The sequence below is a fragment of the Apodemus sylvaticus genome, chromosome 22 (assembly GCF_947179515.1).
Source record: "Apodemus sylvaticus chromosome 22, mApoSyl1.1, whole genome shotgun sequence".
Classification (NCBI taxonomy): Eukaryota; Metazoa; Chordata; class Mammalia; order Rodentia; family Muridae; genus Apodemus; species Apodemus sylvaticus.
This window is the reverse complement of record NC_067493.1, coordinates 40,467,606-40,610,755: the sequence shown is the minus strand read 5'-3', so window position 1 is coordinate 40,610,755 and position 143,150 is coordinate 40,467,606. Positions and strand designations below refer to the sequence as shown.

Below are 143,150 nucleotides of genomic sequence, written 5' to 3'. Positions count from 1 at the left end.
ACATACAAAAAAATAACAATTTTAAGGGCATTTAATCTGCACATGGAGATGACTGCCAAATGTTGTCCTAAAAGCCACAGGAAGCAACCCGGACACTCCTAAGATTGAGTAAAGCGTAGGCGTCAGTACAGGGAGGATCTTCAGCTATTGAAGTGCTGTGCTGTGACATTATTTACAGATCCTATACCACTAAAGGGTGCAGGGTCTGAGGGCATAACTGGAACCCCAGGCCTTGGGATGAGGATGTAGGAGGATCAGAAGTTCAAGGTCATCGTCAGCTACATAGTGAGTTCAAGTTTGGCCGGGGTACCAGAGACCCTGTCTCAGAAAACAGAAATCCACGGAGATCATGTTACTCCCCTCCCCCCTTTTAATCGTATTTTTATTGGTTTTACATTTTTATACAATGTATTTTGATTATACCCATCCCTCCTCGCCTGTCCCCGGACCCAGAATCACCCCTACCTTCTTATCCACTAAGCTTTTCCACCTCCTTCCCTTCCTCCTCTTCTCCCTCCTCCCCATCTTCCTCTTCCTCCTCCTCCTCCTTCTCCTCCTCCTCCTCTTCCTCCTCCTCAGATTGTACTGCCCAACTACCATTGGGATCTCTGGGTGTAGCAATGAGTCATTAGGAGCCCTTTTAATACTGTGTCCCTTGAGCAGAAAAATGGTAGTGCCTCCTCCATCTTCCAAATCTCAAGAAAAACACGTGGAAATGAGAGCTCATATAGATCCTCACTTACAATTCAGATGCGGCTATTCAGAATTCTCGAGAAAAATGCACATACAGTGTGACCTGTCCTTTTGGCTTTCCCTTTCATTAGTAGGATATTTTTAGAGCAGTTTTCCATCTAAAGAGAAATTGAACAGAAAGTATAGAGGACTTTAATATCCCCTGCATCCTGGCTGCACACACTCAGCCTCTGAGCATCCACAGGTGGTATGTCTGGCATCCGTACTTCCCACCAAACACCATTGCGGAGATCAGGGCCTCTGCTCCTGTCATGGGATTGGACATGTTCAATGCCACATACCCACCACCATTACATTATACACAGAGGTTTCGATCCTCTTCCCACCCCAGCCCAACACCTGGCAGCCCAGGGTCATCCTCTGTTCCCATACTTTTGCTTCTCTGGAAGATGGTGGGATTTTTCAGCGTGGTCTCTTTCACTGGGTAATGGCCATGTGTCCGTGTGTGACTCTGTGTCTCTCTCTGCTTCACAATAGTACCATCTGGTTTTACCAGAGCACTCTCATCCATTCATTCACTGTGGGACAAGTCAGCTGCCATCACATTTGGGTCAAGGTGAATAGAGTTGCTATAGACCGTCTATGTTGAGTTTTTATGCAAGTGTTTAAATCCTCCATATAAACACCATGAAGGATGCCCTAGTTAGGTTTTGTCAATTTGACACAAACTAGAGTCACCTGAGGAAGAGGGAACCTCAGTTGAGGAATTGCCTTCATCAGGTTTGCTTTCGGGCAAGTCTGTATGGTGTTTTCTTGATTGCTTGTGGGCGGTGCCACCCCTAGGCAGGTGTGATCCAGGGTTCGATTAGAAAGCAGACTGAGCTAGGCTTGGGAAACAAACCAGTGCCTCCGGGGTCCAGTTTGATTTCCTGTCCAGACTTCCCTCAGCGATGGACTGTGATATGCACGTGTAAGTCAAGAAATCCTTGGCCTCTCTCAAGTTGCTTTTGGTCAGTGGTTTTTCGTGGCAATAGAAAACAGACGGGAACAACATGGTTAGTCGAGCCTGTGGTGATGGTATGTTGAGTTTGGTAAGAGACTCTTCCAAAGTGCTTGTAGCACTTAACCATCCTTACCACAGTGGGTAAGTTTGCCAACTTTCTATGTGGTTGATGTTCCCAATTTGGGGGTGTTTTAAGACTTGCACAGAAGTATTCCACAGTTGTCTGAATTTGCAATCCCTGGGGCTGGAGAGACAGCGCCGTGTTTAAGAATGCTTGCTGCGCTTCCAGAGGACCACAGTTCAAGTGCTAGCAACCTTGTTGGGTAGCTCACAAATCTTGCATCTGCAGCTCCAGGAGATTTATTGCCCTTCTCCAGCCTCCCAAGACACCTGTATATATGTGTGCATACATACACAGACACACACATACATATAAAAAAATCAATAAATAAAAATAATTTTATTTACAATCTCCTAATGACTTAATGGTGAGTGGCTGTGCCTGGCTGGCTCTGTCTTTTTTCTTTCTTTCTGATTTATTTATTTATTATATGTAAGCACACTGCGGTAGTCTTCAGACACTCCAGAAGAGGGTGACAGATCTCGTTACAGATGGTTGTGAGCTACCATGCAGTTGCTGGGATTTGAACTCAGGACCTCTGGAAGAGCAGTCAGTGCTCTTACCCGCTGAGCCATCTCTCCAGCGCCACCTGGCTTTGTCATTTCTAAGTGAATTTAAATAATTGCTTCTTAGACTAGACAAAGGCTCTTGCCTGTCAGGGGCTATTCCACTGCTCTGTGCCTGGGATAGGACACTGGGGTCCACCATCCTCTGCAGAAAACGAAGCCCCGAGCTTCTGTTTGGACCACAGACTTCACTCCAGTTGAATGGGATTTGGGACCAAAGCTTAGTAGAGGCCATTCTAGCTCTTTGAGCAGAAAGAATATGTATCACTAAAAAATTAATTCTCTTGTGTCAACATTAAAAAAAAAGGACAATATTTAACCCCTATCCTGCTAAATCTTCTGCAAAGAAGAAAGGGTCTAAGTCAAAGACAAATAAAGTCTTGACTTTCTTTATGGACAAGCACCAGGGATTTGTACAACAGGGGCAGGTTCCGAAAGGCAAATTGTTCGACAGATTCAAAAAGAAATTAAATCATGTAGTTATCGAAAGATCTGACGGATGCTCGGAGTAGTCCCGTGCCCTGGTACCAGGAGATAAAGACACTTGCTGGCCGTTTGTGGTGCTGTTAACCCATTTGTCCTGTGTGTGCCTGCCCCAAAAGACCTGTCACACACCCTGGAAAGCCCGAGAGACAAACGCAGAAGCCCCGCGCCACTCCCCTGCTATGTTAAAAATGCGCGCCTATTTTCCCAAGCGCGCTTCGATTAAAGAGAGAGCACATCTGTTTTAAGTCCCCCTTTTATGAAAATTACTGTGCTTCCTCGGTATGCTTATCTTTTAATTTTGAAATTCTTTGTAGCAATAAGTCAAGATAATAACCAACCATATTTCTGGCTCCTTTAAAAAAATAAAGGGTGGGGGATGGGAGGGGGAAAAAAAAAAAAGAAAGAGGCAATGTGTCAGTTTTGAGCTTTGAACTCCGGGTTCTGATCCTCCCCCCCTTTGGGCTCAGGGCCTCTTCATTTGCGTTTAGAATGGAGAAGCCCCCTGGATTATGCTGCCAGCCTCCAGGCCGCTGCAGACAGGCCCAGCTTGAGACTTGGGACTATTCATCATTCCCCCGGCAGGGGGGAGCCCTCCTCTCTTTTCCCCTAGCTCATCAGAGCAGCTCAGCTTCCTTTTCCAGACTCTCTGCCCCACCCCCAACCCTTCCTACAAGCCTCTCACTGGAGCAACTCTGCAGCGCACCTCCCGCATACAGCACACAGCTCTGTACACCCTTCCTCCTCCCCTCCGCCCCCCCTCCCCCCTCCCCATGACTCCCGACTCCCGACGCCACACCAGATCACAGCCTGATACCAAAAAGCTCTCACCCATCTAGCATCTTGTTTACCAGCTCTCCTTTGCTCCTATTTAATTTAAGCATGAGGTTGTTTGGCCTGCTTGTATGGAAGCAGGCCACATGCATGCAGTGCCCGGAGAGTCCAGAAGAGGGCGTCAGATCCCCGGAGACTGGCTTTACGGCTGACTGTGGGCGGGTCTCGGGATGGGTGTTGGAAATAGGACCCAGGTTACCTGTAAGAGCAGCCAGTGCGCTTCCTTGCTGAGTTGTCTCTCCAGCTCCATGTCTTTATGCTTTTAAAGCGCTGCGTTTTGAGAAACGTTTAAATTTAGTGTGAGAGTGTGTGTGTGTCGGTAACATGCATATAGGTGTGTGCATGTCATAACGCGGACATCAGAGGACAACTTTGTGGAGTTGGATCGCCCCTTCCATCTTTCCAGTGGTTACAGGGATCGAACTCAGGTCCTCAAGTGTGTGTGTGTGTTCTCGGGGCGGCGGCGGCGGGGGGGGGGGGGGGGGCGGGGCGGCGGGGAGGTGGGGGGGGGGGGCGGGGCGGCGGGGAGGTGGGGGGGGGGGGGCACGAGCCTTTCTCACTGAGTCGTCTTGCTGGCCCTAAACTATTTTTAGAGCTCATGTGTTTCTCAGGCTGTGTTTCCCCTCCTGACATCTTTGTTCCGACCTCCTGCCCTCCAAGCGTGGAAGAACAGAGAGATGCTTGCACAGGGGTTGGGGGGGGGGGGAGTAGTGCACAGCTGTGGTCCTGAAGTATCAGAGATGCCAAGAGACCAGAGATGCCAAGAGACCTAGGCTAGCCTGGGCTACAGAGGGAGATGCTGTTTCCCCCACTCACTCCCGAGAGAGGTGGGGATAGGAGAAGGGGGAGCGCTGGGAAGGTGTTGAGACTTGTTTGCCTGGGGGACTCCAGCAGGGGGACATTGTGCTGACTCACCTCCCAGGAGCAGGAGACACATCCCAGCCCACCTCTCCCATTCTGAAAACGAAACCAGGCGTTTCCTACAGTATCCACGATGTCTACCACACCCCATGTCTCTCTCTTTCTCTTTCTTTGTCTCTCTCTTTGTCACATCTATGTCTATGTCTGTCTGTCTCTCTCTGTCTCTTTCTCGCTGTCACTCTGTCTCCCCTTCCTTGTCTCCTTCCCCTCTCTCTTCCCTCTTCTTCCCTGCCCTCCCTCTCCCCACCCCCACCTCTCCCGGCACCAGCCATGCCACATGGTACACGTAACATACATGCAGGCATGAATGTGAAATAAAAATTTAAAAAAAAATTGAAAACCCCAAATGTTCTTGTACACACAAATGATGAAGGCCTGTCTCCCGTCAATCATCTTTGACATCCAGAAGAGAGAAGAAAAAAACAGGGATTCTGGATTCTCGGGATTGTCGGATGAGACAGAGAAACCATGCGCGCCAACTTGACGAAGACTCAGGCTGCTTCAGTGTAGACCGTCTCACGTTTTCCCAGCAACCACCTTGGCAAGAGTAATTCAGCATCGCAGTAGTTCCTGAAGCCCCTAGGCGGTGCCTGCAAAAGTCCTCCGATGCTCTGACCCCTCCCCACAGCGTACATGGCGTCATATGTGCAGAGTCTTCAGCCTTCCTGAGTCACATCTTCAGATGGAGTAGAAAGTTGGAAAACGAAAGGGATGTGGGAAGGGAGGGAGGGAAGGCCCTCCCCTGGAGTCTGGTTGAAGCCACCAGAGGAGCGAGATTCCAGCCCGATTAACAGAATTCTCGAAACAGTTTGCCAATGTAGAGAAATAGTCCTCTCTGATGGAGATCTTTCAAATAAGAAATTAAAGCAAGGGGCTGGAGAAGCTGCAGGGATGGCGGGGCAGCTCAGTGGTTAAGCACTGGCTGCTGTTCCAGAAGACTTGAGTTCGATCCCTGGGACCTGCACCGTGGCTCCACACTATCTGCAACTCCAGTTCCAGGTTGGAATTGAACACCTTATTCTGACCTCCACGGGCAGTGCAATGCATCCACTGCTGCTTAAACAGGCATATATGCAGGCAAAACACTCAAACGTAAAATAAAATTAAGATGAAGAAATTAAAAAAAACAAGGGGCTGGAGAGATGGCTCAGTGACATGCATGCAGAGGAAACAACACAAAAAGTGCTTTCAATATTATTTTCCTTTGTAAATGGGAGTTCTTGTGAAATTCCTGGGGAAATCCAGGTTTATATCCGGGAAGAGAGAAAAGGTGCACTTTATCGTGTACACTGGGACTTTATCATCCATTGATATTTTAATATCCTTTAAAAATTATTTTCATTTATGTGTATGCAGACGCTGTGTATGCAGTACCCTCAGCGGCCAGAAGAGGGCATCGGAGCCCCCTGGACTGCCCAGTGTGGATGGGTGATAGGAACTAAACCCTGAGCCATCTCTCCAGCCCCATGAAAGATAAAGTCTTCACCTCATCATGTGACCCTTGAGGCCCATGTGACCTTATCAGCTTGCAATTCTATCTGATACATTTCCAGAAAGGAAAAAAAAAAAAAGGAGGTAAAGGGGAGGGGCTTAGAAACTTTTTGAACAGTGAAATTCCCAAAGCTTCTAGAATTCTTTTTGCAGATGCACATAGAAGCTTGAGGGGCCCACAGCCATGCTTGGGTGTATCTTTTGGAAGGTTTTTCTGGTGCAAGGTATCTTAGCAATCGGGAGCCAAGGAATACCATACAACAAACCTCACACAGGAGACTGACTTGCTGGGCAGAAACACCGAATGGCCGCTGCCTCTGAGCTGGAACAGAGTCAGCAGTGGGCCGGCTGCATGGAGCGTGTGGGCTTGAGAGGGTTTTGGAGCATGCGCAGTGGGAAGTGTTGCTTGGCCTTTAACGCTGAGTCACAGCGGTGTGGATTTCCATATCATGCGTTTGGAGACAGGCCAGGGCAGTGCGATTTTCCACTGGCCTGTTACCCTACATCTCTCCCTTCCCTCAGTGCCCATTTTTAATTCCCTCAGGCTTTAAACTTATGTTAAGTGCTTTTCTTACGTGGTGGCACACGCCTTTAATCCCAGTACTTGGGAGGCAGAGGCAGGCAGATTTCTGAGTTCAAGGCCAGCCTGGTCTACAGAGTGAGTTCCAGGACAGCCAGAGAAACCCTGTCTCGAAAAAAGCTGCACATGAGTAGAGGTCTCTGGAGAGACCTCCTCAGGCTATTGCAAGCTGCATGAAGCAAGGAATAAAGCCCTCCCTGTCCCTAGAGCGCACTACCGACGCTGAAATTCCGAGCTCATATCACATCTAACACCTGACGTAAAGGTAAGTGCCCCAAAGATCTACGCTTGTGCTCTGTTGCTCAGAGGATGACTCCAAAAAATGGAGCATGCGCACATTCCATGGGGACAAAACCATCACGTACGTGTGGAGACCATCACGTCAACGTTGGGTGTCATTTCTCAGCAGACGTTCACCTTGGATTTTGAGACAGCATCTCACTGACCCAGGGCTCAACAGATAGCTTAAACTAGCCAGCCAGTGAGCTATTGGGGGGTCTCCTGTCTCTGGCTGTCCCGCTCGGGATTTCGAGTATGCACCGCCTCCATGCGGGAGGGGGGAGGGGAAAGGGGGGAAGTCTGGGGGTGGATCAAACTCATGCCCTCATGTTTGAGTGACAAGCAGCGAAGGAGCCCGCCTCCCAGCTCCAGGAAGCAGGAATACGGAGATAAGGAGAAAGGCTTGTCTATATTTCAACGTGGCCATCTTTATTCCTTGGTTGCTTGCTACTGGAGACCACAATTCCTTCATGGGTTTCGGCCCTGGAGGACCTCTCAGGCATTTTGAGGAGGACCGGGGATGCCTGTGGCCTGCCATTTCCAAGGCATTGCTGCAGAGACACAGAAGAAATGGAGAAACTCATGGCAGCAGAGGCAGACGACTGTAGAGATGCTGGGAAGTCAGTGTGGGCAGATGTGACATGGTCGCGGGACCTCACCAGAGGTGGGGGCTACCAGGAAGAGGTTCAGGACTTTGGGGTCAGGAAGCCACCTACAGAATTGAGACAAAGAGACCCTGCGGGAGGTGCACGGGCTCCTGGTCCCCCTGTGCTACACACTCTGGACACACACCAACCTCCTTCCTGGTTCTTTTTCCAAACCTGCCCACCAAGTCCTCAACACCCTCAGCCTCCTCCTGAAACCAGTGCTCACGGTGGTTCACGACCCCCGTAGCCCAGCTCCAGTGCATCCCCACTACTGAATACACTGAACACTTTGATTGACCCTGTGTCTCAGTTGTTGCTCTTTTCCCTTCCTAGGCCACTGGTTCGTCCTTCTCAGTAGGAACACATCCTCTGACCTCAATTCCTAAACCTATCATTCTCTCCTTACCCGTTTTTCCCACTTTTGGCTTGACTGGGCTCAGAACTTTGCACAGCAGTTCTTGGTCACAGAAGATCCCCATGAGGCCTGTGAACCCTGGAGCTACCCCCACAGTGGCCAGGATATAGGCAGCACGGGCTCAAACCACCTAGAGAACAGAGCTTACAAAGTACCTTGGCGCCCAAGGTGTCGAGGCCACGCCCCTCCCGGAAGGCCACGCCCCTTCTCAGTGCACCCCTAGTCCTCTACAAAGAGAATGGCATGTGGAGTCTGCTACCTGCACCTGCTCCCGGAACTCAATATGTAACAAAGTCCGACTCCCGAAGCAGATTGAGGCTTGAGAAGAGGTGACATATTCTTGTCCCCCCAAACCATCCACAGATAGTTTTCCAATTTTAATTATGATGATGAACTAGATAGATGTGTGTTTCAGCTTGGGAGGAGAAACAAAAATGTCATTGTGGTGACTGCTCTCTGCTCAAAAATGAGGTGTGTCTGGAATGATGCTTTTATATGGAATCTCAGAATCAAATCTTAAATATTTTATTTTATATGAATGTTCTCTCTGTGTGTGGGGTGTGTGTGTGTGTGTCTGTCTGTCTATCTGACCTCATTCACATGCAGTTCCCTAACAGTGCCATAACTGAAGTTACGGAGGTTGTGAGCCACTCCGTGGGTTCTAGAATTGACCCCAGGTCCTTTACCAGAGCAGTCCTAATTGTTGAGTCATCTCTTCAGCCCTGAGATCAAATCTTTATCATATAGAATGTAGCTTTAGTGGATTTGTTTTTATTTATCATGTGTATATGTGTGACCCTCTGTATGTATGCACACACGTGTCCAGGTGCTTCAGGAGGCCAGAAGAGGGCATCACATCCCCTGGAGCGGAAGTTTCAAGCAGTTGTGACCCACCAAAAGTGGGTGCTGGGGAACTGAACCTGGGTCCTCTGCAACAAGTGCTCTGGAGTACCGAGCTGTTTCTCCTGCCTTTATAATGTAATATCGTGAGTCACATTGACAGAATGATTAGTTCTGAGCCAGAGTTTTTTTTTTTCCGATTGCAGAGTATCAGTGGTATACGTTTTAAAATAGCCTTTGATGTTCACAAACAATCTGTTTTATTTCATTGCCTGAGAAGAGAGAAAACACTTGGATGTGAAGACTTCAGACAGAGGCTGGAGAGTGAAAGCAGGAACATCAAGTCAAAGAGAATGCTTGGGCAGGAGAAAATGGCACCCAGTCGGTAATCCAGTGCCCTCTTCTGGCCCATTTGGGTACTGCACTCACGTGTGCACACATCTCCCCCTACCCCCCAATTAAAAATAAAACAGTTCTTAAACAAAAAAAGGGGGGGAATGCCTGGTACTACGGAGAGGGCTCTGTTAGTAAAATGCTTGCTGCACAATAATGGGGACCTGAGTTTGGGCCCCGAGCACCCACATAAAAAGCTGGGCTCAGCGGCATGTATCAGTAACCCCAGAACAGCGGGGTGGGGGTGGGGTGGGGGGGTGAGACAGGTGGGTGGAAGGAGCCCTCTGGCCAGCCAGCAATCAGTGAGCTCCAGGCTCAGCGAGAGACCCTGTCTCAAACAGTAGGGTAGAGACTGATTGATTATTGACCTCTGCATGCATTTTGTGCATACACGCCAGCACACACACACACACACACATACCTCCATACAATTATATATATTCTCCTCCCTTCCCTGCTGAAGGCTCTGCATGGAAAAGCAAACACAAATGACCCAGCTCAGAAGAACATAAATCACACAGCCGCAAACGGTAACGATGTGACTCTTGTGGGAAATGCCAATGCTTTGAAGTGATTGGAACGATTTTAATGTTTGTTTTTTTTTTGTTTTGTTTTGGCTTTTTTTGTTTGTTTTTGTTTGGCTGGTTTTGGTTTCTCGAGACAGGGTTTCTCTGTGTAGCCCTGGCTGTCCTGGAACTCACTCTGTAGACCAGGCTGGCCTCATACTCAGAAATCCACCTGCCTCTGCTTCCCAAGTGCTGGGATTAAAGGCCTGTGCCACCCCTGCCTGGCAACGATTTTATTTTTTAAACAAAAATCTCGATAGGCAAAATCCAAGGAAATAAGTGACTTCCGAGAGGCTGGAGTATTTTGAGTATAATCATTCATCCTCCACATTCAAACCTTTAAGTTGTGAAGTCTCCAATCTGATGATTTCGAGTGTACTCGTGTGTAGCTGTGGGACCATCATTGTTGGGGTAGGACTTAAGGACCTTTTTTTTTTTTTTTTTTTAGCCCTACATAAAGCGTGTGTTGGTGACCAATTGCCACACATTTTCCCTTCCCCACACATCTGTGTGCCCGGACTGGTTTGCCTCTGAAATGAGCTCAGCTGCATGCGGTCTCTGTGCCTGGAGAAAGCACTTAGCCAGAGATTTTTAAAGCTCATTCATTCTGCAGCGTGTAGATTCCATTCCTTTTCCTGCCTGAATAATGGTCCGGTCCATGACTGTACCACATCTCATTTCACTCTTTTCCACTGGGGAGTGGATGGGTTGTTTGCACTTCTTAGGCATGAAAGCAGTCAAGTACAAGCTTGTAGGTAACCAGATCACATCCAGCTTCTTGCGATGCATACCTGCAGGTCTAACTGATGGGTATCAGGGCAACTCCATGCTTTTTAAGTTCTGCATGAGCTAATAAACTATCTTCTAGCATACCCACCCCTATTTCACAGTCAAATTGATAACGGATAATTTGCTTCTTGTGAGGAGGCTGTGTTAGTCGTCATCTGTGAACCTCCTTCCCGTCCACTTCACTTTCTAGGAGGTTGATAGGACATTGCTTTAGATGCAAAGGATAATGTGATGAATGACCCGAAGCAGGAGGCTTTGTGTGCACTGGGGATTTGAACTCGGGTCTTTGCGATTGCACAGCAAGTGAGCTTACATACTTACATTTTGATTTCGATGTGTAGTTCTTAAATAACTAGTTAGGTTCCTTGGCTTTTCAGAGACATCCATTCAAACCTCTGCCCGTTTTCAAAAGCTGTGTGTATGTGTTCGTTCCTACAATAAGTTGCAGAAAGACGTAGGCCAGGTCTGAGTCGAGTGTCCCATGGGTAGCCTCGAAAATGCAACCTTGGCTTCTGAGAACTCACTGAGAATTCAGCCTTTTTAATAGCGTATTTTGAGGCACCGATTTTTTTGTTTTTCCCCTTCAAATTTTGATGGGACTCACCTTGTCTTGTGTCTAAGAAGCCAGGATCCAGTCCGAGGTGGTGACACTCACATCTTTAGTGGTGACACTCACATCTTTAATCTTAAGTTGGTGTCTTGGCTCCATTTTGGTTTTTTGTCATCCCGTTTTACAGGCTGAGGTGCAAGGTTGGGCTGTGCCTCCACTCTGTGGACTGTGGGGTTGCTACGCGCTGTTTATTGAAAAGATTAGTCCTGGTGCTATCATGGCGCCCGTGAGGGTCACATGATGATGCAGGTTTCCATCTGGACGTCACCCTCAAGCCTTCTCCTCCTCCATGAGCTCCTTTCCCTATAACTGGCTGGACACAGCCTGTAGCCCATGTAGGAGCTGTTTGTGGCTCCCAAGGAAGCTGTGCATGTTACTGTCTGCGAACGCTTAACCAACCCTTCCTACCACTGCCATCTAAAGGGTAGATTTTCACTTCACGACCTGGCAGGTTGGCGGAGCAGCTGTATGCCATCCTAAGGCTAATGTGACAAATGACCCCAAAGCAGGAAGTTTTGGGTAGCAGAAACTGACCCTTCCACCACAATGTGGTGTGAGGAGGTTGGGGGTTTCTGAGACTGAGGTACCAGCAAAAGCTCTGGAAAACTTATGGGTTTCCCCTGCTTTTGGCAGGATGTCAGGGAGGAGGGCATCTTGGGAGTCCAAGGTCAACCTTCATCTCCGTCTGCATGCGACCTTTCCCGTGGTGTGTCTGTCTGTACCTTCTCCTTTCAAGTCACTGGCCCTCGGCTCCAGGGCCTGTCTGAGGGCAGTTGTTACTAATGATACCCATAAAGGTAATTTCTGAATAAGGGCACCCTTATTCAAAGGGTGAAGATTGTCTGCGGGTATGAATGGTGTGTGGGGGATTCTCCAAATCAGACTCCAACCAGCTGTGAATCCAGCTGTGATCATCCATTCCAGATAGCAGCTAGAGTTGGACAAAGAGCCCCTGGGGTAGGGGTAGGGTAGTATTTCTTCTCACCCCCTTTCACACGTGGTGTCTGCAAGGTCTGGCTGTGAGGCAGGTGAGCTTCTTTTCTAGACCTGGGGACAGTGACAAACCCATTGTCATTTGTCCCTGGATGCTCAGTTCCCTCTTGCTGTCTCTCTGACCTCGGTGGGGAAAACTCTTATTAAAAGCCAACGACGCAGCCACCTGAAGGGAATCTGTTCTCCCACTGGGTCTCTGATAGAGTCAGCGATTGTAGCTGCTTTTGCGCCGTACAAGGGATAAAGGTAATCTCAGCTGGGGTGAGTGGCTTTTGCATTTTATCTACACAGCAGCAAAAAGGGGGATCCGTGGGGCTGTGCTGCACACTCTGGTAACACCGCTAAATTAAAATTCCCTTTAAAACCAGGAGTGCGGAAGGATAACCATCCCGGCTAAGTCAGCAAGCCTGACGACGCCCTTGCTTCCTGCGCCCAAGTTCTCCAGGGTCTCTCCCGCCCCGGCTGCTATCTCCCTACTGTGCCTGGTGGTTTGATTATCAAGCGCTGCTGGTGTCCCGTTTGATAATATTCCTCTGAGGGACCAATCCGCAAACCCTCGCATGCGCCGTTGCGTCCCGCCACGCTCATTGAGGTCTGGAAAGACAGGCACCCTGTGATCCTGGCTGCGAGGTCTGGCTGCCAGAGATAGGAACATGCCCATACCGGGAGCGTGGGGGGTGAGCTGTCATTTCTGAGGAAAGATGGGCTCACATCTGTGTCCCCAGATGGGGCATAGGCAAGAGAGTAACCTCAGCTTCACAGATGGTGACATCATCTCCCCAGAAAAGCCATTTAAGAGACAAGCCCAAACCGGAGGCTTAGAGGCTCTCTCTCTGTTCCGTCTATACTGGCTTTAGATGGTCCCTTAAATAAGTGGGAATCTGTATCTTGTAAGGGTGTGTGATTTGTGTTCGTAAGGGGAGCTTAGCTTTCTTTCCTCTAAAATATAACACGAGCAGTTTCACATGCTGCCAAAGTGTTCTTCTGTGACTGCCAACAATTACTGCATAGAGTCACACTCTGAGGCTATTAACGGCTGCTTTAATCGTTCAAGATTTTCTAGTGTTATCACGGACACCACCACACAGCCTTGTTTCAGATCTCAGCGCTTCCTTCTGACCGACTCCTTCTGCCGAGTTCTCTTCGTAGGAGAGTTCAGATATCAAAGGTCTCCATATCTTGAGGAAGTTTCATTTGTGTCATCCAGTGATCCCACAGAAAGATGACAGTCAACTGTGTCCCCACCAACGTGCTCCACCCTCTTATTTTAAATTTCCTCTTATTGTGTGTGCACATGCACATTGCCAAAGTCAGGTGACAACTTTCAAAAATTTGATTTTCACCTTCCAGCTTTACATAGGTTCTGGGAATTGAATTTAGACCATTGGATTTTCACACCAGGCACCTTTTCCTGCTGTGATATCTTGTCAGCCTGCTCCCGCCTCTTAGACTTTGTAATGAAGAAAAGTCCGATGATATTGGTCTACTTTGTCTCCTGCCTGGGGGAGGGGCAGGGCACCATATATACATTTTGGTCATATGTGTGCTGTTATCCATTTATTCACTGAATTCTTTGGAGGTATTGGCTAAAATGGTAGAAAGCCTTTCTGTCTTGAAATTAACCTTCATCAAAAGCAGGGTTCCTAGCTTGCTATCTATACCTTAAATTTGCTTCTGAAACTCTGTGGATGGATGGAGAACTTAAAACTGTGTGTGCAGCCACACCCACCACGCTTTCTTGACACTCATCCTTTTTCATCATCTTTTTCTTTTTTCTTTTAAAGATTTATTTATTTATTATATGTAACCACTGTAGCAGTCTTCAGACACCCCAGAAGGGGGCATCAGATATCATTAAGGATAGTTGTAAGCCACCATGTGGTTGCTGGGATTTGAACTCAGGACCTTCAGAAGAGCAGTCAATGCACTCTTAGCTGCAGAGCCCCCTCTTCAGCCACCTTTTCATCATCTTAAGAGAGACTTAGTCTTGTCTGTGTGTGCTTATGTGTAAGTGTCTATGTAAGTGCATGGTCAGAAGCCAGGAGAGGGCATTGCATCCCTCAGAGCTGGGGTGAGAGGCATCTGCGGGACACCTGACTTGTGTGGGGGAGGCTGGGATGTGAACTCTGGCCCTCAGGACTGCATAGCAGTCATCCTTAACTACTGAGCCATCTCTCCAGCCTTTCTCCTTCAACCTTAGAGGAGTTTGTTGCCACAGATTGAAAGATTCGTTTTTTATTTTATGTGTTTGTGTGTTGCGCCTGTGCTATGTATGTCCACCATGCGTGTACTTTGCTCATGGAGTCTGTGTTAAGGTTTCCATTGCTGTGAAGAGATATCATGACCAAGACAACTCTTACAACGGACAACATTTAATTGGGGCTGGCTTACAGGTTCAGAGGTTCAGTCCATTATCATTATGGCGGGAGGCATGGCAGCGTGCAGGAAGACATGGTGCTGGAGGAGCCAAGAGTTCTCCATCTTAATCCTAAAGCTGCCAGGAGGAGTCTGGATTCCCACACTGGGCATAGCTCCAGCATAGGAGCCTTCAAAACCCGCCTCCACAGTGACACACTTCCTCCAACAAGGCCACACCCCCAAAGAGTGCCACTCCTACATGCAAAGCATTCAAGCACATGACTCTATGGGGGCCAAACCTATTCAAACCAGCACAGGGTGTTAGATCCTCCAGAGTTACAGATGGTTGTGAGTCATCATATGGGTGCTGGGAATTGAACCTGGGTCCTTAGCAAGGGCAGCCAGTGCTCTTAACGCTCCACTGTGATTGGTTTTGCTTTTACCTCCTTAAGTTACCTTAGATGTACATTGTAGATGAAGTTGTAAATTAGGGATTTTGAGGTACTTAGTGGTCATCTAGTTGTCTGAAAATGCATTGGCCTCTACCTTTGATTTGAAATGTTGTGTTTATTAATTGGTCTTGGTCTTATTCTCTTGTTCTAAGGACCCATCTGATCCTTGCCAGACCTTTGCCTTAGTAACTGCATGTGTACAGTTTATGAATGCACACAGCTTGGCTTCAGGTTCTAAATGCAGCTTATTTAAGGGTACTGGATTCATACTTGTGTCTAATTTGTGTTTGCAAGTTTTTCCCCTTCTGGCCATTTTCAGAGATGGCCGCCTGCTATTGCTGTGCTAGCCTGGGTCCAGTCAGGACAGTCAGGCTACATCTATAAGCAGAGAAGGTTTAATAGAACGGATAAAGATTATCAGGCCATGTGGTGGGGCATGTCTTTAATCCCAGTACTTAGGAGGCAGAGGTAGGTGGATTTCTGAGTCCGAGGTCAACCCGGTCTACTGAGTGAGTTCCAGGACAGGCAGGGCTACACTGAAAATATTAGCTACCAAATACAGGGCACCCTAGGGTAGGGGCAGCGCTAATCTGCTTGCCTCTACCTGCCGAGTGATACAGGCCAAACTCCCATAGGCATGTACCACCATGCCTGGGGAGTCAAACCTAGGGCCCCATGCATCCTCCATCCACACCAGCTGAATCACACCCCCCAGGTCCCCTTGTCTACCTTTTCAAAGGTCAGGGATCAGAGCGTCAGGGAACCATCCTTAGGACCACATAGCAAGAATGACATCTCCAAAGGTTTCCAAATAAGCACCAGCCTGAGCCCACCCTTGGGGACTAGGTTTTCCCTGTGAGGGTGTGCAGGGGATAAAGCTCAGCTAGACCACTTCTCCGTGGGGCTGCAGGGATCAAACAGGGTCACCTGTGTCATGAGGCCAGGAGTAGTACCTGGCTGGTCTCGTCTTCTGAGATACAGCCCCCACTATCGGAGCCCAGGAAGAGCTCTCCCTTTTCCTTTGAAGGCCACAGTACCCTTGGCTTTGACCGATAAATGCACAACTTGGCTTCTCTTGTTCTGGTTTCATGACTCAGTATGAGCAAAGCTAGCGTACCTATCCTGCAGCCCTCTTACCGAGCAGACAGAGATCTAAGCATCAGAAGTTTCTGAACAAGTTTTCCTTTTATTTCCTCCTTCCCTTCTTCCTCTCCTCCTCCTCCCTCTCCTCCTCCTCCTTACACCGCCACTTACAGGAAAAAGAAGCTAGGCCTGTAGCCCAGACCCATCCTCCCAGCTACTCAGGAGGCTGGGGCAGGAGAAGAGCAAGTTCAGTGAAGTCGATGTTTTCGGTTTCTTTAACAACTCAGTTGTGTCACGGGATGGTTTTCTGCAAGCTGTCTTGTGAAGGGACGAGTGATGTTTGGCTGAAAACAGAGACTTGAGAGGGTGCACGTTGTTTAGGGAGAATATAAATGGAGCCCCGCAGACAGCGAGCGGAGGCTCTTGCATTGCTACGCTGTGCAATGCTCCTCTGGTCTTTGCTTCATAGAGAGAAATGCACCACTCAGGCTTCTTCTGATGACTCACGCCAGTTTGCGGGCGCTTGGCTGTTTCTGCTGGATCATGCTGCCACTACTGATGCATGTTTGATGTTTGCTTTTTTGTTTGTTTTATTAGATATATTCTTTATTTACATTTCAGATGTGATCCCCTTTTCTAGTTTCCCCTCCAAAAACACCCTATCCCATCCTCCCTCCCCCTGCTCACCAATCCACCCACTCTTGCTTCCCTGTCCTGGCATTCCCCTACTCTAGGGCATTGAGCCTTCACTGGAACAAGGGCCTCATCTTCCATTGATGTCCGATAAGGCCATCTTCGGCTACATATGCAGCTGGAGCCACGGGTCCTGTTGTGGACAGCCCTGGGCTTGTATTTTGATGCTAATTCCACTCCTCAGATGGGCTGCAGAAGAGGAGTTGCCTTTTGAACCTTCTCCCCACCTTAACTTTTCAAATAAAAGCTTGAGTCAATGATTGGCCAGGAGGAAGGGGGAGGAGCTTAGAGTTTAGGGGAGGAGCCACGTGGGATCAACAGGATGGGGAGGAGCTATGAAGGTTCGACAGAGAGGCTGCAGAGAGAGAAGCTCGTGGCCTGGAGAAATCCCATATAATATATTATATGGGATAATATAGATGGGATAGAATAGTGTAGTGGGAGATCGGCCCTATCTAGGCTTGTAGTTTGTTTTGTTAACTGATTGAGTTGAGCTTTCTTTTACCGGGGAATTGGGTTGGAAACAAAGTAGCAACAGGGTCCCTCCATGTGTAATACTCTTTGGTTGGTGGTTTGGTCCCTGGGAGCAGCTGAGAGTTTTGGTTGGTTCACATTGTTGTTCCTCCTATGGGGCTGCAAACCCCTTCTGCTCCTTTGTTCCTTTCTCTAGCTCCTTCACTGGGGACCCTGTACTCAGTCCAATGGCTAGCTGAGAGCATCCACCTCTGTATTTGTCAGGCACTAGCAGAGCCTCTCAGGAGACAGCTATATCAAGTTGCTGTTGAACCCTAAGAAAAGTAGGTTTTGACTAAGCCTACAGGTGGCACCCAATGTGAACCCAGAACTCTTAAGATGAAAAGTTTCATGCTCTACAGAATAAGCTAGCTGGTCTTGCTGCTGTTGGAGACCTCAGGTGAGGGAGGGTTCACAGGGCCCTGGACTGCCCAGATCCCCGTGGGGGCAGCTGCTGTAGTAGTGGATATCCTCTGGTAACTTATTCACTTGCTGTTATAGCAGCAGCTCAGAGAGGCGCACTCCGGGCCCAATTAAAGGTTCCAGCACCGCCCACTTCTCTTTGGCTTACCTGCCTAGCAGCCTAATAGACACACTGGAGTAGTGCAGGGTTCATGAGCCATGCCGCAGGGCCTGACGGGAGTCGTAGTCCCCACCCGGGCTAGTGCCAGGGCTGCCCGTGGGAGGCCACCGTGCACAGACTACACTTCGGTGTCTTCCTGAACAGCAGAGTAAATTCAAGGCTAACCCAGAGTACTTAGCAAAACTTTGTTTTAAAATAAAAAGTGGAAAGATCTTGGGGATGTAGCTCAGTGTTTGCCTAGTATGTATGAGGCCCTGGGAACCATTTCAATATTGCGGGGGGTGGGGGGGGTAGCGTAGGGGACGGGAAGGGAGGAGAGGGAAGGGGAGGGAAGGGTCAGGCATCAAACCATTACAATGGTATTGGCCAAAGCACCAGGATGCTGGTATCAAGAGCAATTGGCCTTTCTAAACCTTCCTGTAAGGTGCAAGCCACCTTGAGACACCACCAAGCGTAACCCAAATGTCCCTTCTAGATGCTGCAGCTTCCTCTGCAGCGGCAGGGCAGAATATCAACCAGCTGTGAGCACACGAAGGACGAGCATTTCCGAGCTCAGGAAGTCATACCGCAGCAGCTAGAGTCCCCCTGTCCTCGGAAACAGACGCAGCGTATCTTAGAACCTCAACGCCAAGACCTAATGGCATAGTCATCCTGGCTGTGAAGTCTGGGTCCTTCCCACTCTTTATGAAGGCAAATGGAGGCCGGGTGGCGGTCAGATGGCAGCTGCCTGCAAACGGAGGGACTGAGAAGAGAAGCGGGATCCTACTGACTAGGAATGAGGGGCTCCAGCGGAGAAAGGGTTAATTAAGCTCTGGGGTTTGTAAACCTGAGGCTTCATTACACCCCCACCGCCACCCATCACTCTCCTGGGCACTTCTTGCCAGGTAAATAACCAGTGAGACCCATGACATTTTGGTACCCTTATTGTCAACTAATTGGGGGCGGGGGGGGGGGTGGTGGTGGTGGATGGGATGTCATTCCAAGAAGGCCCAATGCTTTTTGATTTACACTTGGTGCCCCTCCCCTTTTGATAGGTAGCCTAGTGGTTACCTGAGTTAGATTCTACAATCCATAGATTGATAAAATAATGATAGTAGCTCCTAGAGACTCACGCCCATAACCCCAACACTTTGGAAGACTGAGGCAGAAGCTTCAACTTTGAGTTGAAGCTAGCTTGAGGTATATGCTGAGGTCCTTTCTCCAAAAGCCAATCAGTATGTGAGCTGGAGAGGTGACTCTGTGGTTAAGAGCACTTGACGCATCCTCAGAAGACCTGAATTTGGTACCCAAAAACCATGTTGGGTGACTCACAACCACTTGTTAAATACAGTTCTAGGGGATCTGGCGCTCTCTTCTGGCCTCCATGGGCAATGTACTCACATGCACAAATACACTATGGTGTTCTTTCTCTCTCTCCTGCTCTCTTAAAAATAAATAGGGGTAGGAGGTATAGCTTAGTAGTTCTGAGTGCTTTCTGCTCTTGTAGAAGACCCATGTTCCATTCTAAGCACTCACATGGTGACTCACAACCTTAACTCCAGTTCCAGGGGATCTGGCGCCCTCTTCTGACTTCCACAGGCACTACATGTGCACACGGTACTCATACACATAGCTATACTTAAAAACCAGTAGTTTCAGAGGAAGAATCCAGAAAACACTGTTAACACAAATGGCATGGCCTGGTTCCCTTCAGAGTCCTCATAAAATATGAATTGTGGATCTGTAGCTCACCAGCGTGTGGGACCTCATGTAGCTCAATGCTATCAGCTGCAAACTAGTCACAAGATTCCATACTGCAGGCTGCCTGTGACCCTGGGCTGCTGAGATGGTGTGTGACCATTGGCCTTGCCGACTTGACGCGACCCAGTATAAGCTGGTGAGAGTCTTAGTAAAGAATCGTTTTGGTTAAGCTCGGCCCATGGGTGTGTCTGTGGGCGTTGTGTCGGTGATGTTAATCAATATGGGAGGATTCAGCCTGAAAGTGGGGAATCATGTTTCCTGGGTTTGGACCCTCTACTCTGTAAGAGAAGAAAAAGTGATGGAGTGTTAAGTATGCATACAATCCTTCTCTCTCACTGCTTGACCAGGGATGTGACCAGCTGCTTTGCACTCCTGGCCTCCACTTCCCCACACTGATGGTCAACAGCCTGGAGGGATAAACGCTTAATAAATACCTCTCTCATGAACCTACTGATGTCACAGCAAAAGGAACCAGAACTAAGACAATTGGTGACAATCTGATGTCCTGCAGTGCCAGCCTCCTCCGAGTTGGCAAAGTTGTCCTGCATAGACCTTTCTGGTATGTTAGTACTGGACATAATAACTGTATCGTCTGAAAAGGGGTTGGAGAGTAGAGTCATCCTAGAGGTTCTTTGGAGAAAGAAAAGCCTGCGTGGTCTGAGGCTGCTAGGGAAAAAGGGCTGTGGGGAATGATGGCTACCACATTAGGAGGTGAAAATTGGTCTTAGGAAGAAAAGACATTTCAGTTTCTGGCACCTCAGCTCAAAGAAAGGGAAAGCCCAAGATTAAGGGAGAGAGAAGATTCCATCCCTGCTTTTATTTTTATACCTCTCTTCTCCCTTAGTGATGTTTGTTGCTCAAAACCTTTTAACATGTTTAGCCCCACTCTGGAGACACAGCACTTTCCCAAAGAAAACTGAGTGTGATGGGATTTCAGTCCCTTGTGTCAGCTAACAACATGCCACCACCACCCTGGCCCTGTGATGGGCTCCAGCTTTTAAACAGGGCCAGGCTGTGTCAAAATTACTGTGCGTCTCCAGCAGCACGGAAAGATCCGGAAAGCCCAAATCATAGTTCATCCGACTCTAAGCATCTGAGAATGTCATCCGCCTCTGTGCCCTCAGGGATGGTCCGGTCTAAGCATTTCCATCCAGGAAGTTTCCTAGATGCACTGTCAGCCGTTGGCTTGCTCCTCACACTGAATCCAAAGCAAATGTGGCCAGTGATGTTGAGTGCTGTAGACACCTGCCTGATTCTGCTGGTACCAAGAGGCCTCCAAATAGAAGGGGAGGGCTTATCGCTGTTATGAGGTATTATTACGGAACAGGAGGAGGAGGAAGAAGAGGAGGAAGAAAATGATGATGATGAGGTGATAGGTGATGGTGGTGGTTATAGTCAAACAGGAAAACCACTGGCCCTGGAAAGCAAATCTGAAAGCCAAATGTTCCCAAGCCGCCTCTGGTCATGACTCCAACGTAGACCCTGACTAGGAAAACACAAGCTCCTGGGGGAAATGGTTATGTGTGTACATGCATGTGCACTTACCTGTGTGTGCACTTTGTGGAAACCAGTCACTCTCCACCTTACCTTGTGAAAGACCAGGTCACACAGAAACTGAAGTTCCCCATTTTGCCTAGCCAGGATGTGATGGTTTGTATAAGCTCGGTCTAGGGAGTGGCCCCCAAGTAGGCATGGCCTGTTCGAGTAGGTGTGGCCTTTTGGAGTAGGCGAGACACTGTGGGTGTGGCCTTTAAGACCCTCCTCCTAGCTGCCTGGAAGCCAGTCTTCTGGTAGCAGCCTTCAGATGAAGATGTAGAACTCTCAGCTCCTCCTGCATGGTGTCTGCCTGGATGCTGCCATGCTCCTCCCTTGATGATAATGAACCTGTAAGCCAGCCCCAATTAAATGCTGTCCTTTATAAGACTTGCCTTGGTCATGGTGTCTATTCACAGTAGTAAAACCCTGACTAAGACACCAGGGTGGCTGCTGCCTTCAGGGATCTGTGTGTCTTGTCCTCCCCAGTTGCACACATTGCAGACATGCTCTGTACCCAGCGTTTGCTAGGGTGCTGGGGATTCAAATTCAGGTCCTCAAGCTTATGCAGCTTATAGGGCTGAACCCCCTTGCCCCTGGGCAGGGGTTAGGGAGGAACTCTTACACAAAATGGCATGCTATAAGCTTTCCTGGTGTCCCCCTGGTGTCCTCCTAGAGCCAAGCAGTTGGTGACAGGAGAGGCTTTAGGTTTTCACAGAAGCTGCCACAGGAGGACAGATGTTGGAGTCATATGCACAACAGAGGGGCACAGGAGGAAGGACTGGGGATAGAGGTGGAGGGTCACGCATTGCCACCAAAACCAGCCACAAGGTCCCCAAACCTCAGAATAATGTGGCCCTGCTACACCAGCTCTGTGGCAAATGCAGTAAAAGGAAGCAGTCCCCAAACAGACACACACACACACACTGCCTGTATCCCCAGCCCTGCCTTCCACCCTACTGTGTAGAGAATGGCTGGAGAAGACAACCTTGAACCCATTCAACTCAGAGACAACGCCCACTTTAGCTGTGGCTTAGGGGCTCAGGGGTACAGTCCAAAGTGTGTTTTTTATTTTTTATTTTTCCAGGGCAGTGGTGCTGTTCCCAGGCTAACTTCTGACCTCGCCTTCTCCTCCCATCCCATCGTGGTCCATTTAAATAGCATTGTTCAAAGGCTTTGATGATCCTCACTGTTTATCTTCCCAAAGGAGCTGAGCCCAGATGACTCCCACATCATATTTATGTAGCTTTAACCCCCTGACCTACCGGAGAACCCAGCAGGCTCCTGCTTAACAAATGTGCCCCCTGTAGGGAAATCGCCCAGAGCAAGCACAGCCCGCCTCAGGCAGCTGTGGCTGAACTTGTGAAGTTTTCATCTGCGCGGACAGACACAGGATCAGTGTTACCCTGGGAAGAGTCCGGACAGACACAGTGTTGCCCTGGGAAGAATCGTTCCGCGGCCTCTTTCAGAGCTCAGCCTCGGTGTGCAGAATGTCTTGCTTCCTAAGGTCACGGGGAGCTTGACTTGGTGGGACACGTTCATAACTTTTATAATGAAATCGATGCGTCAGTAATACAAAAAGCCTCTGGCACACCATAGCTGATGTGTGTGTTCAGTGCTACTGGCTTTAAGACGGAAATAAGCTCCAAGTTTTGAATCCTACCTCAAAACTCAAACAGCAGAAAAAATGCATTGGGTGAGCAGCAGAAATGACCGACGTCGCCTCAATCCGGGGGTATCTGTGTCCTTCCGGATCTACAGATTCACATGCAATGTGCATTTGCGCATGCGCCATGTCTCTACGTTCATGGCTAAAGAGAGAGCGAGAGAGAAAAAGAAGATGGTCTGAAAAGAAGGTAAGGGAGAGGAGAGAAATGGCGTAGGGCCCCGTGATAGGAAGAGAGGGAAAGATGGAGAGAGGTTTCCCAAAGAGGTCATATAACACAATTTGCAGTTGCTCAACTGCGCACCATTTTGTGATAATAAAGACACACATCTACATGCATCATTTTAATGACCGAAAATTAACCATGACGTGCGCCATAACTTATACCAACTTGCATAATACCCACACAACTGGGTATTTCTGTGGTTGCCTTACAAGGCTGTTCTCCTGACATTAGCTTTTAGTGGGTTAAGAGTACTGGGAGTCCCCAGTAGGTGGCGCTGTTTAGGGAGGTTGTGTAACCTTTAGGGGGTAGAGTCTTGTTGGCGGAAGTATGCCCCTGGGGGTGGGCTTCAGGGGTTATAGTCCAGCGGGGTTGGTTGTACTTTCTGTTGTCTGTCGGTTTCCGGTATGAAAAAAAAAAAAAGTTTTCTTGTTCCTGTCACCACGTTTTCCCTGCCTGTTGTCTTGTCTTTACCTCCACAAGGAGACTCTCTTTCTGAAACAAAAGCCAAAACAAACTCTTTAAGTTGCATTTGATTGTGGTGTCATATGACACAGCATGGGAAGTGTAACCAGTATAGAAATCTAATGCCGAACTCACATCTACTTGGTCCGGAAGAGCGTTTCCCCTTAATTTGAAAGATCAAGTCTCCAATAAGGAAGAAAGAGCAGTTGTCACAGAAAAGAAACAACAGGAATCATTAGAACGAGGCCACATTTAAGGAATGATTTGTAAAGCCTCCTAAGCCTTTGTAACTGTGTGATAAAATCCAAATACATCTGTGGAAAAAAAATATTGTAGTTTAAGCCCGTGAGCCTCCTCTTGATGGACAACTCCTCCACCCCAGCCCCACCCCTGTACCTCTGTGACTTAGGTCTTCTCACATTTCTGCTGGTCCGTCCTGGGATGCCCACAGCCCCACCCCCTACTCCTTCTCCTATCTTGGAACTTCTGATACACCAAAGCAGGGTTTCTCACAATGAGGTCTCTGCACCCTAAAGATCTACTTGCCCTGTCTCCAGAGAACTAGGAATAAAGGCATGCACCACCACACCACACCACACTTGTTTCCTGTGTATGTGTGTGTTTGTTGTTTGTGGGGTTTTTGCTTGATTGTGGGTCTTTTGTTTTGGGCTTTTTTGGACAAGTTCTTGCTGTGTAGTCCCAGGCTTGCCTGGGACTATCTTAGCAGGAACAATCCTCCTGCCTGAGCTTCCCAAGTTTTGAGGTTACAGGCATGTGCTACCATATCTGTGAAGGTATTGTTGTCCCTAGTAGCTAATACTTTTAGAGTTTTGGTCAGCTGACAACACAGAAGGAAAAGTTTCAATTATAACACTTCCCTAGTTCCTCTCTGGGTATTTTAAAACTCAGGGTGCATTTTGTGACATTTGTTGTTGGGAGAACTGGGCCGTTGCCTGCAGCTTGTGGTAACACTTCCCCAGGTATTTAGAACCAGTTGGTGCTTCCTGTACCAAGCTGTCTCTCACTCCACAGTGCCATTCCTCCCACTGCTGTACCTTCAGGGACAGATTGTTCTCTCATGAGCTATAAAATATCAGTCTCTTGCATTATGGCACCATCTAGTGGTACAGTTGTGGAATAGCTTGCTTGTCACCTATGGAAAAGTTTGAGCTGTTTCTCAGTTTGCGACTTCTAGTGCTTACAAAGCTCTGGATCTATAATCCCATCAATTTGGTGGCAGAGTCAGGAGGATCCTTGCAGGTTCGAGGCCAACCTAGCCTATGTAGTGAGTTCAAAACCAACCAGAAACCCTATCTCAAGAGAAGAAAAAAAGAAAGAAAAGGAAAGGAAAGGAAAGAAGGAAGGAAGGAAGGAAGGAAGGAAGGAAGGAAGGAAGGAAGGAAAGGAAGGAAAGGAAGGAAAGGAAGGAAGGAAGAAAGGAAGAAAGGAAGAAAGGAAGAAAGGAAGAAAGGAAGAAAGGAAGAAAGGAAGAAAGGAAGAAGAAAAGAAAGAAAATGAGCCAACAGGATGAATCTATCTGTTCTTCAAACCTTCACACTGCTGTTTGGGTCAATATCTTGGCATTTCTCATTAACTTTCTTTTGTTGTTGTTTTTTTCTGTATAGCCCAGGCTATCCTGGAATTCAAAAGATCACTTGCCTCTGCCTCCTGAGTGCTGGGATTAAAGGCTTGTGCCACCACAGCCCGGCTCTCGTTAACTTTCTAAGTGTGAATGAGATTAGCTTTCATTTTTTTCTTTCCCTACATACACCAGGCTAATTTTGCCACACACACACACCCAACTCTGGTCCTCCAGCTTCCTCCCCCAGAATGGGCATGCTCCCCCAAACCCAAAGAATGCCGATACTTCAAAAAAGAAACTTCCTTCCTTTCTTCCCAAATTTACCAAACCAGGGATGTGTGGAAGCCTCTAGTCTTCAGAAGCTCTTCCAATGGCGCTTTATGATCAGATTAGCATGGGGAACCCCGATATCTGACCTGTCCCCTTCACTCAGTAGGGGATTATAGGACTGGAAAACCATCACCCCACCCTCTCCCAACTCCTGGCAGGTATACTTCCTCAACAATAAATGTAACATCTGCTTTCTAAGTGGAACTTTCAAGCAAAGTCTGAGAGAACCCCATGTCTATAAATTGAATATCCCTATTCTGAAACCCCTAAGTCTGAAGTGCTCCAAAAATCAAGAATTCATGGTAACACACATGATGTTACTGGTGAGGAAATCCCCCAGTTGACCCCACCTGTTTAGAGTGCAGGTACACTAAAGACCTGGCATAAAATCACCTCTAGACTGTGTCTAAGGTGAGCTTGAAACTGGAGTGAATTTTATGGTTTTATTTCACTCTCAACTCCAAGGCAACCTCCTTTGGTATAACGCAAATATTTTGATAGCAAAAAAAAAATGATGCAAAATCCCAGATGGATGCCAAACATGCTAAAGAAGAAACATCCACATCCCTTTATTTGTTTAGCTAACTCAACACTACAAGTCAGGAGCCATCTTGATTCTCAGGTTGGCGGGTTCCTGCTACGGCTGGCTAGCTTGATCCGTGGAAAGGTCACGCTGTGGCATATCCCATATGCAACCCTCCAGCTTAAATGACGTGTGTGGGGAGGGTCTGCTCTATTTTATAATGTCTCCACTGATTTTACTGTAGTCTGTGTTGATTCCACGACGAAATAGGATGCTAAGACCAATTAACTCGGGGTGGACCTGCAGAGCTGCTTATGGGTCATGCGCAACTGCTTGGAACAGGGACTGGCACTCGGTTGCATCTCTAGTGGGTCTGGCACAGGGTGACTCTGATCGTGTCCTGTGGCGACAGTGCAGCTAGTGGCGACCCTGCCTCATCTTCGCTTGGCACGGACCAGCCACCTACTCTGAGAATCTGGAAAATGACTTATCCCTTCGGCTTTCCTTCCAACCTCATATTTCTAAGGGGTGGAATGGCTTGTGACTTTTACGGCCCAGCCAGAGCTGGAGGCCACCAGAGAGTGAGGAGGATTCGCACTTGGTGCAAGCAAGGACCGAAAGAGTAAGGGCTTGCATGTGGTCTCGAGACCGCGCCCCACGCAAAACCGCCACCTGCGTGGCAGCCAATCAGGACACAGCACGTGTCCGCCTCGCCGTTAGCCCCGAGGTCTGCGGAGGCAGCTCCAGGTGGCCTGGGCGGAGGGGCGGAGGGATCTGGCAGTTGGGGCTGTTAGCAGGGGGCCCCGCGGCAGGTGCAGCGGCGGTGCGAGGTGGTGGCAGCCCCTGCGCCCGCCCGCGAGAAGCCTGCTGCTGCAGCGGTGTGGCGTGAGGAGCCTCAGGGGCTGCGGACCTAAGCGTGCTGAGCACGGGGCCAGGATAGGACCGGACGCTGCTGGACCACGACGATCAGGGTCTGGAACCAAGCTGTGCCCACCTGTGCCTTGTCCTCAACAGACCTGCGTACCCAGGCCCGGGCTTGCTCCCTACCTCCCTCTATGCTCGGAGCTTCCTCTGTACCTCTTTCTCTGCCTGGACCTTGTTCTGGGCCTATTTCCCACTTGAACCCGTTCCCAGGTCTCATTCCCTCCTCTCCTTGTGCCCAAGCCTGACTCACATCCCTCTTCCTGCCTGTCCTCACCTCTCCATTGTTCCTGGACCTGTTCCTCATGTCTCCCTGTGTCTGAGCCTGGTCCCAGGTCCCCCGATCGATCCTGAGCCTGGCTCTCACCTCTCTGTACCAAAACACTTAACAGCATCGCAGACTGTATCCCCATCTGCTGCAGCCTTCGGCTCTCTCTCTCTCTGTATCTGCCCTGGTTTCACACCTGCCCTATCTGTCCTTTCACACCTGAATCCCAGTCATTTACAACAGCTGGCTTTACAATGCAGAGAATCCTGGCTCACTTCCACCGTGGGCTCTTGAGTTCTGCGGGTGCCTTTGAGACCCAAGTTATGGGGTCTTTCTTTGCTCAGTTATCCAGACTCCATGTGAGAGTCCGAAAGAGTCAATTCAAGGAAACGTGATGCCTCTGGCATTCTGGGAATGAGAGCCAGGAGAGCACAAAAGAGTGAGCGGGTGGTCTTAGCATCGTAAAGCCAGCTGGGAGGTATTGGGTTAACTGGCCCTCTAGTTTGGGGACATGGAACCAGATGTGAGGGACTGGAGGGGGGGAGGGGAGTCTGTGACATGGGAGCCGGTTGGCACCTTGAATTATTGCCATCTTTTGTGGGTCCTCTGGCGGCATGGTCTGATGCTAGCCAGACCGGTATGCAGCCCCCTCCCCTCCGCTTTCTCTCCATGTGGAACTATCTCCCACAACAGGGAGTTAGCGTCTTTACGTTCTTACGCACTCCATGCAATAGGTTTTTCCTTTGTTTTGCTAGCCAGAGCACATTTTGTCTCTAACAAAATGTTAGAGTATCAAACAAAAACTCTACATTTTGTTAGAGTCTCAAAATGTAGAGTATCAGAGCTGCCTTGCTAGGCATATGGGTTCTGTTACCTTAAGCTGTTCTCACTGGGCCAGGTGTGTGGCTCTTTCTTGTAGGAGTGGCCACACCAGCGACCTGCCTGCGACACTTGTAGGATTGGAAGGAGCACACACCGAACACCCGAGCTGACTGGGTGAGCCCAGGGACAGACTTATTACAGGACCAACCTCTGTATGCTGCTCGGACAGCCCCGCAGCACTCGCTCTGACAGGGCTCTGGGGTAGGGGTAGAGGAGGAGACTTCCCTCTCTTCAGAGGCAAGCAGCAGCAGCATGCAGCAGACACTGCCAGGCAGAGGCTGCTCTGAGAACATCCCCTGTAAGTGGCTGCTGTTGAGCTCCTGGCTGGTGCACTTTGGGAGCCCTTAGAGGTCATGCAAAGTAGTCATTGCCAGCGGGCCAAGCGCTGGGCCCAGTGCAAAGGAGCAAAGGTATCTATGACATCCCTGAGTCATGAGGTTGGCAGGGAGAGTTGTAATTACTAGACTCTTCCTCCTTCCATTAAGACATCAAGCTCATGACCCAGCCCTTGGCACAGAAACTATATTCAGCATGAGGTGTCACTCGCTCCGGTGCGCTGCCCCTGACAGATAACCGCATGATAGCTTTGACAATAGCTAACCCACATGCAGTTGGCTCAAGGTTCAGCTACTTGAGCCTGGATGAGCCCACTTTTCCTTTCTCCTGTCTGATGGGTGATGAACTGCTCGCAGCAGGCTGACTGTGGAGAACTGGGAGCTGTTGGTGCAGGGGGAGAAGCAGTTTGGAGATAAGACAGCCCTGTGGTTTCTCCTTACAGACCAAGGCTGGGGCAGTGCGCCTGTGGGAATGGAACTCTGGGAGGCACAGGAGATGGGGTGGCTTGGCTTGGGGGTATGTTCCTTTCAAGCTGCAGTGAGGACTTGAGGGAGTCTTTGGGAGGATGCATAGGCCTGAGGAAGGGCTCTCTTGAGGAGTCACCTGGAAATGTGCTACAAATGCCTCTCTTCACTGCGGTTATACTTGACGTGACTCATAGACTCACCGGGAGAGGACCAGCCTCAACACTGTAATCCTCTACACTCTGGCTTCCTAAGTCATCAAAATCAAAATTCTTAATGTATGTTATGGTGTGTGTGTGGGGGGGGGTGCATGCCTGCATGCTTGTATGCATGCTATTTGTGTGTCTGGTACCTGTCGAAGCCAGAAGAGGCCATCAGATGTCCCTGGAACTGATGGTTATGCGCCATCACGTGCCTGCTGGTAATAAGGCCCATATCCATTGTAAGGGTAGAAAGGGTTCTCGCCATCTCACTAGCCTCCCCGAAAGCAAATTATAGCAGTGCATTTCCGTCTGAGCTCTGCCACCCAGCAGTCGCTAGTGTCTAGGGAGTGCCAGGATTCCCCAAGAAATCTGTGTGGGGATGCTAGCTAGCCCAGCCTGCACGAAGCAGGTCCTCAGTAGGAAAGATTCAAGCGTATATAATTTGGGGGACTTATTTTAGAGCTTTAAAATGCTTTACTTAAATACTTTAACTACTTAAATACTTTAGAAAGATTTAGTGACAAAATGGTGAATACACATGAGTCCATTGTGTGTTTTCCTCTGTGACAGAAAATGACTGGCCGAGCCCGAGCCCGGGCCCGCGGCAGAGCCCGAGGTCAGGAGACGGTGCAGCATGTTGGGGCTGTTGCGGTGAGGACTGTCCTTTTCCATGTCCGTAGCATCTGAAGAACCAGCCAGTGGGGCTGATGGCAGGGAGTTAAGGATTTGGCCTAGGGCTCTGTGGTAGAACACTTGGCCGGGGTGCGGGAGGCCCCCGGGTCCCATCCCCAGCACCTCAACCAAGCAGGTGTAACCTGGGTGCTGGGAGGAGCTAAGATGGAGTGTGGCGGGAGGAGCTTGAGTCCTCTTTGAATGAGCAGAGACTTGATAACAAAGTTCCTGAATGCTGTGGACTAGTGTGCCCACCTGCGGCATAAGGGAACTGCGTTGTGTTTGTGTGAGCAGAGCCAGCAGCCTGGGTACATCCCGCCGAGACCTCAGCAGTCCCCTACAGAGGGGGACTTGGTTGGCCGAGGACGACAGAGGGGAATGGTAGTTGGAGCCACGTCCAAGTCACAAGGTAAGGGGGGGGAGGGGGAGAAGTAAAGGGCCACCATGTGCAGGGGCCTCGGTGCTTCCAAGATGGCCGAGGACCACGCTGCCGCAGAGTAATGGGACACGTGCTACCCCGCGGCAGGCTGTGGATGAGAGGCTGCAGCGTGCCGGGGTCACGTCAGCCATACACGGAACTTCACGTATGACCTCAGTCTGCCTACTCCGTGTGATTAAGCCATTTTCTGAGTGTTGTCTTGGCATCTGTAGCGATGTCCTCAGAAGCTGGTCTGACTCTCTGTGGCTTTGACCTAAGACAGCGCATCTTCACATGTGCAGGGCTGGGCAGAGAATTTCCCTGCCGAGAATCAGCCCGGCCAGCCGCCAGCTCCCAAACACTGCCGAAGTGTGCCAGCTACCAGGAGGGCGGGCGGGGGGTCTTCTCTCTGAGGGGACGCTGCTCCTTACATGTCCTGCCCCCGTGAAGGAAGGGAGGCTGGTTTCTAGAAAGTCCACAAGTAGGCACTGCTACAAGAGACACATACGAGGATGTCAGCTAGAGGACTAGCCACTGACCGCAAAGCCAGCGTTGTCTTGTGGCCCCTGTGTTGTTTCTTTCAGACACCTGGCTGCATACACACTGCACACAGGATGGCTTGACAACCTCAGACTCTTTGGACTGTTTTTGGAATAAGGGAAAATTGATGACTTAGTACTGTTCTGTGCCCCGTGTATGTGAGCATACCTGTCCCTGCTGCTGGCGGCGGGCAGAACATGTAGTCAGGAGGCGACCTATGACACTTCGGTCATAGTCCCAGCCAGGCTATAGAGTTAACATCCTGACCCCCAGTGGTTCTCCACCTGTGGGTCACAATCCCCAAGATATTCACATTATAATTCATAACAGCAAAATTACAGTTATGAAGTAACAATGAAGATAATTTTATGGTTGGGGGGTTCACCACAACATGAGGAACTGTATTAAAGGGTTGCAGCCTTAGGGGGGTTGAGAACCACTGCTGTTTTCATCCCTGGCTCCCTCGAGACTTACAGTACAAAACCTTGTTTCCCAAATAACAAATCCATGCCTCCAATCCTAGCGCCACAGTCCCAGGAGCCTGGCCTTTTAGAATAAAGTGTTGTAAGGAGTGGCCAGAGGCAGGGTAGAGATGGCCCTGTGAGGGAGGAGGTGACAGAATGACAGATGGAAAAGAGTGGCTTTATTTCCCGGCCATGAGCCACTGTAGGAGTCCTCCCACCCACTCGCATAATACCTGAGTGGCTTCCATCTTTCCCCAAGAACTGCAGATCTCGGCTGGGTTCCAGGAGCTGTCACTGGCAGAGAGAGGAGGGCGTCGCCGAGACTTTCATGACCTTGGTGTGAACACCAGACAGAACCTTGACCATGTCAAAGAGTCAAAGACAGGTGGGAGCATAGAGGCATCTCTTCAGGAGGTACTTTTCGAGGCACTGGGCTGTGGTGCTTTTCCGGAAGAGGAGAGGGCTCTGCTCAGCAGTAGCAGCCTTTCCAACTCCTCCACTGTCTGTCTGTCTGTCTGTCTCTCAGCTGTCTTAGCTTTGTATTCTGGGAAGCTTTGTTAAAACATTGCACAACCCCCTTCTAAAGAGATCAGTTGCTTTTGTGGTGGGTTGCATGATCTCCCGTGAAGTGATAGGACAGTTGGTACCCAGGCCCAGCTCCCTTGAAGGGGAGAGCTCACCACTGTCCCCAGCTCTGTGTGTGTGACATGCAGGGGGCTCACTGTGTGTGGTGGCCCCAACAGGCTCCTCTGGCATCATTGTGAAGCTGAGTACCAACCACTTCCGGCTGACCTCGCGCCCGCAGTGGGCCCTGTATCAGTACCACATCGACTACAATCCCCTGATGGAGGCCCGCAGGCTACGCTCTGCCCTGCTCTTCCAGCACGAAGACCTCATCGGAAGGTGTCATGCTTTCGATGGGACGATATTGTTTTTGCCTAAGAGACTACAGCACAAGGTTATTTCAAATGTCTCCACTGGCAGAGGAGGCTGGGGGTGCCCATCCCAAAGCAAACCTCAGCAAGGGTCTCCTGGTAGGGAAAAATAGGGCTCCCATGGGTCCTTTCTGACTCACGAGGTCCTAAGAGTCCCCAAGAGACAGAAAGACTGTGAGAGTTACGTAAGGACTCTGAGCTGCTCAGCCAGCTTCTTAGTCTCAGTTTACACAAGTCTGTGCTTCGAGAGGCTTGTCTTAGTGCTGAAACCCGCCCCCCCCCCCACCAAGAGTCTGGGCAAGCTTTTCTCCACAGAGGCAAGATCTGGGTTCTCACCTCTCTGGCTTTAGGTCACGGAAGTATTCAGTCAGACTCGGAATGGGGAGCACGTGAGGATCACCATCACCCTGACCAATGAGCTGCCGCCCACCTCGCCCACCTGCCTGCAGTTCTACAACATCATCTTCAGGAGGTCCGTGCCAGGGCCAGGAGCATGCGCTGTGGCTGTGGCCGGTGTCTCTGGGAAGGGGTTGGGGGTGGGGCTTGTGCCTATCAGCAGTGCTGCACTACCTGGTCACTTTTAAAAAACCACATTTAAAATGTGGTTTTCTGACAGGAAATTAATTTCTCTGCCCTCTAGGATGCTGCCCGTTCCCCACTGGTGCTGACAGTATGCCTTTGAAATAGTGGCTTTGAGCTGTCAGAAAGCACCTCGCCTGCTCCTTCCCCAGGGTGGGTGGGTGGCTGCCGGGGCAGCTGGTGGCCACGTGATGAGCAATTAGCAGTCTTTGCACATTGTGCACTTTCCATATGAGGACATGTTCTAGGTGCTGGGGAGGTAGCCGTGCAAGCAGGAGGACCCAAGTTCAAATCCCCAGCACCCACATAAAATCCTGGCATGGTCATGTGCCTGTAGCCCCAGTACATGATGTTGAGTAAGTCAGTAGAGTCACTGGGCCTGCTGGCCACCGGCCTAGCTCCAGGTTCACTGCAAGACCATGTCTCGAGAGTAAGGTATAGAGAATATTAGAACAGGTTAAGAAAAGGTTACCTGATGCCCTCCTCACACATGTGTAGAGGCACACGCCCCTGCACATATCCCACACATATAAAACACACACACAAAGACATGTTCTACAGAAGACCCCTCCCTGTGAGGAGCCATCTAAATGGGGCGGTACTTGGGCTCATGCCTTGTTTCTCACACTCATAGATGGCTCCCAGGTGTGAGGGACATTTGGCCTGATGGAATGCATTTGCTTGGGGCAGTTTTCTTTAATAAAGGAAAGCTACTTGGATAGCACGAGGCAGCCATTGGGTTTTGTAGCTAGACATAGCCACAGACAGCATGTAAGTAGGCTATCTTGGTATAACATGATAAAATGGAGTCAGTGCAATTCAATTGTGTCTTGAAATTCTGCCCCTGCCCCCCAATGTTCAGACAGTTTAAGATCCATCCCTAACTCCCGGGCAGTGTAGAAGTGATAGCTTGCGGGCCCTGCCCTGACTGTTATGTGACTCCAGGTTGTCCCTAAGATTCTCTGTGCTAACTGTTGTGACTTTCAATTTGTAGGCTCTTGAAAATCATGAATTTGCAACAGATCGGACGGAATTATTACAACCCAAGTGACCCGATTGATATTCCAAATCACAGGTTTGTACGCTGTGGAAAGTCTACCGTCTGGGCTCCACAGACTTGGAAAATGATCTGTAAACTAGAAACAGCCTGTTGTTGGTGCTCAGAGTTAAGGGGGCTTGGAACATGGCTTGAACAATGTAGACTCATACCAACACTGCTTGCTTCAAAACAAAACAAAAAACCCCACCAAAACAACAAAATCCTAGTCTGCTGCACAGACCGTGTACCCTGTGGTCAGTCCGGTCCTCAGGTCAACAGCTGAGGGTGTTGAGACTTTGGTGGCTCAGGATGTTAGACAGCCCATCATAAAGACGAGTTTAATCAGGTCAGTGTGTATACTTAGTGAATGTTGCTGAAGCTCTGGAAAGGGCGTTGAGCTGTCTGCCATCTTATTCTTGGAAGTGAGCTGGCTCAGCACTTTGTGCTTTAGACCAGGACGGGCGCATGAGGCCGCCCCTGTCCCCTCCCTGTGCTGGCAGGTTGGTGATCTGGCCGGGCTTCACCACGTCCATCCTTCAGTATGAGAACAACATCATGCTCTGCACAGACGTCAGCCACAAGGTCCTCCGCAGCGAGACCGTCCTAGACTTCATGTTCAATCTGTACCAGCAGACGGAGGAGCACAAGTTCCAGGAGCAAGTGTCAAAGGAGCTCATAGGCCTCATCGTGCTCACCAAGTACGGCTTGGCTTCATCGCAGGAGCCGGGGGCTAGAGAGTGGGGCTGGGGAGGGCCAGGCAGAGGTGAGCGGACAGCGTGAGCCAGAGCCAGCTGTGTCGCGTGTGCTGCCTTTCCTGGTGTCAGATACAAAGGACAGGCGCCTCCTGCTTTTCGCCTTTTTCCATTCCTTCCATTTCCAGCCATTGTCCTTCCAGCCACTGTCCAGTCCCTTCCAGCACCAAACGTCCCCAGGGGTCTGGGAATGTGACTTGGAGCCCCACCCTTGTCCTGGATGCCCACAGGTACAACAACAAGACCTACAGAGTAGATGACATTGACTGGGACCAGAATCCAAAGAGCACCTTCAAGAAGGCCGACGGCTCGGAGGTCAGCTTCCTGGAGTACTACAGGAAGGTAGGTTGTTTCCTCCCTGGGTGGCGTGTGCGGGAGTGTGAGGACCCTGCTCAGACTTGCCTGTGTCCCTGAGAAACTCCCCCATGTCAGAAGCACACTGCTGCCCTGGCAGCTCTGTCCAGCAGAGTGATCGAATGTGACAGTGTGTCATGGGGACAGGCTGGCATCGTCAGCAGGGGGTGGGGGGTGGGGCAAGCCGCTTGGCATGGCCCCTCCCTCTGTGGCTCTGCCTGATCCTTGGCCAGCCAGCTCTGTTGCAGCTTGGTCTCTTGGGCCACTTTGGAGTTCACAGCTCTCAGAGAGGTCCTAGTAAGGCAGAGCTTGCAGACAACGGGAGGTCAAGGGTCATCCAGCATCTGTGGACTCCAGCCCTACCCTCCTGTGGCCAGGACTCTAACAAAGGCCCAGGAGGCAGGGAAAGGGACACACCCCACATTCCTGACAACTAGCCACGCATATTCAGTGAAGTGTGAGGACCACATCTGAGGAACCATTCACATCTTAAACCCTGGTGGTTAGGACACCAGGAGAAAAGACACGAGTCAGGTTTTTAAATGGCATGGCCTGCTGGTGACACCTTGTTCCAGGGTGGGCATGAACTAGACTGGTATGACCTGGCTAGTTGACATAATGACATTCCTTTTATGCTCAGTGGGAAAAAGATTCATCCAAATCAAAAGAAAAAAAAATTGTTGTGGAACAAGCAGCTTGTGGAACTATAGATGACAGAAAAGAGCCTTCCTGCCCTGGGGCTGGGAGCACCATGACTGTAACCTGAGAAGTCTGTCACCGTGGTCAGGTCTCCATAGCTAAGGACTTGGCTACTCGGAGCTCATCCTCCTGCGTCAGACCTGCCCTTCCTCCTCCCAGACCCTCAGTTGGTGGAAGGGACAACGGCTTCTGGAGTATATACATCACCTCTGGGGGGTTGACACGATGTTAACAAGGCACTTACTGCACCCGTGGGTGTGCGCACTGCCTGGTTGGTGTCTAGTGTCTCTCCCTTTCCTCCTGAGCAGCAATACAACCAGGAGATCACGGACTTGAAGCAGCCAGTGCTGGTGAGCCAGCCCAAGCGGAGGAGAGGCCCTGGCGGCACCCTGCCTGGCCCAGCCATGCTCATCCCTGAACTCTGCTACCTCACAGGTGCCCTAGTGTTGTTCCTCCATTCTCTCCGCTCATCCCTAGCCACGCCTTTCTGGGGGCTCTGCAGCCCTTCGAAAGGCCTGGCTCTCACCTGCGCTCTGCTTGCAGGCCTGACGGATAAAATGCGCAACGATTTCAACGTGATGAAGGACCTGGCGGTGCACACGCGCCTGACCCCCGAGCAGCGGCAGCGGGAGGTGGGCCGCCTCATCGACTACATTCACAAGTAGGCTGGCTCAGCACTCCCGGCGATTGGGGTTTCCCCGTGGGTGTGGGAGGATTCCGGAGGGCAGGAAGTGTGGCCTCCTGGGTTGGCAGGGCTGTGGAGGGCTCCCCGGGTTCCTGGGTTCCTGGGACCAGCTGCTTCTCAGGGAGCCAAGAAGCGAAACATCATACACAAGACGTGTCCGTCCCAATCCTGCCAGGGAAAGGCAGTGGGAGGGAAGAGCCAGCAGTTGTCAGACACAAATGCCAGTGTAGACAGTGGGTCACTCTGCAGTGGGTGGCAGTCCAAGCATTGGGACTCTAAGGGGTGGGGGGACAGGGGCTAGAAAGCAGCTTATCTTTGTGTTCCAGGCCCAGGGTGGCCTTGAAGCGAGCTTCGAGCCACAGTGGTACTCTGTCCACCCAATGCGGGTCACCAGCCTGGCTGCTGCCCGCTCAGCAGTGCCGGGTCCTTCTGTTCAACCCGCAGGGATGACAACGTGCAGAGAGAGCTTCGAGACTGGGGCCTGAGTTTCGACTCGAACTTGCTGTCCTTCTCAGGAAGAATCTTACAATCCGAGAAGATCCACCAGGGTGGAAAGACGGTAAGGCTGGCGGGGTAGTTCCAGGACAAATCTCACTGGTGCAGCAGACAGCCCACCATGCATTGGGCTGCTCCTCTCCCCATGCCCTCATCTTGCTCTGGAAAACTCAAGAGCCACCTGACTGGTATTTTGCAAGAGGCGGCCCGTGAGTCTAGCACATGCAGAACTCAAAGCCTGGTCCTTGGAACAAGCTAAGATCTGCTAAAAGGAGACTGAAGTCTTTAAGCACTGCATGTTAGGGTGCAGAAGGCCCTGCCAGGAAGCCCCATTTGATTGGTGTACTGGCTGGTTTTGTGTGTCAACTTGACACAGGCTGGAGTTATCACAGAAAGGAGCTTCAGTTGGGGAAGTGCCTCCATGAAATCCAGCTGTGAGGCATTTTCTCAATTAGTGATCAAGGGTGGGAGGGCCCCTTGTGGGTGGTACCACCTTTGGGCTGGTGCTCTTGGGTTCTATAAGAGAGCAGGCTGAGCAAGCCAGGGAAAGCAAGCCAGTAAAAAACATCCCTCCATGGCCTCTGCATCAGCTCCTGCTTCCTGACCTGCTTGAGTTCCAGTCCTGACTTCCTTTAGTGATGAACAGCTGTATGGAAGTGTAAGCTGAATAAACCCTTTCCTCCCCAACTTGCTTCTTAGTTATGACTTTTTGTGCAGGAATAGAAACCTTGACTAAGACAATTGGCTTCATCTCTGCCTGGGCCATGTCTCTCTCCAGAGTCAGGCTAGAGATATCCCCAAGATATCCCCAAAATACTTTTATGAGATTAAGATGCTCCAAATACCCACACTTTTAAACTGTTTCTAGCAGTCTGTGCCTTCCTGCCCAAGGTAGAACTAAGAGAAACAGTCCAGCCAGGCAAACGGACAGTGGACTCGCAGGGACCTTCGAGGTTTTCTGGGTGTTGGCTGCGATGCTAACCACAAGAGCTCCTCCCAGAACTTGCTCTCTGCACAGAGCAACACTGTCAAGGGCCTTAGCTTTCTTTCCCACCCCAGACAGGATTTCCCTGTGTAGACCTGGCTGGCCTCTAGCACATGGAGATCTGCCTGCCTCTCCCTCCTGAGTGCTGGGACTGTAAACCTAAGCCGCCACCCCAAGCCAGAGCCCTAATTTTTACACCTTTGTTGTGAGGAAGGAAGTGGCACTCAATACGTCATTTCAATAAACCTCTAGGAGGCAGGAGGGGAGAGCTTGTCCTGGGCACTTGGAAGGGCGTAGAAAGGCTCTCCAGGTGCATCTCCGCTGGGGACTTTTGATCTGTCGCTCTGATTCATACGTAAGCGTGGTAGTCGGTGGGTCCAGATGCATGACGGGATTGTCCAAGAGCAGTGGCTTCATCATGGCTGACAGTCGCATCTCTGCCCTTTGTTCTAGTTTGATTACAACCCACAATTTGCAGACTGGTCCAAAGAAACGCGAGGCGCGCCGCTGATCAGCGTGAAGCCGTTGGATAATTGGCTGCTGATCTATACCCGCAGGAATTACGAAGCAGCCAACTCACTGATACAGAACCTGTTCAAAGTGACTCCGGCCATGGGCATCCAGATGAAAAAGGCTATCATGTGAGTGTCCAGGGCCATCTCCTCTCTAGTCTGCTGTGATTGACAGTTATGAGAAGGATATGCATGCTTCAAAGTGATGCCCCATCGAGCTCCTGGAGACTCTGTGATCTTCCATGGCTCCATTCCTCCTCACAGAGGGGTCGGACAGGGAGAAGAGAGCAGGCAGGGATGCACTAGGGATAGCACTGAAGCCCGGACGGTGGTGCCGATTGATAACCACCGACCACCCTGGCCTTCACTGTGTGGCCGCTGCTGTATCTGTGCTTTGTACCATTTTGGGATTGGTACAGGAAGGCTGACTGTGTGATGGTCCGAGTGTTGGGTACCACCTGTCTTTATTGTTGTTGATCCTAGGATCGAGGTGGACGACAGAACGGAAGCTTATCTGAGAGCCTTGCAGCAGAAGGTGACATCAGACACTCAGATAGTGAGTAGCCAATAAGAGCAGGCCATGCTGGGGCCTGGGGGAGGGGCCTCTAGGGTCAGAGGACTGTTTCAGATGTCAGTCCTCAAATCCCACATTTGATCTCAGGCTGCTGAGCTGGCGCCTGTGTGGGTGTGTGCCCTGCACCAGACGAGGAGATGCCAGGGAGGGGAAGGCCACATTCCTTGGGGCTGCTGCTTCTAGAAGCTTTGGGGAAAGCGGAAAGGCAGATGAGGAAGGGTTAGTTTTTGGTTGTCCCACACACATGGATGTGTAGCCATATAGGAACTAGAAGTCACAGGGCGAGGCCAAGAGCCTGGACTGCAGACCCCAGGGTGAGGTCAACATGCACAGGCTGCTGAGGAGAGCGGGCGCTACTGCTGTGGGCTCCTCTCGTGAGCTGGGATGCCTTGGCATTGGTGAGCGCCATCTTTCTGTCATGTGACACATGGCACCCAGGAGAGGAGTGAGGATGAGATAGGATGGTGACAGTAAATCCCACACGCGCCCGTGGGAGTCCCCACAGTGCTCGTGTGAGGTGTGACGTGGGAGAACTGGGCTGCAGTGCTTTCGGTTACTGTGAGCAAGAAGAGCGTCACCCCATCCTCTCACGCTCCTCACCTCTGACTTTCTCACTGCTCCAGTTTGAAGCTGGAGGGTCTTGGAGGTGTGGACAGCCCCCCCCCCGGGGGGGCCTTCTTTAGTTCAGGCATGCTGTCTGTGGCATCATTGTGTTGGGGCCTACGATTCCACCACCCAGCCACGCCTGCTCACACCAGGCACGTGTCTAAGTTTGTGTATTTCCTGCAAAGGCTTTTAGCTGGTTTGTGATCATGCTGCTGGTTTCCCTGCCACTGTTCTATTAGGGCCCTCACAGGCAGGGAGGGAGTGAGGTGGGCACTGGGTACCCTCAGCAGTACGGAGTCAAGGCTCGGGGCAGCAGCCAGCCTGGTGAGACCTTGTTACTGTTCTCTGCCCTGGGAAGCTCAGACCTGCTGTGGGACAGGAAGCCACTGCAGGCTAAAGATGAGAAACTGGCTGCAAGGGAACCACACTGGGAGATTAGTTCCCCCCACTTCATCCCCACACCCCAGCCCTGTGAGGGAGGGGCCCTGCACGTTTGGACTCGGAAAATGGCTAATTAAGATCTCTTCAAGTTTCCCAGCTGAACACAACCCACATTTTGTTAATTTCTGCATCCTCGAGTCCCGAGGCTGCTGTTGGCAGCTCTCATTAGCCTGGGGCTTGGCTTCTAAAGTCGTTGGAGCAGGTTCTGTGAAGCCAGTAACTGTTTAAGCCTAAAGCTGTAAGGACAGTGACTCGAAGCAAGTGGATGGTGGCCGTACTCCGCGCCCCCCCCCCCCAACTGCCTTTGCATCTCAGGGGGAGCCTTGTGAGTCACGGGAGAACAGCTCTCCAGTGGAGGGGCACAGTCTTCAATGACTGCAGTGAAGATAACTTCAAAAGTGGAGATGCCCGGTGCTGGCTTAGAGCTGGCTGCAGAAGAGGTGTGTCTAGCTGTGAGACGGTCAAACATTTATCACTGAGCCGTAGCCAAGATCGATGCAGCTCCTGTTTCAGAGGTCAGGGCGCTCTCGGCTCCATTGTCCCTGGACCATAGGTGAAGCAGGGCGTCCCCAGGGAGGTGGGTGTGGAGATTCACAGCCCCGCCCCCCATGGTCCCAGAGTAAAGGAAAAGGGACCAGAGCTGTCCTCCATTGTGCTCCCCAACAGCCAGCTTCCACCCGGCCCCAGCTCTCCTCATTTCCATCATCTCCCAGTGTCATCAAGGCCTGGATGGCTAAGTAGGCAGATTAACAGTCACCCACAAGGTCAGAACCCTCAATAGGCCAGAGAGCCTCTGTCTGAACACGGTCACACTAGACTGCAAATCTCCAACAAGCCAATGCAAGTGGCCTTTAAGACCTAGCTAGAAGCTTCTGTCTGGCTCAGTCAGAAGCAGTGAATAGCACAGAAGGAGTGTCCCACACCCCCTGCCTCTCAGGAGGCCACCCAACCATAAGGGGGCAGGCTGCCCACATGGCTGGAGACCCGAAGAGACCTGACATGCCCCGCCCACTCTTCCCCTTTGCCTTTGTTTTCTTCTCAGAGGCCACAGACAGATAGCTGCTGTCCTAGCTAGCATAGTGGAGGAAGCAGAGGGAGCCTAGTTTGCTGAGGACCAGAGATAAGAAAAAGTCTGGGTGCAGATGAGAGGTCACCATTGTGCGTCACAAGCTACATTTGATTTTTTAAATCTTGAATGTGGATCCGCACTGTTTGGGCAGGGGAGAGGCTCTGATCAGGGACTCCGTCTTGCCCTCAGAATTGTCACATGCTTCTTGGGAAGGTTTATATCTTGACCAGACTCCCAAGCCAGAAGCAGGCTTTAAAAGCTGTGTGTCCAGAGGTGCTGTGAGCTAAGGCTCAGAGAGCTGTGTCTGTCCACCTCGCTGTGAGGGTATCCCTTGTCTTCCCCTAGCCTACCCATGATGCCTTGTGTACTGGGCTCAGTCTCAGGTAGCAATGGCGTTTTATCGCAGACCACCGTTTGTTTATGTGTAGAGCCTCTGGTATACCTGTCTGTCACTTAGAATAAAATGAGCAGACTTGCAGTGTCACCCCACTGACTAGCCACATGGTGATGAAAGTGACAGGTGTCCTTTACACCACAGGGTTCAGGTCTGTTCCCTATTCTTTGTCTTCCAAGAGTCTTGTCAAAGGCTGTGTGGCCTTGGTCTTGGGGACCACAGGGGAAGCATGGAAGACATGATCTGTCAGGAGCAGAGCCGTGAGCACTTCCTGGTTCTCTGTAACAGAGGCGCTTGGTTTCTTCTCAGGTGGTCTGTCTCTTGTCAAGTAATCGGAAGGACAAATACGATGCCATCAAGAAGTACTTGTGTACAGACTGCCCTACCCCAAGTCAGTGTGTGGTGGCCCGGACCCTGGGCAAGCAGCAGACAGTCATGGCCATCGCCACCAAGATTGCCCTGCAGATGAACTGCAAGATGGGAGGCGAGCTCTGGAGAGTGGACATGCCTGTGAGTCTGCTTGCATTGGGAGACAGGGTGGTCACATGGTCATTCAGGGAAACACACACACACACACATACACACCCCTAAACGACACTTGTTCTCACTAAAGCTGAAACTGGCAATGATCGTGGGCATCGACTGTTACCATGACACCACAGCGGGGCGGAGGTCCATCGCAGGATTCGTCGCCAGCATCAATGAAGGGATGACCCGGTAAGCCAGGGAGGTGGCCAACTCGGAAAGTGCGTTGGGTTGACAGCTGTTCTTGGCCCCGAGTGTGACTCACGCTTTCAGGGTGACAACCCAGCTGCCTCAGCCCTTTGCCTTTCAACATTAGTTTTCAGTGTGGTTGTGGCATGAGGGGACAGCCCACAGCAGCAGAGTCCGGAGTATGGCCAAGTGCTACTTGCAAATATCAATGGCTGTGACCTCCTTGGTCTTGGGGAAGGGGGAGGGGCATGGAAGAAGTGATGTTAGGAGCAGAACAATGACTCTAGCCGGTCACTCATCCCTGCTGAAGAAATTACACTGCTGTGTTAGAACTGTCATGGACAGCTAGAGACAGTCTCTTGCTCTTCTGCGTAGCCCGGGGTCTCCTGGAAATGTGGGGAAGGTGGCAGGAATCGTCATAGGAGGAGAGAGCCCAGGCCTGCTGCTGAGCCTGGCAGGCCCAAGTCCTCACCACCCTGCCTTTTGTCTCCACAGCTGGTTCTCCCGCTGCGTCTTTCAGGACCGTGGACAGGAGCTGGTGGATGGTCTCAAGGTGTGCTTGCAAGGTGGGTCTGTGTACCATTTTCCTGACCAGGGGCCCTTGGGCTGGTACTGAAAGTGGCTGGGGCTGGGAGAAACAGGGATTGTGAACTCAAAACCTCCCCTCCCCCCACACACACTTTTTTTATTTTTGCAGCTGCTCTGAGGGCTTGGAGTGGCTGCAACGAATACATGCCCAGCCGCGTCATTGTGTACCGTGACGGGGTAGGGGACGGGCAGCTGAAGACCCTGGTCAATTATGAGGTCCCACAGTTTCTAGATTGCCTCAAGTCGGTCGGTAGAGGTTACAAGTAAGTACGTGGCTGTCCACTCTGAGCCTACTGTCACTTGACACCAAGGAGAGAAGGGTGCCGGAGCTTCATAGAAATCAGGCTGAGGGTTTTGTGGGTGAGGGAGGCAGGACTGAGCGGGCAGCCAGGGCAATCTTCCTGTTCCTTGAAACTGGGTCTGGCTAAGTTCTAGCTCAGCTGCTCACCTCCTGTGGTTCACTCAGAGTAGGACACTTCCCGCCTTCCTCAACAGTTGCTGCCACAGCGCCACCCTGAGCTCCCTGCTCTGAGCCCAGTCTGAGCACATTTGAAACAGAGCCTGAGGCTCACGGCTCTTGGATGAAGGACCCAGCTGTGTTCTGTGTTCTACCCAGAGCTGCAGGCAGCTGGCAGGCCTTGCAACAGCAGGGCTTCACCGGCAGTTGCTGACTTTTCTGGGATGGCCCCACTTCTAGTAAAAGTCTGGTTATTGCCACCATGTTGTGAAAGAGAAGCACCCAGCACTCACCGCGTGGGCCCTGTGCCTGGGATCTCATGAGCTGCTGATCACTGGCGCATGCGCAGTTCCTGAGTAGCATGTTCTTAGGACCCCTTCTGCCTGAGAATGGTGGTCAGCCGTGTGTCTGAGCTTGGGAGAAACTGATGTCACCTGGATCAGGACTGCCGATCATATTAGATGCCACTAACTCTGAGGCCAGGCCCACTGACTTCCATGAGAATTGTCTCCACAAGTGACTGTCCCGAGGGATTTAAGAGGAACATGCCAAGAGTCTAGAGGGTGAGGTGGTGAGTCTTCCAGCCAACTCCTCACTGCCCCTAGGGACTACTGTCCACAGGCCCCGTGCTCCGAATGGGCATCTAGTATTTCCCATTAGTGTCAGCGACACAGAGGGAGCTGGTGGTAATGTGTATATGCCCTGTAACAGCCAAAGACCAGGGGCTGCAGGGATCTGCACAATGTCCTGAGACTCCACGGGAATAGGGGCCAAATTGTCTTTCCTGGTGATGGCATATTAAATGTGTGTTTGTATTTAGCATATTGCACAAATGTTAACTTAGAACACACAGTATACAGTAGGGGATGTGTTTATACACATATATACACACTCACATAAGCACCCCACCTGTGATCCATTTTGAGCCAGTGATTCTGGAATCCTTGAACCCTAACCCTAACCTGAACCCTAATCCTTACTCTTAGATCTCAGAATAGGAAATGCCCACTGTGGTACCCTAAGTGCTTTGGAGGTCCTTAAGGAGGAGGGGCCCTGTCTTGACACATCATCATCTTACTGCATACTGGAGGAGGGTCTGCACCTTCCCCTGGGTGAGACTGAAGGCCAGAAGTAGCCTGGAGGGTGGATAACCATATGTCACCTGTGTGCCCTATGACATGAAGCTAGGCAGGTGTGGGCACAGAACAAATCTACTACACCTGTCACACCAGAACACTGCCCCCAAAAGACCTCCAAAGTACTTGAGTGAGCATGTGACTTCTTTGCCTAGACAGGCCACCAAACTTAGTGTGGCCATGTTCCTCTTTGCCTTAGCCCAAGACTGACTGTGATTGTGGTGAAGAAGCGGGTCAATGCCAGGTTTTTTGCTCAATCTGGGGGAAGACTTCAGAACCCTCTGCCAGGGACAGTCATCGATGTGGAAGTCACCAGACCCGAGTGGTGAGTTCTGGGGCCTCTTGACTATCCGTGCACGCTTGTCTGCCTCGCAGTTCCTATCACTGGGTTTCTTGGACATCTTAACTCTTCCACTAACCTGGTCTGATGTGCTCCCTGAAGGCCAGGGCTCTCTTGGCTGGCTCTTTGGGAACTGGGGAGTTGTCTCCTCTGCGGTATTTCAGACTCTAGAAACAGCTTCTGCAAGCAGCATTTATATTTTCGCATATCTTTACGCAGTCCTCCAGGAGTCAAGGTGATGAGAGGGTCTGTGTGCCAGCACACCCCGTAGCCTGCAGTTGACTCCAAATAAGTAAGAGGAAGTTAGATTGGTCTCGGCACACAGGTCCAAGCATATAGGTAGACAGAGCTCATCTCTGGGGACCTCCTCACCAGCTAGCTCTCTTCTGGGCTTGGGCCTAGGGTATCCAAGGTAGGAAGCTTCATCCCTGGGGACAGGCGTTCACTCCCCGGTCTGAAGCCCCTCTTTGCTCAGAGCGTGAGGCTGGAGAGGGCTTCCAGCATTGCAGGTGAGGGCTGGGAACCTCCGCAGTGTCCCTGTGTTCCCTGACCCAGATGCGTGAGCCGCTGATAACGGGAGAGCATGATGGATCTGAAAACCTCAACCGGGTGCTTAACTGACTGACCAGTTCAGGCACATCCTCCAAGGTCTAAACGGGAAGCATTCGTGGGCCCTTGCCTCTCAGCAACAGAAATGGCCACACAGGGTTTTTTGTGCTATCCTCTCAGCTATGTGAACAGGGTTTTTATTTAGAAATACACAATTTTCCAGTCTTGTGCTCAGAGGCTGGTATGGAATCAGTTCTGGAGGAGTATACGGTCACATCAGGAGCAAAGTGGGGCAGTCAGCTGAGGCTGAGGCCCGGGGAAGACCCAGGTCTTTATCTGAGGCCTCTCTCTGACCCTTCACAGAGCCTGGTGCTATCACCGAGTATTCAGGGCACTCAAAAAGAAGAGAGGATTGGGAGCCTATGAGCGTAGGGACAATACTCAGAGTTTGAGAGTGGCCGGTGTGTGTTCTCACCAGATCCTGTTCAAGCCCTGTGACTGTGAGAACCACTCAGGCCCTTGGAGTCAGCAGTAGGAACCTTTAAAGGTGGCAGCCTGAATTCTGCACACATAGATGACCCTTTCCCAGTTAGAGGTCATCTGTTGCTCTGGTGGACGCATGTCTGAATGTCTCTTGACTCATTCTTTCCCATTGACAGCAGTGTAGACCCTGATCTCCAGTTAATCTAGTTAGGCGACATCAGGATTGCCAGGTTGATTTTCTTCTGTCGCTAGTGTCAGGTCACGGGAGCTCCTGGCTGACAACCTTTGGTGCCAGGACCAAAGAACTCTGATGGATGTCCAGTTGTTTCCTAGTGTGCTTTTTACTGGTGGCCTTAGCTTGGGTCCTCTACTCAGTGTGTACAGATGTTCTGCCTCTCACACATCTGTTCTGCATCTTTAGTGATTATGTTTGTTACCTTGCTGTTTCTAAGATGGAAGCCGCGGGGGGAACTGGTGGCACCCTATGCTGCTGCTGCTGCATGTCCTGTGTGCAAGTTCCCTCCCTCCCTACAGCATGCAGGGGACACGAGGCCCTGGTGTGTAGCCAGCATGCTCTGTGGCATTGCCATGGTAACACGGATTACACTGTCTCGTCTTCACAGTCTTCTGTGCACGCGACCACAGTGGCCCGTGACTCGCCTCTGCTAACCATCACACACACATTGGAGCTGGAGGAACGAGGAGGCTGTTTAGAACATGAGGGTTTTTTTTCCCCTCATAGAAAGTGTGTCCTAGCCTTGCCTGCCTCTTCCTGCCTTTCCAGGTATGACTTTTTCATCGTGAGCCAGGCAGTGAGAAGCGGGAGTGTGTCCCCAACACACTACAATGTCATCTACGACAGCAGTGGCCTGAAGCCTGACCATATCCAGAGACTGACCTACAAGCTCTGCCACGTGTACTACAATTGGCCCGTGAGTGTGTTTCTGTCTTGAGTTCCCTGCTGTGGCCTGCCTGCCCTGGTTAGCGAGCTGTGGTAGGGACCCTGGGAGCTCCACCCACCCGCCCGACTCAGCCCAGTGACCAGCCCTCTCTCCCCCACAGGGAGTCATCCGAGTCCCTGCACCTTGCCAGTATGCGCACAAGCTGGCCTTCCTTGTGGGTCAGAGCATCCATAGAGAGCCGAACCTGTCTCTGTCCAACCGCCTCTACTACCTCTAACCAGCCGTGAGGGCCTGCGTGCTGGTCTCCTTCAGAGCTCTGCCGGTCCTTCAGTTCTGTTTTCATATGAGGATGTTCTAGCGGGATGGTGGGGGTGGGGGTCGGGGTCGGGGGGCCACAGTTATGGTTTGTTGTTATTGTTGTTGTTGTTGTATGTTTTTTTTTTTTTTTTAGTTGGTTTGTAACGGCTGTAGAGTTAACTAAGGTTTGCTGTTGCTTTGTTTCTCATAGTGTGTTGTGACAGTTTGCTTGCTTGGCAGAGTGGGTGGCAAGGGCCGGGGTACCACAGATAGACTTTCCTAAAGCAGCCATGTTGGCAGATTCTCGGGGGTGCTCCCGGGAGCATCTCCTATTGTATGCTGCTCTCTCGCTCTCTCTCTCTCTCTCTCTCTCTTTCTCTCTCTCTCTCTCTGCATGTTTGAATTTAAAAGAGGAAAAGACACAAGGCAAGAATGCTCAGAGCGTCCTCAGAGCAGGTGCTATGTGGGACTCTGATAACTTCAGGTTCTTAAAAGATAAAAAGGCCGGAGGTGCCTTTCTGTTTTTCTTTAAAGAGTTAGGTCATAAGGAATGAAAAAAATTGTTGAAAAGTTTTAAACTTTTCTCCATGAAAGTGTTCTAAGAAGTGTTTTAAGACTGATGACGCCGGTGGTGGAGTGAGTGGTGATGATTTGTTTCACAATTTTTCTCACCAAGTGAAATTGGTGACCATCACTTTATTTACCAGTTTTTAGTTTTTGAAAGCCCGTGTTTTGTTCTTAAACTATAAGTGACCATTCTGGGATAGGATGCGTGTCAGGTGGGTGTGGTGGCACATGCCTGTGATCTCAGCACTTGGGAGGTGAAGCCGGGGGAACCTCAAGTTCCCGGTCAGCCTAGGCTACATAGTGAGACTTTGTCTTAACAAACAGAAAAGAAAAAAGAAAAAAAGAAAAAAAGAAAAAAAAATGGAGCAGTAGGAGTTACGGGTACCAGTTTCTTCAGGAGACTTTGGGAGTAAGAGCTGCCTCTGTCCCTAGAGGCTCTAAGGCTGCGGCTGGTGGGCCAGTTCAGGTGCCAGGCCAGGGATGGATGGACACATCTCTTTGCCTGGCTCGTTGGCAAAGAGGAGGCTTGGAGTTATTTACGTCACGAGAGCAGCTTGGAGTGGCTACAATGTGATGAGTTGTGCACAATGGTGATGTGTGTGTGTGTGTGTGTGTGTGTGTGTGTGTGTGTCCCTGGCACAGCTCAATAAAGTCTCCGTCTCACTTGACTGCTGTGGGCATCTCTGTGGTACCTCTAGGATCTGGCCTTATCAATCAATGTATTGTAAATGAAAAGCAGGTTGGTTTTTTTTTTTTTTTTTTTTCCCTTGTTCTAAAAGCCAGCTGTGAGCCACCATCTGGGCTCATGGCGCACATCCTGTGTCTGACAGCAGAGGGAGACTGCGGGAGACTGCTGTCACAGCCTCTTAGGCCCCAAGAAAGAAAGTATAGTATTAGGGTTTCAAAGTTCAGATTTGGGTGCCTGACGGGTCAGCACGGCTTTATTCCCGAAGGATGGGCAGGAAGACTAGAATCTCCTTACAGCTACAGCATACCTCTGACCACCATTTCCAGAAACTCCATACCCATAACTGCGCGTTCAAGTTGTTCTCAAAAGAGGTTTCTTCTCTCCCTCTCTCCGATGTCCCTACCCAATGTCAGCTGCTGGGCATTCCAGGTGAGGAACAACGTTGTGTCTCTACTGCCCATCCGGGTGCAGTGCAGTGTGGCCAGCTGCCTCCCACTGGATGCCAACCCCAGTCTGTGGCCAGAATAAACCCACCCTCTAGAGCATGGAGAAAAGTCACCAATAGAGAGAAACGATGTTTATCCTAGTGATCTTGGCTGGTTCTTTCCCCCTTTGCAAGAATTCTGTTTATATGTGATCGGTAAACATATACGTTCTACGTGAATAACATTGTGGCCATGGCTGTAACTACGAGGTGTGCCCATGAGGCCCATTTGAACTGCTATTTTCATCTTGCCATAAACAGTCTAGTCTTAATTCTTTGAACAGTTTCTACTGTTAAAGGTTGAACCTAAGACTGCCCCCCCTCCTGCCCAAAGACTGGTGTGCCCAGAGCTTGGAGCTCATGGGAAGTGCCCTAATTGGGAGGAGGATGGCTTCGTTAGTCAGTTAATCTACTGAGTGAGGTCATAGCTGAGCAGGTTCTTAGGAGCTGGGGCCAGGCTGGAGAAAGTGGCTCAGTGGGAATGTGGCTTTGTGGGGGTGTCTGTCCCTTGGTCCCTTGTGATTTCTGCTTCCTGGCCACACTGAAGAGAGCATCCTTTCTCTACCACGCCCTTGCATTTCACTACATCCCAGGAAAAATGTGGCGAGTGGAACTGAGCCTGCAGAGGAGAGAAACCTCTGGAGCCCTGTCTGGTAAGTTAGGCTACATTTAGCTGTGTGGAGGCTGTGTGACTATTAATATTCCTGGAAAAGGTGCCGGGGCGCTGCTAAGAAGTTTGGTGTGAATCCACACATTTGATAGATTCTTGTGGTCTCAGCTGTGTGAGTGTCTCTGGTAACACAAAGACCCCACACTGATTACTGTCATTACTTTTCCCATGAAGATTGCCACCAGGAGTGTTACAGAAATGATGCCTAGAACATATTTTAATTGGTCCTAGAAATCCCAAGCCCAGAGAGTTTTCTATGGACATATAGCAGAAAGGAATTCCATTCCCCTGCCAGGGTAAGAAAGACTTTTAAAAATAAAGACACAAAAAGGCATGGCATTGTACAAAATAACAAAGTTTATTTCTAGAAAATATGTCACCCTAGCTGTACACATGCACACATCCACACAGCACTTCACGCACCGAGGAACGGCCTTTTAATCAATCTACCACATACAATTATTGTACAATTTACAATATAGTTTTTTTGAAGACACAATGGGGAAAGCTTTTTCATTCATTTACAAACCTTCCAGAAATTACAAAAGAAAGGCAGTCTGAAAAGTATGTATAAAGAAGTAAAAACAGTTTACAGTGGACAGGAATTACAAAGTGGTAACCATCACATCAGCCAGCATTTGGGGGGAGATCTGCTGTTCGAGGCTAACAAATGATAAAGATGGGGGTGTGGGGCGTCTGAGAGATTTTTTTTTCAATGTAGGCTCCTTCTGGTCTGGCTAATGAAGCATGTGTTGGCTTTGCTATGTGTGTTGTTGATGGAATCTCGGGGCAAGGCATGTCAGCAAATAAAGTAACAGAAAAACTAAAAGCCACAGGATAGGACACTAAACAGCAAAGGTTGGTCAGCTCCCTGGCTGGCTGGAGCCGGGCGAGCATGCTGCCCGGTCGCTCCCCCTCCTTTCCTCTCTAGTGTGGTGGGCCAAGTAAACATGTCCTATGTGTCGCTGGCTTGCTCTAAAAAGACCCAAGACAGGCATCTGAAAGTGGAGGGGCCTGGGTCGCTGTGAGGTGAAGGAAGCCATTGTGTCAGTGAGAATGAAGCCCAGGAATGCACGACACATGCGAAGTATACACGGTGTTTTTATTCGACAGTACAAACCACTGTGCAGTTATAAGGCCAGAACATCAAGGCGAGTTAAAAACTAGGAATCTCAAGAGCCGCGTGGAAATGACAGTACTGTGGAATGAGCCAAGCTGTCTTGAGACGGTGGGGTGGGGAGGTCAGAAACCCCGGCAGGGCTGCCCTCTAGTGTGTGCTGGCTGGAACTGCAGGTGGGGGTGGGGTGGCTGCAGAGAGCCCTCCCCACCACCCCTCCTGCTGCTCAGCCTGCTGCCCCCTCCAACCTCCCCCACCCCAGACCTTGGACAGAACCTTGGGAACAGAGAGGGAGGGGACTGCAGTGCCGCCTCTTCCCTGATCTTTCCAGTGGTATCACATGAATGATAGTGTAAGAGTGTATCTCTCTACTGCTGGGGTGGGTGAGTGGGGTTGGGGAGGGGGATCAAGGTTGGGTTTGGGGAGTCCTCGTTTGGAATTAAAGCGAGTGACATGGATTTGGAAGTGTCCGGAGGGAGGCTCAGGGGTCACTTGACTGCAGCCAGCCTTTGCAGCAGTTTCTTGCCTCTGGAGAGCAGCCCTTTTTTCTTTTTCGAGGACATTTCCCTGCCTCTCCCGGGACTACCAGAACCCATAGATGACGTAGGTGACCCCGAATGGAGATGGGCTGTGGGGGATGGAGCTCTCCTTGCTGTCCCTGAACCCTCGGGAGGAACCTAGTAGGTACATTGCGACAGTTTTATTGAGTGCGTCAGCGCCAACACCAATTCACTCGGCAACACTGCCCCCGTCTCCCGCCAGCCAGGGGAAAGGGTGGGTGGTGGTTCGTTTCTTCTTTCAATTTTTAAAGTATGCCATGGGAAGCACACGCCCTCTCCCAAGGCCCCCTGTGAGCGAGAGGGGCTGGCCTCCATGGGCTTTCTCGCTGTCTTTGTCTTGGGAGACAGGGGTGGCCGTCGCTTTGGCAAAGAAAGCCAGGTCATAATTTACTCTGAAAATCCAGACTAAAAGCAGGGGAGGTTATTGTCAATCAGATGGATAGGTAAGGTGGCCGAGAGACCCATCAATTATCGTAAAGCTAAAAAGCTCTCAGTGGGAATTTGGATGGATCAAGAACTAGGGGGATAGATAAGGCCCTGCCGTGGTGGGAGTGAGCCCTTGGGTCAATTAGAGTCCTACAGAAACTTTGGGGATGGCACACTGTTTGAAAGAAAAAAAACGGAAATGAACCTTAATTGTAATCTAAGGAAGCTCAAAGGCCCTCCTTGAAGACTCTCATCATTTTCCAATAGAGCACAGAGAGATGGTGGGCGGGCTTTGGGAGACTTTAGATGGCCGACCAACGGTGCTCCCAAGGGGTGGAAATTTGATTCAGGAACACCGAGTGCCAATTTCATTTCATTCTGCAGCTAGGCACACACACGCCTGAGCATGGCCAGTAATCGCTAGGGCCTCTGGTTCACTAATCTCCCCAGCGCAAAACTTGGCAAGTGAGACCAGGGTAGTCAGTCAGTGGGCATACCATACAAGGTAAGGGGCCCCCAAGCTTGCTTGGATTTAAAATCAAGGTCTAACTCTAATGGAGAACACCTAGGGCACACCCAAAGCACACCTGAAGATACCACGGGGCCAGCTAGTGCAATCCTGAGAGCTGCCAGGTCAGGAGACAGTATTGCATCAGTTAGACCAGCCCCTCACCTGTACCTCCATGAGCTCGGAACAGTTGTGCTTTGAGGAGAGGGAACACCTGCTCCTAAGGCCAAAAAGGGGCTGCAGCTGGGTGTTCCTGGCCAGCTTTGGCACGCCCGGAGCCAGGGCCACCCCCTCAGGGATCTGGGATTAAAGTTTTGTCTCCCCCATCAGGAGTCAAACCCGCTCCAGTAAACACATGGGGTCCGGTTGTGCTTTTTACTGAGAGGAGCTAGCAATGCAATAGGCAGCTCTCCTTGTGAGTACACGCTGGCGCACTCTTGTGTAAACAAACAGCTTTAAGAAATATGTTCCCAAGGTTGGCCTTTCCCGTATTCTCAATGGACTTATTATTTTTTTTTTTTAAAAAATGATTGTTCGAGATGATTTGTTTCAATATGAATCCAGTTGCCAGGCAACTGAGACCAGGTGAGATAGCCTAATATTTTAGGTCCAATGGGTTGTTTTTTTTGTTTGTTTGGTTTTTTTTTTTTGAGACATATTTCTTTTCTCTCTCTTTCTTTAAGCCCACATTGAAGTCTTAAGACTACCGCGCTGTCCGCTTAGGGTAGCTTAAGTCGGTATCTCTCTAAGGTGTCTTCGGTTGCTCACTTACGTGAAGGCTACATGCCTGATTAGGGTGTGAAATGAACACTCTTCTTCTATGTCCAAGCAGATGAGCGAAGAGATAAAAACATATACGTAAAATACAACAGATAAGAACTCGAAGTGATGGCGAAACGTAAAGATGAGACACTCCAGAGAATGCAGTCTCAGGCAGGCGTGCTACGCTATGTAAGCCCTGCCACCTAGAACCCTAATGGGGAAGGCCTGTGGTATCCAGGCCCCCCCGAACCTCACTCTCTGTCAGCTGAACTGGGCACCTAACTGTGGAGGCCGGGGGAAGACCCTGGGGTCAGGCAGACTGACTGAAACCAAAGGGTCCTTCTGTGGAACACCAACTTGTAAGTTGGAGCTAAGCATTTTCAGACACAATGTCCAAAGGACAGAGAGGGAAAAAAATGAGGGCAGATGCTGGTGGGTCCCAAGTCACCAAAGCAGCAATGCAAAGATTGCGCCAGGAGGGAGGGAAGGAGGGAAGCAGGTGGGCTAAGGGGGCTGGCTTACCCTTTTGGCCTTGGAGCGCATGGGCGGGTCGTGGGAGTAGTGGGGCGGAGCATCAGAAAGGTGGACCTCCACGTCATCAGGCACTTCTTCCAGGAAGTTGGAAGGCACGAGGCCTTTGTGCCCATTCAGCTCTCCCTGTAATCACAGGGCGTGGGGGAAAGGGTCAAGGGAGTTACTTCTTTCTTCAGAGCTTATTTCTCCCACGTGGATGCCCTGCTTAAGAGGACAGATTGTGAGCCATTGATTCTGTCTAGAAGTTGGCAGGCCTTGGTGGAATGCTGAATAAACACTCCCAGAGTGCCCCGATCAGAAGAGCAGGCCACACACAAGGTATGAAATCCAGAGCCTCGCACATGCCGGGCAAGTGTTATAGTGCTGAGTCGTCACGTGCCCAGCCCCCTTTTTACTTATTTTGAAACGGAGAAGATGCCCAGGGCAGCCTTCAACTCACAACCTTCCTGGCTCAACCTCCTGAGAAGTGGCAAGCAACTTGAGTCCTGTACAACTCTTGATCTGCCCCCCTCCACTGCAAGCTCTTACTTCCGAAGTGGGAAGTAGGGTCCTAAAGATCTAACTCCTTGGTTCTCTAGGGCAGGAGTGTGGGGAAGCACTTGCCTGGAATCTGCATTCTGTTGAGCCAGTTTGGGCTACCAAGGGAGGGAGTTCAAAGCCAGCCTTGGCAACTTGGTGAGACCCTGCACTGAAGTAAAAATGGTGGAGGTGTAAGCCGGTGGCAGTACACTAGCCTAGCTTGTGACAGCAGTGACATGGGGTTGTGTTTCTTCATTGCCTACCTCATCAAGTAAAACACATACAATACACAAGCGAAGGCATAGCAGTGGACTCAAGGGAGGGATATGTAGTTATCTATGGCCTTTCTATGTTGCAAGATATTTCCTATCCATTCACATTGAGGCAGTGAGAGGCCAGTGATTGGAGGGGAGAGAAGAGGTGGAGCTAAGGGAAGTGAGGGGAGGGAGAAAGAGAGGGAGACATGGATATCCACATGGCTACAGATCATCTTTGGAGAGGTTAGAAATATTGGGATAAGACTTTATCATTGTAAATTTTCATTATGAAATTAGGAGTTTCTTATATATAAATATATTTGGTTGACTACTCAAGTTTAAGAGTCATGCTTTACTGGATACTTGGAAGGAGTGGGTGCTGGGCAGAAGCGTGGGACTCCTGCCATTTACAGAGTCTATGGTGGAGAGGAAACACAGCTGGGATGCTGTGAGAGCTAGCTGGGAACGATTGGTTCGGCATCAACAGTGAGTGAGAGATGACGGCAGAGGCCTGGGGGGGGGGGGCGGGGCGGTACTCTTCCTAATTATTTCCAATTACATTTCTGCTAGGGGTTATTAACCAGAATATGTAAAGAAAAACAGCTAAGCAACAAAAAGACATTTAAAAAGTGGACATTTCTCCAAATAAGTAGACAAATGCTACCACCCTACACCCCCCCCCCCAAATTGGACCACAGCACCACTGGTCACAAGGCAAATACCAATTACACTACAGAGTGGACCAGCAGGTAAGGTGCCACCATCAGCCTGACACTGGAGTTCAACCCCTGGAACTCACTTGGTGGAAGGAGAGACCAGTTCCATCAAGTTCTGCGTGTACCTACCATCCCCCACCCCACCCCCACCCCCAGTAAAAAAATAATAAATACATGCAGGATGAATATAGTCAGAAACTACCCCCCAGAGCTCTCCCAAACTAGAAAATACGTATTGGTGAAGACTTGGAGAGAGACTGGACCCCCGTCTACTTTGAGAACGCAATGGAGCAGCTGCTGGGAAACACAATGTGGCAGGTCCTCCAGAAACTCCAGACAGAGCGATCATGTGATCCACAGCTCCACCTCAGGGTGTACACCCCAAAACTGGAGAGCTGGGTCTCAGGGAGACACACATACAATGCTTATGCCTGCATCATCTGGCACTGTCAAAAGGCAAAATCTCCACGGCTGGATCAAAAATTCTGTCTGCCACGGAATAGACAGACGAGGAAAGCCTCGTCCTGGCACATCCACGGCACAGCAAACTGAACCCAGTACCTTAAGACGATTATTCCCCCAAGGATTTCTGGGTAAGCCGCTAGGCTGGCAGTCTCACCACCAAAAACTCAACAGGAGAAAAAGGGTTAGTCCTTGGTGTGTTCTCTTGCAAGGTCTGTTGAGTTTTCTAAGCCAGGGGAGATCCCTGCAGGGAAGCCCTCTCCTGCACCAGCCTGCCTGCCAATCAAACTTCCCTAGATAGAGCAGCACCTGCTGCTTTGAGAAGAGTGGCTTCTTGAATGTACCCAATGTACAGGGACAGAAAGGCCTCGGTGCATGCAGGGGTCCACGAGAACTACTGAGAAAAGACACAACATCCCATCCCACTGGAACAGCAGGAACACGAGGCTGCAGGGAACAATCGCTCCCACTGATCCCTTCTGCACACCGATCCTTCTCGAGCAAGGGGGAGCCGAGACATTCACCTTTGGGCATAACTGCACCAGCAGGTCCAACTGTACATACTCTGTTATTTCTACCCTTGTGTATGCACAGGTGTGGCTTTTGTATAGAGCTCATATGTGAAGATGTTCAGATAGCCCAGCTGGTTTATTAGAAGATAAAAGTATATCGCATGTGTTCCCCTTCCCATATCTTCTCTTCCTTTTACTTTCTTTCTTTTCTAATTATTTTATGTATGTGAATACATTGTCATTCTCTTCAGACACACCAGAAGAGGGCATCAGATTCCATTACATTTGGTTGTGAGCCACCATGTGGTTGGGGGGTGGATTGAACTCAGGACCTCTGGAAGAGCAGTCAGTGCTCTTAACCACTGAGCCATCTCTCCAGCCCACCTTTTACTTCTTAAATATAACCTCCCATAGATTTAATACTCTCTAAAATCTGGGGACCCCCAACAATCTGCCCATGCCTCCTTCTCGATACTTGGCCCATCTCATTTATTTTCCAAGTCAATTTAACAGTTAATCCTTTTCCTTCCAGCTGTACCTCCTACCCTCCTGATCTCATTTCAGGAACTGCGCATGCACCTCCATGCTGTCCTTGGTTATCTGTCCACAGTTTCTGAAGTCTAAAGGGTCCCCGTTATTAAATGGAGAGCCTGCCACTTGTGGGGTAGCAGTGTCCGGTGACTCTCCTTGTTCATATGCCACCCAGGGAATGGTGCAGAGGTTGCCAAGGCCCTCGAGGCTCTGAGACAGAAAAGTTATTTTGTGATCTACACATTCAACTTCTAGTTGAGTTGAATGTTGAAAAGACATCAACGGAAAGAAAATAGCAAGTTTTTAAGAACTGAGAGACAAACTAATAGCAGGTGCATACATCTCACCACAGTGGTCTAAGACACAGACATACTCCAAAAAATCTAATCCTGAAGCAACGGCATTTAGTGAGATGGAGCTAAATGACACAGAACTCAATATAACAGTTACAAGGATGTTCCAAACAGAAAGAGGGGAAGAAAGGAGGAGGTGACAGATGATGAAAGAGGAAAACCTAATCTGAAGTACTGGAAATGAAAAAAATAGACCACAATTGTAAAACCTCTGTGGAGAATTCACTGACAGAATAGACTTAGGAGAGGGCAGAATATCTGAGCCTGAAGACAAGGTGGCAAAAATGTGGTGATCCAGCAAGGCCGAGGATTAACTACAGGGCTACCTGACTTACTCCTAAGACACAAGTGATACTAGACCAAATTCTATAGTTTTTAGGCACAGCAAGAAGAGAATCTGGTTTGAAAGCCGGAAAACATGTTCAAAACTGAAAGACAGTTCTCCAGAGTTAGAGAGAAAGGCCCGCCCAGGCCCCACAGACAGACCAGTGAAGAAAATCCTCTTATGATTTAATCAAAACACTCAACATACCAAATAAAGAAAGGGATATTAAAAGTGGCCAGAGAAACACCAGGTCACCAAGGCAGGCTCCTCAGCATAACAACAGACTTGGACAAGTGACACTGACCTAGAAAATGCATTTCAGCTTCTGTCAACCCACACTCCTATAATTAAAAAGTAAAAGACCGAAGGAATTTGTAACCACCAAGCCAACCCCATGGATATTATCTGAAGAAATCCTTCAGTCTGAAGAGAAAACCAAACCCACCCCAAAACTTCAAGGAAGAACAAATCATACTACATTAATACTAAGAGAAAAACCAAGTACCATGACAAGCAAGATGGCGGGAATAAAAAGACAACTTTCAACAATAACTCTGAATTCTAATGGTCTCATTTCCCCCAATCAGAAGACACAAGTTAGTAGATTGGGTTAAAAAACAAAAACCCCATATGAAGCATATATTTGTTGCCTCCAAAAAAATGTATGTATGTATGTATGTATGTATATATATATATATATATATATATATGTATATGTATATATATATATATATATATATATATATATATATATATATATATATATATTCCTCACCAGAAAAGGCCAATACTACCTCAGGGTGGAGGGTAGAAAGGATGGTCCAAGAAAGCGGACCCAGAACACAAGCAGTTGATACTACTCTAGCATCTGATAAAATAGATGTCAAACTAAAGGATCAAGGAAAGATAGTGAAAGCGACTTGGTACCCATCAGGGAAGCAGTCCCTCAAGAGGACATCCCCATGCGGAACACACAGGTCTGATCACAGGAGCATCCAATTCCACAAGCAAATGCCACCAAGATGTCCCAGAATAACCCAGCACAAGCACAGTGTGAGACAGGTCATTCTGACACCAAAGCAAACATCTGAGTTTAAACAGTATCATAGACCAAATGTATTTAGTGAACACCTACAGAACATTCCATCCAACCATCACAGAACCCATACTGTCCTCGGAAGCCCATGGAACTTTCTTTAAAATAGATATGTTACACAAAGCAAGTCTCAACAAATACAGGAAGGCAATTCCTTGTATCCTCTCTGATCACAGTGAATAGGACTACAGATGGACAGCAAGATAAAGCCTCGAACATACACAAACTCCCAGAGCTTAAACAACACATAGCTGAAAGAGAAATGAAGACATCCACATGGAAATCAATACATTACTGTGATCAAAAGAAAACATACCGTACCAGCACCTCTGGGACACAAGAAAGCCCTAGTAAGGAAGTTTATAGATATGGTTCCGCCTACATCAAGAAATCAGATGTTCAGTAAACAGCTTAACACGATACCTTAAAAACCCCAGAAGAAGAGGAGGAATGTGTCAAATCAGCAAATGGAATGAGATAATTAGATCAGGGCAGCAATTAATGGAATGGAAAAAGATACAAAGAATGAGCAGAGAGTTGATTCCAAGACAGAACCAAGATTCACAAACCCTTAGCCTAGCTAACCAACAGAACAAAGAGGGAAGACCCAAATTAGAGATGAAAGGGGAGCCATTGCTACAGACACCAATGGGTTCAGAAAGTTGTCATTACAGTAAAAGCCATCTATTCCAATAAACTGGAAAATCTAAAAGAAATGGGTAAATGTTTAGACACATTATGACCCACCAAGATGAGATAAACAATTTAATTGCATCTATAGTAGTCATCAAGACTTAAACAGTGATTAAAATCTCCCAGCATTTAAAAAGTCCAGGCCCAGATGGACTCAGTGGTGAATTTTACCAGACCTTCAGAGAAGAGTAAGACCAGTGTTTCTGAGAATATTCCAGAAAATAGAAAAGGAACATTAACAAGTTCTTTTCATGAGGCTTGTATGACAGAGATATCAAAAGCAGGCAAATATTTAAGAAAAAGGAAAATGCCAGAGCAATTTCCCTGACAAAGACAGATGCTTAAATTCTCAACAAAATGTTTGCAAAATGAATCGAAGAGCCTTCTCATCTATTGAGGATGTAGTAAGAAATCAGAAAATCAAGCCCATTTAGTCTATATGTATGTGTGTATATACATATATATGCACATATATGTTCCATGATTAGTGGGTTAACAAAAAATATCATTGACCATGACCAAGTTGGGTTTGTTCCAGAGATGCAGGGACTATTCAATATATGTTAATCAATACACAACTTATGTTACATTGAATAGATATTGTCAGGGACGGAAATCCCATGGTCATCTCAATAGATGCGGAAAAAAATGTTTTTGACAAAGTAAGACATGCTACATGTTAAAAGTTCTGAAGACTGAAATGAAAGAAACATGTTTCAACATGATGTCTCATCATAATAAAAACTATTCGTGACAAACCTACAGCCAGCATCATATTACGTGGGAAAAACTTTGAAGCATTTGCATTAAAACTGGGATCAAGGCAAGGGAGGACATTACTCCAGTCCATATGGTATTGAAAGTCTTCGCTAGAGCAGTAAGACAAGAGAAACAGAGGTATTCACATAGGAGAGAAAGAGGTCAGAGTGAGAGACCCCAGGGCTCTAACAGGAAACTCCCTACACGTGATCAGCATTAGCGGAAGAGTAGCTGGATGTAAATTAAAATACAAATATTATAGTGCCTTCCCATGTAGTCTTGAGGAGTGCACTAAGAAAGAAATCAGGAACATAAACCCATCCAGTATAATACATACACACATATATGTATTTATATGCTTATGCATATATATTCATATATGTGCATAGATACTCAATGTCAATGGGTTAATGATTAAAAAGAATTTAGTAAACTAAATCAGGATCTATATATCAGGAAGATGGAAGTCTATCTTATGTACGTAGGTCAAGTCACAGGCACGGACAACCCATGCAAGTTATTAAACATTGTTATGACAGTAAGACCACAAGAGGAGGTGACAACTGTTAACAGAGACAAACCAATTGTCATTTGGGGCAGTCAAGATTACCAGCTGGTGACACCAGCTACAAACTCACCAGGTCTTCAGAGAATACACACATTCCCAAGATGCATTCTATGCAGCCAGGGACCATCAGTGGCAGCCAAGCCTAGAGGTACAGGCCTGTCTGTAACCGTCCCTTAGGATGCTGAGGCAAGGTCCAGGTCAGCCTCAACAGCTGAGAGAGGCCATATCTCAAAGGAAGAGGCAAACTGAAGTCTGGGGTCAAGAATAACAGTGAGCCCCATAAATTCTTAAGAATGATTTAAAGACATACAAATAGAGGAGGAAGAAATTTCCGTGTCTTCTGCTAAATGGCAGGAAGCGTATTCCCTGTCCGACAGACATAGTTTTCCCTGAACCTAATCTAAACATGACATATGCTTTCTCTGTTAAACAGAGTGCTAAGGGTTTGTAGGAGGGGCAAGGCTCACTACAAAATGATTCCCCTAGAGATATTATAAAACACATTCTAAAACCACAGAGTCCGAAGGAGCAGAGTTGGGAACCGCAGCCCATGCATACATATGTGTGTGTATGTGTGCGTGTGTGTGTGTGTGTGTGTGTGTGTGTGTGTGTGTGTGTGTGTGTGGTGCCAATTGAGGAGGACAGAAGAGGGAGTTGGGGTTCTAGGCAGTTGTGAGCCACCAGGCATGGGTGCCGTGAGAGCCAACTGGGGGTGTCCTCAGCCAGAAAAACCAAGCCGTGAAACTCCGAGCCAGCTCTTCAGCCCAGGACAGGTTCTCTTTAGAAATGACCTTTATAATGCTCTAACTCAGGCGAAAGGTAAATAAAGGCCACAAGTTCGAAAATGACAAATAAGCTTGAAACTGAAGAAATAAAGAGTAACTGCTTCAGTCACTGGGACGGGTCTTCTTGTAGTCACCATCCAAGGGCAGTGAAAGTGTGACCTCACACAAACTCACAGACCAAAACTAGTCTCAAAACACAAAGCTTAAAAAAAGTAGACTATGACCTAGAGAAAGACATTGTCACCCTGTGCAACAAGGTATGCCTATCCCACTAGAAACCCACAAGGGGGTGTGGCGATCCCACTCAAACTGGCTGTGAAATCCTGGCAGTTCAGAAGAGGGTCAGAACTCTGAAGCCCTGCAGGCCTGAGGCTGCAGGGTGTGGGGGTGTGTGGAAGGGGGTGTAGGGGGGGGGCCTCTGGGGATATCCGTCACTGCACAGAGAAGCAAGACTCCCAATTATGTTCAGGGGGCCATAGAGGGGTGGCCATGGGGTGGCTACAGGGTGTGGCTGGGGGAGCATGCAGGGGATGTCGGGTTACAGAAGCGGGAAGTTAGCCCCACCTTCTGTAAAGATAGCCTCACTTCTGCCCCCAGAGAACATTAGACAGCTGCAGAACAGGAGGGAAGCACCATGGATGCTACAGGCAGAGACTGAGCGGAGGAGGGGCGACTCTCTAGTGTCTGGCTGGGGTGGGGGAGGGGAGCTGTGAAACCAGGGCTGGCCCACCTGTTTGTTTTGTTTATATTTCCTATTCTCCCTGAAAGAAAACCCACCACCCAGGCCATAAATAGCCTAGAAAAATCAAATTGTTTTGTAAATGTTTGGACAGTGGCAATTTTGTGTTTGCTTTGTCTACAGTTTGTTAGACACAGAAAATACTATAATTAGTAGAGAGCGATAAGAGACCCAGACCGACTGCGGTTTCCTTTTCTCTCTCCCTCTCTCTCTTTCTCTCTCTCCCTCCCTCCCTTCCTCCTTCGGTCTTCCCCATTTTCCTTCTCTATGCCCCCTTTCCCTGCGCCTTTCTGTTTTTGAAACAGGAATTAGCCACATAGCCCAACCTTTCCTTGAGCTTACAATCATGTGCCACTCTAGCCCCCATATTTCTATATTATAATACAAAAGAGAACTTATCTCGGAGAGGCATCAAGCAGGTGAATGCTTCAGAATGCAACATATTCAGATCACAATTCACGGGTTAATTTGAGAGAGAGAGAGAGAGAGAGAGAGAGAGAGAGAGAGAGAGAGAGAGAGAGAAAGAAGAGAGAAGAGAGAGAGAAAACAAACCAGGGGGTGGAACTCCCCAAAATAAACAGCATTTTTTTGATGTTTCAAAAACTTACATAATAAAATCCATCTTCATCGATTTCGCCAAAAACAGTAATAATGTCTCCTGTGCAAAATGGAAGTTCAGCCTGCAAAGACAGAAGACAGGGCTAAGGGCAGATTGCAAAAACAAGGTAGGTATTGTACAAGTGCTACCCTTTGGGGATTCACCTGTCTTTTCACTGTGTCAAGATGCAGGGCTGTAGGATACAGAGCTGAGGGGATGGAGGGGGATGGGTTCCTCAAAGTGGAAGGGTGGGGGTGGGGTGGAAGTAGGTGTTTGTTTAAAGCTGGGGTCTGTTCTGAATGAGCCCGAGAGAAACAAAGTAGATTAAAGGTCATTGCCACCTGCTGGTAAGACACAGGAAATCAAGTCACAGGAAGTCAAGTGGTAACTCTACACCTGGAGCATGGGGGAAACATTAGAGGACCATTGGTAAACATCCTCTCTGCACAAGAAAACCTCCCAACTCCATCACCAATTCAATACCCGTCTGTGAAATATCTGCTGAACAGCAGGTCCCAGAGTGGGGGACAGGACAGCAGAGAATGTTGAATAGAAGCCCGGGTGACCAGGGTGGCCAGGGTGCAAACGCTCCTCTTTAGACCCTTCAGACCGCAGAGCCCAGTAGAAGGTAGAAAGAAACAGCCAGGCAGCTGAGGAGAACCAGGACTGTGACTGTGTCTCAAAAACGTTAAGCATGAACTGATAGCGGTTCAGCAGGTGGCGCTAATACACGATCACAGCAAAGCCTCGGGCGGGAATCCAGATCAATCTGGTGTGAGGACAGGTGACTCTGGAGGCAAAGACTTCAGCTTTCTTTCTGAGGTTTGTCCTTCTCTCTGATCATGTTCTGCCTTTGTGCCGCGGGGGGCCCTAGAACACCAGCCTTCCTTTCTCATCTTTCATAGGTTCGTGGGGGATGATCAGCCTTGGTAACTTTCATTTCTCTGCTATAAGGGACTCTATATTGCCACGCCCAGTAAGTGTGGGTCACAGGTCGTTCTTCCAATCGTTCTGCCCGGAGACTTGGGGGATTGGCTACTATAACTGTCTTTGGAACATAAAGCACTCAGTCACACCCAGTGAGCACATAGGCCGGGCATATTCTATGCATACATCCCCATGACACAGTTTGGAAACTGGACACACTAATAGGTGAATAGGAACTTAGAGCACAGAGGAGCAAGTGGACTGTACTCTGGAATAAGGCTGAACCTTCCATCCTCTCAGTGGCAAATCTGGGAGGTATGCTCTGTCAGGACGACTCCTGGCTGTGTGGGAGGGAGTGGTGAAGGACTTTCGGCAGCAAGATGAAAGGGCTTAAAAGGGGGGAGTATAGGGGGTTAGGTGAGTGTGGCTAGGCAGCGTGGGGGAAGGTGTCCAGGCAGGTCCTTGCCTGGGCACCTCTGCCCCTGAGGGAACCACACACACACAGACATGGTATAGAATAGAGTTTATTGGGAGTTAGTGGTAGAGAGAGGTAGAGAGAGAGAGAGAGAGAGAGAGAGAGAGAGAGAGAGAATAGAGAGAGAATAGAGAGAGTGGAGAGTGGAGGCTGGCCATGACCACGTGGAGGGGGGAAGAGCCCCAGGGGCAGAGAGGTGAGAGAGTGTGGGAGAGCGGAGAGCAAAGAGGGAGAGGAGGAGCAAGTAGCCCCTCTTATAGTGGGCCAGATCTCTGGGGCGGGGCATACCTGGCTATTGCCAGGTAGATGTGGGGTGGAGCTTAGACAAAACCCCAACAAGTGGGACAGTTTGTGAGCATGGCTACCAAGGGCCACTGGCTCACTTATCAATGATTTCTGGGGTCTCTGCCAGCATCCCTGGACCTCAGCTGACCACGGGTGATGTGGACCTGGGTTTGCTGTGGAGTGGCTGGTCATTGGCTCTCCCTCCCTCCCTCCCTCCCATGCTCAGAGGGAAGTGGGACTCAAAGGCACACGGCCTAAGTGGGGTGCCCATAAGAAGCCCGGAAGCCATTGGTGGTAGTTCCGGGTTGTCATGAAAGAACTCCAGGCTGTTACCTCAACGTCCACGTTAGGAGAGCTTTCCCTAGGGTCATAGTCATAGAGAGCCACCATTCTTCGTGTGGGTACAGAGTGACCCCGGCCGCTTCTTCTACTTCTCTCTGCAAAACCATAAGATCTAGTTATGAATCTCTCCAAATTGTGGTGTCCTTATGTACTGCCCAAAAGTGTGGGCACCACTTGCTAATGTCCCCACTTTCATAGTGCTATTCTCCGTTGTGTCCACCATGCTGGGACTCCATCAGATAGGGGACCTCCTCCCAAACTAAGTCCAGGATGTCTGAGGCATCAGATAATTATAGCTTTGGAAAACCTAGCAGGAGCCATGAGATTCTGGAAGAAGGCAACTGCTATCTTTTGAGTTGAAACCTTACTTCCTGGAAAAAAGATGGCGGCTCTTAAGACTCAAGCAGCTAAGGAAACTTAAGGATCAGGACACTCAGAAGTTTACAGGACTTACAAGGCCCCTCCCCTAGTTTCTAAAGCTGTGAATAATTGCTAGAGAAGGAGACTGGTGGAACCACCTGCGAGGGGCGCAGGAGCTACAGGAATAGTTTTGGTGAGTTGTCACACATGCTGACATCCAGAGTAGCAGGCCCAGGCCACAGCGTCGAATCACCCAAGGCAAGATGAGCACAGTTACCATTATGGGCAGCACAGGCAAAACAATGCCACCGATGGCCTGACTTTGACAACAGGCTAATTAACCATGGTGTTTCTTGGAGCAAACTAGAGAAGCCTGCTCAGTTTCTGTTTGATCTGTATAAGCAAAAGGACTCTAGAACAAACGAAAGCAAGGCTATATTGGATCACAGTAATGGGGAATCACAGCCCATCAACCAGTTTCCAGACCTAAGCCAATTACAAACCCAAAGTCCTTGAATGAAGAGAAGGTAGGTCCCATGAGGAAAGGTCATGTTTCGATACTGACTGGTCGCACTGTTAGCATCTTCCCATACTCCTGGGAGAGACCTCTGGCCTTTTATCAATGTAACTGTACACTGGGGAGAAGGAACATCTATCTGGAGGATTTGCCTCCATCAGATTGGCCTGTGAGCAAGTCTGTGGGGCATTTCTCCCCCACCCCCAGGACTGAGGACTAAGGTAGGGGTGGGTGGGGACAGCCCTATGTGGGTGGTGCCACCTCTGAGCAGGTGGCTCTAGGTTGTAAAGAAAGCCTGCTGAGCAATCCAGTAAGCATCGATCCTCCATGGTCTGTGCCTCACTTCTTGCCACAGCTTCCCTCAAGAATGAGCAGATGGGGAAATAAACCCTCTCCTCGCCAAGTTGTTTTTGGTTGGAATGCTTTATCAGCCCAGAAAGCAAACTACAAGTGAGTGCGCAAATCCCAGGGTGCGTGAATGTCCCTACAGCGCACAGCTGGAGTGCAGTACTGCACTGCAGAGTGGGTTGTACCCAGCAATAATGGATAGCAAATCCTCCCAAGAACTGGGCACTCAGAGGCGCTGGGTAGCCTGGGCTTCTAGGGGCGGCAGCTGCTCCCTGTTCGGGCCTGTGCCCAAGCGCAGCAGAGCCTGAGGGACCACACTCACCTATTTTCTCCACGGGCGTGTTCAGAGGGAGGAAACCCTGCCTCAGCAGCTGGTCCATCATCTCCTCATCGTCTGCATGGATCTCGGAGACCATGTTACAGGGGATGAGGCCGAGCCTGGCACAGGTCTCCCCACGATAGAAACCATCTGCGTCTTTGTCTCCGTATACCTGGAGTCACGGGGGGGGGGGGGGGGGGGACATTGGAGCATCTGATAGGCTGGCTCAGCCACACGTCAGTCAAAACTGCTGAGAACACGTTCTTTTTTTTTTAATTTTTTTATTCGATATAATTTATTTACATTTCAAATGATTTCCCCTTTTCTAGCCCCCCACTCCCCGAAAGTCCCTCAAGCCCCCTTTAAGCCCCACCCTTCACCTGCATCAGTCTCAGGCCACCTGGACCCTTGGCCATGGCTCCTCCCCTTCTCTCTCCCCTCCCCTTTATTGGTATGCCGGCTTGAAGTTTAGGTATCAGACACTAAAACCTCTGCTTTTCAAACTCTGACTGAGCACGCAGGTGTGTATGCACAGATCTGGGCACAGTCCAGTAGGGCACCCAGGTGAAGGCATTGCCCTTCTTCCTAGGTGAAGTCAGTTTCCTGCCTGTCTTGTGTTCAAGGCTTTCCCAGCCCTGAGCCATCTCCTCTCACAGCCCTTGAAGCCAAAGGGCTGCTACTGCCCAGGCTTGCAGGAAGAACACTCCGTCTCCACTGCCAGTCTCTGTCCCGTGTCCCATGGCACCACGGCCATCAGTACCTTGATGATCTGTCCTTCTTTGAAGGGAAGCTCCTCTTCCGCAGCATCCGGGTTTGGGGACATGGTGAGCGGGTCATAGTCAAACAGAGCCACGAAGATGCGGGCTGGGAGCTCCTCAGCACCAGGGTCAGTTTCTGACTCATCATAGAAATCTGGAGAAAGATGGTCTCGCCCGGTGTATTCATCTGGAGTGGGCAAGACATAGGGCACAGGAATCGTGGGACACCCATGGAACAACTCAGGGGTACAGCTCACGTGTGAAGTGGATCTGTGAAAAGGGCAGCCCTGTGTGCTCCTCTTTGTCTGTCTGGGCTTTGTATGGGGCCAGAAATCCAACAGAGATGGGACTATGGAAGCAGGCAATTGCTTCAGAAAGGGGACCTCAATCCAACCTAAGCCATCTGTGACTGAAAGCCATAGAAGCAAGAGGACTTGAGGCTCTACCAGAATAGGTGTTTGGTCCCTCAGAGTGCAGATCGGACCCTCATGAGATGCCTCTTGGGTCTTCAGCAGGACACAAGGATAACTACAAGGTTATTTACCACTCTCACACTTCAGAATTCAACATGGCCGACAGTGATGTTCTGCCAGCTCTGAACCAGCAGTAGACACACCCTACATGGAAGGAAATTAATGCTTTCTCGGTATCTAATTTTGATTTTTTTTTTTGGTATCCTTGTGTATGTATGTGTGTGTGTGTGTGTGTGTGTGTGTGAGACTTGATATATCATGAGGTGTGTGGTTATCTAGTTATATCTGCAAGAAGGTCATGGCATACTCCCTTGTGCAGATATTAAACTCCATAATAACCCTGCCCTTTAAATAAGATGGCAAATAGAACCCTCGCACTTTCCCTCTGGACTCTTTTTTAAAAAGGATTTATTTCTAATTATGTGTAGGTTCGTGCATGTGAGTGCGGGTGCCTCAGATGTGGGAGATGTCAGATCCTTTGAGAGCTGGAGTTACAGGTGGTTGTGAGTCCCCTGATGTGGTTTCTAGAACCAAACTCAAATCTGTCATTGTCCAGTGAGGTCACTTGAACACGTTTCCTTCAGTTCTGAAGTCCCCAGCCATTCCTGCTTAGTGTCCCTGCTGGTTTGTGTGTGTGTATGTGTGTGTGTGTGTATGTGTGTTATATGATGTATGGCATGTATGTGTGGTGCGTGTTTATGTGTGGTGTATGTATCTGTTGTGGTGTGTGCAGTATGTGTGTCTGTGTGTGTAGTTTGTGTATGGTGTGTATGTAGTATGTGTGGCTTGTATATGGTGTGTATGTAGTGTGTATGTGGTTTGTGTATGGTGTGTGGAATGTGTGTGTTCATGAAAGCCTAGTTTATTTGGCTCCTCCCTATCCCTGTTACAAACATCACTTCTTAGAATTACTGTTCCCATGATTCTATGTCAGCGGCAGTAGCCGCCCCTACCTGTGGCCACCTAGCATGGGTTGGTGACAACAACCCAAAGACAGCTTTGGGCACCACTGGCTGAATCCAACATGGTCTATGTGAAAAGGATGTGCAGGTTTCATGAGGTAGGCGAAGAGAACAGAATTGGGATGGGTGGAGAGGGGAAGGGCCAGTGGTGTCTCGGAAAGGGGACATGTGACCTGGGGACATGTCCAGCTTCCAGATGTTCCCAGGACCCGCACCAATGTGGCAGATGCACATAGATGGCCCTACATATCTGCAGTACATCTGGGGTATAAGTCAACTCAGCATCTCTCTGTCCTCGGGAACTTACTAAAGCGCATCTCAGTGTTATGTCTCTGAGGGTAGGTCCAGAGAGGAGGTAACGGGAGGAGCTGCGTCCTTCATGTGGGGATGTGGCACACGCCATCCCGGGGCTCTCTTGATGGAGTAGGAGGGGGAAGGATAAGCTAGTATATACAGTATTTTGTTCTCTCTCTCCTCCTCCTTTCCTCTCCCACATGTGTGGCTGTCAGGAGGTGAGCTACTCTCCCCTTGCATGCTACGTCGCATGGTGAACTAAACCCCAGCACTGTGAGTCCTGTTGTCCTTTTTCTCAGGCATTTTTTCATGGGGACCAAAGCCCTACAACATGATCCCAGAATTGTTTTTAAGCCTAGGTGGTGGACAGAAAGCGAACGATACGGATGAGACCCACTCACCAGTGGATGGAGCCATTGCCGGCCGGTGCCTATGAGGCCCTCCGCCGCTGTGTGAATACCTTCGGCTCACGTGCTCCATCCGGTCCGCTCGTCCCATCAACGCGGAGTTTCCTAAAATCTAGACCCAGAAGAACACACTTGTTAGACATTATCCGTCACTGGCCTCGGCGGTAAAGGAGGAGTTAAAGCCAAATCAATCCGGATTGGAAGCAGAAGCGCTAAGGGCAACTAAACATAGCTTTTAACTGAAAGGTTAGCTGAGTGACCTGGGGGAGAAGCCAGCCGGGCCCAGGACCCCGCTTTCTACATCCAGGTCCCTTCTGGACACATCATAGCGGGGCTGGTAGTAAAATTGAATCACAGGAGGGAGTTTTGGGTTGCTGTTATTGCTTCTAAAGCCAAATCCTTTGAACCAAATTGACTATGTGTTATAGCGCAGGCTCCTTCTCAGGCAAGTCGTCTCCTGGTTTTGCTGTCCACCCCCGAGTGTCCCTAGCAGAGATAGACGGCCAACGTTCCCAAAGTTCAACCCAGACAGAAGGGGGCACGGAGGATTCTAGACACTCAGGGAAGTGCCTGTGTCTTATCAGACTTGATCATGCTCCTGGATTAATTAACCTGGGTCTGAACAGGTCTCTGGTCTAGAGATATCTACCTCTCATTTGGTCAGAACTAACTAAAGGGAAAGTGGATCACTAGGAATCAGGCTAACGGAAGCCATTCCCAGGTCACAGGAACCAGGGTGTTTATGAGCCTATAGCAATGGGTGAGACTGGGTGTCACTGGGTTGCAGGCAAGTGCCTGGTGTGGACAAATCCCAGCATGCATAGCTCAGAAGGAGGTTTTGCTGGTGGTCCACCTGTGTGCCCACTGACAGCTGGGGGCGGTACAGATGTTGGAGAAAGAGTACAATTACAGAGATTAATGAAGCTTTAACCGAACCCCTGCTCTGTGGTAGACACAGAGGAGGAAAAAGATTGGGGTTGGCAAACCATTAGAAACAATTTACAAATATGAATTTCTTCTCTAGTCTCCATATTTTTAACAGTTACAGATGAAAGCCAAAAGGAAAAAAAAAGTTAAAAAAAAAAAAACAAAAAGAACCAAACTTAAAAAGCCAAACAACAAAGACAAGAAGCCTTTGATCATACCAGCAATTCCCCGTGAGTCTGTCAAGATCCTTTTTGGGAGTGGGGGTGGGGGGAAATGTATGTTTCCTGAGTTCAGATACTCAGCAGTTCAGCTAACCCTTAATTAAAACTTAGATTCAGTTGTCCTTTAAGTAAAGCAGCCGTAACCATCGCCGATTCTGTTGGGAAGATTGTTATTCCAAAGCAAGGAAGGAAACCTTCGGGATGGCCAAGCAACTCAGGAGCAATGTGGACCAAAGAAATTAAAAAAAAAAAAAAATGCAGGGAAAGAACCAAAGAGAGAGCGGCCCAGAGAGTCCCCCGATGCACGCCAAAACCCGAACCAAAGGCAAAACCAAAGAAAGAATGAGCACGGATTGGTTTGGCAAGCGCGCGCGTGTGGGAGGATGGTTACTTGACACACCAAAGGGCCGTCTGCCACTCGGGGAGGAGGCTGCGTGACCCGCTCAGCTGCCCTACTGTCAGGCATGCCTGGGCTTTTCCTCCAGACACCCCGAAAATCTTCGTGGTCGCTGGCCTCGTCCCAGCCATCCCTCCTGGGCATGGGCCTCTCCGGGCTTGGCTGGGTGTCATCCCTCCTGATGACGTCACTGGGGTCCACCTGCTCCCCAAAGTCCTCTTCGATGCTGCTCTGTCGGGTCAGCGTCCTCCGCCGGGCCAGCAGGGGCCTCGGGCTTCTCCTACAGGGACAGTGACCAGGGCCTGGACTGCACTTGGCCGAGGTGCTCCTGAAACTAAATCGAGACTCTTCCTCCTCACTGCCACAGTCCAAACCACTGTCCGGGCTCCTGGTGGCCGAACGGCTGAACCGACAGCCTCTGTCTTCCAGAAAGAGATCTTCCACATGGATGCCTGGGCCCCTGTGCTCTGCAGGGAGCCAGGATCCCTGGAGGACCGGATGTCCCCAGCAGGACCGCGCTGGCCCACGCTGCATGGCCAACAAGGCCCTGGCTCTGGAGGACCCCATGGCCTGCCTGAGCAGCGGCTCGCCATGCTCCGCGTCCTCCTCAGCTACCTCAGGGATACTGAACAGTCTCTTACTGCGGTGGGGCTGTTGGGGGAACTCAGGCTGCTCCAGGAAAGTGCCTTCCAAGCTCCTAGCCTTATGCCATTCCTTGGGGACAGCATGTGTGAGAGAGCGGTTGTATGACCAGACATGAGGCAGTGGAGGAAGGAGAGAAAACACACACAGAATTAGTCTTGGCAGCGAGGCAGGGGGCAGCGCATGTGGACACCTGCGGCATGCCTGCCCGGGGGGTGGGGGTGGGGACTCTAGGATGGAGCAGATGGGCCACGTAGGGGGTGCAGAGCACAAGGTGAGGGGGAGCACACAGACGAGCCAGCGGGACGCGACGTCAGAGCAGACGCCATGCAGGTGAGCCAGAGGGAGGAAACAGTACTCCCAGGCCCTTGCCTGGTCCTATGCTGAGGAGATACCCAGAGTAGAGAGGGAATTTTTCTGCCACCATGGCTGATTCGCTGAGGCCCAAGGCAGCCACCTTTGAACGCTAAGTGTAGTGAGAGCTAGTCCCACACTGTCCCCCTGGACTGGTTCCTTCCCACCACTTAGCACCCCAGCTGACCCCATTCGCCATACCCTTAGCTAAAGCAATAGCCAGGGGAGGAACTCCATCCTTTATAGCATATCTGTGATTTGGTGGCTGTTGCCAAACCGACCCAGCGCCTACTTGGTGCCTTACAAAGGACCAAGGTCCTCTGACTCCATGCCTGACATTTATCACATCTGTCCCATTTGGTCTCAGTGCCTGGCATGGAGCTGGCTACCCTTGAGATCACGAAACAAACACTCCTGCACTCAGGCCTTAGCCTGCCCCACCACAGGTACCATCTGTGCCAGATCCAGCCCCCAGCTGTCTCATCTCTATTCAAAACTCACATATATTGATGCCAGCCACCTGCTGTGTACAATCCTTTGAGGAGATGTGGCCAACTCTAGGAAAGCTGTTCCTATCCCCTGCATCTTAAGTTGGGTACCCATGATGATAGCCCTGCCAGCTGCCCCCAGTGGTCTGCGGACACCTAGCGTGGTCTACTGTTTGCCTCTGCCACTATCCTTGAGTCGGTGGGCACAGGGCCTGCCAACTCTCATATCTTTCTCCTTTACAAGGATTTTTTTGGCCTAGGTGTGTCGAGTGCTATAAACGTGGAGAATGACAGCTGAAAAAGAGGGTGACACAGGGTAGGCAGGTGAGCAGGGTGGGCGGGGGCAGTTGGGGATGAAGGGTCATATACCCTGGTCCCACCAGGAAACCTGGCTTGCCTTAGCCAATCATGTGGGACCGTGGGTTAGTATGATCACAGCTCCCAAGTGCCCTTGGCAATTTATTAGAAGAATCTCGAAACCCACACCGGTAAGAAGTCCTGTGGGTGAGTGGCACACACCTGTGGCTACCCTGATCCAGATGCCCCCTAGGATACTGCTTGTCTGCTTGTAAGGGAGGCGGGTGGGGCTACCCCTCCAGTTTCCCAGGAGCCTCCACGGGCTCAGTAGCTCTTGGAAGGCAGAGGTTTCTAATATCTTGTTCAGAGGAGTTTCTGAAAGGTAGAAAGCCTTTTCCCTGATCTACCCATGAGAACTTTCAGGGTGGTTCCTGCTCTGGGACAGGTAGGAAGCTCAGATTCAGGAGAGGCCTGTGGGGACCTGCTAAGGGGTGGGGCATGGGGACCAGTGTGAGCTGTATCATGCAGGGGCACATGGAGGTCCCCAAAGCCCCTCCAGGGACTTTTGGCGGGGGGGGGGGGGAGGGGGGGGAAATGTCCACATGGTCTCTATAGAGTCCCTGAGTAGACAGGAGTAATACGTGTTGTCTTCTGTCTGCCACAGTGCAAGGGGACACACTTCTGCAGAAATAAATCTTGCAGGCTTCACTGCCCTGCCCACCCAGCCATCCCCATGAAGCAGCCCCCCCTTCCATCTCAGGTCTCCAGCGGTGGATGGTAGAACTCTCTCCCAGTGGGGGGCTCTGGGATGGACATGCCGTCCTAGGCCTCCTCTGGCCTCTGCTGCTTGGCTCCTCCCCATGCGGATTCCTCCTCTTTTGCAGTTGTGAGTGGCCCAGCCCTCCTCTGCCATTTCAGTGCTAACCGACAAGCTGCCCTGCCGCTGCTGTCCGAACAGGTAAAGCTTGGGGCTACTTCTGCTGCTTATAACTCTATTCCCACTACAGTGCTGGCTGTGTCTAGGGGTTCCAAATGGATCCCCCAAAACTCCAGTACCCAGACCTCTTGGCAAAGTAGACAGGAGCAGCAGGTAACTCCTAACTGCACCCACTGGAATAACCCAGTGAAAGGGCAGAATGGAGCGTCCCCCAGATTCGGGGCACCCCATCATGAGCGCAGTGCTCACCTTGAGGGCATTGTGAGAGGTACCGCTGGGCCGACGCCGGCCCCCATCCTCCAGCTGCATCTCTGAGTATAGCTCCTCCTCATCCTCCTCCATGATGTCCGACAGGTCTGACCCACGGCTGCTCTCTGTGTGGTACTCGTCTCCATGGCAACAGTGGGGCTATGGTCAAAAAGGAACACGGATGGGACTTTTTTCTTTTCTTTTTGTATTTGTAACCTTATGTGGATGGGTGTTTTCTCTGCATGTATGGCTATATACCACATGTGTGCCTAGTACCTAGAAGAGGGCATTGGCTCCCCTGAGATTGAAGTTATAGACACTTGTGTGCCACCATGTAAGCGTTGAAAATCCAACCTGAGTCCTCTGAAAGGGCTATCCTTAACCACGGAACTATTTCTCCAGCCTTTATAGGGACATCCTGCACATGTCAGGTTCCTAGACTGTGTCCTTGAGTTCTGGACCCATATTTGCCAGTGCATAGAGCCCATGTGGCAAAGCATGTAAGACACTGCGTATATGCACACAGCTTGCCTTAGTGAAACAAACAAGACCTGACCCAACAACTCTTGTCTAAGTGGCAGAGAGAGCAGAGCACAAGCCATCCCACTCTGACAAGCGTGAAGATCCCGGATGCCGAAGAAGAAAGCATCCGTCACATCATGTGATGATGCTCAAGTTCTAATCTGTCCCCTCTTTACTTCACTAGCCAAACAGAGGTTCCAACCCAGCACTGACAATACAGATGGCCGAGGGCAAGAGGTCACATGGGGTGATGCTGAGCATTTTATAAGAATCATTGAAAAACAAACAAGTGTGCTCGTGCATGCACATACACACAGAGACATACGCTCATGTGCATATATGTGTCCACATATAAGGAGACACGCAGAAACATGCTGACACGCACACTCACATATCACAATAAATATGCACGGGAACACATGCTGACGTGTATATACATGTCCACACACATCCACACACATCTTTATATACAAGTGCACATGTGCACAATGATACACAGGAATCCAAACACATGTACCCACATAGCAGGCACAGGCACCATATATGAGCACATGAATAAACATACCCATGCACATATGTACCAAACAGACAAATACACATGCATACACACGTACAACATACACAGAGACATATAGGAACATGTACACACATGTGCACATACATAGACATACAAGAACACATTGTCACATGTCTTTAAATAATCACACATTTCTGTACATATTTATGTACACAGGCATGCGCACAGGAGCATACACATGTCAACAAATGCCACATGCATCTATGCACATACATAGACAAACAGCAACCCATACACACACCGTACATACTCAAACACAGGCATGTACACTTGTACACATATGCATATACTGAAAAACACAAATACATAATTGCATGTGCACATATAGACATACTTATGCATATGTGAACACATGGGCGCGCGCGCACACACACACACACACACACACACACACACACACACACAGGGCAGGTTAGGTCAATGTCCTCATGCCTCTCGACTCCTACGCAGCCTGCTAAAGCCATGCCCAGCCGAGGGCTAATGCAGGGGTGCACACTCTCACCTGCTTGCCCAGCTCTGACCCCTTCAGGAAGTCATCCACTGATGTGCCTCTCCTCTTGACCTCGGGGGAGGCGTAGCCATCCTCCTCGTCTGAGTTGGCGTATTGCCCAGCACTGCTTTGCTCTAGAAAGAGGCTCCTTTTCTCTAACTTGGAAAGAGAAAGGGACAAGGATGAATGGGTGTGGGGGGAGGCTCTGGAGGGGACACCAGGAGCATGTACTGTTGTTATTCCTGGGCTCCAAATGCTGAGGATGGCAAGGAGACTCCCCAGTGGTACCCTGGGGCGGCCTCTTAAACACTGAGCCCTGAAGCCTTCCTTAGGGCAGATGCATAAAGATGCTGGGCTATGACCCCTTAAGTATGGGACTCTAGGCTGCTGCTAGAGTGGCTCCCGTGAGGCCCAGGCTCCCAAAGGCAGCTCTTCCCCTCACTTCTCCTCTTCTGAAGGCCTAAGTCACTCTGAGCTTCACTAGAGGGAACCATAGACCTCAGTAGGAACCTTCATCCTCCATTGCACGCCTCCGCTTTAGTTTGGGCAGTGACTAAGGTCATTGGAGCGTTAGCCTGGGAAGGGTCTCTGGACCAGCCCAGCAGCCACTGGGCTCTCCTGGGGGCCGCTCTGAGGCTGCACTGGGATCCTCTGCCTCTTGGCCACAAGCATCACCCAGTCATCCCAGTGCAGGCCTAGTTCCAGCCTCACTGAGCCTCAAAGCACTCTTCGCGATCGAGGTCCCAAGTTCATGCGTATGTGTTGTGTCAATAGGCACTGTTGAGCACATCAGATTTCACAGACAGTTGCTCTAGTGTCTTAAGAGGTGCTGGGGGCCTGAGTTCAGGGTAGCTCTATACCCTTAGGGGGATGCACAGGGTTAGACATGTGGTAGAAACATCCTGCCAGGCATCTGCAACTCCAGTGGTCACCCTTGGTCACGTATCCTCACTCTTCTGACCCAGGCCCTGGCCAGAGGAAACCTAATGGGAGAGAACGCCTCAGCCTTGGCAGACCGTCCCAGGGGTGACCATCTTAAGACCCACAGGGTAAGCCTGAAACTAAGAAGGCCCCACTAATAGACCCTGCTGCCTCCTCAGTGGAGAAACTCAGGCTTGCCACCAACATCTGGGCACCTGGCAGGTGGATACCTGAGGGAGATGAGAAGGCCCTGTGGTCAATTCAGTCCTGGGTCCTAAGTCCCCCAGGCCTGGTAGGGAGGGGCACCTTATAGGTGCTGTAGAGTGCACACCTCATCAGCCACGATGGGAGCATGCCCAAGCCTCACTCCTAACTTCAATCTCCATAGCTACAAAACTCCCCTGCCCCTACCCCAAAGCATACACACATGTACTTAGGCTGGGATGTGGGATCGAAAGAACAGGCCCCGCCCAGTCCAGGACATCAGTTCCAGGCTGAGGTCCTAGAGTGCTTTCTGGGAGAGCTGTCTCTACCTGCTAAGACACAAGACACCCAAAGAATACAGGATCTTGTGGGAGGATACAACTTACCCTGTTACTCTCGGCCACCTTCTGTGCAGCTTCCCGGGCCATGGCCTTGGCAACGGTGGTCGACACAGGGGCTCCCTGTGGCTGAGGAAGGATCCGGCTGGGCGAGGGTGACCTTCTGCCCGGGCCCGCACTATGCATGTCAGGCGGTTCCAATGTGTGGCCATGTGCAGGGCCCGGGGAGCGGCTCTGCTCCCAGGACTCGTCCACTTTGACGCGGGGACCCAGGTGTTGGTCTTTGGTATCCATGTCACTTGCTAATGGCTTTGGTGGGGGAGCAGTCCTTGGGTGGGGGGCAGGAGGCACCAGGAGGTCAGGGGGGATGGCAGCGAGGGCAGAATCCATGGACTCTCCCTGTGCAGACAGGGTACGCACACTCACGGCCTTGGCCTCCAGACTTCGCAGCCGGATCAGCTCCACTGCCGTGCCATCTGCGGTGGGGGCAATGACCTCAGCCACCTGGACACGAAGAGAGCCACGGCGCAGGCTGTCAGCATGGTATAACCCAGCAGTGGCCAAAGAAGCCCCATATCTTGAGCCCCCCTCCCGCCACCACCCCCCCAACCTGGCTCACTTCCAAAACTGGCAATGCCAAGGAGTTTTGGGGAGCCCGGGACCCAGGTCAAAAAAAAAGATCAGAAAAGATCAAAAAAAGCAGAGCCTTCTTTCTCCATCTCCATGGGGATCTTTTTTTTTTTTTTTTTTTTTTTTTAGTATAGAATAGAGTTTATTCAGGGCATGGGAGCGGAGTTAAGGGGTAGCAGAGAGAAGGAGAGAGTAGAGAAGCAGAGGCCGGCCATGACCACGTAGAGAGAGGGGGAGGGGAGGAAGGGAAAAGCCCAAGAGAGCAAGAGAGAAACTAAGAGAGTGAAAGAATAATTGTCCCACAGGGATCTGAAGGGGAGCCCGTTTATTGCCACAGCTAGAGGGAAGGAAGGGACAGGTCGCGTAAGTGGGCTTCCTGGATGTGCGTGAAACCTGCACTAGGAGACCCCGTAGCCTGCGAGAAGTGAATCATGGGAGAATCGGCTGGGGCCATCACTCCCAAGTCAAGCAGCCTCATCTGTCACCAGAGGGAAGAATGGGGTGGTGACAGTTGTGGTGGGGGGTGGTGACAGTTGTGGTGGTTTGAATAGTAATGACCTCTTAGGCCCATATATTTGAATGCTTGGTCACCAAGCATTGGAGGTGTGGCCTTGTTGGAGGAAGTCTGTCACTGTGGGGTGGGCTTTGAGTCCCTCCTTGTAGCTTCCTGGGAGACAGACATTCCTCTCTGCTGTTTGCCTTCTAAACAAGATGTACAAGTCTTATCTCCTCCTGCACCATGCTTGTCCGGAAGCCGCCATGACTATAACGGACTGAACCTCTGAACCTGTAAGCCAGCCCTGGTTAGCCCGGAGGTGGTGGCACACACCTGTAATCTCAGCACTCTGGGAGGCAGAGGCAGGTGGATTTCTGAGTTCAAGGCCAGCCTGGTCTACAGAGTGAGTTCCAGGACAGCCAGGGCTATACAGAGAAACCCTGTCTTGAAAAAAAAAAACAAATCCAAAATAAAAACGTTGTCCTTTCATGGCAACAGAAATCCTAAGGCAAGGACCGAGGTAGGAACCAAAATATGATGGGACCTCGTCACTCTCAGACCTGTGGCAGACGGTCCCCAGCAGGAAGGCCCAGCGGGATCTCACGAAGCCTGAAGCCCGCCCCTGCAAAGTAGTGCTTCTTAGCCCACGCTCACCCTCTGCCCTTTGGCGTACACGCCGTATCCGGTGACAGTCGCTCCATTGGACAACCCAGTGGGAGTCAGTGCTGGGGGCTTCCAGGAGACCTGAATGGAGGCAGCGGTGGCCCCAGCTTGGACAATGACATCTTGTGGTGGGGCCGGAGGGCCTGAAGGAGAGAAGGGACAGATGCTGTCAGGGCACGGGCCTTTCTTCACTTGCTCTGTCAAACCTGGAAGTGGAGCTCCCCACATGATTGACAAGGAAGAGAGGGAGGACAGTCCAGGGAGGATTGCTAATTGGAAGGACCCCACTTTGCCTCTGAGAAGCCTGCTCTTATGTTCCCATTGATTGGTGGGGAGGGGAACTCCTCTGCCAGGGGACTTGCAAGCCAAGCAGCTTCTAGAGGGAAGATACCCCTGACCTAACGCAGGTCTCTTCCTACCTCTCTTAATCTTCTCCTCCTGGCTGTTTCTCTCTCTCTCTCTCTCTCTCTCTCTCTCTCTCTCTCTCTCTCTCTCTTCCCATGTTCACCATCAAACACTCAAAGAAGCCGGGCGGTGGTGGCGCACGCCTGTAATCCCAGCACTTGGGAGGCAGAGGCAGGCGGATTTCTGAGTTTGAGGCCAGCCTGGTCTACAGAGTAAGTTCCAGGACAGCCAGGGCTACACAGAGAAACCCTGTCTTGAAAAAAACAAATACAAAAACAAACAAACAAAAATGTTCAAAGAGCCCCTATGTGAACCATGCTCACTGGGTCTTGCAAAAAGAATAAAGAAAGAAGAAAAAGAAGAGTGCTGTCCAGAGCCACTAATTTGTAAGTCCTGGCCAGGTCTGGGTGCCATTCCCCAGCTGTGAGGTAGCCCATCTGTCTCAGGGACCAAGGCCAGAGACCCAGCTTTGTTTTTGTTTGTTTGTTTGTTTGTTTTAGCTCCAGGTGGGAATTTCCCACCTCTAACTGAGAGTCCAGGTAGCTTCATTTCGGAAGGAATGTGCTCACGCCCACAAGAGGAAGGTCACACAGGTCACAGACCTGGCCAAGGCATTCCAGAAGAGAATACCACTCACTGGGCACTGTCCACGCATGGCCATCCTACGCACTTTGTTTTGCATTATTTGTCTCTCGCTAGGAAATCTCCACACATCAGTTTGTAAACGAGGAAACTGAGTCTCAGAAAACTCGCTGTGTTAGAAACTGGATCCTTCTCCTCCAGCATGTACCTGGGGTCTGCCAGCACGGACCCATATGACTGCTGTAACCAAGGTGTCAGAAACTCAGCCTGCATCAGAGTCCGTTTTCCCCTGGCAGCTCACATGTGACCTTTGTCTAAGGAAGATGTGTTCAGAATGAGCTTCAAAAGCCAAAGCCCTTACCTGAGAAATATTCTGAAATATGACGACAGGAAAAAAAGGTATGATGACAATCTCAGAGACACGGAAGCATCCCGAGCCCAATTCCATAAGAAAATGTATTTGAAGAAATGAAGGTTAAACAGTGAGTTATTTTAGATAAACAAGCATAAGGGCTCTAAAAGGGAACCTGTCTGGATTAAAAGGAGATGGCGGCGGGTGAGAACATGGCAGAGAGGACCAGGAAAGGACAGTGCTAATGGCAGACTCATTAGGAAATATGAAAGACCATTCTCTCAAATTCTTCAAAGAACGCATTATTTGAATAAAGAGGAAAGCAACGTATTAGGGAGCTGGGAAGTGTCATGAGCTGTTTGAGCCAAGAAACTGACTGTAGAAGTGGAGTTGCCCACCCCTACTATCTCAGACCTACACATGTTTGGCTCAAAATCTCTTCAAAATCCTCCTGCAGATCAGCCTGGCCTGGCTCTGTATCACGGAAAGAGAGGAGGAAAACTGCAAAAAAGCTAAGAGATTAAAGGCACTGTGCCTTGTGAACAGGTAGAAACCATTTCCAGCAAAGTTTACTGTTTATCCCACAGTATAAAAAAAAGTCGGAGGGAGGGAGGGAAGGCGGGAGGGGGATGATGTAATATTATAAAGTTAAAGAAAGAAATGTACTTAATCCATAAAGACAAATAAGAGATGCAAAAGCTAAAAAAAAAAACAACCTGTGTCTATTAATTACTGTAACCCTGAAAATTCCAGCACTTCTTCAAAGAAAACAATTGGTCTGCATACCTTCCATTGCACCCATCAAACGTGAAAGAGAGATAATGCTGATCCCCAAAGCTGCACAGGCTTTCAGATGACAGGATTCCCCGGTCACTGCACGAGCCCAGCAGAGGTCTGGCACTCAGACCGAAGGACATTACAAGACAATTGTACATGAATATCCTTCATGAACATAGATGCAAAATTCTCCAGTGAGATTGGAGAGATGGCTCAGTGGTTAGGAGAACCTGTTGCTCTTCCAGAGGACCCAGGTCCAGTTCCCAGCACCCAGGGGTCAGGTGACTCTCAACCACCTCTAACACCAGCTCTAGGGATCTGATGCCCTCTTCGGGCTTCCTTGGGCAACTAATCTTTTATTTTTCTCTTGGACATACAAACACCATCAAGTGTATTCATGCATATGTGTGCCCTACACTTGTATGGGCTGCCTCACCTCAGAAGCCTACTAGGATGTACAGGTATGTACAGGATATGCAGTGTTATGCAAATATCACAAACACTCAAGGAGACTGGAACAGCAGTTCACTAACGTGAGAGTCCTGGGTCCTGTCTATACCAGGAACTCTCCAGAAGCCTTATGTGTCTTGTCCCCGAGAGTATTAAGAGGATAAAAGCGGTCACTCTCTCCCAGTTACAGCCAAGAAAGTAGAGGAGAGCTAGGTCAGCCCTATGGAAGCTCTGGTGGACCACTTCATCTTTTGTAGCATCCATCAGTAAGTTTTATTTATAATGAAAACCAAGAAAGAAGGGAAAACCTTCAAAGTGTATGTTCTTCAACTCATGATTCCCCTTGTGTGTTGTTGGAGGAGGTACGAGGTGTAGGGTGTAGTTGTCTACTCTCAGAGGTGACTTCATTCCCTTTCCATCTATTACATTACAGGATAGCCCCCGACAGACCAAGTGCTATCCAAATGGCTCCAAATGCTATCCAAGAGCCAACTCTAAACCCATGAAGAGGCACCATGTTCGGAACTTCCCAGGGCATTTGCAGGCTTTCAAGGATCACACAGACTGCTATGGTCACTTCCTCTTGCCTTCCCCTACCCACACAGAGTATGCCCAGGTACCCTTCCCTCATGGACCCCAATGAAGATTTGGCTCACCTGCAGGCAGCGTGGAGAACTCCACACAGGCCTCCTTCTTTTCTCTCTGCTCCAGCGGCAGCTGCCAGGGCATCTGGTGTGGCTGGGCCAAGACCTTCACCTTGTAGGCCATATTAGGCCGGAGGTTGAAGAATTGGTACTTGTATCTGGCTGCCTTCACGATGTCCAGTTCCTCTTCGTTGAGGAAGATGATATGGCTGTAGTTACTGTTGGTTGGCAGCCATGAGAGCTGGGCAGAGATCTGGGTGATGTTGTCCACACGCAGTTGGGATGGTGCCACCACCACATCCTTGCCCACCAGCAGCGTGCACTGCAGCTCGTCCGAGTTTCCCCGGCTCGTGACGCACTGCACGGAGATGCGGTAGGTGCAGGCAGCTGTGTTGAGTTTCTCAATTAGGGCCTTAGTTCTCCTGCCCAGGGCAAGGCTCATGCGTGTCTCTTTGTCCACCAGCACATTATAACTGCTCACGGTGCCCCAGCCAGGAGGCACAGCAGGGGGCTCCCAGCCCACGATGACACTTTTGGCAAGCTGTTTGATAAGGGTGATTTTCCTAGGGTAAGGCACAATGTCTTCTCCGATGTCGTCGATGTTCACATCCAGGGTCCCCCCATTGTCGGTGATCCCCGAGTCCACTTGAGTTGGAGAGTGAAGGTGTAGGATGCTGTCCCGCTCCAGACTGATGCCAGAGTGGTTGAGAAAGTTCTGGTCCTGCTCACTCCCCAGAGTGCCAGCCAACCTCGACTCATTGTCCTGGATAAAATCCACAAAGTTGGAAGGCACCAAGCCCCTCTGCCCATCCAGAAGCTCTCCTGTTAGATACAACGACAGGTATCATTCACCATCCTCCAGGACCTGGGACCCACATGCCTGTTCCTTCCATGCCCTCTGCCTGCAACAGCCCCACCCATCGCCAAGTGTGGTTTCCTGGTACAGCCCTAGGACAATCTGCCTGGATATATCAAACACACGGCAGGAACCAGGAAGCTGTTTAGTAAGGATGAGAAACTCAGGCTGACTGTATGCCCAGCACTGGGAGAACCCTGGCACACAGTTAGTGCTCAATAAATGGTAGGACAAGCAAACATGTCAAATCTATGGCTTTGGGAGATTAATAAATGCCTATCATTTTTTAATCATGTGATCAGGTATGCAAACATGGCTCCTACTAAGTAAACCTCAGGAGCACCTGCGTTTCTACTGTCTGCCTGATGGGAAATGAACACACTGGACTGGGCTTCAGAGTTGTCTTTCAAGTTATGTGGCATGAGCAAATATTATACAGTTGGCTTCTATAGAGCAGCGTAATTCTTTGTGTGTGTGCATGAGTGTGCATGTATGCATGTATGTGCTGTTATATATGTACATACACATGCATGACACTGTATGTGTGCATATATGTGTTCACATGCCTGTGTGTGTACATGTGTGTGCATGTGTGTGCATGCATGTGCCTGTTTGTGTCTGTGCATGTGCATGCCTATGTGTATGTATGTGTGTATATGTGTGTGCCTATGCTGAGTATGCATGCACATGTCTTTGTGTATATGTATGTGTGTGCATATGTATGTGAGGACACATGCACATGCCTTTGTGTGTATGTGTGCACATGTGCACAGCAGAAACTGCCAAAAGTCTATGCTCCAGCACAAAAACAAAATAGTGTCCTCCCCATTCATCACAGAGTATCTCATTCAAGAGAGACCAAGTGACCCTAGGAGGCTGGGGCACCATGATCTCTAGTTTGTTCCCTTGGGGAATCTGTGACATGGCCTCTAGAGGGAACACCTGCCACTCAATGAGGATTCATATTCTGTTCCTAACCTCTACTTAGGGTATAGGTCTTGAAACAGTCAATCCTTTGTACTAAACAAGTCTGGCCCATGGAAGTGATGGTAGTGCTGATATTGATAACAACAATAATGCTGGGGGTGACGGTGGTAATAATAGTAATATGGTAGTGGTGGCGAAAATGGCGCTGGTAGTGATGGTGATGATGTAATAAATATGATGGTGGTGTTGGTGAGGATGGCAATTGATAACGGTGATGGTGATGACGATAATTATGACAGTGGTGGTGGTGATGAATTGTGGTGATGGTAGCATTGGAGATGCAGGGGACGAGGTAATTATGATGGTGGTGATAGTAGGTGGTATAGGGATGGCGGTTGTGATGGGGACAGTGATAACAGTATCCACTATTTAATAAGCAATGTTCCAGGCTCCATTGCAAGCACTTCCTAGCATGCAATTCTAGACACAGTGAATTGCTATGGGATAGACTGAGGCAGAGAGAACGGAAGCAAGTCCCACTGTCACAGACTTTCATAAAAGCTCGTGTTTCGGGATCTCTTTGAGTAAGGTTCTTGGAGCCTTTAGCTGGGCACAAAGCATAATGGGAAATTTTCAGGGACTCCAACCAGGGCATCTGGCAGTGGAGCTGGGCATTCTGTTGATCCGACAGTGAGATAGGCTGGGGATGCACATCCAGATCTACAGTGCTGCCCAGGGCAAGGGCTGCCCACTCACAGGGTATGATGTCACAGGAGCAATGCAACCTCCCATTAAGTGGGCATCCAGAAAGCAAGTCCCAGAACTCCCAGGTACTCTGAGAAACAATCATGGAAGGGAAAACGAACTCAACAAAGGTCCCTCCCACTCAGGAGATTAGGGCAAGACCAGGCTTTCCCACAGAGCAGAGGGCCAGGGAATGGCCAGCTCCCATCTAGAATTGGAAAGTGGGGTCTGGAGAGATGACTCAATGCTTCAGAGCATGGGTTACTTTTCCAGGGTATCTGGGTTCAAGTCCCAGCACCCACACCATGACTCCCAACTACCTACCACGGTAGTATCAGGAGATCTGATGCCCTCTTCAGGCCTCTACAGGCACAGCACGCATGTGCACAGACATACACACAGGCAAAACACTCATACATATAAGTAAAATAAACCAGAAAGCTGATTTGGGAAGCAGGGTACCTGTAAGTACTGCTGTCAGGATAAAAGCCAACAAAACCAAGGCCTTCTGGGAGGACAGAGCCTAGTTCCTTTCTATAAAATCTAGGGGTGACTGGAATGGGAGAGGGGTATTGGGATATGAAGCTGGACCCCTGAGACAACAGGAATCTTGAGGCCCCTGTGGATAGGAAAATCACACTTAGGTCACATGATAGTTCCAGCAGAAAGGACATAGATAGGCACTTTGGGGAATATGGCAGCCCTTAGTTTCCACAGAAAGATTTTTTTTAATGTTGGTCTGTATAGAACATGTTCAGAGAACAGGTACAGGGTGTTTTCAGTGTGTGTGTGTGTGTGTGTGTGTGTGTGTTAGAAGCCACCTAGGAAGGAGTCTCAGTGCACAGGAGGAGGCACCCAGGCTATGTGCAAACCCTCCATGGATTTAAAAGGGGCTGGAACATCCTTGAGGTTGAGTGTTGACCTGCTTCCCATGGATAATGAGAGGTGACTGCACAGCATCCATCAGTACCAGCACACAGCTGCCCAGCAGCTCTGCCAAGACTCCCAAGTGCCAGCCATCTACTGTCATTAACACTTAGAAAGCCAGCTCCACTGTCAGGGCAACCGTCACAGAGGCATCTCTGGGGACAGGGAAAGACAGAACAGAGAGCATGCAGCCAGAACATGTGGGAGCCTGGCACATCTCCCAGGCCCTGGCAAGCTGGTCTTCTGCACGGACCAAAGTCAGTGCCCACCAACTGCAGCGCATCCACAGACCTTCATAGAACCCATCTTCGTCCATGTCCCCATAGACATAGAGGTACTTTCCCGCCGTGAGAGGCAGTTCAGCTTCTGGGTTCTCATTGGGCCCATCGAAGGGGTTGTAACTGCAGGGAGAAGCAGTTTGTATGTTAGTAGCCCTGGCCAAGGTCTGCAAGTTTCCTCATGCCTAGGACATCACTAACGGTGCCATAGCTCATGCTAGCGAGATGCTAGGGCTCCTCTCCAGCTTCCTCTGGCTAGCTCACACCAATAGGCTAACGGTAACTCTGAAGCCACTGAGATCTCTTTGAGTCTGCCGTCTTATCCAGACATCTTGTTCCCAGGTGTCTCTTCCATCAGAACTTCACATTTCCAAACTAGTGAGCTAGTACAAAGGAAATGAATGTTGTTCTTCTTTCGCTTCTTTCTGCGTATGTGTCTGGGTATGGATATGTGCACATGTGTGTGCAGTGTCTGTGAAAGAGGTTACTATATCCCCTTGAGCTGGAGTTACAAGCTATTGTGAGCTGCTTGATGTTGGTGCTTGGAATTGAACCCAAGTCCTCTGGAAGCATATGGATGTTGACAGCTGAGCCATCACTCTGGACCAATTCTGTTTCCTTTAAATATGTATCAACTCACTAAGTTAGAACAACTAGCCGGGCGGTGGTGGTGCATGCCTGTAATCCCAGCACTCTGGGAGGCAGAGGCAGGCAGATTTCTGAGTTCGAGGCCAGCCTGGTCTACAGAGTGAGTTCCAGGACAGCCAGGGCTATACAGAGAAACACTGTCTCAAAGAAACCAAAATCCAAACAAAACAAAACAAAAAAAAAAACCAACTACTGTTCTACAATTGTACAAATGTACAATTGTATGTACAATTATGCATACTACTTAACTTTTTTTGCCTTACAATGTAGCATACTATATTTCTACCTCATGAAGCCTGCCATTGCCTTTTATGGTGGTTTGAATATGCTTGGCCCATGGGAAGTGGCACTATTGGGGGTGTGGCTTTGTTGAAGAGGGTGTGGCCTTGTTAGAGGAAGTGAGTCACTGTGGAGGTGGGCTTTGAGGTCCTATGCTTAAGCTCTACCTAGGGCGGAAGAGACCCTCTTCTGGCTGCTTTTGGATCAAGCTATAGAACTCTTGGCTGCTCCAGCACCATGTCTGCCTGCACGCTGCCATGCTTCCTGCCACGATAATGATTTGAACCTCTGAAACTGTAAGCCAGCCCCAATTAAATGTTTGCCTTTATAAGAGTTGCCTTGGTCATGATGTCTCTTCAGAGCGATGAAACCCTAACTAAGACATTTTTGTAGTTTAGGTATAGTATTCTGCTGTTGACATCACCAAACTTTATCCAACTGGTTTCCTAGTGTCAGATGTAGACACTGCTTCTAATTCCTGGCTAATATATGCAGTGTCCCATCGGATGTCCTGGTGATGCATCTTTGCACACTTTCACAGAGAAGAAATTCTAGAAACTGCATTTGTTTGATTCACTGTATGCCCTACTGAGTACTTCTAAAATATGATGCATGGGATTGGTGCTAGATTTTAGAAGGTGGGGAATGGAGGCTCTGGGCACATCCCCTGTGACACCATTTTATCACCTGTTGTGGGTTGGATGATGTCTCCCATAAAGATTTGTCACAAGTCTCAGCTTTTGGTCTCTGTGAATGTGGCCTCCTTCATAGCCAGGCACCCAGGTAAGAAAGCATCTCACTTGCCAGGGTAGACATGAATGCATAAGATACAGGAACACACGTAGAAGAGGGGGGCCATGGGAAGGTGGAGACAGAGACTAGAGAGATACAGCAACAGCCAAGAGCACTGGGGCCACCAGAACCTGAGATGGGCCCGACACACTGCCCTAGAGTCTTCCTGGGGAATGGCCATGGGGTTCCTTAGTACATCTGCTGACATCTGGGGATGCAAGGGAGCCAGCCCCTGTGTGCTCAGTTTGCGACACTGATTCACAGAAGCTCGGAATCCTGTGCACCCTGCGCTTCTCACCAGCTTCTTGTGCCCCAGCACTCAGTGCAGGTTGGGGTGGGGCGTCATGTCCCTACCTGTAGCGAGCCACACACAGGTGCACCTTCCCCGAGCTGCTTCGCTTGGAGTTGTTAGAGTTCCGGTCATTGTCCATCTGGGAAGCAGTGATTGTGGTTTGCATTTAGTGATACTAAAGACTTCGTGTTCCACCCCCAGTCTGTGAAATGCTTATAAAGTGGGACCCACCTCCACACACATCTGCTGGGAATCCTACACTACACATCGGCAGAGACTTGGGTGCCTTTCCCCCACCTTCCCCTGCTAAGATACCCGAATGCCATGCCAATAGCTTGTGGAAGGCAGAGGTGATCGTGTCCTCTGCTTCCAGAGGGCTCTTGCTATGGGAGGGCCTAATTCACGGTTTCGAAGTAGCATTCAGGAAGCCAAGGAGAACTCCGGTAAAGGAGACCCCAGGAGAGCCTCCGCTTCACATTTTCCCTTGCTGTCTCGGGGTCTGCAGAGCTTAAGGATGCTGCTCCCAGAGTTCCCGACTACAATGAACCCAGGGACATGTGGTCTTTTCTTAGTGGGCTAAGAGGGAGACTGAGTAACAGTGTCCCTAGGAAAGCAAGCCCCTCCCTCCCTCCCTCCCTGTCTATCTCTCCCTCCCTCCCTTCCTCCCTCCCTCTCTCTCCCTCCCTCTCTCTCTCTCTCTCTCTCTCTCTCTCTCTCTCTCTCTCTCTCTAATCTCTTCCCTGTGTGGAAGGCAGAGTGGTCCCCTTCATGGTGCCAACCAAACCACGCCACTCCTTCCTGGGAGCCCTCCAAGCACCACCCTGGGTTACTCGCACAGAGACAGACCAGAGTTACTCAAGGGTCCAAAGCTCGCATCTATCCCCTCCTCCCCAATCTCCCAGCTCTACTCTGGGAGCTCCTGATATCCTAGCCATTCAGTGACAACAAGAAAGCCCTCCTGGTTTCACAGCCCCTCCCGGTGTCATCACAAGTCCACACTCTCTGTTCTGCTGTCTTCAGAACCCTCACCAGGACCTGGCTGACCAGATGCTGACAAGGTGCTGATACCCGGGGTCTCCTCTGCCTGTAAACAGTAGTGATGCCTGGTACCTAGTGAGTCACTAAGGGTGGGTGTAGAAAACTAATAGGAACAATGGAGGGGCCCAGGTAGTGGGAAAAAGGAGGAGAGTGAGAGAAGGAAGGTGGGGCGGGGCCATAGGTACCTCCCAGAAGATACAGCCTAGAGTTGGCCAGGTGGCACTCACCTCGGACTCAAATCTGCATCTTGGGCTACTGGATCGCAACAGGAAGGAAGGCCTCACACACGGAGACTCCAGCTTGTCCCCAGACAGCGGAATGTAGTCACCAATTACAGAGTAGTGTCCGGTGGAGCCCTCGTGACCTGCATGGGAACACGGGAATGGATAGGGGGAGGAGGCAGGTGAGCCACCCATGTATTAGTCCCCTCAGGGTGGTCTCACTGCAGCCCTGGTCTGGATCACTGTGGGCAGCGTACAGGCTGGCGGTACTGAGGGCCTGGTGGTGACATGTGATCTGGGACACAAGAAGGTCTAATCAGAAAGGGTCAGTGCATCCTGAGTGTGAAGTCCTTCCCTTCTGTTGGCTTGAAATCAAGGGGCTGAGAGGCCCAGTGACCTCCACAGCCTGATACCAGGAGGAGTGTTTCCACAGAGCTGGACACTATAATATGGAGAGGCAGAGTCTGGACTTTCTGTGACATCATCAAGGGTACCTGAGTGAAGCTATACCTGAGGCTACACTATAGCTTTCCTCCTTCCTGCATGACAATTGTTTCTCTGCTCATATTGATGTATGTTAACGTTCATAGTCACTTTGACCAAAAAAATTAAATTAATTTAAATTAAAAAGTCGTAACCTGTCCAAGAGGAAAATTTTGCCACTCCCATTAGCATGGAAAAACCTGGAGTGCCTTATATAAAATAGGATAACCCAGGCACCAGACCACACTGGCCCAGTCACACACATGTGGACTCTGATGATGTCACAGACTTAGACGCAGAGGGGTGTACGTGCTGGCCAGCTGGGCAAGAGAGTAGGAAGATGTTGAAGCATTTGTGGGAAGTCTGGGCTTCTCGGCGAATAGGTTTAGGTCCTGCCATGCAAGACTGCATCTACAGCTAATCACACACTCTTTCCAAACCCACTCAGGAAGCCTACACTCTGGGTTCCATGGCACATGAGCACATCTTTAAGGGACCATCTAGGTGAGCCAACAAGTTTAAATAGAGCTAATTAGAAGATCTAGGAGCATTTACAAACAGCTACACCACATAAGAAAATGTCCCTCCCAGCAGTACTTAACTACCTACAAAAGTCTTATAAGGTCAGGGACTTCATAAGCCCCTCACACAGCAGCTATGAACTGTATGAAGTCTCAGAAAGGGAGGAGCCTCATGAGCCCCTTCATGGCAGGAAGTTAATGGACCCAATCTTGTGTAGATCTCTTGTACATAATCATAGCTACTGAAAGGTCAGTAGGGCACCAGCCACATTATGCCCGAGAAGAACAGCACACATCTGTGGCTGGTGCCAAACACCTGCATTCCTTCTGAGTGAGGACTGGGCACGTGGCAGGTAGAGGTGCCCATGTGATTAGTCCCCACAAGAAACCTTCAGCTCGGCCTCACATGGCCTCCTAGGATTATGCCACGCTGGGGGCATGACCTGCCTGACTCCCTTGCAGCTAGGACACCGTACACCTTTGCGGGAGGGAGGCAGAAGCTGGTTTGTGCCTTTCACGGCTTGAATATGCTCTCCAGTTGGTACTGAGCTCAGCCATCCATCTAGAATAGCCCCAGCCTCATTCCACCTCATCATCTATCCACAAACGTCTGTGTAGGCTGAAGGCCACCTTATAACCTATCTGTCATCTTGCATCTGAGCAGGGCTTCCCATGGGACCCTGTCATTTAACAGACCTCACAGCCTTAGTACACAGACACCTCCTGGGTGCACTGTGCTTAGTCAACAATGAGAGGGGTGTGGGCAGTTCCATCCCATCCATCTTGTTTCTCATAGTGACAGCAGCTGATGTTGTCTGTCAGTCTCTGCCATGCAAGAGCTAGAAGGAAAGATGCAAGAGCTGAGGGGAAGAACCCCATTGACGATGACACAGAACAATGAACATTGCCTAGTTTTATAACAACAACAATAGCACCAGAAGCACTTCTCCATTTTTGATAAGGACCAGGAAAGATTGGAAATTATCTGATACAGCTATAAAAGGAAGTCTGGCGTTCAGCTCTCTTAATTAAAAGAAGTCAACAACTTGGAGTTTTGATTTTAAGGCAGGGTCTTGCAATATAGCCAAGGCTGTTCTGGAAGTGGCTGAAATTCTCTGGCATCAGTCTTTCAAATGTTGGAATACAGGGGGAAGCCCTGCTCAGGTACAAGATGTCAGATAGGCTATAAGGCGGCCTCCAGACCACACAGAGCCTTTAACCTGGAGGGAGGGACTCGGGGACAGCTTAATGTTTGCCAAACCAGAATGAGAAACTTGAGTTCTGTCTCCAGCACCCATACAAGAAGCTACACATGACAGCACATCCCATAATCCCAGCACACCCCTGGGGTCACGGAGACCAGCAGATTCCTGGAGTTCACAACCTTCTAGGCTAATCAGCAAACCCCAGACCAATGAGATACCAAAAGCAAGGTGGATGGTTCCTGAGGAACACCACCAGAAGTTGACCTCTGCTCTCAACATACATGTACTCACACATGCATGTGCACCTTTACCCACACAAATACGTCCCCCCCCCCCCAACACAGGGAGAATGGGAGTAGCCAAGCCACTCTATGAATGAGCAGCCTGAGTTGTCCTTAGTCAAGTAGGTCCTCATAGTCTCAGCCACAGGCACCCTCCCAGAACCATTGGGAACATCCATCTCTTACCTTTGTGGATGGAGGTGGCTAGTCCATTCATGTACTGAGGGTAAGGCTTGCCGGGGGCCAAAGGAACATCCAGCAAGGCTACTGAGCTGCTGCCCAGTAGGTCAATACTCCCAGTGTGCTGCCGGAACTTTTCCAGGTCCCGGGACAATAGGTTAAACTGTTCACTCTGCACACGGCATTTCTCTTCCAGCTCTTGGACCTTGGACTGCACAGCAGAGGCAGAACAGTGGTCAATGAGGGGGCAGTCAGCGGTGCAGATGTGCACGGGGCACGTGTGCCTTTTAAGAGTGTGTGCATGCATAAGCTATGCCGTGTGCCTGTGTATGGCAGGGTCTGCTTCTGCCTCCGCAGAACAGCAGTGTCTGGGAGCCCAGCCTCACAGGCAGCCTGGCTGTTGGCCATCATGAGGAGCCACATGTGCCAGGAAATCTTGCCACCGCTCAGCTCCCAGCCAAGCGTGGATGGTTCCAGGCTCTGTGTGCAGCCTGGGCACTTCGTGGTTGGCATGCCTGTTTGCTATTTGGAGCGTACGGCTGAAACAGCTCTGACTTGGGGACAGCCCAGCTACCAACCCATTGTGCCATCTCACTGGGTGCCCAGTCCCATGGGCCTGAAGACCCCTGAAGAACACAGCTGGCAGCAACGCCAGTGAATTTCTACGTGGTACTGGGTTAGAAACGCCATGGTCATTGGCCAACGGCGCCATGACGCCTAGGGAAAGACAAGAAGCTTTGAGGCAAACACATGGGAGAAAAGGGCAGCCAGCAAGCTCCCTCCTTGGGCACAGGTGTGCTAGGCTGCTCCTGAGTGCTGTGTGGCTCTCTTCCAGACCATCAGGGGGTTTAATCCGTGTGCTTCCTGCTACTCTCATAACAAGTGGACACTGACATAGGTACCTAGCTGGTGTTCAATAGATTCTTGGTTTACTGCAGGCATGTGGGAATGTATGGGGTGGGGGTAGAGGAAGAGCTGAGTTAGTCTGCTACCTGACTTGATCAGGGCTCAGGAGAGGGCAGTCCCCGTCCTCCTCCTCCTCCTCCTCTAATCCCTCTGCATCCTCTAACTCCTCTGCCTCTTCTTCTCTCTCCTCCTCTCTTCCTTTATTTCTTTTCCTTCTAATCTACATCCTCTCCCTGTTCTTACAGAGCTTTACATCATTTCTTCTTCCTCCTCCTTTACCTCCACCTCCTCCTTTACCTCCACCTCCTCCTCCGTGTCCTCCCCTCCTCTCTCACCTCCTCCCCTTCTCTCCCACCTCTTCTTCTCTCCCTCCTCTTCCCCCTCCTCCTCTCCCTCCTCCTCTCCCTCTTCCTTGTGGCATAAGCATTAAGTCTCCCCTCCTCCCCTTCTCTCCCACCTCTTCTTCTCTCCCTCCTCTTCCCCCTCCTCCTCTCCCTCCTCCTCTCCTTCTTCCTCGTGCCATAAGCATTAAGTCTCACAGCTCTTTCATCCAGAACGGGGTGCTATTTTTGTCTGCGATCACGGGTTTCTAAAAATAACTGCAACGGATCCCAAGCCTATAATTAATTTCTTCAATTCATTAAAAAAAAATCAGCAGGGTTCCTCTTTTTAAAAAGCTGAATGAGGTTGGCTAAGATAGCAGTCGCCCTCAGAGGAAGGCAAGGAACCGAACCTCTGGGCTCTGTGGCACAGGTGGGCCCTGGAGAGCATGGGGAGATCTGTGAGTGAGAACGGGTGTGACTCCAGGAGTTGAATCCATGTGTGGGATAATGGCATCAGGATCCTGGGGTCCTAGCAGCTCCACTGGTACTTAACACATCTGAGTGTCTTATGTGATGATAGGGTCATCAGAGGGAGCGGCAGCAAATGTCCCCACGAGGGGAGCTCAGATCATCTGAGTAACCAAACTGGGGTCATGAGTACCTGCAGAGGTTGGTGCGGTTCCAGGAGGTAAGCGTGAGCAGGGGATAGCATCTTTATCCTCCTACACTCCAAAAAGCATCTCTTAAGCATTCTATGCACACAACCAGATGTAATGATGGAGAGGCAAGAGGACTCTCCATCCATACCACAGAAGGTCAATGCTATGCATTCAGGAACAGGTCAGTGCTCGTCAGGTTGGGGGAGGGTTGGGGGGACTATTCAGGGGCAACATGAACATGCAGGTGAGCAAGGGCGATAGGACTCTATAGAACTACGATATGAGAAGACAGCCATGCGGGTGGTGAGGTCTGGGGCCAGTTGTAGCTCGGCTGATTGGCACTGGTCCAGCCTCAGGTCCTGGACTGGCTCTGACGGGGCAAAATACTGTGGCTGGGGTACCTGGGGTACCTGTGGAGCTTGTAAAAGTGTCCCTGCTGCTTTTGAAAGCTCTTCTGAGTCCAACATTATTACTGAATAAAAAAAGGTTTATACAGCTGCTCTACAGATCTGACAGAAGCTATGACCTCATAGATGAACCAGTGCTTCACTCTACCAAAGTTAGGGGTGGTCAGGGAGCACTGACTGGAGTTCTGCGCTCAAAGAGCATCACCAGCTCAGACAATCGGGTCTGGCTTGCTCCTCCAACTCTATGAGTACTCATGGTCCAGTTTGGCCCCTAGAGGCCAGCAGCTGCTAGTCCAGAGGCCCCAGAGACCATAGACCTGTTGTATACCAGCCTTATAGTCATATTTTATCCTAAGCATGAGGAATGTGAAAAGATGGTATTGGTCACTGAAATTAAACCTGTCTGAACGTGGGGCTGGAGAAATGTCTCAGTGGTTAAGAACATCAGCTGCTCTTCCAGACAGCCTGGGTTCAGTTCCCAGCACCCACAACGGAGACACACAACTATTTGTAACTTGAGTTCCAATCTGTCCAACGCCCTCTTCTGGCCTCTGTGGGCTCTGCAGGCACACGGTGCACATGCACACAAAACACCCATCCAACATAAACTAATTAAGGTATTTAGATACAGAGTTGGCTTACGTATCTGAGTGCTGTTCCATACATGAATAAATAAGGTTCAGGCAAAGAAAGCTTGCTGTCCCGGAGACGGTAGCCATGGCTAGGATTTTTTTTTTTCTTTTAAATATTTCTTTTATGTGTGTACACTGTAGTTGTCTTCAGATACACCAGAAGAGGGCATCAGATCCCATGACATATGGTCATGAGCCACCATGTGGTTGCTGGGGATTGAACTCAGGACCTCGGGAAGAGCATCTCTCCAGCCAAAGGCTAGGATCTTTAATATTCTTTGTGTCTAGACACTGTTCAGCAGATCCAGTTGCCTGGGGTATGTCTGACTTGGAGCTTTTCCCTCCAGTAAGCATGTAGGGAGATGATAGTGGAAACCAATGATGTGTTCCAGAGGCCCAGGGCTTCTGGGTGGACTGTCCCTGCTGTTAGTAACTGCTTGGTTTGTAAAGTACACCCACTAGGGGGCGCTACGGCAGGCCTGGTGACCCTCAGCAAACTGAAATGGAGTGGAAGGGCCTGGTTTTCTAGGTCAGAGAAGACAGAGAATCCAAGTGTCGTGCCAGGCCACCGTGATGAACGCTCATCTTTCTTCCCGAGCCTTCGGCTGCTCTCTCCGCTTTGAAAAGGCAGGATGCCAATTTAGGCCTGAGCAGCTTCCAACCATAGAGAGGAAGAGCCCGCGGAAGCCTCAAATCCCCGTGTGTCCATGTTGATGGCTCCCAGCCGTCCCTGACTGCAGCCGCTGCGTGTCTGGGCCACTCGCTGGTTAGCTCTGATAGCCTGTATGTCACCTACAGTGGGGCAGTCTGAAAGGAACAGCAGTGGCCTGTGCTGCCCCGGGCTACTGCTTCAACACTGTGGGGTTTATCTCAGTTTATCTGGAGCTTTGCGGAGTCTCCCTCCGCGTTGCATGGTGGGAACCTTGCCTCGGTATTCGCTCAGCTCCATGGACACACCCACCCACTCTCCTTCCCTGAAGGGCCAGCCCAAGCCTCTCAGAGAACCACCACCACCTGCAGGCGGGGGATGGAGGGGTCTGTGCTGTGACCACGACAGTGGCTGTGGCAGATGGCAGCGCGTTCTATAATTGGAATAAGTGCGGCAGCTTGCAAATGCAAGCGGAGCATTTAAAAGCCAGAGGCAAATATCCGAAGACGTGACTGCCGGCTTTCCTGCCGCCTCCACAGGCCTTTCTCCGACTTTCCTCCTCCAAGGTGTGGGGCTGTACGCTGGGCTGGTGTCCAAGCTAAGGTAGCTTTGAGGGTAAAGGACACTTCTCCAATTAAAGACGAGGGGACATGCAGAGATCGCCTGCAGAGTTACCTACAAGCACATGGAGTCCCATTCATCCATCATCGTTGCCATGGAAACAGATCTCCGTGGAAATGACCCCCTCCTCCTCAGGGCCCAGACCCCTTGCTCTCACCCCGACACTGCCCACAAACACTGCAGTCTTTCCTATACTATGGCACTTTTCAGTGCCAGAGAGGCGATGTCACCACGCACACTCGCACACTCGTCCCTTCTGCCAGGAGCAAATGAACACGCAGGCTAAGGGGCCAGCATTCCCTAGAGCGCCCTTGTAACTCAGCAAGGCAGCTGACCCCAACCTCACCTGCTGTGAGAAGAGGGACGAAGCTGTCTGTGTGTTGGGGAACCCTGCCTCTTGCTCTTGGGGTTCCTGCCTGAATTCTGGGAATGATCACTGTTTCTGATCAACTCCTGAACCTGGCATTCTCTTTGGTGTCCTGCCCAGCGACCTCCACCACCCCACCCCCTGCACCCTCTGGGGGTCAGTTCTGCAGATATCTACAGAGCTGGTGGGTATGCAGAGGGCTTCAGTGCAACAGTAAACAGCCTCCAATTCGACTTGCTCTAGTGGCCCCACTGCCGATGGCTCAGGGACGCAGGCTGCCTTTCTTTGCAGTGTGTCTGTCTCAAGCCAGTCCCCCAGGCGACATCAAGGGCGTCCAATACCCTCCTAAGATACCCACCCCTAGAGGATGTCCTGATAACTAGCTGTGAGGGACTTGGTCTCCCTGTCTCTCCACAGTGCTAAGGTGGGGTCCGGGCTGGGCTGCAGGGGAAGTGGGGCTGGGTTTATCAGTTATGACGTCTGAATGTCTCCTATGTGTGGCTCAGTCCCATCCTCATGGGACCCTGCAGAGCTGTGTAAGGCAGAGCTCCCTCTGTGCGCGTCCTGGGCCTGGGGATCGATTTTTGTGACAAGCACCCAGGGATGCAGTGATGCTCAGTCTAGGTATTGAAAGCCCCTCATCTAGCAGTGGAGGAAAGCTTCCCGTCTCTGACTTCAGTATCAGTGTCTGGTCTGAGCCGGGAGCCACACTGGGGGAAACTGGAAAGAAAGTAGAGTGCCTCTCCGCTATGGAAGGAACTTGCTGTTGGCTCGGGATGGATAGGAGGGAGAGCATACAGGGGCCAGAATGAATTCTGATGACCCGTAATGGAAGTCTAGGCATACTGCCAGCCCCTCCCGACCACAAACCAACATCAACCAAGGAGCATCAATTCCAGCCTTTCGCCCACGGTCATCTGAATTCATAGTGCTGGCCGGCGGCAGGAAGATGTGTGCGCAGGGCCAGCTCAGCACTCCGAGAAAACGTTTTTTGTATTCTCATGCCCACTCCTCTGCTGGCACCAGGTCCACACCCACACCAGGCCCCTGTGCAGTGTCAGACCCTCAGGGTGCTCTGTAGAAGGGAGGGAGGGGGAGGAGGAGGAGGAGGGGGAGGGGGAGGAGCAGACCCAGGGCTCAGAGCTGCCCGCCTAGGGGAAGTAGCACAGAGCACAGAGCACATGCGCGAGAACGGAAAGCCACACTGAATACCTGCATGCAGTCCAGCGTGTTCTGGGTGGAGAGCCACACGAGACAATTACGGAGAGATGGTGTAAATGAAGTGGACAGGGTGCAGGACAGCCCGTGGCCGCCGAACGGCCCGCCCCAGCTTCTGAACAAAGGCATGTTGTGTTCGTGGATGCTAGCAAGCAGAAGCTCAAAGCACCGGCTGCTGCCGGCTGCAGTAAGAACTCAGCAGGAGACGGAAATGACACCGGCAACCAAGTCTGTACGTTTCAGAGCAGCTAAAGAAAGGGACTCTCTCCAGCCAGGGAAGGTGAGACTAAACTGCTCCCCAGGAAGATGGATGCCCATCTGGAGGTGGCCTGTTCCATTCTCCCAAGACCTGGGTTTTTCTGGCACCCGACACACATATCCTTCTTGAGCTAACTAATGGGAACTTTCCAAAGATCAAGATTAACACATGGGGTAGTGGCCACGGAACCTTTCCTGTGGGAGATATAGATTCCAGGGGGTGACCTAAGATGTGTGCACACTCTGTCTTTAGCAGCAGCTACTCACTCCCCCTGGGGAAGGGGTCAGTCTTGCAATTACATGGAAATCTCACCTTCCCTGGCAGCAGGTAGTCGGCGGACCTACACAGTCAGTCCAATTCACCACTCCCCAACTCACAGTGTGACCACTGGCTAACTGCTCACTATGCATCAGGAATGACTGTCCCCAAGGACGCCGAGCTCTCAGAATCCCTCTGCCTATCTACCGTTCTCTAAGAAGGTCAACATGGGACCAAAGTCACAGACCAGGAGCAGACACCACCAGATGCCACCCCAGATGATGGGACCTTTTGCTTCCAGATCCTCAGGACCATTCAGGAAGGTCTCCCTGTGACTCAGATGGCCACTCCCATGGGGACAATGATGCCACAAGTGACTGGTATAGCATCAACCACTTTGGCTCCTAGAGCAATGGTTCCCAACCTGCAGGTCATGACCTCTTTGGGGGCCATATAGCAGATACGCTGCATATCAGATATTTACATTATGATTCATAACAGTAGCAAAATTGCGAATATGAAGTAGCAACAACAAAAAAACCCAACTTTATGGTTGCAGGGGAGGGGGGTTCCCCCACAACATTAAGAACTGCATTAAAGTCTCCCAGCATTTAAGAAGGAACATCTCCCCAGCAGGAGCTCAAAGCTTCAGTAACATGCCCTACGCCATGCCTCAAAGGATGGCATGCCCAGGAACAACCCAACATTGATTCTAGGAAAAGCCCCTCTCTGGCTAGCTGTCTCGATGAGAACAGCTAGCCAGAGCCCACCTCTGCCCCAGGCTGTGTGGTTGAGGAAACGTTGAATCCCTTCTCTGTGCTGTTCCCTCAGTGATAAGGACAGAAGTGATAACGGTGCCTGGAACACAGCTTGCTTGGGAGGATCATGTATGTGAGTGGCTGTGTGCTGGGGCCGCATCCGGTTTCTGACTTGTGGCGGGTACCATTTATTTTCTGGCGACCATAATGCCCTCCCAGCCCCACCCGCCCCCACCTGTGCTCACCTCTAACAGCTGTACTGCCCCTTCATGCTCTCTCTTAGCTTCAACCTGAGCCTGTTGGTGGTGGAGAAAGAGAAGAGAGCATTTAGGCAGGGGAAGAAGAACTCAGCCGGAATCCGCAAGACCAGAGCATGCTGGTGGTCCTGATTTCCCAAGACAAGGGTAACTGCTATAGGTCTTCCCCTCTGAGCCAAGCCAGGTTTCAGTCGGGTCTGATGGTCTTTGGGGAGTCGGGCAGAGAACGACTGGACTCTTGAATGGTAATGGTGCCCAGAGGGAGCATGTCTGTGAGGACAACTTGAATGGGCTGGGGTAGCATCTCGGTGGGCAGCTAACCATGAGGCTCACAGCTTTGCCCCTGCGGCTGAGAAGGGACCCTGTGTGTTGCAACCAGAGCAACGGGGTCTCCATGCCAAGCCTGAAGAGCACATCTTCTCCTGCCTGGGAGATGTGAGGCCACCCTACATAAGTCCTCCTTGGGTCACCCTGGCCTGAAGGAGGTGCCATGGTGCATCGGGTCCTACACCTCCAGCCTGCAGCAGGGAACTGCCCCTTTCCCCCATAATTAAAGTCACGCCACGTAGTGACATAATTAATGTCACTAGCTTTACTGAGGACATTTCGCATGAAACTGCCCCTGCCTGGCAAAGGACAATTCATACAAGAAATTAAAATGCAATCTCATTTGTCCCGACTCCTCCTGAGGACCCAGCATCGTGACAGTCCATGTTATATTTGTCTTCACTGCCTCCTCACCTAAGGGCAGTGCCTGCTTTTTTGTTTTTTTGTTTTTGTTTTTTTGCTTTTTGTTTTTGTTTTTGTTTTTTTTACTACTGAAGAGATAAATACAATCCCAGACTCTCTTCTATTAGTTTATCTGATGACCACAGAACCTAATTCCAGCTGGGAGCCTGTGTGGAGGGAATCCTGGGAGAATGGGAGGGCTCTTTCCTTTTGGACTTGAGAGAAGTTGGTGCAACTGCAGCCATCTTACCACCATGATGGGGGAAAAGGCTACAGAAAACCAAAGACAAAACTGGCCCAGGGGAAGGCAGAGAGAGAGAGAGAGAGGGAGAGAGAGAGAGAGAGAGAGAGAGAGAGAGAGAGAGAGAGAGAGAGAGAGAGAGAGAGAGAGAGATTATGGTAGCTTTTGGGATTCAGTTGTGCCTGAAGTGGCAGGTTAAGGTGTGCTGGACCTAAGCACACCCAAAGTCATACTGCAGCAATATAGGCAGACAGACCTTTCCATTTGGATTTTCTGTTTGGAGAAAACAGGATTAAATGTCATCACTCACTGGTGAGACTGTGATACGCCTTACCAAGGACAGATGAACTGGCTCAGGGTATCTGAGGTTACAGGATAGGATAGAGCAGAAAGAGAGCTCAGGTTCCTCCCGCCCCAGGCTGGGTATCCGACCAAGCTGGGCCTGTCAGTGGCGCCAAGCCTCAGCTTCATTTTCTGTTGTTTGTGAAAACAAGGTTTGTGTAGCTCACGCTGGCCTCGAACTCACCACCACGTAGCCGAAGACAAAATTGCAATTTTCCTCCTCCTTCTTCCCACATGTTGGGGAGACAGACACATGCTGTCATAGCAAATGTATGCCATGTTGAGGGTTGACCCCAACCCCCCCACCTCCTGCTGGGCATGCTGGGCAAATGTAACAACTGAGCCCCACCCCCAGGGCCCCATTCTTCAGCTTGTGAAAAGGTTTGCTTCCTGGCACTCCAGTCTCCTGCCTCATCACCTGCTCTAATTAGGAAGCCATGTGCCCAGCTGGGGTCCTATGGGGGGGGGGGTCCATTTCCAGAGAGTATCAGCCTGGACTTCACACTATCGCGAGTGAGAAGTGAATATTACCTCATCTCTGCCGCTGGTGAGATTGTATGTGGGCTGGGCCAAGGCAAGAACTCAGCTCCGTGGCACAGACTCAAAGGAGAATAAGCCCCAAGATTTTCCAAAAATGCTCATTCACCGCGCATCTCGTTCTCACAGATTCCCAATGAGGGTCTAAGAGCCAGGCGAGCCGTTAGAACCCAGCCCGCTAATCACACAGTTATTGAATCCGGCTCACGCACTGACACTTGAAATTGTTCCTTTCAAAACAAAACAGCAACAATAACAGAAGGAATAACAAAATGGAGCATGGGGTGCGGAGAAATCAGCCAGGGAACGGGAGAGAGTTTATAAATATCTCTGTCATCGAGTCAAAGACAGTTTTCAACTGTCAGAATTCAATCAACAAAGCACTCAGGCAGGCGGGGATGGGGGGTGGGGGTGGGGGGCAACTTGGCAGCGGCGGCCCTATCGCTCCATCTCTGCCTCTGGATGCCGATCAGGAGTTCGTTTTCATGGGCCACTTCCAAGCTGGGCCATTTGGGCGATTGGAATAGATTGTTAAATTTAACACTCCATGTTGGCAGTTCCAGAGTCTCCAAAAAAAAATATAAAAAAATAAAAAATAAAATAAAATAAAAATCTCAGCAGTAGCTCAAGCGAGGCTCATTTTGGGGCCACTGCCAACACTGGGGGTGAGGCGGGTGGGGGGTGGGGTGTGACCTTCGTGGGAGACAGGATGCCTTCAGATGGAAAAGCATAGAGGAAGAGTTATGGCTCCCAAGGAAACCCCAGGACAGAAGGGACCCATCACCTGCAGGGGCAGTTGTACAGATGCAATGATAGATTCATGACAGACATGCATACAGGAAGGATGCACGACACAGACATAGGACACTTGCTCCAGAAGCCATTCTGTGCCGGGATGAGAAGCAGAGGATGGGGCTAAGCAGTCTTTCTTTCTTTTCTTTTTCTTTCTTTCTTTCTTTCTTTCTTTCTTTCTTTCTTTCTTTCTTTCTTTCTTTCTTTCTTTCTTTCTTTCTTTCTTTGTTTCTTTCTGCTATTGAGATTAGTTTAAATGAGACTCTTGTAACTACTGGAGCTGCAGGGCCTCAGACAGGAGCCCTGAGTTTGACACTCATCAGGGCTGAGATGTTGACAGGCACATGTCCACGTCCCAAGGGCATGTCTAGGGAAACAGAAGAGCATTGCCAAAGCTCCAGGCACTTCTCAATGACAGAGCACTGGCCTGGCATGTACAAGGTCCCAGCTTCCATCCCCTGGAGCACAAACAATAGAAGGGCCCATGCTCTCTTGGGTCTGTGTGTAGCGCTGGTCCCCACATAAAACAACAAAAGTGTAGACTTCCACCGCAAGGGCAGAAATCAGCAATGAATGTGCCACGCAGGCCATGCTGCCTGGTTTCTCTGTGCGTTCCCACGTCAGAAACAGACCCAGGAACCTGGGACTCTAAAGCGCAAGGCCAAACCTTTGCCTACACCCTAGATGGTAAGGACGAGGACACGGGTAGCCTGAGATGCTGATGATTTTTGCAGCCATGAAAGTGGTATTCTGAAAGGGTCACAGAAAGGCTCTGAAGAAGTCTCCATGGGATTAGGCTCACATCACAGGACCTCTAGCCCGGTGGCCATCTCAGGCTCCTTGGTTGTAGCTGTAGGGTCCCAGGAAGGCTGGCTGCTATGGTCATAATTTACTCAGCAAATGACACAGGGGTAGGAGTGTGTAGTGTGTGACATGAACTCACCACCTCTATCTTTTGGAGGCACCATGGTAAAGGCTGAGTGGGGGATGGCATCTTACCTCTTCTCTGTGCCCACCTAGCTCCCCAGCTCTGAAGTTCACCCAGTGATCACTGGATTCCTGCTACAAGATGTCCTGTCCTGGAAACCAGAATGTTCATCTCATAGCCAAACTAACAAATGGTCACACACATCCTGATACTGTCTACTGTGGACCTGTGTCCCATTACTGGTGCCAAGAGGGGTCTTTTGTGGGCAACAAACTCATACACCATGACGAGGTAAGGCAAAATGGCCTGGGGACCCTTGCAAACCTGTGAGAGGTTGAGTCCCTTCAAGGTGATGGTCATTGTCGGGGCTGATGGCTTTTGTCACATACTTCTTTGTTTACCTCCATCCTAGGATGGCAGAGTCAGGGACGCCCTGGACACCATAGCTCCCTCTCTGAACTGGTTCTGTGTCTAACACAGAGCCAGCACTGGGAAGGAGGCAGCCATCACCACAGGCAGGGGTCAGACTGGGACATCCAGAGAGGACCAAGTGAACTATGAACTTGGGAAGAGTTCCCAGTCTCCTTCCACTCCACTTCCACCACCCTCCCTAATGCCGTTGTTATTATTATTGTTGTTGTTGTTGTTGTTATAGCCATCATTTCTAAGAAACTATATAACTGGCAGTTGATTTGATCCAGTTTCTCTTCCTATGTCCCCAGAGAGAGAGAGAGAGAGAGAGAGAGAGAGAGAGAGAGAAGATGGGCAAACAAGTGGGGCTAGTTCCTTCTCAAATCTGATAGAGACTCAGTCAGTGTGACCTCAGGCTCCCGGAGAGCCATCTGCGGAGGAGTCATATCCTGCCTTCCTTATGAGACATGATTCGTATCTCTGCAGGCTCCGTATCTGTCTCAGACGGACCCAGCCTGCGGATATGGTTTCCAAATGGCAATGAATAGCTGAGAGGCTCCTACTCCTCCCAGCCCCCGGGGAGGAGGATAAGAACAATCTCCTGATACAAATATTGTTTCTCAGGTGTGCTGGCCAATTTGTCGTGACAGACAGCAGGGTTGTGACAGTCTCCACGAACAGTGGCTTAATGAAATCTCTACCTAATACAAAGTCTCAGTTATTGACTAGGAAAAAAAAAAGGGCTTCAAAAGTCAGCTACCTGTTGCCTCTGACTAATAAGTCTCTGATTTGGAAAAGCAGACAGATTTTTATCAGCACCCAGGCTGGTAGAACAATTGAGTGTCCCTATTCCCTGTGAGATCAAAGATTCATGACAACCGTTTGATGGTCGGCATGGAGCCCTGCAGAGGGCACAGGAGTCACCCACTCCCTACCCATCCTGGCCAGTACTGAGCTAGGGCTCAACCCCCCACAGCCACACCCACAGCCTTGGCTCTAGTCCCATGGGTGCTCAGGTGTGGGTGCTGTCTGTCGTACCTCTGACACCTCAGCAGGTAAGCGCTGCCTGCAGGGGAGAAATGAGTGCGGCTAGGAGGCGGGGAATGTTGGGCTTCAGACAAGAGAGGAGAGAGATGAGAGCCAGTCAGTCTCTGGTCTCCATATTCTAATTCTTTGATACCTCTTTCTCCCAGCCCCAGGTTCTTGCAATAGGGACCCAGGAAAGAGACAGGGCAGCAAAGAAAGCATGGACTGAGGTAGAGATGGGCTTCCTCCGCCCCACCCAACATAGTGTGGCATAAGGTATACCCCAAATCATCTGGCCCTGCTTCCTCATGTCTCTCCTGTTCTCTCAGCATCTCTCACTATTTATCTCCTCTATGTCCTCTGTCTGTCTGTCACATCTATCTATCTATCTATCTCTCTATCTATCTATCTAACTATCTATCTGTCATATCCATCTATCTATCTATCTATCTGTCATATCCATCTATCCATCTATCCATCTATTTATATCTATCTGTCTGTCTGTCTGTCTGTCTATCTACCTATCTACCTAACAATGAAATCTTGCCATAAATACAGCTAGGTTTATCACTTATTAACACATTTTTAAAAAAATCCAAAAGCAGCTATTCCGTTGATGTCATAACAGGCCATGACAGGAATGTGCCAAGCTGACCACACCACAGCCTGGGTTCCCATCACCTTTGCCTTTCCCTGGGACAAGATTTCATCCCAGGATGGAGGGAAATCGGGGAAGCCGTGAAGCAGCCTGCTTCCCCAAAGCTGAAGCAAGACACACCCCTTGCAGGAACTGCTCTGACATGCTTCCCCCCCCCACACACACACACAGAGTCCAGCATCTGATGGGTCTGCTTTACAAGGTCTGTGTGTTACAAGACAGCACCTGGCGTAGGCCTCAGGGGAACCCAGGGTCCACAGTACAATGAACGCCACAAAGGGGCTTTGCAGCCCTCGAGACTCAAACTGGTGCATAGTCAGAACCACCTCCTCAGGCCCAGCAGGCAAGCAGGCGTGTGTCACTCACACACACACACACACACACACACACATTCACCTCCCAGGCCCAGCACATACAAACACCCCACCCTCTCGGCTAAGCACACAGGTACACAGACATAGACACACACAGACACACACACACACACACACACAGACACACACACACACAGACACACACACACACACAGACACACACACACACACACACTCCTGGGCTCACCTGCTGCAGAAGCTGGATCTCCTGCTGCTTGGCATTGAGGATGGCCAGGGCTTGCTCATGCTCCAACTCCAGCTGTTGCCGCCGCTCAGCAGCCTCTCGCATATGCTGTAGGGACAGGGAGGCCCTTGAGCGCCTGCTGCCCACCACCCGCCACCATGCATTGCAGTACAGCAGGCTTCCTCTGTTCCCCGCCCCCACCCCCACCCCTAGGAGCGGCACGACACACCCGCCTCCTCTCCCAGGCTTTTTCCCAGGGAGGCAGAGAGATTGGGAAACCCTGGTCCCCAGGCACCCTCCCCTGCTTTGGCTGTCTATATTCACAGCACAGGAGATCTGGCAGAGCTGCGGCTCAGACAGAGGGAACCTCCTCTTCCCCCAGCGTGGTGTGGGAAGGCGTTCACTCCTCTCCCTCTGCTTTATCTCAGGTATTTTGCAAACACCAGCCAACAAGGCTCATATCTCTTCCTGCCCAACCTGCCCTGAGTCCGTCTTCTTACCTGCAACAAAATCACACGACCCTCCGGTAACACTAGAGGTGAATGCCATAACTGTGCCCTTTTTGATCGTGGGGAAACTGAGGCACGGCCTCACACAACAGGTAAAGTGCACATCTATCCGGGATGGATACCAGAGTCCACAGACACCCCCCTGCCCCCTAGTCCCACGTTTCACCCTCTCTGTCAGCTCCATCCTTCGAGAATGAAAGCAAAAATGGTGTCTTCTCATTGGCCCGGAGGCCACCCATCCATCCATCATCATTGGAAAGACAAGGTTCAAGCTCTCAGAAGCTCAGGGGCTAATGCCTGTGACCTCTAAGTGCTGTGAGCCCTCTCCAGAATCCCAGTCCTGAGGAACAACCTCACGTGTGAGGTGCTTTCCAGCACAGACATTGCTGGGCACAAAAACACCCACGCTTAATTTTCCTCCTTTTTTTTTTTTATTATTATGAGACATCTGTGGCTACCTTTCTAAAAGTTTGAAGTGTGTGTGTGTGTGTAGTATATGTATGTGTGTCTACATGTGTGTGCAGCTGCATACACCTTGCATGTACTCCAAGAAGGCAGACACTGACACTGGGTCTACCCTCCACCTTATTCTTGAGACAGGGCCGCTCATCAATTTGTAACTGATTGGCTAGGCGATCTCTCCAGGAAGTCCTCAGGACCCTTGTGCCTCTGCTCCCCATGCTCAGTACTGAGATTACAGGCTAGGCCTGGCTTTTTCAATAGATGCGCGAGATCTGAACTCTGATTCTCATACTTCTACTGAAAGTACTCTATCCTCTGAGTCCTCATCACCCAAGCCCTTAAAGGCTGAATCTTTTCCCTCTAAGTGCAGGTTCTTTCCCAAGCAGGAAGGTGTCAACACACACCACCCAGGTACCAGGAGCAGAAGCGAGTCCGGGCCTCATCAGTGTGGCTTTTCCATCTGCAGTCAACCCTGCAGACCTGTGACCCTCCTTTTTGGCATCTTTCTGAGGGTTGTGAATATACTCATGTTATGATGAAGGGGTACCCTGATACCTGGGACAGAGACAGAGACCCAGCAGGACTGCTTTTCTCTTTTGCTTGAACTGGTGGATGATTTGTTATTATTTGTTATTTTATTTTTCCTTTATGTTCACTGGTGTTTTGCCTGTGTGTGAGTCTGTGGGAGGGTGTCAGAAGTCCTGGAACTGGAGTGACAGATAGGTGTGAGATGCTACATGGGTGCTGGGAATTGAATCTTGGTCCTCCAGAAGAGCAGCTGGTGCCCTTAACTGGACCACCCCTCCAGCCCCCTGTAATTTATTTTTTAATCTAGCAACTTTACTGAGTCTTGGGATTTTGTTGTTATTTTGTTTTACTATCTTTATTTGGTTGGTTTTGGGATGATTTACTGATTGGTGACAGAGTCTCCATTGGCAGCCAGGCTGGCCATGAATTTGTAATCCTCCTGCCTCAGCTTCTAAAGTACTCATATAACACACATGTAGCATCATGACAGTTTGGTGGCATGCCTCTAGCCCAGGCTGGCCTGGAACTATGTAGTTGAGGATGACCTTAAATTTCTGATCTTCCTGCTTCCAACTCCCCAGAGCTAGGATGCAGGTGTAAACCATCATACTTGCTTTGTGTGTTACTTGCAGTTGAATCCAGGGCCCATGCAAGATAGCATGTACCCTACCAACTAAAACACACACACCCCATCCCCTGGTGTCAGAGTCTTAAAGGATTTCAGCTAAATCATGAAATAAGAGGTTTGCCTCTCAGGGGAAGGTAAGTGACTCTGTTCCTTGAGTATCGTCACCTTTCAGCACCAAGAGATCCATTCTCCTCAGAAACACCAAGGAGCCTGTTTACCATAGTGGGAAAGGATTCATATCCTACTACATTCTTGATCCATGCTCTACCTCTGAATTCTACCTCCAGCCCCTCCCTGGGGGATTCTGGGCATATGCTCTACCACTGAGCCACACCCCCAGCTCCTCACTGGGGGATTCTAGGCAGGGGCTCTACCATTGAGCCATGCCCCAGCCCCTCACTGGGAGATTCTAGGCAGGGGCTCTACCAGTGAGCCACACCCCCAGCCCCTCACTGGGGGGATTCTAGGCAGGGGCTCTACCACTGAGCCACACCCCAGCCCCTCACTGGAGGATTCTAGGCAGGGGCTCTACCACTGAGCCACACCCCAGCCCCTTACTAGGGGATTCTAGGCAGGGGCTCTACCACTGAGCCACACCCCTAGCCCCTCACTAGGGGATTTTAGGCAGGAGCTCTACCACTGAGCCATGCCCCTAGCCCCTCACCAGGGGATTCTAGGCGGGGATTCTACCACTGAATCAAGCCTCCTGCCCCTTACTAGGGGTTTCTGGGCGAGTTTTCTATCATTAAATCCCTTACTAGTAGATTCTAGGCACATACTCTACCACTAAGCCGTACTCCTAGCCTCTCACTGATAGATTCTATACACACACTCTACTGCTAAGCTGAAACTTCAGCCTGGGCTGAGCCTCTCTTTCCAATGTACAAAAGGGTTTAAGCTGGTTGTTTGTCAGTCTGGAAAAGTGAAGTCTTCCCTGGGTGCAGCGTTCAGGCACCATGACCTCTGCATCCCCTCTACTGTCTCCAGAAGTCACTCCTAGGGAACTCCAGAGCTGTAATTATCCTGCACCTCCGCAGACAAAAGTGATGGTTTCACTGTTGCTATGGAAATGTTCCCAGGAACTCAGGATACTGGGAAAACAGAACTCCCCAAGATTTGAACAGAACTCCATAAGATACTTTGTATAACCTCTTCACACTGGGGCTGGGCTGGGTCATTCCATCTGGCTGAAGATGGCAAGAGGGCAGCCATTGGAGGCACCCTGGGGGATTTCTCATAACCTTAGGAATACCCAAATCCTAGCTTCTCAGGTCCCTGACAACCAAAGCTGGTGTTGACACACACCTCCTCCTTATCCTCCCTCCATGTCTAGATGACACAGTACACCTGATGCTATGTAAATTACCACACTGTGCTGAGGGACCAACAAGAAGGAATAAAGCTTTGGTACAGGTGCATGCTTTTAAGATATCTCCATCCATATCAACTGAATCCTTGGACAGGAGACCCACAGGGAGTATGCCGTCTGGACCCTCGCTGCCTGCTCTAGTGTTGAGCCCTGGTCTGACTTCCTGAGCAAGAAACAGGATAGGTATGTTTACATGAAGTCTTCGTGTCTGTCGGTCTTTATATGTTAGGTTGGTCCTGCCTTATCATGGCTGCCAATTTGGAACTGAAGAATTTTTTGAGGTGGGGGCGGTTAAGACAGAGTTTTTCTCCATGTACCCTGACTGTCCTGGAACTCACTCTATAGACCAGGCTGGCCTTGATCTCAGAGATCCACCCGCCTCTGCCTCCCAAGTGCTGGGATGAAAGGTGTGCACTACCTCTGCCCAACCAGGCTGGCAATATCTAACCATCTTCATTGCAGCCTTTACTTTCCCTATACCTCAGTGGAATCTTACTGACTGGCAGCATGAAGCACAATGCATTCTTAGGATACAAGGTATGTCAGGTCCCCCATTCCACACTAGCAGAGATCCTGGATGCATCCATTAGAATTCTTGGGCTTCCTAGGGAGCTTTGAGACCCCCCTATATTAGTCACCAGCTCCTAACAGAGCCCTTAAGGGAGGGAGGGTTTAGCCCGGACCATGGTTTCAAAGACACAGATTGTCATGAAGAAGGCAAGGGGACAGGTGACTACCCATAGTGATGGGAACAGAGACTGGGACCAGAAGAGGGTGGGGTGATGCTGTAGCCTTCAGAGTCACCCCCACCCTCACTGTGGCATACCTCCACCAATCAGTGGAACTTAGCAATCCTATAGCTTCCCAAAACAGCGCCACCACCTGGCAATCGCCTGTCCAAGCATATGATACTGTGAGGGACATTTCACATTCAAACCATGGTATCCCCGCCCCCCAAAACACCGACCAGTGAGATGACCAGGGGCTCTTCCACTAGTCCTACAAGTGACCATGGTGCCCTTGGTAAAATGATGACAGGAAGTGAGACACAGGCTGGATCAGCCGCATGCCAGCATTTTATCAAGTTGGTGCTTCTGTGGTTGCTACTCCACAACAGACTCAAGAGAGGTCAAGTTCGTTGCTGACCACCACACAGCTAGAGCACGGCAGAGCTTGGACACCAAGCTTGAGAATGTCAAGGCACAGAGCCTGTGCATCCCCGACCACAGCCTTGGCCACCTCCAAATTCTGATAGGGGCACATGTGGGCATCCTCGTGTGCAGCCGCCTTGCAGCTGTTTAATTGAGCTATTATCCCAGCAAATCTCTGCGCTTCTGTTTATTTTGGAAGTGGGCACTGCTAAATGCAGCCCTGGGCACTCTTTATTTAGTGCGGGCAAGGAAGTGATTACTGAGAGGGGGAGATCAAGCTCCTCACGAGGATGTGGAAGACAAACGCAGACACTGTTGCAGAGGCTGGGTGGCAGGCTTTGGGTCCTCAGAGGTTGCCAGGGGAGTTGACACACAAGCTCCCTACTAGAAGGCACAAAGCTGATGCAGGCCCTAGTATTAGGTGGAGGTAAGTCGATTTTGCTTCCCCCAGGCAGTGTGTATAAGGGGACTGGGGGGTGTGGGGTGGCGGAGAGGAGTTATGGTTCTCGAAGTAAAGTCTGCTTTCCATGGTGGCCAAGGCAGTCATGACCCATACTGCAGGACAAGTTCACCTAGGTCACTGAAATACACAGTGAATCAATAGGCTGTGTGTGAAACATGGAAAAGGTTCCCTTTCTTAAGACCCATCAAATAGCTGGTGCATTCTGGGCTTACTGCTTCAGGAGGGAGGCGCATGACTAAGAAGAACTTAGGACTTCTCTGGGGCTCAGCCTGATAACTTGCACACAGAGAGGAACAGACACCATCTCTGGATGGCCCGATCTTCACTGTCGACCGGATTTAGAATCTCCTAAGAGACAGTCTTTGGGCATGGACTTTAGGGTATTTTCAGAGATAATTAATTGACAAGGGAAGGCCTCATCGTAAACATGGGCAGTGCCATCCTATGGGCTGGGGTCCTGAATTGAAGAAAAGTGGAAAATTGGGCAGGGCACATGTGCCTTTAACGCCAGTACTTGGGAGGTAGAGGCAGGTGGATCTCTGGGAGTTCAGGAGCAGCCTGGGCTACAAAGTGAGTTCCAGGACAGCCATGGCTACATGGAGAAACCTTATCTCAACAAACAAATGAACAAGCAAACAAAAAAGGGAAACTGAGACATTAAGGCTCAGTTAGTAGCATGCTTGCCTAGAGTGCATGAAGCACTGGGTGCAGTCCTCTGCATTGTATGGTATATTCCATGGGTATATGGACCTGGGTATGATGGCACATATGTAATCCCAACACTCAGGAGGTAGAGGATTAGAAATACAAGGTCATCCTCAAGTTTAGGCCAATCTGGGCTACACAAGACTTTGTCTCCAAAAAAAAAAAAAAAAAAAAAAAAAAAATTAAAGAAGTTCAGCTGAGCACCGGCATCCTCCACTCTCTGCTTCCCTGTCTACTGAGATGTAAGGAGCTGAGGAATTTTAGCTGCAAGCTCCTGCCTCTGTAGAGTTGCCTACCACTATAACTCGCCACCATAATGGACTGTAGCCCCTCAGACCATGTCTTAGTCAGGGTTTCTATTCCTGCACAAACATCATGACCAAGAAGCAAGTTGCGGAGGAAAGGGTTTATTGAGCTTACACTTCCCACACTGCTGTTCATCACTAAAGGAAGTCAAGCAGGTCAGGAAGCAGGAGCTGATGCAGAGGCCATGGAGGGATGTTCCTTACTGGCTTGCTTCCCCTGGCTTGCTCAGCCTGCTCTCTTATAGAACCCAAGACTACCAGCCCAGGGATGGCACCACCCACAAGGGGCCCTCCCTCCTTGATCACTAATTGAGAAAATGCCCCACAGCTGGATCTCATGGAGGCGCTTCCCCAACTGAAGCTCCTTTCTCTGTGATAACTCCAGCCTGTGTCAGGTTGACACACAAAACCAGCCACTACAGACTGTGAGCTAAAATGAACCATTCCTCCCTTAAGCTGCTTCCTCCAGATATTTTTTTTTATCATAGCAACATGAACAATAGCTAACACAGGAAGCCCACGGCCAGGGTAGAATTTGAACCAATTCTCGTCCCCTAACCTGATCTTCCATTTTATTATACTTTTTAAGATTTATTTTATTTATTTATATTTATTACATGTAAGTACACTGTAGCTGTCTTTAGATACACCAGAAGGGGGCATCAGATCTCATTATAGAAGATTGTGAGCCACCATGTGGTTGCTGAGACTTGAACTCATGACCTCTAGAAGAGCAGTCAGTGCTCTTGACCCCTGAGCCATCTCTCCAGTCCCCATTCCATTCTGTTCGTATGGGTCCTCCACTTTATGAGTCTCCCATGGATCCTACCCATAGAAATAAATGTCCCTACGGTGCCCCAAAGTCATTCCTGCTCACCAAACCTCTTTTCCTGCTCCTCTGCCACACAGATTGGAACATGAAGAGTGGCCAAATTGGTAGCCACAGAATCTTGCCAAGGGGCACGCTTCTCACTGTCTCCCACCTTGCATCTGTGGTGGTTTAAAAATGAGATGTCCCACATAGGACATTTAAATACCTGGTCCTCAGTTGGTGGCACTGTTTGGGAAGGCTTGGGGTATGGCCTTGTTGGAAGAACTATGTCGCTTGGGTAATTTAAAGACTCCCACTACTTTGAGGTTTGTTTTTTTTTTTCCTGCTTGGCATGTGAGTTCAAGATGTGAGTGCTCGGCCTCTGATCCTGGAGTTATCATGGACTCTTGAACCCTTTGGAACTGAAGTCCAAGTAAATCCTTCCTTCTGTAAGTGGTCTTGGTCAAGGTGTTTCATCATAGCAATAGAGAAGTAACAAAAACGCTGTCCACATGGTCACAGTGTTGGTTATCCCTGAGCAGACACAGTACAGCCCCCCTTGAAGGGCAACGAAAAGCCCTGGTTCCCCAAAAGCAGTATCTACCCAGCATTGTGTCTGGCTCCCAGAGGACCTTGTTCTGTACAGCAAGGAAGCCTTCTGATCCAAAAGCAATACTAATTACAACACAATAGAGGGGGAATTCACCAGTCTCCAGCCCACCTGGGGCAGGATGTATTTTGAAAGCAATGGTATTTATAGCTGGATGTCAAGATTAACAGTGATGCTTAAATTGCCTATGAATGTCAAGGGCGACCTCCTGAAGATGCATGGCTGCCTCAGGTGCAGACACAGAGCTAGCTTGGCTATCCCTTCCTCTCCTCCTTGGGAATCAGAGGTGTGGTCCTGGGCTGTGGAGTGTCCTGTCAGAGCAGAGGCATGAAGGAAGCCCAGCTTCCGCTGGCAGGTCTTCAGTGTGACGGTTTGCAAAGTCACATCGGGGATTCTGTTATACCCATAGTGGTAATGGGGGCGTGCCTCTTTGTGCACATGCGCATGTGTACGCAGCTTCTGAGTCTGTATCTTCAGACCGGGGAGGGAACACAGCAGGTTGTTTGTGTTCAGGGGGAATGATTTCCCATCCCACCGATGTATGGGATTTATTCTCCACGATGAGTCATTTGAGTTCTAAAAATTGGGATCTATTTTCACCAAAAGTAGCTTAGTATCTCCAACTGGAGGAGAGGAAGTAGGTGCAGACCCTTAACAGTGTCCTTACAGGATGGGGGGGTTGGGGGCTGGAGAGATGGCTCAGTGGTTAAGAGCACTGGCTGCTCCTCCAGAGGTCCTGAGTTCAAGTCCCAGCAAGCACATGGTGGCTCAGCGCCATCTATAGGGGGATGTGGTGCCCTCTTCAGACAGGCAGATGTATATGCAGCAGAGCATTCATATGTTAAATAAATAAAATGAATGAAGGAAGGAATGAGTGCAGTTTCTGAAAGCCACAGTGGTAGGAGGAGGAACTCTACTCCCGTCGAATTGTCCTCTGACTACATGTTTCACACACGAGCCCATACACATACAAACACACATTGTGCCCATGAAGTAAATACCGTATGAAAAGCAAGACTCAATCTCTGGACTTTGCTGGCCACTCTTTTGTCCAGCTTTCTCTAATTCCATCTGAAAACCAGGGCTTGTGCAACTGTCACCCACAAGTACGGATAAAGCTCCTCTCGACACAATTCACATCCCACAGCCGTAGTCCCCAACCCTCAGGACCAGATACAGAAACCAGGAATTGGGGTAGGGGTGGTGGGGAAACAAAGACCGCCAGACTGCCCTCAAATGCCAGTGGCCAGCTGTATGCTCTGCTGCAAAGGACGCGCCTCTCTGGGTCTCCGTTTTCTTGTTTGCTTTATCAATCCGTCAGGAGCCGTCAGGGAAACAGCATCTACTGTCTTCAACTAAATTCAATGATCAGGGTTAAGACAAGCGGCACAGCGGTGTTAGGAAACAGAAAAGCCGGCGCCTGTAACGTGGTCCACAGACTGATGCCAAACAGTAAAACCTTCACTTAACTGAATACCGGGTCCGCACCATCACACCTGGCAGGCCGTGTGAGCTGTAAGGTCAGAGGAGTCAGACAACCATGACCACCAGACAGCTGAATGATGGCTGTCTCACTGACAGACACAAATGCCCACCCCTGCCTGCCATCGCCTTCCGCATCAGACTGACCGGGTCAGTTCCTTCTCATGTTCCATCCATCAGTGTGTGAAGACATTTCCCAGAGGTTGGTGAGGCTGTCCCAGTGTGAGCTTAGAGTCCTCTACACTGAGGATTGCACAATTACCATGAACTCTTTCCAAAGCAAAGCGATTGCCAAGTCCAGCTGTCTATCCCCAGTGTTCCTGTCACTGTACTAAAAGCCATGTCCAAGCCCTGTAACATCCTGACTCCTATTGCCAACTCCAGCCATCAGTGGCTCCTGTGGCCTCCACCTGGAGCTCAAATCCAGAGCATGAACTCCTCTCACCTTGCAGTCACTGCTGCCACTTCCTGTCTGGTCCACTCAGCCCTCGGGAACAGATACGATGAATGATGTCAAAGGTGCCTGGATCCCACTGCGCCTGTGTGTCTGGTGATGGGATATCCTCTCTATTTCTTTGCAACTACTTTGGTCCCTGGAGCATGGTGGCAGAACCTTGTGCCATATTTAAGCTGCTCCCTGTGGGGACACACCTGTTCCTGTCCTGCTTAGTCCCCCCCCCCCATGCCACCCTGCCAGACCTCACAGGATAGAGAGCCAGCAGCTAGCTCCAGGACCTAGGTGGCCATCAGAGCACAGCAGTCTAACCCAGCTGCGTTGGGCTGCCTCTAGACATGAGTGACAGCCTTGGCTGGACATTGAGACCGACAGCTGAGGCCAGTCAGCTAAGAAGCAGTCACCCACCTGGACTGGAGAGCAAAAATGAATGGCTTCAGCTTTAAGTCACTGAGCCTGGGGACAGTTCATCATACGGTTATCACTATAACAGTAAGAAACTGACTGGATACCCCAAGATCCTAAGGACAAACTCTAAACTCCTCAGACTCTGTTTCTATGTGGGAGTCCTATTCTATTGATAGTGACGATACCCCCTCACCCCAACCCACTTGGAAGCACCCTCCCCCTGCTTGCCAAGATGCCAAGCACATTTCTAAGATGCATCCTGTTGACCCTATCTGCCTGTGGACTTTTCTTCAAGCACCATTGCCAAGGGAGACTACATGTCCCATGTCCCGTGTGTGTGTGTGTGTGTGTGTGTGTGTGTGTGTGTGTGTGTGTGTGGTGGAGGGGTGGCTGATAGTCACTACCCAGTGGTATCTGTGAGTAACCACACAGTACCCTCACAGGCCATGGTACCACTGCAAAATCTTGCTGTGCCGGATCCCACTCAGAAGCCCTGTGATGGTTCCATCCCTTTGACAATGACATCTGGGACCCAGCATTCCCAGAAAGAGAATATATGAGCACAGTCTCCTTAAACCAGCTACTGTCCCCAAAGGAAAATGGGCAGCATCTCATGGTGTCTTAAGTGGCATGGACTTGGTGGGGTGGGGGACCTCACAGGTTTCCTTTCCACTTGCCACCAATTAAGATGTTTCTTGATTCAGCCTGGCCTGATGCATTCTCTCACCTTTTCCTGGTCCCAGTTCAGAAGAGAGCCTCAAGAGCTACATGCTGCCTGTGGCTGTCTGCCCTTCCCCACACATGATTCCCTGCCCTGGTGAGATTTTAAGATCAACTTAATGTGGCCAAGAGTGATCTTCAAAGGAGTCTTAACTGAGGGATAGCCCAGATTGGGCCCCATGTAAAGAGAATTGTCTGAATTGATTAATGAGAGAGGACCTAGTATAGTACGAGCAATGCCACCCTGTAATCCTGGTTTGAGGAAGTAAGAGAGCTGAGGAAAATCTAAAGAGCGAGGCAGTATGTAGCGTTTCTCCCTGGTTCTTGTCCTGAGCTATCGCCCAGACTTCCCCAACAGAGACTGTGATCTGGAAGCACAAAATGAAACGAACCCTTTCCCCTCAAGTTGCTTTTCTCCTGGGATTCATCCTGGGATTCATCCTAGCCACAGAAACCAAACAAGAACGCCTCCGGAAAAAGAGACAACGTTGCCAAAGAGCCACCCATGGCGCTCAGCAGCTCCCACGTTTCAAGGAAAGGAAATCCATTCCTTGCTTCCCGATTTCTCATCTTGGGTAAACAACAGCTCCCTTTCTCCAAAAGGTGGAAACTGTGCGAAGGTTCACATCTCTGTTTATATCTGGTCTCCATGGATACACGGCGCCAAGTGGGACTCTCTGTGAGAGATGCTGTGTCCTCCTCCACTGTTCTCCACCATCATCAGATTTATTTATTCACACTGTTGTTGCTACTGTTGCTATTTTATTATTATTATTTACATGCGTGTGCAGGTCTGGGCTGTATGGGAGAGGGCATGCACTTGCGTGCCTGGGAGAGGACAGCCTTTGAGAATCATCTCCTGTAGGAATGCTCTCCTTTCGCCCTGTGGGTTACAAGGATCAAACTCAGGCTTTCAGGCTTGGCAGCAAGCCTCCTTAGCAGCTGAGCCACATCGCAGGGCCTCTCGCACATTTGTTTGACCCCCCACCCCACCCAGATCTTCTGTCCTCCTCCTTCCTCTGCAGCTCAAGGGTTTCAGGTGTGCCCTGCCACACTGGGTTTTTATGTGGTTTCCAGGGATCCGTAAGCTTACACAGCAAGCATGCCACAGACTGAGCTAGCCCCTCAGCTTCACATTACTATATTTTTTGCGATTTATTTATTTTTATTTTACAAGTGTGTGTTTTGTTTGCATGTGTATATCGGCATTGTGTGCTTGGTTGGTACCAGAGAGTTCAGAAGAAGGTGCCAGATGTCTCTTGAACTAGAGGTAGGGACACTTATGAACCACCACGTGGAGGTTAAGAAACAAACCTGGGACCTCTATTAAAAAAAGCAATTGGTCTTAACTGCTAAGCCGGCTCTCCAGCACTAGCCCGTTATTATTTTTAAAACATAGGAATCAGGAGGGATCCAGACCAAGATGGCTGCCTACCTAACGGGCCTGACCCATAATAGGGACTCCAGTCCATTTTTGTGTTATTCTCACTGGAGTCTTAAGAAAACACACTGGGTGCTCTATCCCGTCGGTCTACATCATGCACCCCACCCCCACCTCACCCCCTGCCACCATTTGGTCAGGTTGGCTTCATGAAGATTCTGCTTTGACACTTTATTTGTAATAGCCAGGCACTGGAAACAACTTAAGATGTCCTTCAACCAAAAATTGGATTTTTTTTTAAAATGTGGTACATTTAGAAAATGGACTACTACTCTGCTATTAAAAAACAAGGACATTGTGAAATTTTCAGGCAAATAAATGGATGGAACTAGAAAATAGCATCTTGAGTGAGGTAGCCCAGACCCAGAAAGATGCACATGGTATGCACTCACTTATAAGTGGATTTTAGCCATAAAGTACAGGATACATTCCACAGAACCAAAGGAGCTATTAACACGCAGGGCCCAAGGGAAGATGGTTGAATCATACTCAGAGGGGAAATAAAATAGACATCGGAGGTAGATGAAGGGAGAGAACTGTGTGGGAGAGGGAGTGGGGAGGGGGACAGGAGGGATTAAGTTGGGGGGGGGAATCTTTGAGATTAGCCAGAAGCCTAGGACAAGGGAAACTCCCAGGAGGTTGACTGTAAGACTCTCAGCAACAGGGATATGGAACCTGAAATGGTCAGCTCTTGTAATCAGGCAAGACTTCTGATGAAGGGATAAGGACGCCAATCTACCCACAAGACCTCTGACCCACAACTCTTCCAGCTTACAAGATGTGCAAGGATAACAGTAGAGCAGAAATTGAGAGAATGGCCAACCAATGACTGGCCCATCTCATCATGAGAGACCGCCCACCCCTGACACTGGTTATGGCATTCTGCTATGCTTGCAGACAGGTGCCTAGCATACCTGTCCTCTGAGAGGCTGCACCCAGTACCTGATGGAAACAGATACAGAGACCCACAAGCAAACATTAAGCGGAGGTCAGGGAATCTGGTGCAAGAGGGCTTGGGGGGTTGGGGAAGGAGTGAAGGAACCAGAGAGGTCAAGACCACCACAGAAAATCTACAGAATCAATGAACCTGAGCCCAGAGGGGCTCACAGAGACTGAACAACCAACCAAAGAGCATGCATGGGACAGACCCAGGCCCCCATACACATATGTAACAGATGTGCAGCTTGGTCTTCATGTGGGACCCCTATGAACTGGAGCAGGGGCTGTCTCTGACTCTGCTACTTGCCTTTGGATTCTTTCCCCCTAACTGTGCTGCCTTGTCTAGCCTCTATAGGAGAAGATGTGCCTAGTCCTACTACAATTTAACATTCCAAGGTGGGTTGATATCCATGGGAGGCCTCCCCTTCTCTAAGGAGAAAGAGAGGGGGGAACGGGGTCAGGAAGTTGAAAGGGAGGGACTTGGGGGAAATGAGGGAGGAAAAGCGGTGACCAGGATGTAAAGTAAATTAATTAATTAATCAAAAACAAAAATTCTTCATTGAAGGAAGTAAGAACCGTGTATATATATATATATATATAAACAGTAAAGGACATGATCTGGGACCAATGTGTCCATTGTCATTTTAACTAATATGTCAGCTCCTTAGCTGGCACAGATGGTATCTAGGAACAGGCCAATCTCAGTACTGCCAGCATTTAGTGTGGGATAATTCTTTGTCACAGGGTCCTGACCTGCATGGCAGGAGGTTCAGCATACAACTAGTGACTCCCTTTCCTATACCATTCAAGGTGCCTCTGGCATCACCAAGTGACTCCCGGGGCCTTCCAAGAATGACCCATCTAAACTGTCCCTCCTGGTCACTATCATGAGAGGGCTCCAGATATCCAGGATTCAAGGCTCACCATTCATTGAATCTGCCAGACACTTTCTTTGTTACAAAGAGAGAGGTGAGCCAGGTGGTGGGTAGCCTGTGTCCTGGAGAAGTGGACACAGGTGGAGTCAATGGCTTAATCATTGATCTGGTTCAAGATCTCTCTCTTTCTCCCCTCTCCCTCTCCCTTCCTCCCCTTCCCTTCTCCCCTCCCTCCTTTCTTCTCTCTCTCTTCAGAGCCTCCTAAACTGGAAGCTAAGAGAGGAGCCAGTTGCCTAGAATAGCTTGGTTATATCTCCACCAGAGAGCTGCGTGGGCATACACGTCTTGCGAGTCTCCAAATGAACTGGCTCTGGATGCACTCTGCTCCTTGATCTGACGTGTGGCTATGACGGCCACACCAGAAAAGAAGCAAATGACCAAAAGACTAGGAGGGCTGGCGATGATCCACCCAAGCTGAGCACTGCATGGGGTTCAGCTTGTTTAGTAACCTCAGAGATGGAACATGTAGTCAGGGTGACTTCCAGAAACCCAGTCTCTCACTGTTACATTTACCCCACAGGCAGAGTCAATGTGGCTCCAAGTGTCCTGAATTTTGAAGAGGTTTCTGAGCCCTTGGCTACTTCCCCCGCTGGAAGAGTAGCCGTCACCTCCACCCCCACCCTGTTCCTGGCTGCAGTAGGGTTGTCACTGTACATGAAGGTCCTACCTTCAGGACCTGTTCCAAGTTCTCCAGTTTGGCTTGGAGCTGGCGTTTCTCCTTCACAGTGAATCGAACTCTCCTCTCAGGTCACCACGGAGAGCCAGGCATGTTCAGCCTTCACCTGTGAACAGGAGAACCGGAAACACTGAGGGCATTAGCATCATCCCAGAATGGGAGTAGGCACCACACGGGTCCTCTCCAACACCTGTATAATCTCTTCTGGAGCAGCAAAGAGCCTTTCCTCTGGAAAAGACTGCCTGGATTTGTTGATACAACGCAGGGTCACCTGGCACCCAGAGGTGACATCCCCTGCTGTTCCTCTCCCATCTTCATCCACCCAGACTGATTGGTTCCAACATGGAATGCAACCCAGGCCTGGTAGATGGGTAATACTCTATCCCCGAGGTAGAGTAATTCTCTCCATGCAGTAAGTATAGGCTGGAAAAGTCCCATAAGCCTTGTGTGAGAACCTGGTAAAAAGATTCTCTTCCTAGTGGACCTGGGAAATTGAGAGTAAGGCCTGTACCTACTGTATAATTTGCCACCACGAGAGAAGAACAGATCTTTGAATCCAATGACAAAGACACAAGTGTACAGAGCCATATTGGGGCAGTCTTGCACTTGGTCAGAGTTTGACTTTGGTCAAGGTTAACTTCTCCCAGTTAGCCAGGATCCTGCTCCACCTAGGGTGGAGTGCACGTAGTAAAGGTTAAGTTCATTGTTCTTCCTGGTATAGGGATTCCTGAATTAAACAGGTGACCCACCCAGCTGCCGGAGCAGTCAAGACGAAGACCTCCAAGAGAAGCTAGACAACTTCCACCGGAACTCAGCCTGGAGTCTGGGGGGAAGGGTTTGCCCGAACTGTTATAAGGTCTGGCGCCATTAAAGTTTACGGCTTTGATCAGTGAACATTGACTTAGCCGTACTTTCTTTTCGCCGCTCTTCCCTATGACCCCAAAATTCTCTCAACAGGTAACCCGGTTTACATGTAGCTGCTGGCGGCTACATAGTGGCGCCTGAACGTGGGGCGACCTGGCACGAGAGAATTTCTTGAGGTAGCCCTATCCAGCGAAGCTTCGCGGAAAAGGTGAAAATTAATGGTGTCCGCACGGTAAGCAACATAGAGGGCAAAACTAGCGCTAGTGAATTCGTGTCTATGGTTGTGAGTGCAGGAATGGATACAGTTTTTCAAGCATACTGCGTGGACCCAGCGCAGGACTGCTTGGGTTGATAAGATAGGGAAATATGGGGAAGGAATTTGGTAGACATTTGCCCAAAGCTCGTAAGAGCTGATTTCGGCGAAAAGAAAGGGGTTTTTAAAAATAGGCATATGTCCACAGCTTCTAAGAGCTGTTTAAAGAGGAAAATGGATGCAATTGCTTAACAAGCACGCTTAACTTTCTGTGTATCTTTCCGTGTTTGTCCCGGTGCACCGACTGTCTATGTGTATGTTTATGTCCTCTCTGTGTCTTTGTGTGAATGACTGTTTCATGTTAAAAAGAAAAATTGGTAAAGATTACATCTGCTGGTTGTAGGTACCTAACCTTTTGAGCTAGCCACAGTTTGTGTGGGGATTGATTCAAAGCCACGCTGCAGCAGCGTAGCTCACTCACCCAAGACAGAAACATGGCTGGGGAAAAAGCCGCTCTTAAAAGCCCAGAAACCTCGAGATTTGGGAAGACTTTGGTTTGGCTTGTGAAATTCATGTAGTCGCTTTATACATGTTTCTAATTGGTTTTAATGATATAAGGCTTTACATTTCTTGACTAAAGAGTTATAAATTAATTGGTTATTATGTAAAAGGTATAGTGTTATTAAGAAAAGGTTAGTTTAAAACTGGTGATTCAGTGTTAGAGCTATCTTAACTAACTACACGTGGCCTAACGCCACTCATGCTTTGTTCTTGTTTATAATTGGATTTAAAGGTATATTTTACATGTCTTGACTATAGAGTATTGGCTTAAGTCACTGCACATGATTTAAAAGGTATAATGTTATTAACAAAGTTAGGTTAAGGCTGGTAGTTTAGGGTAGTCTCCATTTTGAACACGTGACATGATGGTTAAGGCTGGTAGTTTAGGGTAGTCGCCATTTTGAACACGTGACATGACGATTAAGGCTGGTAGTTTAGGGTAGTCGCCATTTTGAACACCACATGGCATGACGCAATCCAGGAAATACAGGCCTTTGGGACGCTCCTAAATTGGCATGGTGTTTCATGTGAATCTTGGCCTGGAGATTAGACTTAATGAAGATTAAGATCTAAAATATTGTCTCTTTAATAAGTTACACTGTTATACACTTGAACATAAGAACTGGCATACAAACCTTGTGCTGTAAATATGTGTTTGCCATTGATTTTAAAGAAAATAGATTGTTTAAAATTGAGATTTGCTTCCAAAATTACAATTGTGCTCTAATATTGCAAGAAAACATTGAGTTACAATAAAAATCAGTGTGTCATTGGCTACAGTTTTCAGTTTGCAGGCTCGTAATTAACATTTTGTAATTAAGATAATTTTGAGAGTGATGCAGCTATGGGTTTTAGAGGCCCATTGCCTCTTTTCCACAAGTTTATAGGCTACAATGGTAGGAGCAAAATTTAACCCTCCAAGATTAAAAAGGAGATCTCTGTAGAAATGTATTTGATATCAAGTAGGTTCCTTTGACCATGAAATTACAGGTTTCTTTTGTTTAATCCTCAAAATGTCCTTGCAGGACAGATAGTTTGGGTCTGGTCTTAGATAAAAGGCTCAGATTAGAAGATATTTACATTTGAGGAATCTCATACAATGTCCTTGCCAAGGACTCAAGGTGGATCCTAGGGCAGATAAAAAAAAAAAAATTTACATTTGAGTTAATGCAAAGCTTAGAGTTGCCTCAGGGGAAGCTAGTGAGGAAGTTTTGAGAAATTATTTCTGCCTTACAGGCCCCACCTAGGGAGTGTTTGGTTTTAAAAAAAAAAAAAAAAAGTTTTTGACTTATCCAGGTGTGGGTTAAAATGCAGTTCAAATCTATAAAAGGTCAAGGAGGCTATAAAAGCATTAACATTTGGCCTGTCTACTCCCTATAAAATTATTGTAAATTTAAAGGGTTGGTTTTTTGCTTTACATTCTGATAGTTATAAAAGCATTTGCTTCTAATTTTAAAGAAACAACAAAACAATGTCATTAGAAAGTTTTTGCCTCAAGGAATGGCTAACAGCCTTACGTCCTGTGAGGAAAAAATGTTTGTCTCTCTTTCAATACAGAAGTTAAGATCTTAAAAATTTCAGTGTATAATGTTCATAGAATGTTTGTTACAGGCCCTTGCTCCTATAGACTTTTAGAATTTTTAGGTAAATGGCTTTCAAAGGTTGTTAGGATATATTAATTGGCTTTATCTTATTTACCTCATTTTAAGCTTGCCACAGAAGGTCTTAAACCTCTGTTTTCAAGGTAGGAAACGTTTGTTCCTTGCTTCAAGCAACAATCAAATTTATTATTAATGGTTGATCTATTACATGGCAAGCATTTTTAGGCAAAATTAATAATTGTTATCCAAAAGATAATTTGTACTATCAGATCACATGTTTATTCCTTTAAGTTTCTCCCTGCTTCAACACAGATACCTGAATTGGGTGCTATAGCAGCTATTTTTAAGATGTTAAAGGTCAAGCTTTTAATAATAGTAGATATACATAGCTCATGGTTTATAATTGCTTAAAATTGGTCCATTTTTAATACTGCTAATTCTTAATTTCTACAGCTTATACAAATGTGATTCAAATTTCTAAGAACAAAGGATATATTCTCTAAATGACTGTCCTTTAGGTATTTGAAATAATTTTATATTTTGTGCACATCAAATTATAAAGATTTGTTCTTGATGTCCTCAATTTCTACCTCTACCACGTAATGGTGTTAATCCTAGAGGACTTAGTTATTACAGATAAATGATATTCATATTTCTAATTTAAAAGATTAAAAAAATATGTACATGTGACTAATGATTCATTTTTAGGCTGTCTAGTTGCAACTGCTCTAACAGAAAAAGCAACTATATTTTATATAATTACATAGTTATTGCCTATGTTATGGTTTATACTTTGTGTTCCAACTTAAATTAATAAAACAATATCTTCTTGGAAGAAAGAAGAGAGGGGAAATTGTGTCCCTGTGCATATAATTTAAATTATGCTTGCATGTTTTTAAAAAAAAAAAAATTTTAAAATTTGGATCCCAAGAAACTCCTTGCTAAATGTATATGACATCTTGTAATTAGACATATTGATGTCTAGGTGAAATGAAGGAATTCACTTACTAACATATGCCATGATCCTGATTTAATATTGGGGGAGAAGGCATGTCCTCTGTTTTTTCCACAGAATGCTGCAGAAGATATGCTGACTGTGTGCTTGCTGAATGCCCAGACCATGGTAACATAAGAGCTATATTGGGTATATGTTCTTGACTTACCTCAATTGTTAAATGTCCCAGGTTAGATAAATTGCCTAGCTTCAAGCTTTTAGACTTTGTGGGACAGAACATGGAGACTGTTATGCTAGCTTAGGAAAAATTAATTAGAAGAGTTAAAATGACTCTTCTCCTTATTGTGCTCAGCTGACTCAACCATAGACTGGTCTAGAAATAATTCCAATATTGAAGATTCCAATTTTGAGGATGGCTAACAATCTTCAGCCAGCTGTGTTAATTTAACATATAGTCTCCACTTTTCCTGAGAAGTAACAGCTTAATTCTTGATTCACAAGGCTACCTCTCCCACCTCAGAGGCCAAGCTTTGGATCCTTAAAGTTGTTAATTTACAACTGAATTGGATACTTCTGGGACAAGTTAATCCTATTCCACCTTTAACTCTTGACCTTGTCTGTTAAGCAGACTGACTGTCTCCACCCAGGCTCACCTGGATGGAGAGATTACATGTCTGTTAAAGACACTTGCAGACCCCCCTGGCTTCAAAACTTACACAAGTGGATCTCCAAAGAGGGAGCCACATAGAACTCAGATCTATGTGTGTTTGTTTTTGAACAAACATGGGTACCAGCGAGACGTGCGAGGCAAAGCACTGCATGGGGAGGTGAATTTCTGCTTCTGAGTCCCCAGGAAGTACACCTAATTGCATAGGGGTTAACGTCGAGAGGCTGTCCTTAAAATAATAAGGGAGCCTATTACCCCTCCTCTGAAAAAGACGTTATACAATATTTAAGAGGAATTACGGTCAATGCTTCCCCTCCTGGTTAAGGCCCGCCTTCTTATGAAGGATATTTATCCACTTGTTTTCTACCTCCTCGTGTTCAAATTAATAAAAAAAGGGAGGACATGTACAGAGCCATATTGGGGCAGTCTTGCACTTGGTCAGAGTTTGACTTTGGTCAAGGTTAACTTCTCCCAGTTAGCCAGGATCCTGCTCCACCTAGGGTGGAGTGCACGTAGTAAAGGTTAAGTTCATTGTTCTTCCTGGTATAGGGATTCCTGAATTAAACAGGTGACCCACCCAGCTGCCGGAGCAGTCAAGACGAAGACCTCCAAGAGAAGCTAGACAACTTCCACCGGAACTCAGCCTGGAGTCTGGGGGGAAGGGTTTGCCCGAACTGTTATAAGGTCTGGCGCCATTAAAGTTTACGGCTTTGATCAGTGAACATTGACTTAGCCGTACTTTCTTTTCGCCGCTCTTCCCTATGACCCCAAAATTCTCTCAACAGGTAACCCGGTTTACATGTAGCTGCTGGCGGCTACACACAAGGCCAAGACATTCAGAGGGAAAAACTTGAGCACCTAGATCTAGCCATACCTGAGGCTGTTTACCTTTCTATCCAAGTAACTTGGGCCAGTAAGAATTGTTTCCTGTCCCTTAGACCACGAGAATCCCAACGGATAAGAAAGTGTTTCCAGGACTGTCTGGAAGTATTCATTCTTCTGCTTAAAACCTTTGCCCAGTATTGACAGTGGCTAAGAATGGCAAACACACCCCTTTCGCTGTCTCTCTTGTGGTTTCTCTAAAGCAGGTCAGGGTGTCCACTGATGATAGAAGTCCCTGCACAGAGCTCATTAATTCTTAGGAAGAAACAACACATTGCAACCCAAAGGCAGACTTCTAGCTTCCTTCCCTCCTCCCAGCATGTTAGAACAGGCTGCCACAAAGCCCTCGTTGTCTTAGAGACTTCACAAGCTATGAACATTTTTCCTTTAGCTAGACAATTTCCCTGACTCCAAGGGACAGGGGGCTGGGCAGACGCGTGGCGCCCCTGGTCATGGGGGTGACTGGTATGCAGGAGCTCATGCAAGTCATTTTGCTGCCACCCGAAGCTTCTGGCAACAAACCTGGAAGATGTTGTGGTCTATTCCGGTCGAATGGTGCTCACACTTGAGCCTCAACCCCAGGGGACAGGTTTGTTGGAAGCTGTCGTGGTTCATGTTCCCACTTGTCAAGAGAATAAGGGGGTGGGGGTGGAGGCCCTGAGAATCCAGAAGTTGGTCTCATTTCGAGCCCCATAAGGCTTTCTGAAATGTTTGCAAGCCCCGGCTTCTCCCTTCTAGAAACTTCCTGGGGTTTCCATGGAAATCAAAATCAAACCCAAACTCTTCAGATCTTCCAGCCTCTGCCACTTCTGCTGGCCTGGCCTGGCATGTCACATGTGGAGGACAATCTGGCCTCTGTTCCCTAAACAGATCAAGTTCATTCCCACCCCTGACATTTTGACACTTGGGGACTCCCGTTACCTGCTGTGATGCACCTACCCATGATGCACCACTCCCATCCCTTACCCAGCTCTGTTATTGAGCAGAGTCTCTCTGGCAGGCTGCCCTGGCCACAGATGGCAACGGAACCCTCATCCTTCCACCCACTCCCAATTTGCCACCTTGATTTTTTTTCAGGTCTTTTGCAAGGTGGCTGATGATACTTCATGGAAGCCGGCTCCTGTTGCAAGGTCATTATAACTGTCCGCAAAGAGCACCTGTGTTGCTTTAGCTTGTACCAGGACAGAATCCTCTGTCAGCTTATAGAGGGAGTTACCCCAGTTCTTATACTTGTGAAAATACAGCCTACTCCCCAGTTGGTGTCCTGCCCTGGGGAGGGGGGCACTGAGCCAAGCCTCTGTTACTGTGTCTGAAGGCCATACTTCAACTTCCAACACACCCCAACTCCCACCCCACATCTCTTGACTCTCTGTCCAGTAACCACCCATATTTCATAAGGACCCTGACTCGGTTTCCTCCATGGATTATCAAGGACAGGGATTCTGCTTCACTCTACAGCTGGGACTCAGAGACCCATGTCACATAATCCCCAGTGACACCTGAGCCTATTGACATTGGCTGTTGTGAGCGAACACAAACGATGTAAGGAAGGTTCTGATTGGTCCTCTCCCAGCCACGCTGAGGAAACAGTGATCACAGAGGGGAAGAAAGGCCTGTCACCTTGTGCCAGAAGCCACCACCCATGCAGGGCACAGCTCATCAGGGCAGGGCCTCATGTAGGTTCCTCTCTAATTAGTAGCTCTCGTCAGGACACTCTTCTTGTAAGTGTTCATGAACACGCCACCTTAATCAGAGGTCCGGCTCCTCTGTGTAAATGGACGTGGAGTTAACAGACCAGAAGGGAGTGCTGTCAGGTGGCTGCTGGATTCATGGGAGGGACAGAGACCTGTTACCTTGGCATGCAAGCCCTCTGAACCCTGCTGGCACTTCAGGGCCTAGTGAATAGACATGGCCTGGCTGGCAGCAGCAGCAGCCCAGAGCACACCAGGAACAGAGCACTTTGGCTCATAGGTCCCAGCAGAGTCCAGCACATGGTGTGTGTGTGGGGGGGGGGGGGGAGTTGTGGGGGGTGAGAATAGAGGAATGGATAGAGCTGTGTGTCTGAAAAAGGTGTGAGGCTCACAGCCCACATTCCCACAACTAGACAGCACCCCTTAACATTCTCCATGTTATGATCAGAGAGATGCGCTTGGCCTAGAATGTTCTCCTGGGGACTGAGCCAAGCTGTCTCCTGCAAAAGAGAAGTATTCGAAGCAAGAAAGTAGACACCCAAAGAGACCTCTCCAGGACAGACAGCATGGGCTCCAGATAGCCAGAGACAAGGCTGCCCAGCTCTCCTTTGTCCCAGACATGAGATGTTTCAGATCCCTGCATGCTACAAGTATCTCTGAAACTGGGAGATAAAAACTGGGGTGAGTCCTGTGCTTTTTTTTTGCTTAGCTTACCAAATCCTAAATGTCTGTCTGTCATCCTCATAAACTTCCATATTAATATTCTCAATTAAACTAACACCGTCACTTTTCAGGCTGGTATTCTAGAGTGGGATGTGGACTCTGCCATTGGGGTCCCTGGATTGGCAGGTTGTAGCTCAAAAGTCCTCAGGTTACAGACTGACTAATAACAATGCTCGATTTGGGGCACGGGGGCTTGGCACCTCCAGGCCTGCCTGCTTGCCCCATTAGGTAGAAAAACACTCAATTGGCAATGCCAGCCTCTGGGGATCTATTTGAATGTTTCCGGTTCACAGCTGGTTATAGGGGAAGCCACAAGGTGTCTAGTAGAGAGAAGCTGGCAGACATTTAGCCACAGCTACCCAAAGCAAACGAAGCCTCAACCCTCATCCTACCAGAGGAAAGCTGTCCTGCCTGGGGGCAGCTCACAGCTCTGTCTAGCTCAGCCAAGGAAGGAATCAGAATTAGCTTGTGAGAGCAGTAAACAGGTGACTTTGTAAGCCTCAAAGCATGGAGGGCTTGGGAGGGGGGGGTACTGCATCCCCCATTTCCAGGCTTGACGCTGTCCACCAGGGGCACTTTGATCCAGTGTTTAATGGTCCGGACCACGTCTGGATCTTGGTATGTATCAGTTCTGCTTAAGCTCAGGAAGGGTATATGGAGACTCATATCTTCTCACATCCATAATTAATGCTGTTCTCTTTATAGGGGCTACTAAAAAAAAATTGTAATTCTAGGCCAGAATGAAGGCAAGATAGAGTAAACCGCTGAACACACGGCCTTAATCAGAGGCCTGACTCCTCTGTGTAAAAAAGGAACCTGGAGTTGACAGGTCCCCTGACATCTTCCTGGAAGCCAGGTTTGTACTGACAAGCCCTTGCCTACTAAGAATCAGATGGAGCATTCAATGCTGTCCTGGGACTCCCCTCTTCCCAGCTCCGAGGACACAGATGCTCAGCCCACAGGAAATCTGGTGAGCTGCTGTCTCCCGTGGAAGGCTGTAAACCTGCAAGCTAGCTCGTGCAGAACTGGGAAGAGAACAGAGCCCGGCCAGGCTGGTGAGGGAGGGGGTGGGAGCGATCTGGGAACATCTCCGGAGGCCAGCCTGCTGTTCCTGTCTGGGCCCCTTGAGTTACCAGGCTCCACTGACAGCCCTGCAGAGCAGAAGGGAGGTACTCTCGTTGGGCACTTAGAAGCCTAGTCAAGGATTCTGTTTTTTATAACTTTAATTATGTGCATGTGTGTCTGTCTGGGTGTGAGAATATACGCATGCGTGCAGGTACCCTTGGATGCCAGAGGCCATCAGATGTCTCGGTGATAAGGGACAGTGAGCTGCCTAATAAGGATGCTGGGACCAGAACACAAGTGGTCTATAAGAGCATTAAGTGCTCTTATCTTTGGAGCCATCTTTCCAGCTCACAAAAGTTTATTTAAAAGGGAATGCTAAGAAGAGACCCAGAAGTCTCTGGCCTTAAGGAAAACATGAAGCGAAGCTAAGTCGTGCTCTTCTGAAGGCAGAAGATGCCAAGGGCATCCCAGAGGCCAGGCAAAGAGGCTGGTTTGCCCAGAAGCCCACAGAACCTCCTCCCACAGTGGGCGGTGACTCAAGAAGTAGGAATAAAGCTATCCCGTGGCTCAGCTCCCCACCAGCCCTACCATTCTGTATCAGCTTAAAACAAAGGTCACGTCAATTGAAACCATGACTCCGGGGCTAAAAAGGTCACTGAGCTTCCTCCTGCGCGTGTCCTTAGTGTGAGTGTGCCTGGGTTTCTTGGAGTCTTTCCCCAGAGTTGCTTTGAAGAACAGAGGCTGATAGGAGCAGGGCAAAAGGCAACTAACTGAAAAGCACATTTGTTTTCAAAACGTGATTACAATATCCATGGCATCATTGTAACTATTTTCAAGTCCGATGATACCGAACAAGCTTGCTTCTCCCCAAACTCCCATGACTGTCACTCAAGTCCAGAACTCTGTCCCCTTAAACAATGACTCCCAACCTCCACTCTCTCGGACTCAGGCACCCACCACTCCCATTTCCTGTCTCAAACTTGACTACTCCAGTGACCTCATTTAGATACAGCCAAAGCCAGGCCTATGACTGCGGCTATTCTAGAAACTTACTGGGGTGGGGGCGGGGGGGGGGGGGGGAGGCAGGAAAGACTGGAGAGATGGTTCAGTGGGTGAGAGCATTTGGCTGCTCTTCCAGAGGTCCTGAGTTCAAATCCCGCAATCACATGGTGGCTCATAACCATCTGTCATGGGATCTGATGCCTCTTCTGATGCATCTGCAGACAACTACAGTGTACTTACATATAATAATAAATAAATCTTTTAAAAAAAACAAAAAAAATAGTTAAAAAAAAAAACTTAGTAAGGGGATTGATGGCTCAAAGGCTGCCTGGAGATAGAACGAGGACGAGGCCACCTTGGAAAACTCGAGAACCTGTCTCAAGGTGAACAGTGAAAGGAGGACTGGGAGTGTGGCTCAGTGGTAGGCGTTTGCCTGGCATTCACAAGGCCCTTGGTTCCACTCCCACCCCCCTACCCCAACCCCCACCCCCGAGTCTGCAAATAAGCAAACAAGTAAAAAGCGTGATTGTTCAATATCCATCCTAGGGTGGCTGGCTTGTGCCTGATGTCCCCAAGGTCCGCTCCTGCTGTAGCTTGAGTTGGAATGGCCTCTCATTGTGGATGAGAAAACAGAACCCCTGTCAGGCTGGTATGGGAGTGGGAAAGGCCTGGGCACACCCCTGCCAGTGCCATTACCATCTGTACCCTGTGAGTCACCAGGTTCCTCTGACACCCCCGCAGAGCAGAGGGGGAGGTATGCTTACTCAGTACCTCAAAGCCTGTTTAGAAAGAAATGCAGAGAAGGCAGAAGGGATGTTTCTGGTCTTTAGAGAAAACACCCAAGCTAGGTTGCGTGTGAGTTCTGTGTGAATCTATTCATCGTCGGAGGATCTGTGGGTTCCTTCCAGCTTTGGGCCACTGTAAACGTATCCCCTGGGTACACAGACACAGGTCCGAGACCCCGATTTTGATCTGTTTGGCTACCTATCCTGTGATAATGCTGTCAACCTGATAGAATCTAGAATCTTCCGAAAGACAGGCCTCTGCGCATACTTGTGGGGTATAATCTGATTTGGTTAACTGATGTAGGAAGACCCATCTCCATTACAGCTGGGACTGTTCCCCAGGCAGATCCCAGACTGTGTCAAATGGAAAAGGTCCATAAGCCCTTGCCCTCTGCTGCTTTGCTATGGATACAATGTGGCCAGTTGCCTCAGACTCCTGCCTCAGTGACTTCTCTGGAAAGGTGAACTGAAAAATAAACCCTCTCTCCTTAGTTGTTTCTAAAAGATTATTTTATCACAGCAGCCATTAAAAGAGCATAGACCCCAAGTGAGATTGCTGGATCAGACATAGCACTAGCTAAATTCTGGAGGAACCCCCAGCCTACTATCCCCACTGGCCGCCCAATTGCCACCAACAATATGCATAGATCCCTACTCTTAGTGATACGACAATTTCTTGAGGGGGGACCCCCCCCCATGTTTTAAAGATTGTATTTTTAATTGTGTGTTTATGTATGCATGTGAGTGCAGTGCCATCAAGACCAGAAGGGGGTGACAGATCCCCTGGAGCTGGAGTTACAGACTGTGAGCCAGACCTTGGTGCTGGGACCCCAGTCAGGTCCTTTCTTAGTTCACACTCTCAAAGCACTGAGCCATCTCTCTGGTCCCAGAGAGATTTTTTTTGTGGTTCCGAGGGTCTTTTACATACAAGACAAATGCTCTATCATGGACCTATATCCTTAATCCAAAAACCACATGTTTTAAAAAGGTGTTACATGGAGAGGCTGGAACACAGGTGTCAAACAGTTGGATCTTGGCTAGTCTGTGTAATACAGTCAGACAGCAGCTCAAAACCACCAGTTGGGACTAGGGGTGTGGCTGCCGGGGGTGTGGCTGCTGGGGTGTGGCTGCTGGGGTGTGGCTGTCGGGTGTGGCTTCTGGGTGTGGCTCTGTGGTAGAGCCCTTATCTAGCAGGCCTAGCTTCTGTTCCCCAAACTGAAAAGAAAAACAAAGATTTTTTAAAGGCTGCCCTTGCCCAGGCCGGTCATTCCGGATCTCAGGAGGCTAAAGCAGGAGCACCCAGTGAGTTCTAGAACCATCTGATGAAACACTGACTCTGAAAAACTAAAACCCAAAAAGCACTAATCCACTAACTAAATACTACAGAAATCTCTGCACTCCACGTGTGGGAGCCTTAGCGATAGAAGTGGCCACAAAGACTAGAACAGAGGAAACAGACAGACATAGCAGAGGCTATGTCAAACTGACAAAGGACTGACAGACTGAAGGACAGAAAGCCCAGGTGAGACAAGGTCCCTCCCATAGGAGAGACAAGGAGAGCTTTCAGGCTGGTGGTGACAGGCAGCTTTGGGAGGGAGCTTTTGCGGCATCAGCGGCTGAGGCTTTGGGAAAAGGAGGAAGTGGGGCCTTCTCAGCCCAGAAACCATTTGGAGCTGAGACCAGATTGAAGTTCCAAAGTTGCAAAAAAAGTTGGGGTGTCTAAAACTCGGTGAACGAGGTGGACTGGTAGACAGCAAGGTCATACAAGGTCACCAAAACTCTGTGTATTTATGGGTGGCACAGGCGGGAGCGCGCTAAAGAAGCCAAGATCACTCCATCTGCTCTGGGGATTGTGGCAGGATGACAAGTGGGGAGGGAGCAGGGCTAATTAAGAAACCGTTTTTTTTTTGTTTTTTTTGTTTTTTTTTTTTTGCATCTCAGTAAGCAAAAACAGTAGCCTGGCAGGAATTCCAGCAGCTATGGAGGCCAGGTGGAGAGCTGGGGTCTGGCCAGCATCCCCACAGGCATAGGTGAGGTACAGAGGATGCAGGAGCAGACAGAATTCAGGATGGACCATTGCTGTTCTGGTGTGGGCTCCCAGTGCAGAGACTGGTAGATGTCTACGCAGAGGTTCATGTTTGAGAGACTCTGATGGGTGGGTGCTTTGGCAGGCCTAGGTCTCAGGCCAATTTGGCTGGGTAAGAGTTTCTCTATTCCACAAGCCCTTCCTTCCCTGTGGCCCCTCCCCAGGCCCTTGGGAGGGACCCTAAGGTGGATGACAGTGGTGTTATTACCTGTTCATACTGCCGGGCCCTCCAGGGAAGGCTTTTCCAGTGGCCTCAGGATGCTCCTTCTGCCTTTAGTTCATCTTCCTGGAAAAGAAGGAAAGGGTGTGGTGAGACAAGGCAGAGACTGGGGGATGAAGTTCTGGCTTAGAGACTAACTCTAGGCTGGGTGCTAACATAGGACCCTCAGCCAGACGGAGCCCCCCACACACACACAGTTGTCTTCGACCTAAGCCACGCATACCCCAGTTGCAGAATGGGACTGGCAATCTGTACCATGATCTCACGTGACCATGGAACTGCTTTGGATACAGAGGGGGTTAAGGCTCTGCCACCCGGTCTTCTAGCAGCTGTCGAAAGGCCCAACTTGTCTGTCTTATTAAATTCCATTTCACTGAGTCCAGTGGCTACAACTGTCTAATTCATGGCAGGAGATGCCATTTCAAGACAGCACCCGGGCAAAGAGAAAGACGTGCCCCCTCCTCTTCCTCCTACTGCGTACAAGAAGTAACCAAGAAAAGGCTGAGCCCTAGGCAGTGATGTTGAAGAACACGGTCAGCGACGGTTAGGAATGAATGGGGGAGAAAGCTGGGTTAAGTCTGAGCAGGCTCTATGGCTGAATAGCATACAATGAGTGTTTGACTATGTAAGCTTACCATTGCTTACCATCAGAGAAGGCCCCAGGGGGTCATGGGAAGGGACGCTGTGGCTGTGTCTCCAATGCTGCCACTTAAGCCCTGTGGGCTCTGGTGTTCCCTGCAGCACAGCACACATGCAGTCCTGATGTGCGCCCATCACCCAGAAACACTTCAGCTAGTCCTCACCTTTATCCTTCTAAACTCTTGGGCAGCAAGATATGCCCTAAAACCCATCAGGGGTGGCACTAGAGAGAACTCAGGGAAGTCACCACTCTAATGAAACCGAGCCAAGACCACTGTATATTGGGAGGGGGGGGCGGGTGTACTCAGGACCAGAAGGCCTCGAGAATGTGGAGACTTGCAGTCACAACACGACAGACCCATCTCTAGCGGGGTGACAGCCAAGCTGAGGATGCTCAGAAAGAAGTGGCAGGGAGGGCTAGGGACTTGATACCTGAAGCAGGGTTTCCTCAGGGTGAGGGAGCCAGCACTGGACACCCCCCCTCCATCACACATGCGCATGTGGCTCTGCTGCGTGTCAGAATAGACCCCTGTGGAGGTGGGTGCCACCGGCTGCTGACCACAGCTGAGGGCTCAGTAATTAAGCTCAGCTACATACGCCCACAGCCTGGAGATGGAGAGACTGTGACTCACTCTCTGTCACGACTGTGCTGAGGAGTGATTCGGGGAACAGGGTCCCTCCCTGCTCCCCCTCCCCCCAGTCTCTTCTGACCTGGAATAGCATTGCAAAAATCAGACAATCTGGCTTACACAGATTCTGTTGCTGCCTTGGATAGTTAATTCTGTGCGTGTCTGTTTTCACATATGTGGGCATACAGGTAGAAGCAGGAGGATGACTTTAGCTGCCGCACATTGATAATCATCAGTTGTTTTCTGAGGAACGGTCTCTCGCCAGACTGGAGACTGTTAATGGCCTGGCCTAGCCAGCAAGTCTAAAGGATCTTCCCCTCCCATCTCGACCTCTTCAGAGCACATATCTAGCTTTTTTTTTTTTTTAATGCGGGTCCTAGGAATCGAACCCAGGGTCTTCACACTTGGTCAGCAGGGACTTTACCCACTGAGCCATCTCCTATCCCTCTGAGGGTTAAAACTCTCAAGTGATGCATGTAGTCAGAGTCTTTGATCTTCCAAATTCAGAGGCCAGCAGAGGAACAGGGCTCAGGATGAGCAGGCTGAGAATGTATAAGGGATAGCACCCCCACACGGAGGTGAGTATGGTAGCACCCCCACACGGAGGTGAGTATGGTAGCACCCCCACATGGAGGCGAGTATGGTAGCACCCCCCACGAGACGAGTAAGGGAAGTCCCAAGGTCTACACTGCAGACGGGAAATCACCATTTATGAACAATGGGCACACAGCTATGAGGAATAGCTGCAGGTAAGTGACCAAAAGGTCTCAGGACTAGACTTGAGACCCCTGGGAATCCAGCCCTGAAAACCCCAAACAAAAGCAGAAAGGCTTTATCAAACCTTCAGTCAGTATTGATATGCCATGGAGGAAAAGCCTAATGGGTCATTTTTCTGATGTGTTAAAGCATAATTATGGGGAAAAATAATTCCAATTAGGATGAGGGTGTCAGCCACGCCCTGCTCAATCACTTGAATCTCGGCTGCCCTCAAGAGACATGCAGGACAGTTGGCCCACAGGCAAGAACATTCTAGACTGGTGGCGAATGATGGATGCCTACTTGGATCAGCTGCAACCCAACCCTAAGTGTAGGAGCCAGTCAGGAAGAGGGTGCCCGATGTCACCAGAGATGCTGTGCCTTTAGCAGCTATGACCATGGCTTTTCCTCTTGGTTACTCATCTTATGATATATAGTGTCTCAAATAAAAGCACGCATAGCGTGTCTGTTCCCAGAATAGACACGTCTACAGGTTGGATTTGGCTTGAAAGTGGGGCACTTTATTAGAGATGTCAGACAGAGACAGAACCCAAATACTGATGAGTTGGGAGGGGGCGGGGCACAGACAACTACTGGGCAGGAGCTACTTGTGCAAGGAGAAAGACAATGCCGGGTGCTGGGGCGAGCACCTGAGCCTGATGTGGCCATGGGTAACTTCCTGTCAGGTGAACTGTAGTCTCTCCAAATTTAGACCGTGGAACCGCAATATGGCAATATGACAATAGGTGTAGACAGGGCTCTTGGGAGATCAGTAAAGGATCTTTACAATAACACAATCAATTACAATAATACAAATCAATCTCTCTCCCTCTCCCTCCCCTTCTTCCTCTCCCTCTCTTCCTTCAGCTTGCCACCCCCCATACACACTCCCATGCAAGCATGAAGAGACTTCAATAATACAGAACCAACCAGCTCCTTAATCTTGGGCTTCAGCCATTGACCTATCAGTTATTTAGTACCCCAAGTCCAGGGTTTCCAGACTGACCTATCCTCTCACCACAGCACAGAGGGGAAAACAGAGTTTTCTTAGTTCCCAAAGAGCAGGAACATGCCAAAAACATGTCAAGGGGCAAAAAAAAAAAACAGGCTTAGATTATTCCCATCTTCAAGGAATGCTCAGCATATCAATATAATTTTCAGTGAGAATGTGAACAGTAGGGAAACTGAGGCAAGACAGGGAAAGCAAGTTCCCCAGAGAACTTGTGGGTTCTGTTTCCTCTAGACTCTGGCCTCGGTGGGTGCCTGACACACACGTGTTGTAGACATAGTCCCTGTCCCAGCCTCATGAGGATGAGATAGGTAAAACTGACAAAAGCAGAAATGCAGCTGGTGGTGGGAGGTCACAGGGGAGGGGTGGTCTCTAGCTTTTCTCAGATACACATGGAGTGGGAGACAAGTGAGAAAGGCCCTCAGAGGAAGGACGAGGAACAGGAACTCATGACAGAGCTCATGGTAGTGGTGGGGCAAGTGGACCATGCCACCAGACAGAACTGGTAAGGTGGAGGGTGCTCGAACCTCCAGGAATCTCAGAACTGAGAACGGTAGGAATGGAGCCAGGAGTGGGATGGGTGGGAAATGTGATATAAATACAGTATGATATACAAAATTCCCAATGCCCCTTTGGAGGAATATTGGCTCTGTCCAGGGTCCTGGCCACCTCCCAATACATCTGCCCAGAGGAGCTGATGCCAAGATATCATGCTGGGTGTGGATCTGGGTAATCACAACCCAGAGAGCCTGGACTGATCTAGTCCCAACCAGTCCAAGTGTGGTCATGAGGAAATCACTTAACCCTTCTATTCTTGGCAATGTGCATGAGATCATTTAAACAGGAAATAGTGAATGGGGAGGGGGGCGCTGCTGCCCAAACAATAGTCTGCCTTCCCAGAGTGCTGGCGAGGAAGGCAGTTCTAAGCCTCAATATCCTACTCAGAGAAAATCCTCAAAGGATTGATGAAGGAACCTGGGCCCAAAGTGTCATACATTGTTTAATTCCATTCATATTAAAAACTCGCAGCAGGTAATGACATAAATGTGTTTGTGACTGCCGATCAAGGCCTGGGAAAGCCGGCCACGGAACCCTCCAAGGTCCATGATCCTTAGCTCCTGCTTAAGAGAACTTCTGGGCAATTTTTCACTCCTTGCAACCTCAGTATGACCTGTGGATTTAGGAAATGTATCCCTGCAGGAAATGTGACCCTATCAGTTGTCACCCCAAACTGCACACAAGAACACATAAACCATTCCCAACTCCTAAAAACGGACTGAGGGGAACCTATGATTAAATAACCATGCAAGGAGACTGTTCAGAAAAGTACACTGAGAAGAGGAATTGGACCGCTGGAATCCCACATCTAGGACACTGGTCTGCTGCTACATGGCGCAGCTAAGCTCCGAGTTCGCCAGCTACTAATGCAGAAAGGAAGGCGCATCAATTATCTCTCTCTTACTGTAAAAGGTGAGCCTCTGTGGGTCTCTCCACAGATAACAAGGCCCTGAGAACATTAAGTGACGTTTTTAAAAAGGCACTTCTTCCAGAGAGAATTTATTAATGGTTTAGAAACAATGACAGTCTCCATTAAGGCTCCACCAGCCTTTCTTCCTCTCCTTCCAGCCCTGGGCCTCAGCAATGCCCTGCTAATTTCCCAAGATGACCACCTCAGGCAAGCCAGCAGATGAGGATGCTGGTACAGTAAACTGTCCCTGAGGAGGTGATGTGGTGTACAATATACATATGGAGTAGTCATCCTTGTTGCCAGAGAAAAACTTCATCAGCACTCAGACAGAGCCATTGCCTTCCCAACAACTAAGAATGATCCATGACTGACTCTCCTTATGCTAATCTAACGACAGATAGATAGACAGATAGATGATTGACTGAATGAATGCTTTAAAATGATGCTATAGACATGTGACTGACTTTCCAAAGAACTCTTTGTTCTACCCATGTAAATGGGTAAATGTTTTTACATGTCTGACCCTACCCCATCTCTCCTGGACAAGATACAGAGGAGCCATCAGCTTAGAAACAAGCCTGTGTCTGTTCTGAAACTGCCCCCTTTTCAAGCAGGACTCGGGTGGAAAAGAAGACAACTTAAGCACAAAATCCCTGCTCGGGCTGCCTGGAAGCACTGGCAATAATCATGCAGTTCTTGCTTCCTGCAGGGCCACTTGGGCTGACTCTGAAAGCTGACATAAGCATTGCCCATAGAGCCTTAGTGAGAGGCAGCTCCCCCAGTGCACCCCGCAGCCGAGGGAGTAAAGGCGCCTCACATGGTGGCAGACACTGCATTTGGCCCACATGCTTTATGTGTTTTCAAGGGTTAGAGAGCATAACCAATATTGAAAGATAAAGAAAGTTCATAGGAAAAATAAGGGTTGATATTTTCTGGGGGGAAAAAAAAAAAAAAAATCTGAGAATTGCTGAGTCAGCATTTCCAGACAGTCACACTCGGCTGTAAACATCCACACATTTGTCATTGGACCTGTCTATTTGTAGACTTCTTCCAGAGAGAGGCTAGCTCAGAGAGGTTAGGAGACTTCAGGAGGCTCATACAGCTAATCTATTTCTGAGCCCAACCCACTCAATATATTGTCTGCCTTGCTCCATTTTGTTGCTATAACAGAAACATCTGGGACTGGGTACTTTATGAAGAAAAAAAGGGTTTCCAGGATATAGTCTGAAAGGAACAGCTCTGATCAAGCAGGACCCACCACATCCAGGCCCCAGTCAGTTCCCAAGGCTGTGCCATCAGAGACTATGTTCAGGTAGCAGGAAGCTCTGCAGACGCCCCCAAGTGGTGCCCAGTGTTACCACTCTGCCATCCATCTGGCCTGGGTTTATGCCTTTTTTAGAGGGCTGCTCCCCTCACTTCCCAGGAGAAGCATCCTTCGTCTGTGAGCCTGACCACTGCTGTCTTCAGGCCCAAGATACCAACTTCTTCAGGCCCAAGATTCCTCCTTCTGTTTTACCTTAGTTTCGCCCAACCGTGGATCTAAAAAACAACGAGCCCTCAGCACCCACTAAACATTCAAAAACCCATCTGGTCTATAGCTTATTTGCAAGGGAAGGTTGTGGTGGTTTCCTTTGAAGCAGCCACAGTCTGAGAAGCTGGAGAACTCAGACCGTATCATACCTTCGAGGACCACACTGCTTTGCACCAGCTTTTGGGCTGTTGTATTCATTGGCAGACTAAGAAATGACTGGATGCTTACTGTTAGGGTTTCATGGTGGGCCAGCACCTTAGCGGATTACTAACATAAGGTGCATAACACAGGAAGCTTTGTGCAAACTAAAAATCCTATGGGGAAAGACTGTGACTCTGACCAGATGACCTGCTCAGAAGCCCCAAGGATAGTCAGTATTGGGGCACCTCAGGGAACCCCAAGACCAACCCTGAAATCTTGTGAGCTATATCTTAGTTGGGGAGATACATAAAGGAGCACAGCATGCCAGGTGGGTTGGGTCCTAGGAAAAGACAAATCAAAATAAGTAAAGAAATAAGTAAATAAAGGCCTGTCCAGGGACATGAACCAAGCCTGGGAGAGGAAGAGTCCATGGATATCTCAAGAGCGTAGACCCCAAGGAGATAAAAACAGGGTTTTTTCCAATTCTGGTAGAATCAGAAGCAGGTAGGGCTTCAACGGAGTCAAGATGCCACAGCTAAGACCCAGTACACAGCACCAGGCAAAATGTCATGTGGAGACAAAGCATTACCCAGCTAGAGACAGCACCATGTGTGAGCTGCCTTTGGACCAGCAATCCTACCTGAACAATCAATTTTCCCTTTCCTGAAGAACTGAGCCCCGGGGGACCATAGGACATGAGACATTGTCTCAAGTCTACAGACCTCTGCTCAGTTTCACACCTGACACTATCTTAAGTCTCAGAAGTAAGTCTCTATCACTGTGGATTTACTTAATCCCCTAACTTTAGAAACACCTAATCCTCTCCAGAAAACAAAGAAGCAAATGGATTTGAGAAAAGAGGTTGGTGGGTGAGAAAGAGCCCCTGAACCCCACAGTTTCAAGTAATTGCTAACGCAATGAGTCTTTCTTTATCAAAAATAATTCACCCCCCTCTTTGTGACACTGGTGTTCTCAGATCCATAGCTTTCTTGTGCATTCAGCAGTCATCCCAGAGCGTGACTGAGGGGCTGACGTCGGTCTGACTGGCTCAGGGCTGTCACGCCAAATTCATTCATCAGGGTCCTGTGGCAGACAGGAATCAAGAACCCGGGTAAGGAGGTGAGGATGCAGTGTCCTGGGTGCCCCGCCTTTAGCTCTTCATCAACCCCTTAAGGCAATGCTATGTGGATCTGGGAAGATGCCTGTGGGACCCTGCTGTGGGCCTGACCTGGGAGGTGATGTCTGACCAGTGGGTATAAAGGATGCAGAAAGCGTGGGTGGGCTTCATGGTGAAGTTTAATATATAGAGAAGGGGGTCATGATATCTGCAGGAACACAGGTGGAACAGAAGGGATTCTGGGGAATAAAACAGACTTGGAATGACAAGGGGTGTGTGTGTGTGGTGTGTGTGTGTGTGTGTGTGTGTGTGTGTGTGTCTGAGTCTGTGTGTGTGTGCACGTGTCTGTGTGTGTGTTTCTGTGTGTGTCTATGTGTGTATGTCTGTGTCTGTATGTGTGTCTGTGTGTCTGTGTGTGTCTGTGTTTGTGTGTCTGTGTGTGTGTGTCTGTATGTGTGTTTATGTGTCTGTGTGTCTGTGTGTGTGTAAAATGAAAGAAAGAGGAGCCTGAAAAGAAAGAAAAAATTTTAAGGGCAATCGTTTTAAGGGGGACAGGGATTGGGTATTTGTTTGTTGATTTGTTTGTTTATTTTTGGTTTTGTTTTTTGAGACAGGGTTTCTTTGTGTAGCACCAACTGTCCTATAACTCACTCTGTAGACCAGGTTGGCGTCGAACTCAGAGATCTGCCTGCCTCTGCCTCTGCCTCTTGTGTATTGGGATTAGGGACATGTGCTACCACCACCACTCAGGAAAGGTAAAGAGATGGCTTTTTAGAGTGGTTACTGTTCTTCCCAAGACAAGGGTTCAATTCCCAGCATCTACATGGGGCAGATCACAACCACTTTCAACTGCAACTACAAGGGATCTGATACCTTCTGTGTGTGTGTGTGTGTGTGTGTGTGTGTGTGTGTGTGTGTGCACGCGCGCGCGCACGCACACACACACACACACACACACACACACACACACGTGCGCGGGCTAAGAACCAAACTCAGATCCTCTGCAGGAGCTCAGTTATGTGAGCTCAGTTAACCACTGAGCATTCATAGAGTAAAACAAATCTTTTAAAAAGAACTAGAAAGTGGGGTTAATGGAACCTCTTCGACACAAAGGTACATGGGGGTGGTGGGGCGGGGGTGTTGGGATGTTGGGAAGGAGGAAGGGAACCAACAAGAGGAAGACAAAAGGGACAGCAAAGGGGACAAATAAAGACAAAATAAAATGGTATACATGCATGAAAATGTCATGAGGAAATCCACAACTTTGTATGCTAACTTAAAAATATAAATAAAAACTAAAATAAAAATTAAAACTTAGCCATATGTTCAATGAAGCGGAGACAATGTGGCCTATCTGTCCCCCAGGGTTCTCCCTACTGTCTCCCACCCTCGGGGATGTCCTTTAATCTTCCACTCCGTGGGAGATGCAAGACTATTTGGAGTTCCAGCACCGTTCCACCTCCGCTCTCGGAAGTTCCACATCGTCCTACACCTTTGCCGATCCTCAGCCCTATTACTTCTAAAAGCCTTACATTATATATATATAAAGCATTATCTTGTTGATTCAATTACTTTCTAGTGTTTGTTAGTTTTAATTTTTTTCAGACATTTTATCAGCCAAGGGCCCATACATATATATATTCACCTCTGTTTGTGGGGAGCTGTCTTATGATATGAGAGAAACACACCTTCAAAGGGTTTACATTACTAGTAATGTTAAGGAAATGGGGTGGCCATCACAGCTTAGAGAAGATTTAACCCTGCCACCACCACATTGCTGAAAAATGAAGCTAGTATGTGAAGAAACCACCAGTAGGTGAAGAGACCATGAGCTTGCAGGGGAAGGGCCCTCCCAGAGCCTATGAGCCAGGGACTAGAAAACCTGGGACATGTCACAAGGAACTATCCCACACCGACCAAGGAGAAGCCTGTATTCTCTTAAATAATGAACTCCTCATTTCCCAGGTCCTACAAGGAGACAGCACAGTAGAGTCAGAAATGTCAAAATATGAAAATCGGGATAGGCAAGTCACACTTTCATCCCCAAGAGTTCTAGACACTGGCACAGCTTGCAAGAAGATGCGCTGCTGAGGTTAAGAATGTCTACTGCTCTTGCAGGAGGACCAGAGTTTGGTTGGCGACTCTCCAGGAGTTCTGGAGACTGGCGCATCTTGCAAGAGGAGGGAGCTATAGAGATGGCTCAGTGGTTAAGAAGGCACACTGGGGGTGCTGGAGAGAGGGCTCAGTGATTAAGAGCACTAGCTGCTCTTCCAGGGTGGGAGGGGGGCAGTGCTGAGTTCAATTCCCAGCAACCACATGGTGGCTCACAACCATCTGTAACGGGACCTGATGCCCTCTTCTGGTGTGTCTGAAGACAGCTATGATGCACTTATATACAATAAATAGATAGATAGATAGATAGATAGATAGATAGATAGATAGATAGATAGATAGATAGATGAATGAATGAATAGAAGGAGAAGAAGGAGGAGGAGGAGGAAGAGGAGGAGGAGAAGGAGGAGGAGGAGGCGGCTTACTGTTCTTGCAGAAGACTTGAGTTTGGTTGCTACCCCACCACTTGTAAGTCCACCTCCAATGCCCTCTTCTGGCCTCCATGTGAACCTGCACCCAACATACACGCACACACATACAGACACACAGACACATAATTAAAACAAATCCTTAATAAAAGAAGGCGGCAAGCCATCTTTATTGCCAATGTGACTACAAGGCAGATGGTTTCAAGGACCTTGGAATCTAGAAACTGTCATGGCTCACCAGTCTCTGTATTTTTTTCTAGAATGTTTCTCAAGACAGAGGAACCCACCAAGGATGCCTCTGACTGAGGGGGACCTTCCTTTGGCTTTGCTGCCTAAGCACTTGATGCTCTACTGTTCCTCTTGAAGCTGTCAGAGAACACCAGGAAGACCTGCCATGCTTGCTCTAGCCACGAGGCAGCTTGGTTTCCTCCCTTCTCTCCATCCCCTTCTCTTCCTGTCTACCTCACACCAGCCCCTGTACAGAGGACATGCCATATGTTCTACGTGGGACTTTGCTTTCTCCATGAAGCTGTTTCCCTGGGGCGCCCAGTTGCATGGGTAGAGCCAGGCTCACAGGAGAGTCCTAGCTGCTTCCTTGGATGGCTCCGCCAAGCTGGTGCAGAATCCTCCTAGACACTGAGCTATGGAGAGCCCGGCCACTGAAAACCTGCCTTGGGATTCCTCTCTCCTTCACCCTCCCCTCTTTTCTCAGCCCCTTAGCATGCTGCTCACACCTGAGAGTCTCAGACCAGAGCTGGAAATGTTCCAGTCTGCAGATTTCAATTCTGATAGAGCCCTTTGTTCTGGCAGTGTATTGAGAGGGCTGGAGGGGAGAGGGCGGTGGCTGCTGTGCCTGCTGGGGGCTCCAGCTCAGCATGGACTGGAGGAGAGCTGACTGGGACTAATGGCCTGACCCAGACAGTCCTTCGATCCCTGAACCACAGTGTCGAGCAGTGCCCAGCCTTAGCAATGTGCCACATCTAGCTCCTGGATGTGTTACTTTATCCGGAGAACACGTTTTGGAGAACCTTGCCGGGAGAAGGTTCAAGCATTTTCTAATTCTTGGGCAAATGTTGATTTATTCTGTGACTATCTCTGGACCAAGGTGCATCTAATAGCTTTGTTTTTCCAACAGTGTCATTTGGAATTTTGGGGGGTGGGGTGGGGTGAACAGAGGTCAA

The 143,150-nt window shown here is 49.5% G+C and overlaps 2 protein-coding genes across 2 annotated transcripts; one reads left to right on the top strand and one right to left on the bottom strand.

Moving 5' to 3' along the window:
* Positions 1–29,615: 29,615 nt before the first annotated feature.
* On the top strand, positions 29,616–46,701 carry Piwil1 (piwi like RNA-mediated gene silencing 1). The gene is made up of 20 exons (XM_052168326.1): positions 29,616–29,693; positions 30,009–30,123; positions 31,396–31,521; positions 31,880–32,094; positions 32,422–32,543; positions 33,645–33,725; positions 34,190–34,387; positions 34,672–34,783; positions 35,803–35,929; positions 36,038–36,155; positions 36,624–36,738; positions 38,113–38,300; positions 38,655–38,727; positions 41,565–41,765; positions 41,869–41,972; positions 42,465–42,535; positions 42,667–42,820; positions 44,350–44,475; positions 46,307–46,454; positions 46,585–46,701. The coding sequence occupies exons 1-20, from the start codon at positions 29,616–29,618 to the stop codon at positions 46,699–46,701; spliced, it is 2,589 nt and encodes an 862-aa protein (XP_052024286.1).
* A 3,514-nt stretch (positions 46,702–50,215) lies between these two features.
* Positions 50,216–104,296, bottom strand: Rimbp2 (RIMS binding protein 2). Its single transcript, XM_052168700.1, has 19 exons — positions 104,192–104,296; positions 97,955–98,005; positions 96,429–96,449; positions 90,659–90,863; positions 87,989–88,125; positions 86,786–86,862; positions 84,726–84,835; positions 80,993–81,802; positions 77,762–77,913; positions 76,030–76,485; positions 74,531–74,677; positions 72,930–73,088; positions 68,412–68,529; positions 66,284–66,468; positions 65,527–65,695; positions 63,971–64,074; positions 61,961–62,032; positions 53,026–53,160; positions 50,216–50,924 (listed from the first exon to the last, which is right to left on the bottom strand). The coding sequence occupies exons 1-19, from the start codon at positions 104,291–104,293 to the stop codon at positions 50,736–50,738; spliced, it is 3,399 nt and encodes a 1,132-aa protein (XP_052024660.1). The 5' UTR covers positions 104,294–104,296; the 3' UTR covers positions 50,216–50,735.
* Positions 104,297–143,150: the final 38,854 nt, after the last annotated feature.

Coding starts and splice junctions, on each gene's coding strand:
- Piwil1 (XM_052168326.1), top strand. CDS start 29,616: ATGACTGGCCGAGCCCGAGCCCGGGCCCGCGGCAGAGCCCGAGGTCAG. Junction 41,973..42,464: donor ATCAATGAAGGGATGACCCG/GTAAGCCAGGGA, acceptor TTGTCTCCACAG/CTGGTTCTCCCGCTGCGTCT. Junction 42,821..44,349: donor TCGGTCGGTAGAGGTTACAA/GTAAGTACGTGG, acceptor TCTTTGCCTTAG/CCCAAGACTGACTGTGATTG.
- Rimbp2 (XM_052168700.1), bottom strand. CDS start 104,293: ATGCGAGAGGCTGCTGAGCGGCGGCAACAGCTGGAGTTGGAGCATGAG. Junction 77,914..80,992: donor GTTCTCCACGCTGCCTGCAG/GTGAGCCAAATC, acceptor TCTCTCCTTCAG/GCCCTCCGGCCCCACCACAA. Junction 76,486..77,761: donor TGTACGCCAAAGGGCAGAGG/GTGAGCGTGGGC, acceptor CTTCGTGTCCAG/GTGGCTGAGGTCATTGCCCC.